Source organism: Pipistrellus kuhlii, unplaced genomic scaffold, assembly GCF_014108245.1.
Source record: "Pipistrellus kuhlii isolate mPipKuh1 unplaced genomic scaffold, mPipKuh1.p scaffold_m20_p_13, whole genome shotgun sequence".
Lineage (NCBI taxonomy): Eukaryota > Metazoa > Chordata > Mammalia > Chiroptera > Vespertilionidae > Pipistrellus > Pipistrellus kuhlii.
In genome coordinates, this window is record NW_023425438.1 from 49,149,823 (window position 1) to 49,292,517 (window position 142,695).

Here is a 142,695-nt window from a genome sequence, read left to right on the forward strand (position 1 = left end):
GTACAGGGACAATATGGGGAAAAGAAAGAGAATGTTAGATAAAAGTGGGTGTGGTGAACAGAGATATGAGCACATTTAAGGCCATTAAAGTAGTTCATGAAAACAAGAGGGAGCTATAGAGAGTGAAGCTAGAAATTGTATTCAGTTCAATACTTCCTAAAAGTTTAGGAAAATTAATCTCACATAAGATAAGCAATAGTGAAGTTATAGGTAGGTGTGTGTGTGTGTGTGTGTGTACAGTTATCCTATCTAATAAAAGTAATATGCAAATTAACCACCACCCCACTATATCCACAAGCCACACCCACCAGCCAATCAGGAGCTAGTATGCAAATTAACCCAACCAATATAGTTGTGGCCACAGAGTGAGCAGGAGACTTGGGTTTCTCTGGCAAAGGAGGAAGCCAAGCTTTCAGCACACCCTGGCGGGCCCAGGCCTCAAGGCTACAAAGTTTCAATTATAGAAGATAAATAAATCCCAGATACCAGGGCCTCTGTTTGGGTCTCTGGGGAGCGTGGCCCGCCTGCAAACCACCATAGGCACCTCGCCCAGGCCGCCCCACACCCCAAGGGAACCTCCAACCTGATCTGGAACACCATTCAGAACAAACTGGCCCCCACCCATGAAGATGATAGATATGCTATCTAATAAAAGAGTAATATGCAAATTGACCATCACTCCAACTCACAAGATGACTGTCCCCATGTGGACACAAGATGGCCACCACAAGATGGCCAGCAGGGGAGGGCAGTTGGGAGGGATCAGGGCTGCAAGGGAGGCAGTTGTGGATGATCAGGCCATCAGAGGAGGGCAGTTAGGGATGACCAGGTCTATGGGGCAAGGCAGTTAAGGGTGATCAGGCCGGCAGAGGAGGGAAATTGGGGACAAACAGGCTGGTAGGGGAGCAGTTAGATAATCAATCAGGCTGGGATGAGAGCAGTTAGGGGATGATCAGGCTGGCAGGCAGAAGTGGTTAGGGGCAATCAGGAAGGCAGGCAGGTGAGCAGTTGGGAGCCAGCAGTCCTGGATTGTGAGAGGGATGTCTGAGCTACTGGGATCGGGCCTAAACGGGTAGTCGGACATCCCTCTAGAGATCCCAGATTGGAGAGAGTGCAGGCTGGGCTGAGGGAAACCCCCCCAACCCCCGTATGAATTTTGTGCACCAGGCCTCCAGTATATATATTGTATATTATGCAAAGTGTCCCCTAGGGAGACCAGGTCTCTATGATGTGTGCTGACCACCAAGGGGCAGTGCGGAATGAAGGAAGGCCCTGGCCAGCAGTGGAAGGCCCCAATCAGTCCTGGCCTAGGGACCCTACCTATGCACAAATTCCATGCACCAGGCCTCAAGTTATAACATAAAAAATAATATGGAGCACAATACATTCCTTCAGAGAATTAAAGCATGCCAGAAAGAGGTTCCAAAAGAGCTAAAACTGCAACCTACTATCTCAGAGTAAGTTAAAAGACATTTGCAAAATGATAGGAGATACGTTCTCTCATGCAGAGGGAAGAGGTTATAGAATTCAGGAAAAAAATTAAAAATAAATATTTCAGAAATAAAGACTAAACTAGAAAAATACAAGGGCTGATAAAAATAATTATTAAAAATGGAAGGTAAAAGAAAAATATTAAAATCTAAAATAAATGAAAGTGATATAAGAATTCATGAAGACATTTCAGATATAGAAGATAGGTAAAACAAAGCCAACATTCATAAAATAGAACATTCTGAATTAGGCAATGCAACAGAATATTAAAAAATATAATTCAAGAAAGCTTTTTTGAAATAAAATGATCTACATAATGATGGGTATATGGAGATGGAGTGGAAATTGACTGTAAATGACAAACAAAACAAAACATTCAAGTGGAAACTATGAGACATTTTGAAAAAAAAATTCTTTGTTCATTGAGATAAAAAAATAGTTTTTATAAGAAAAAAATCAGAGTGCAATAAAAATTTTTGATGATAATGCTTTGTACCAGAAGACAATGACATAATACCCTTAAGACACTATGAACACAAATGAGTTTTAAGCGTTTTAAAAATTCATCCATAAGCCATGTTGCTAATAGAATTATTTGTATTAGCCCCAAACTGGCAACAACCTGAATGTCCATCAGCAGTAGAATAGATAATTATTCATCCAACTGAATACAGTGATGAGAGTGAAATGAACAACTCTACACAATCACATGATTGAATCCTACCAAACACGTTGGGCTGAAGAAGCCAAATACAAAAGGATACATATGCTATGGTTATGGCTCCTCTTACAAAAAGTTCAAAAACAGGCAAAACCAATCTATGGTGTTAGAAGTGAGAATTGCATCCAGTGAGCTGGATTCTGCAGGGCCTCTCCCAGTTTCAGCCACTGTTTTCATACTGGCCTGCTCTGTACTTTCCAGTTAGTACTGCTGGGGCCTTTGGGGTTCTGTAATTCAGATCTTTCATATGCCCCTGGAAGGGGCGATGTTACTGACTGAAGGGGGATAAGAAGGATTCTCTGGCGGCCAGCAATGTGTATTTCTTTTTTTCTTTATCTGAGTACTGGTCACAGTAGTTCAGTGTACCAATCTGTACACTTAGGTGTGCACTTTTCTAAATGAATGTTAAACCAAGGAATCCATGCACAGAAAAGAGATGAGAGGTAATCGATGATCTTGGCAAGGTCACCACTGAACCACGGTGGCTGAGCTCATTTGCATTTCTTTGATGTCAGTTGTTACTTTCATTTCTGATTTTATTTATTTAAGTTATATCTCTCTTTTTCTTGATGAGTCTGGTTAAAGGTTTATTTAATTTTTTTCTTGTTTCTTGAGGTACAAGAAACAAGGACTGCTTTCACTGTGTCCCATGGATTTGGGGTTGTTGTGTTCTCATTTTCATTAATTTTAAGGTATCTTTTGATTTCTTCTTTGGCCTCATTGTTAACCCAGTCATTGTTTAGTTATATGTTATTTAGCCTCCAGGTCTTCATGTGTTTTTCAGTTTTTTTCTTGGAATTATTTTCTAGTTTCATATCATTATGGTTGGAGAAGATGCTAGATATGCTATCAATCTTCTTAAATTTATTGAAACTTGTTTGATGTCCTAACATGTGGTCTGTCCTAGAAATGTTCCATGTTGTCTTGAAAATAATGTATATTCTTCTGCTTTGAAGTGAAAGATACCAATTAAATCCACCTGATCTAGTGTGTGATTTAAGGCCACTCTTTACTTATTGATTTTGTGTTTGGAAGATCTATCCATTGATATCAATAGGAGGATTAAAATGATTATAAATGTGTGATGTGTATGTTTTTTTTATTTTTATTTTATCGAAAGAGATACAGATATGTGATCGCTTGCCCCCCATATGTGTCCTGACTGGGGATCAAACCCACAATGTAGTTATGTGCCCTGACCGGGAATCAAATCTGCAACCTTTTGGTGTATAAGACAATGCTCCATTCAACTGAACTGAGCCACATAGCTAGGGCTGATTTTAGTTTTGAGTTGAGGCTCATCCTATATAATAAAAGGCTAATATGCAAATTGACCAAACAGTGGAACAATCAGTTGCTATGATGTGGATTAACCACCAGGGGGCAGATGCTCAATGCAGGAGCTGCCTGCTGGTGGACAGTGCGCTCCTACAGGGGAAGTGCCACTCAGCCAGAAGCTGGGCTCATGGCTGGAGAACACAGCGGAGATGGTGGGAGCTTTTCCTGATTCCAAGGCAGCGCTAAGGACGCCTCAGGGGATGTCTGCCTGCCAGCTTAGGCCTGTGGGGAGTGAGCCTAAGCCTGCAGGTGGATGTCCCCCGAGGGGTCCCAGACTGCAAGGATCTCAGATTGAGAGAAGGCTCAGGCCAGACTGGTGGACCCCTCCCGTCCCCCCGCCCCCCCCAAGTGCACAAATGTTGTGTTCAGGCCTCTAGTTTATATATAAATGTGAAAATTGGCTGAGACCGGTTTGGCTCAATGGATAGAGCATCGGCTTGGGGACTGAAGGGTCCCGGGTTCGATTCCGGTCAAGGGCATGTACCTTGGTTGCGGGCATATCCCCAGTAGGGGGTGTGCAAGAGGCAGCTGATCGATGACTCTCATCGATGTTTCTAACTCTCTGTCTCTCTCCCTTCCTCTCTGTACAAAATCAATAAAATATATTTAAAAAAGTGAAAATTGAAGAAACTTATAATTATATAACATAATTTTTGTGTGCGTCAAATTTTCATTGTTTACTAAGGTTCATGCAATAAAATTCAAGAACACTAAGAAACAGAATTGCTTGTAGAACACTAGCCAATCTTCACCAGCAGGTGACACTAGCAGATTGAATATATTGTATAGAATAGTGTTTACCCTAAATGTCTTTTTATCCCAGAGTTTACAGCTCCTAGCTGCAATTGGTGATGCTGTACCTTATTTGCCTCTAATGTAAATAATTGAAACCTTAATGCAGTCAACAAGCATTTAAACCTCACTCAGTGCTGGGTATTGCATATTTGTGTAAATTGCCCATAATAGACTTAGCAGGGATGTTACCTTATTAAACATCCCTGTTACTCATTTCCAATTTAGATTTTTTTGCTAGTCTATTACCATGTAGTTTCCAAGCAGATTAAAACTAATATCATTGATGTAACCAATGAAGCAGCATTAGTTATCTCCTATATCCAAGGCACTGCCTGGATAGGGAGGGATAAGATCAGTAACGCATGGGCTGTGCCATCACTACAGGGTCAATAATGCAAGGCAGAATGGCTAACACTCTGAATGTGGGTATCAAGCGCGAGTTAGGGATAATGTGGTTATTTTGTTCAAAAATTCTTCATTTGAATCTGGCTGGTGTTTCTCAGTGGTTAGAGTGCCAGCCAATGCACCTAAGGGTCTCAGGTTTGATGCCCGGTCAAGGGCAGATACATGGGTTTGATCCCAGCCGTGGCTGGGGCTCGTACAGGAGGCAACCAGTCAGTGTCTCTCTCACATTGATGCTTCTCTCTCTTTCTCTTATCTCTCTCTCTCTCCTTTCCCCTCCCTCCCTCCCATTGTCTCTAAAGGTCAATGGACAAAATATGCTTGGGTGAGGATTAACAAAAACAAACAAAAAAGAACTCTTCGTTTTGTTTGAGCTCCCACAAGAGCAGACCCTGAGATAAGGACTTGAGTAGAAGTAGTTTATTTGGGAGGTACAGTAAACACTAGTAGAGAAATGCTATGGGATGAATTGTGTCCGCCAAATTCATATGTTAAAGTCCCAACACCCAGGACCTTAGATTGTGAGTGTTTGTGGAGAAAGGGCCTTTGAGGAGGTAAATAAAGTAAAAATGAAATAACATAGGTGAGCCCTATACCAATAAGAAGCGGTTAGGACACAGGCACATACAGAGGGACGACCATATGAAACACAGTGAGAAGACACTGTCTACACACAAAGAAGAGAACCCTCAAGACAAACCAACCCTGCCAACACCTGGGCCCCTGACACTCTGATCTTGGGCTACTACCCTCCAAAACTGTGACAAAATCCATTTCTGGGGCTTAAGTCACCTGGTCTGCGGTACTTTGTAACGATAGCCCCAACACACTGATGTGACAAATGTGACAGGAGGGGGATGCAGACAATAATGGGGCATTGCCAAGTCAGCTACCACTGTGGACAAAAGGAACTAGTCCCACAGAGAAACTGATAGGAATGGTGAGAAGCACATGACCCATAACTATCTCCCACAGGCATGGGGGAACTGAGGTACAGTATTCTATATTCACACCTGTATGTCCTTCTGTGAGGGCTCTTTTCAGGAGGGCACCAGCTACACTGGCAGTTACAGTCTATGCGCAGAGCAGAGAGCCTTTCCCAACATTTTTTAAAAATATATTTTTTATTGATTTCACAGAGGAAGGGAGAGGGAGAGAGAGATAGAAACATCAATGATGAGAGAGAATCATTGACTGACTGCCTCCTGCATGCCCCCTACAGGGAAGTGAGCCCACAACCTGGGCATGTGCCCTGACTGGGGATGGAACTGTGACCTCCTAGTTCCTAGGTCAACGCTCAATCACTGAGCCACACTGGCTGAGCCCTTTCCCCACTTTTGAGGAAAGCACTTAAGCAAAGAGATGCAGATAGATGTGAGAGCTAGAAGTCAGCTCAGGCACATGGAAGTGAAGAGACAGAAGTGATATGGACCAGGCACTGACAGGGACCACTGCAGAAACTCAGCCTCAAATGTTCACACCTTAGCTTACCTGACGTCTCGGATTTTGCTTCAAAATAATGTAAGAATGAAAGAAAAGAGTGGGGCACAGATATAACAAGATTGGCCATGAGTTGATCCTGGATACATGTAGTTAGTTATATGACTATCCTGCCTCCTTTTGTGTAAGTTTGAAATATTCCATAATAAAAAGTTTGTAAAAAGGACACATATGTAATACCTTAATCAATAAAGAAATTTTAAAAAAAGTTCCAACTGTTCTAACTGATTTGGCTCAGCGGATAGACCATTATATTAGCCCATGGACTGAAGGATCCTGGGTTTGATTCCAGTCAAGAGCATGTTCTTGGTTACAGGCTTGATCCCTGGCCCTGAATGTGCCCCATTCAGGAGGAAATGAGTCAATGTTTCTCTCACATCAATATTTCTCTCCATCTCTCCCCCTCCTTTCCACTCTCTCTAAAAATCAATGGGAAAATATCCTCAGATGGAGATTAACAAAAAATAAAAACAAGCCCCCCTCCCCACAAAAAACAAAACAAAACAAAAAGTACATTATCAGCTGCTGTAAGATGGAGTAACAGGGACCAAATTTACCCTTCTGCTTAAAACAACCACACAAAAAAACAGACCAAATATATGAAACGTTTTCAAGACACTGGACATCAGGCAATGAAGAAGGACAGTTATCCCTGAGAGAAAGTCTCCAGGCCACAGCACGGGATGGAGAAATCAAAGCTGAGCCTGGCAGACTCCCTGAGTTTAGAAGACCCATTTGGAAGTCCAATGTGAGAAAGACAGCTAGTTTGAAAGATTGCATATGAAGAGAGAGGTGCACAGAGAGGGAATCCGAGATGTACAAAGGCCCTCCTTCCATCTTCAGCCCTCCTTCCATCTTCACCATTCTGCCTCTACATGTGAATAGTGTTTCTTTAATTTATTTTATTGATTTTTTACAGAGAGGAAGGGAGAGAGATAGAGAGCTAGAAACGTCGATGAGAGAGAAACAACGACCAGCTGCCTCTTGCACAGCCCCTACTGGGGATGTGCCCGCAACCAAGGTACATGCCTTTGACCAGAATTGAACCTGGGACCTTTCAGTCCGCAGACCCGACGCTCTACCACTGAGCCAAACCGGTTTCGGCTACATGTGAATAAAGTGAATGAGCTCACCCATCCAGAAATAATATAAGGCCCAGGAAAGGAGAATTGGAAATACACTATTGTAAATTTTTATACTATATTTGGAATGGTTTATCACTTAAATATAGTCTGTGATGAGTTTAGCATATTATTATAAATCTTAAAGCAACCATTAGAACAACAAAAAGAGTTGTCAGTAATAAGCCAAGATAGGAGATAAAATACAATCATAAAAATATTTCATTATTATTTTTTAAATATTTTATTGATTTTTTTACAGAGAGAAAGAGAGAGGGATAGAGAGTTAGAAACATCGATGAGAGAGAAACATCAATCAGCTGCCTCCTGCACCGCCCCCACCCCCCCCACTGGGGATATGCCCACAACCAAGGTACATGCCCTTGACCGGAATCAAACCTGGGACCTTTCAGTCCACAGGCCAACGCTCTATCCACTGAGCAAAACCGGTTTTGACTCATTATTTTTTTAAAAAGCAGAAAAGTGGATTATGAGAATGGATAACAGATAAGACAAATAGAAAACAAATAATTGCAAGATGATTGACTCAAAACAAACTATATCAATAATCATAGTAAATGTAAATGATCTATCCTAATTAAAAAGCATCAATGCTAAATTGATTGAGAAAACAGTATCTTACTATATGATGCCTTCAAGAAAGGTACTTTAAAGACACAAATAGGTTAAAATTGAAAGCATGAAAATGACATGTTAATATTAGATAGAAAAAGAAAGCTGGAGTGACTATATTAACACCAGACAAAGTAGATTTCACAGCTAAGAATCTTGTGAGGGATTTAGGGAAATTCATTTAATAATAATAATGAGAGAGGGGTCACTTCATAAAAAAGACATACCGGTAATAATCCTATACATTTATGCCTCTAATAACAGAACTTAAGATGAATAAAGCACAAACTGGCAGGAAATTTAGAAAAAGTCCACAATTATAGTCAGAGATCTGAGTAGACTTCCTAAATAATCCAGAAAAGGAAAATCCAAAATCTGTAAGAACATAGTGGACTTGAACAACATTATCAACCAACTTGATCTAATTAATTTCAATAGAACCGTGGTCGGCAAATTGCGGCTCGCAAGCCACATTCGGCTCTTTGGCCCCTTGAGTGTGGCTCTTCCACAAAATACCAAGGCCTGGGCAAGTCTATTTAGAAGAAGCGGTGTTAGAAGAAGTTTAAGTTTAAAAAAATTGGCTCTCAAAAGAAATTTCAATCATTGTACTGTTGATATCTGGCTCTGTTGACTAATGAGTTTGCTGACCACCGCGATAGAACGTTCTACCCCAAAACAGCAGAATACACACTCTTTCAAGTTCACACAGAACATTTGCTAGATACATGTTCACATTGGTGAATTTGCAGCATAAATGAATTTGGTGCATAAATGAGTGTTTGTTATTGTAGGGGAGGAAAACTTTCTTCTTATGTTCTCTTGCTGGGACCCTGTAAATTAGACCAACAAAAGAAAAGATTAACAAGAGAAAAACAAATAATTAATTAATGTGTACACACGGGAGAACTCAGTGATGAGTAACTCTAAGGGTTGGTTAGAACTTGGGTTTATATAGCATCTTAACAAAGACCAATACATTTGTAGAGAGGTGGCAGTAGCAAAAGAAAAGGGGTTACAGGCTTCCAAGGGGGACAAACTGTGTGGGAAGGTAAATACATGGCGGAAACAATGAAATAAGATCTGTTTGTGTGGGTCCATCTTTTGTTTTTTCCTCATCTGATTTTTTTCAATTTATTTTTAGAGAGTGGAAGGGAGGGAGGGAGGGAGGAACGGAGAAAGAGAGAGAAGAGAGAGAGAGAGAGAGAGAGAGAGAGAGAGAGAGAGAGAGAGAGAGATCAATGTGAAGGAGACACATCAACGTGAGGGAGACTGGGGACTGGGGATTGAATCTGCCACCATGCCTTTGACTGGGAATCAAACCCACGACCCTTTGGTCCACAGACCAATGCTCTAACCACTGAGGAAAACTAGCCAGAGCTGTGGGGGTCCATTTTGAAGCTGACTTGCCATTTTTTTTATTGTCATAAAATTTCCCCAGGAAAGAAAATGTATGGCAGTCTTTCCCCCCTCCGCCGCCCTCAGAGGTTTCTGCTTTGGGTCAGCTAAGGGAAGCTTGGAGAAGGCTTCTTTCCACATCTATTGATCCTCACTTGCCTCCAGCTCAAAAGAATCCTGTGCCACAATGGCACATTTGGAGGTGGCCTACTTTAATTTCCTACATATTGTACATTTTCCTACATATTTAAAACATGTTCTTATTTTAAAATATTGTAAAAACTGCAAGTTTTATCTAATTTTTAAAGAGTTAAACAAAAATGAAAAATTATCTGTTGATCGTTTTAGGAATCTTTAAGTGAGCTTGCCTTTCACTATGTTCAGAAAGACACGGGATAAAGGAGTGTTATAGAAGACAGGAGAAAAACCAAGCAATACTTAGAGACGTGGAGTTACGCTGCTTTATTATGCCGGTTACTCAGAGGAATATGTCTCTCAAATTCTGAGCAAAGTAACAAATAAGGAGTTTTCTTTTTATAAAAGAGTCCTATGTGTGCTTAGTAGATCCCTCACAGGAAGCCTGTAGCCTTGAGCACAACACAGTTCTATTCAGTTAAAAAAAACACCTGGCATGAGAGCATGGGAGTATCAGTCCCTTACATAAGATGACTAGCCTACAAGATTAGACAGCTAAGCTTATCTTCCCAATTATTCAAGTAGAAGTTAAAAAGCAAAGTTAACAAGGGACCATCTAAAAATAACAGTTAACTCACAGAACAAGGGACTATCTAAATAGAGAATTTCAAACAGCAGTTTTACGAAATAGAGGTTACTATGCTTCAGATTGACAACACAGTTTGGTTCTGCCTCTTGGGAAGGCTGTAAATGTTGGGAAAGTTCAACTTAAAGTGTTATAAGAAGAATTAGCCTTTAATCTTCTCAGGAGGATTTCAAATATTTGAATGAGGAAGAATACTTTTTGAAAAAACCATTTTATTGAGGTATAACTTTCATAGCATAAAATTCACCCATTGTAACTTACAAGTCAATAGTTTTCAGTAAACTTTACAGAGTTCTGCAACTACCACTACAATCTAGTTTTAGAACACTTTCATCGCCTTTCTTTGGACATTTCACAACATGAAATAGTATGTAGTCTATAGCATCTGGCTCCTTTCACTTAGCAAAACATATTTGAGACTCAACCATGTAGTATTACATCTCAGTAGTTCATCCCTTCTGTTGCTAATAGTGTTCCAACCATTGGCTGATAGACCACACTTAGTTTATGCACTCACCAGTTGATGGACATTTGAGTTGTTTATCTTTCAAATATGTCATAAATATTGCTGCCGTGAGCATTTACCTACTTTTTCTTTTTGTGGACATATGTTTTTATTTGTTGGGTAGTTTCCAAGAACTGGATATCCTTGGGATTATGACAAGTTTATTTTTAACTTTTTAAGAACCTGCCAAACTGGTTTCCAAACTAGCTCTATTTTCTCCAGTAGCTATGTCTCAAGGGTCCCAGGTCTCCATATCTTCACCAACACTTGGTATTTTCTTTCACTGTACCCAGTGGGCTTGTGGTGGTATCTTACTATGTGGTTTAATTTACATTTCCAAAATGGCTAATGATATTGAGCATTATTGTCTTTTTTTGTTATTGTTGTTAATCTTCATCTGAGGATATTTTTCCATTGATATTTTATAGAGAGTGGAAAGGAGAATGAAAGGCAGAGAGAAACTTCTATGTGAGAGACACACATTGATTGATTGCCTCCTGCATGTGCCCCAGCCAGGGCCCAGACCAGGGAGGAGCCTGCAATTCATGCCCTAGGCAGGAATCAAACCGGGGACTCTGATCTCCAGGCCAATGCTCTAGCCAATAAGCCAAATTGGCTAAGGCCATTATTGTCTTTTTATTTTCTTAACAGTATATTTAGCAGCAAAATTTTAAAATTTAAAGTCCAGTTTATCCATTTATCCTTTTATGAATTGTGTTTGCCTAACTCAAGGTCACAGAGATTTTCTCCCATGCCATCTTCTAGATGTGTCATGGTTTTAGCTGTTATATTTAGGTCTATAATTCATCTCAAACTAATTTCTGTGTAATTTTTTTTGCTGATGGATGGCTATTGTCACAGCTGCATTTCTTTGAAAGTTTTGAAATCACAGTTTGAGTCTTCTAGCTTTGTTCTTTTTCTGAAGTGTTTTGTTTTTTGCATTACCATATATGTTTAAGATCAGCTTTCAATTTCTACAAAATAGCTGCAGGGATTTTGATTGGAATTACCTTGAAATTATAGGTCAATTTGGGGAGGATTATCATCTTGGCAATTTGGGATGTTTCAACTCATAACCATGAAATGTCTCTCCATTTATTTAGAGCTTCTTTAATTTTTCTCAGCAATGTTTTGTAATTTTCAGTGTATGTCTCACACTTCAGATATTAAATTTGTTTCTGGCTATTCTATTCTTTTGGATGCTATTGTGACTAGAATTTTTTTCTTAATTTCATATTTTGATTGTTCATAGTACAAATGCAATCACTTTTGCATAGTGACCTTGCTAAGATCATCCATTACCTCTCTTCTCTGTGCATGGATTCCTTGGGCTTCTCTACATATGGAACCATCTCATCTGTGAATAAAGACAGTTTACTACTTTTGCAACCTGGGCACCTTTCTCTTTTTCTCTCTAATTTTTCTTCCTATGGGGTGGGGCCGCAGAGTCTGCTTCCAGGGAGAGCACACAGTCTCTAGTCCTGAAGTTTGTGAGAGTCCCAATAGCACCCAAGGCTTGGCTGATATGTTTCACCTGTCACTAATGAACTTCAACAAAATGTGCATGCCAAGCCATACTGAAACCGGTTTGTCTCAGTGGATAGAGCGTCGACCTGTGGACTGAAAAGTCCCAGATTCGATTCCGATCAAGGGCATATATTATACCTTGGTTGTGGGCTCATCCCCAGTAGGAGGTGTGCAGGAGACAGCTGATCGGTGTTTCTCTCTCATCGATGTTTCTAACTCTCTATCTCACTTGCTTCCTCTCTGTAAAAAATCAATAAAATATGTAAAAAAAAAAAAAAAAAGACAGTGCATTGGAGGCAATCTGTGTCCTGCTAGGGCTGTGACTAACCACAGCAAGGCCCAGGGAGCTGTTCTTGGCAGACCCAGACGTCAGAACAGTCTTCTCCTCCGTGAATGTCAGTGAGTGGGTGAGTTGATTGTGTGTCCTCATGTGACTGCTGTTCTGGTTAGAATGTATAATTATGCAGTCTCAGTAAGCCCATGAATCAGTTTAAAATTATTGCATCTGTAAGAGGTACTAGGAGTTACTGTATATAACTGAAATTTCCCTTTCAAATATCTGTATGTACAATCCATTTCAATAAAAGATTATACACAAAAACATCCTAACGTAGCGGTCTTTGAGTTAGTTTCAGTAATTATTACATTTACTAGTAAATACAAATAAGTTGTTATCTAGACATGCTTCTTAAAGTTGGACAGAAGGGCCGTTTTACTTCTATTCTTGGAGCTTTAAGAGAGAGAAAATAAGATTCACGCATAGAAACAATGTGCATTACTGAAATGCTCGTGAAAGAAAACACAACTTCCTGTTTTCCATTTGTCAAGCAAGGTTAGTGAAACGTCTTTAGAGAAGTTAAATTGCTTTCGTAGCGGATTTATTCTGCGGTGATTGTTTTCCCACTGACTCAGCAGAAGTTCTTGGTTTGAGTCAGGACTCATCTGGCCAGAATCAACCTGATTTGTAAGATAAGAGACGGGGGCTTTGGGCTGCTTCCTGCGCAGGGAACCTCTGCTTGGTGAAGGCAGAGGGAGTGTCCCCCTCCTCAGAGGGCACTGACTCCCCTAAGGTTCCCAAATCCTGTTGATTAAAGCCAGCACTGCTTCCATCACCACATCTGGGAGGGATGGGCCCTGTGGCTCACAGACTGACAGGAGGGGCATCTTTGGGCATGGATGTGTCTGGAGTCGCCAACTCTAAGCCAAGAGCCGTCTGAGGTGAGCGATGGGGGCCAGTCTCCTCCCCTCTGCCAGCTGTCTAGCTGCATGGATCACTGACAACAGTGAAATTCTTTTCTTTCCCAGTTAGTTTGTATTACTTTGGAGTGAGTTGGTAACGTAATCAGGGGAAATATTTCTAATATGACAAATGGTGAGTTTTTACACCATAAGGAGTGAACTTGGCAGAAGCCATCAATGGGAAAAGTCTAACTTTCTCTCAGAAAGCTGGCCTGCCCAGGGGTGCGGAGAAGGTGCTCACCGTGCACTCATGGAAACCTGGGCTCCAGGAGCGTCAAGCAGCCTGCCCCAGATCGCAAGCACAGCCTGAAGGACCGGTTCGCAGCAGCCTTTCCGCTGTGGTGTCCCTGCTCCTGGAACCCTGACCCTCACTTTTTCCTATTCAGTAAGAAAAGTCACGAAAAGGGTGAGGGAAGGGAGGAAGGAAGAAAGGAAGGAAAGGAAAAGACCTTCACAAGGCAGAGCTAGTCTCCCTCTGCAGGTCAGGAGAATTTCTGTATTTTTCTCGCCTTCTTCAGTGGCCTCGGTCTTGTCCCAGCCCAGCTGAAGACAATGACTTGTTTCTCCATGTTTTCACTCCCCCATGGTTAGCCCAGAAGAGCCCCTTACAAAAGTAGTTTGAGTTGACACAAAAGAGAACTTGAAAGGCTATTTTTAGTTCATGCTCAGAAGACACTATTAGTTTGCCAAGATCGGGACTCCCCTGAAAGTTCTTTCAAAACTTTCCGACAGTCAAATGTGACTGAGAGGACACGGCTTGCAAGGTTCTCTGTGAGATTTCAGATGTCTGAACGATGGTGATCCGGCTCGTTTTCCTCTTGGGAAAAGCAAGTGGGTTGTGTGTCACCCAGGCCCTGGCGCATCGCGGGGGCTGGATGAGGGCACTTCTCTGTGTGCTGATCTCTCAAGAAAAGCCAGAAGCCACGCTGGCCCACTCCTCAGCTCTCCCGTGGCCGACTCGTCCAGCGTCCCAGCCCTCCTCAGGGCACGCAGCACACACTGAGCAAATGGCACAGGATTGGGGCGCTATGGAATCCGATGAGCTATTCATTACATACCTGTTTACATTAGATAATGAAAAGTAGATATAAAAGAGCATAGTAAGTCAGCACTTACCATCCTCAATAGGTTCTTAGAAACTGTGGCTTGACGTGAAATGATGTACAATGAGACCATCTTTATCAGAGGCTAAGAGTTAAGTTCCTATGTCTTATTTCTGGTCACAAAAACATCACCAGACTTCTAAATAAAGATCCAAAATGCCCCTACTATTAAACATTAAAGTAAATGGGAGCTCTACACACATTTAAAAGGATAAAATCAAGATGATTTCCCAACCCGCTGATTCCAGTCCAGGATGGTGGTGGCTGGGGCCTCTACAGTAGCTCAGGGTGCCAAGCGGGACCCACCCTGGACAAAACTTTCCTCCATCGCTGGCCACTCACACCCACCTCACTCACATGGGGACAGTGTAGGCGCGCCAGTTCACCTCACATACACATCTCTGGAGCATGAGGGGAAACCAGGTCCCTGGAGAAAACCCACGCAGACTTGGGCTCCAACTCCACACAGAGAATGGCCCTGACCCCCAAACAACTTCTTCTCGTTAATGTTATAACGAAATGACATTATTCAAGGATCTGCTATATTTTAATAGTTTCGTTAATATGAAATTTATATAAAACTTCCAAATAAGTTTTTCAATTTGCTCACAGATGTGAACATTGTACTTTTTTTTCTTGAACTAACCATTAAGCTCCTGATCAAGACTTTAATGATGAGTTATTCACATTCTTAATAGTCACCATCAATAAGAAACTTTGTGCAAAAAGATGTAAACATTTTTATTGATTTTTAAAAATTCATTTTAGAGAGAGGGGGAGAGAGATAGAAACATCGATGAGAAACATCAACATTGATTGGCTACGGCTACCTCCCGCAGGACCCATGCTGGGAATGGAGTCTGCAACCCGGGCATATGCCCCAATGGACAGGGAATCGAACCGGTGACCTCTTGGTGCATGGGTCAACGCCCAACCACTGAGCAACATGAGTCGGGCTTTATTAATTTTTTTTTAAAACAACCATTCAAAAAATCCCAACAGTAGATTTTTTTTTTTTTTTTTACTGACAAAATGTGATACTGGTAATTCTCATGCAAATTCTTTTCCTGCCCTCAGAACTTTCTAGTATCAGGCATTTCACAGTGATGGGGGAGCTACTCATCCTGGATACTGGGGCACCAGGGCTGGCAGCCGGACTAAGGTCTCCGCCCCTGAGCTGGTACAAAAGCTGACCTCAGGCTGGTGACCTGGCTGAGTATGACAGTGGTCCTGGCCCAGCCGTGCTGCCCCGAGGGCTGAGATCGACTGACCACATCCGGCTGCTGCTCTTATTAGGACTGTAAGGTAGCCTCTTCCTGCCTCAGTTTGCCCATCTGCGAAGTGGAGAGAATAGTACCTATCTGGTAGGGCTGTTATGAGGACTTAATGAGAGCCATGCCTCATTTATATGTGTTTATTAAAGTTAAAAGGTCAAGAGGCTCTGGAGCAGACCCCCAAATCATGTGCTTAGAACCTGCCAGAAGCAGATTGCTTGGTTGTGAATTCTTGCTTCTTCCCTCTCTAGATGTGGGCCACCCCAGGCCACGCTGCCTTTGCAGCCTCAGTTCATGGCCCACACGTGATGGCACTGGCACCCACGTCATGATGCATAGACTCAACAGGTCAGTTCACGGAATGTGCCCAAGAAACAATGACGATTGGAACACCGAGATGCAAACGAGCTGCTGAGTGCTAGGTCTGCTCCCTGCTGCCTGCCTCCCCTAGGGAAGCCCTCCACTTGTCACACACTCTTCCGCAACCCATTTCACTCGCTGCACTCAGTGTGTTTTCAACCCTTTAAATAACTTTCCGCCCTTCAACTTTGGTCTCTCCAGGATGATTTTGCTTATCTTTAGGGAACATCCAAGAATGGCCAGAGCAGGTGCATTGAGTGTCAGGCACTAAGGGGATTCCTTTGCAAAGCCACGAGGCTGCCAGCAACCCTGGTCTTTCCAAGTCTCAGGTAAGTACCACACATCCTTCCTCATTTGTATTTTATTAGGAAGTTGTATCAAACAATCAGTTATAAAACTTTACATAGCAAAAGGTCATTCTTATAAAAAAGATGATTCAGAGGAGTATTGGATTCTTCATAAGACCAGAAGCAAAGTCAAGCAATTTCATTTTATGAATATTTTTACATTTAACAGGAAAATAAAAACAACAACTGTGCAAATGTTAACATCAGGGAGCAACTGCAGAGATGAGGCTGTTAAAGCTTAAATTTTAAAAATCTGCATGATAAGTGACATAAAATAAGTCATCTTTTATTAAAATATAATATCTATGTCTCTTTCCACCATATACACACATTTTTCTATTTAAATAAATATATATTAATGTATTTTTAATGACGTACTGAACAACATTCATCTGGTGCTTTCGGGCGGAGGCAGGGAGACGGATACCAGAAACTTGGGGCGTACCTGGGTCTCTAAGGCAGAGGGGTCTGCCTCCCTGGTTTGGGAATGTCCCGGCTCTCCTCACACGAGGACTGCTGAGTCTTCCGAGGAGTCATCTGCGAACAGAAGCTCATCTGGCGCTAGGCTCCCCGTGGGCAGTGTGCTGGACTGGGACCAGGGGACCCCGCTCCTCGTGTGTCTGTCCTCCAGTAAAACACCGTTCTTTCCCGCTGTCCCTGCTGCTGGGACAGCGAGAGCCATGTCTTCCCAGTTCTCACTGCCCCCATCTAGAATGTACCTTCCCTCGTGAGGTCCATTCTCGTGGACTTGGGCTGTGACCACGCTGACGGCAGCGCTGGTCGCACAGGTAGCAATGATAGAGTCAGCGTCGATGGCCATGTCTAGCTGAGTGAGGGGGGGGCCCTCTGCCAGGCCCTCGCAGCTCTCTGGAAACGGCGTGTTGATGTAAATGACCTCAGCTTTGTCCTGCACTTCAGGCAAACTTTCCAAGAACTTTTCTAGCTGCAGCCTCAACATGGAGAACGTGGGTCGGTCCAAAGGCTCAGCCCTCCAGCAGGAGTGCATTATTTCATACCTGCAAGCAGAGAAGGCGAGTTAATTCCTGGCATAGTGCCCAGCCCTCTGTGCAGTCCACCCCTTGTTTTCACCTTGTCTTGGATTTAAAAAAAAATAATTTTACAGAGAGAGGAAGGGAGAGAGAGAAGTAGGGGAAGAAGGAGGAAGGGAGGTAGGGAGAGAGAGAAACATTGATTTGTGGTTCCACTTTATTTAGGCATTCGTTGGTTGATTCTTGCATGTACCCTGACCGGGGATCGAACCCACGATCTTGGCATATCAGGTTGATGTTCTAACCAACTGAGCTACTAGGTGAGGATGATTTTATCACATTTTAATCCATACTGATTTTACTTTTTGGAAGTTACTGAGGTTTTCCTTGTGGCACATTTGTTCAATTTTTATTATAAATTTTCCATGGGTATGAGATAGTGCTCCTCTGTCTCCAGGAATATAGGACATAATATGAACCATGGGCCAAGTCCAGCCCACCATCTGTTTTGTGTGACCCTGAGGAGGAGCGGTGAATGACTAAAGAAGACAGACAAGAGAATACAATTGGGGCCAGGTAGGACCTGTGCCTAGATTAGGAAACAGTGACTCTTCCTGTAAGCAGGACCTTTATTTTATAGTCAGAACACACAAAGCAAAACAAGGGGAGTGGTCAACATGTTTACAATGTTCTCGAGAGTTTCAAATCTACTTCGTTCCTGTTGTTGCACTCAAGCCTGGTTTTGGCAGCACTTGCTGCACCTCCCACAGCCCACACCCCTTAGCTACCTAGGACTGCAGGGTGGGATTATAGGTCAAGTTTATAACCATAGCCTTTGGCTATAATTGTTTGCCACAAGTCAGACCGAGACTTGATCCTATCCGAACGTTGTAGTTGCTCTCCACAGTAAATAAAGTTTTATTGGAACACAGCTACTTTTATTTATGTGTGGCTACTTCTACTGCAATGGCAGAGTTAAGTAGTTTCAACAGAGACCACATGGCCTCAAAATAAAAAATACTTACAATTTTCCCCTTTACAGAAAAAGTGGCTGACCCCTGTTCTGCACATGAAGCTGGGTTTGTCACCAGGAGAGCTGTTAGAAGGGCCGGGGAGGGGTGGGTAAAGGAGTGTGTGCCTCACTGTGCCTGGTGTTTTGTGTGTGTTACTGCATCTACTCTTGTCAACAGCCCTGTCCTTGTTACTTTGCTATGTGGGCAGCAGGGGAACTGGTCTCTGGCAGGACAAGACCTATGACTGGGGCTCCTCATGACCTCTGCTGTGTCCTGTAGAGAGGATTCTCTTCAGGGTGGTGTCCTCATTCTCTGTGTAATTAGGAATTACAAAGGGGGGACATTGATGTGAGCACAGTAAAGCAGAGAGATGACTGCATTAGGAAGAGTGAGTTTTACTACCATTTGGACTCTTTCCTTTTTTGAGAAATTGACATTCATGTTGCTGGATAAGGAAATGACTCCAATGCTGACACATGTAGTAGATTACTGCTATATTATAAAAAATATATATTTTTATTGATTTCAGAGATGAAGAGAGAGCGATAGCAATAGAAATATTAATGATGAGAGAATCATTGATCGGCTGCCACACTCGGGATAGAGCCCATACCTTGGGCATATCCTCTGACCGGGAATCAAACCATGACCTCCTGGTTCATCGGTTGACACTCAACTACTGAGGCACTCCAGCTGGAATCTTGTGAACATAAATATGAAATTCCCATATTCACATGTAATCCCATCATGTAGAACTGTGGGTAATTCTACTACCATTCACACATGTACTGAGAGATCTCATCCACATCCACATACAACAATCAATACCCGTATTTGTTTACTTTTCAGCCCCTATCAGCAATGCCTGAGCTCCTGGCCGGCGGGGTTCTACACTTTGCCTATGAGCGTAGAACCTTGAGTTCCTGTTTCCCTGATGAGCCCGATTCCCACCTGGACATCACCTCAGCTCTCTGATTCTCCATGTTTTACCTGCATGAGTCGGCCACTGGGACTTGGCAAACAGCTTCTGTTTCCATTTTTGAGGTTTTTATGGTATAAATCAATTTGCACGACTTTCTGTTTTCCACAGAGCCCTGCCTGTTTGCAGTCTGAGATGAGCTTTGAGGAATTCTGCCCTTAGAAGATACCCCCCTATTCATTAGGCCATGAAGGCCCCATTATTTACCTTCATTTATCCCATGTCTTTGGAGAAAGCGTTTGCATCACCCAGAGATTTTAACCGGTGTGCCACAAGAATATTATAAAACATGCAATACCTGACTACTTAGCCAAGGACACTGACTTCTTTTCTCCTAACAAATAAAAAAACTGACAACAGCCAACCCAATAACAGCCATCCAGTGTAAATGAATAAAAATGATACCTATATTTTTTGTCAGATTGGCAAACAATACAGTTTTTGGTGTGCTGTAGAATTTTAATAATTGGTTTATATGTGCTGTGAGAGGCAAACGGTTGAAAATTACTGATATAATTTATGTTCTTCATATTCAAGTGGTAGCAATGTCATTTTTAAACTTATTTTTCTTCAAGACTTTATAAAATATGTAACTATAAAATAGAAATATGACTAGTAAATATATGGTAGTGTGTGTACTGTGGAGGTCCCTCCCACAAAGGGCAATTCTGCAGTGGTGGACCAAGGTCAACAAGTTCAATCTCAGAGATTTAAAGAAAAAATAAGCCCTAGTCAGTCTGCCTCAGTGGAGAGAGTGTCAGCCTGCGGACCAAAGGATCCTGGAGTTTGATTCCAGTCAAAAGCACATCCTTGATTGCAGGCTCCTCCCCAGCCTGGGCCTTGGTCAAGGCATGTGCAGGAGGCATCCAAACACTGTGTTTCTCTCACAGCAATACGTCCCTCTGCCTTTCCCTCTCTCTTTCACTTTAAAAGCAATGGAAAAATATCCTAGGCGAGGATTAAAAAACAAAAACAAACAAACAAACAAACATGACGAAAAATAAAAAGCAAGTTTGGTAGTTGCCTTCGTAAATGGTCATTTTTGTTTTTCTACTGAGATTTCATAAAAGATGTAGTCACATAGGTTGTGGGGATTGGGGGAGTGGCGGATGGGGATTACTGTTTCATGGGGAACAGAGTTTCAGTTTTGTGAGATGAAGAGTTCTGGAGATGATGGGGTGACGGCTGTACAACATGGATGCGCTTCTGTGACTGAACTGCACGCTTAAACACAGTTAAGATGGTAAATGTACGTTCTGTGCATTTTACCACAACTTTTCACAAAGGAGTTTAAAAGATGCAATAATACGAATTTTAAAAAACTATAAATTTCTGAATTTATCTATATTTGTTAGGCACCTGCTTCTCCCTGGCTCTGAGGATGGCGGAGCTCCTCCCATCTGCTCAGAGAAATGGCATGTGCCCTGCAGCGTGGGGCAGGGTCTGAGTGCTGACACTTGGCCGATGGGAGGAGCCCCTTTGCTCTCCTGCCTGGGGCCTGAGCTGCCACAGGTGGGAGTGGAGGGACTGATCTGTAAGTAGAGAAGGATTTCTGAGAGGGAGAAGGTGGTGTGAACTGCAGTCCTTATTCAATTCACACCGTGATGCCACTGTGCCACTGTTTCCTCATGCAAAAGGCCTCGCCGGCTTGAGCTTCTCTGATTTGATGGTATTAGGGTGGAGTCAGAGGGCAGGGGGACTCAGAAGGACATCATTGGGATAAAGTTGATGGGACCAAGTGGAATAAAGAAAGAACAAGGTGGCTCCTGAGTATCAGAGGGGAATGGTGTTGGTGCAGGAACCACAGCGGCCAGTGGTGGGGGTGCCTGAGGGCCACAGCCAGAGGCCACAGCTCAGCTGAGGAATGTCCTACGGAGACTACGAGGAATCATGCAGAGAGGCTCTTGGGCCAGGGGAACAGGCCTGCCGCCTGGTCACTCGGAGTGGTGACACTGTGAGCAGAGGCAGCCTCAGAGGGCAGGACATACAGTGGACTCCATCACTTACACCCTTCCATGTCTTAGAACTGACTTGAAAAAGACCCAGAGGCAAGTAACATAGGCATGAACTCACCTCGGCTAAGATTAGACAGCAAATGAGATGAGAAGCTCAGAAGTGTGTCTCATTTTCAAAAGAAAACGTCCCTGATATGAAACAGATGCCTCTGTTGACTAGCATCCAGATGGGACAGGGGCCCAAGAAGGCCTGGTTCAAGCTTGAGGTGCAGAGCCAGCTGGGTGGGGACCACAGGGCCGCCTGATCCGCCTGACCTCCTGGCCACGTGGCACGTGCTGACTCTGTGACTCTCACCCAAAAATGCTCAGAAACGCGAGTCAGCATTCCTCATCTGGCTCTGTGTAAAACACTGGAAAACCACAGTGTGACACAGCTCAGACCTTGCTAAGACCTTAGGTAATCACTGCAAAGACCAACTGCTTGTGGCACAAGACGGAAGCCAAGAGGGAAAGAGCCACAAAACTCCTCATTCAACACTGTGTGGCTAAAACGGTTCTTCCTTTCTAGAAGCAAACATTTCATTCACGTGGCTCTTTCAAAAACCACCACGAAACCCCAGATCTAATTGCATTAGAATTTCACAATGTTGTTAAAGGGCTTAACATTTTTTGTTTTTGTTCTTAATATTGTAATCTATAACCACAACAGCCACCACGACTAAACAGCCTGCGGCTCTGGTCAATCAAGGTTTTTCCTGCTTATGTGAATTCTCCATGCACACGTATTACAATTTGATTTTCTTCTGTTAAAAAAAAAATAAGAGTTTTCTGTTTGGCGTGGACGAGATAGGGGAGCCTGCATGCCCTCTAACCTAGCCCTCCCCTACGTGAGGAAGCAAGGCCACAGTGGGTGTGTGTGACACAGTGGGGGGGTCCCACCCACTCCCAAGCCCGAGCCCGTACAGGCCCAAGGTCCTGAAATCTTGCTGAATAAGGAGACAATGTGGGTAACCCCTGTTATGTGGGGAAGAGACTCGACACTAGGGAGGTAGAGATAATGCCACAGGAAGTCAGCTGAAGAAGGTCAGCAAGGTGTTTGGGCAGGTCACTGTGTGTGATGTTTCATTACGAATCGGCATCACGATGTGACACTTGCTCTGTGCCTCCTGCAGGCTGAGCGCTCCACACACTTCCTCAGCCCTCCCAACAGCTCTGAAGAAAACGCGACTGGACTTTATCTGCGGCTGATAATGAGGCACACAAATCCAGTCAGCTGCGATGGCCTCCCCTGTGGGTAGGTGGAGGCCGCACCTGGCCTCAGTGACTCAGAGGCCCAGGCCTCTCCCCATACCGCCCACCCTAGAGAGGAGGGGCCTGTCCCACGCGGGCTATGCAGGCTGAGCTGGGGCTCTCAGGCCGGGCAGAGCACCTGGTCGCCCAGTGTCTTAAGACATGCACTTCTGGCCCACTTTGTTCCAACAACCTCAGCGTCCAGGCATGGGGCCGAGGAATCGTGCTGCTAGACTATCCCCCACGCAATTCTGATGACCAGCCTGACCTCAGAGCCACAGGCTGAGTTTTCTAAATTTCCTGACTTAGGATATTACTGCGATTTGTCCGTCTGAAATACTGAACAGGAAGAGAAGGATGACGGCAGCACAAGAGGGCAGGTGACCAAGTACCTCATATGCAGTAAAGTTGACCCATTTATCTAGAACGCATTTCCCAGGGGTGCCTGCAGACCTGCAGAATATGTGCACACACCACCTCTCACACCAGGAAAGGCTTTGGCCTGGACATGCCACCTCTTCACACGCATCCTGGCTAAAAGCACCCCCGTCCCTAGGTCTTTGCAGACCCACTGGCCGGCCCATGCAGGGTGCCTGGCCACATCCAGCGGCTCACTCACAGTTCGTCCAGGCAGTCCTCCGGCTGCTTCAGCCTGTGGCCGTGGAGCAGATAGTCGTACATCTCATGGTTCTGGACTCCGGGGTAGGGTGTCATCCCCCGAGTTGCAATTTCCCACATGGTCACGCCAAATGCCCACTGAGAACAAAGCAACCAGAAGTAAGATCTGAGTCTTTTCAGAAAGCCTGAATGGACTTTTTCATTGGGAAAGGTCATTTCCTTAGAGCCCTGATGACTGTGCACAAAGCTGACAATTATGACTGAGACACGCTGCTCTCCCAACACGGCAGTAACATGGCTGGAACGTCACTGTGCCCACTTGCTGCTAACGCTGTTACGGGAAATCTGACCAGGGCAGCCAAGGCCTCCTGCCGAATCGATGCTCAGTCCCACTGTTGTCAAGTGTTTTCTCTCTTCGTCTCTGGTTGAGGGCGTAGCCACACAGCACTTTTTGTACATCATGTTGGTCCCATAGAGCCACTGAATGAACTTGCTGAATTTAATATGAATATGAAATAGCTTAGTTGTGGGCAATAAGTCACAATAGGGTCACAGAGGAAAACGGGAATAAATTAAGGGCCTGTGCAAAGACAGATCTTTTGAACATCAGGAGCCTTCACCAGAACCTGGAGCTGCACCTGAATGAGGGTGCCTAGCAATAAATAAGAGAGATGCGAGCACACTCCCGGCCCTCAGTTTATCAGTGAAATGTCTGGCAACACCAGCTAAGTCACTTCGTTCAGCACGCTTCCTCTGCAAGACACAAGGTCCCCAGTAAAGCTATACTCACCACGTCGCTTTTACTGGTGTAGACTCGGTCCGCAAGGCTCTCGATGGCGATCCACTTCACAGGCATCTTAGCAATGCGGCCTTGGCGGTAGTAATCACCGCTGTAAATCTTCTTGGAGAGGCCAAAGTCTGCGACACACACCGTCATGTCATCGCGCAACCTGCAGAGAGGAGTTTGAGTCCTTAGGTCCATCACAATAAAACCTTGAAGCACAGGCCTGCGTCACACGCACAGGAAGTGGCCCAGAGAAACAGGCCCCACCTGCTTGGGAAACAACGGCAGGGCACGTGAGGGGGGGCAGCAGAGAGAGAACTCTGCACCCTGCTTGTCTGTATGGGAATCTGACCCAGCCAGGCCCTCTGTGCACAAGGATGGGTGCACCAGGAGGGAACAGGGGAGCTGCACAGGCATAGAGGGAGCCCAGCTCAAACCCGGGGCCTCTGGTCCCTCAGCGAGTGTCCCAGTGGCCTTTATGCCTGACGTCTGGATGCAGCACCGGCTCTGTGGTCCAAGGGAGCCTCCCTGCAGCCTGGGGGAGGCGGGCAAGTACATTCTGCAAGGGGGGGACCCAGGACTCCCCACAGACAGCCAGGTAGTACTTGAGTAACCCAGACAATTAAAGTTATACAATCACATTGATAGCTCATCCTATAAAAACAGATCCTAGACAAAAAGGAGAAGGAAGAGTAGAAATGAGGGGTCTGGAGGTAGCATGATGACCTGTCCCTGTTTGCCCGATACTGACTTTTAAAACTGGACATGCCTTGTCCTGGGAAAGTTCCGGGCAAACCGACAGCTGGTCCCTTGATAGGAAAAGCATTAAGGAAACATTGATGGGGAAAAAAATGATTTTCAGAGGTCTCCTTCTGTGGTAGAAAAATTGTTTAAATTAAAAAACAAAAACAAGACCCATCTGGGCTTTCAAAAATGAGGTGAAAATGGAGGGAGTTGGGGAGGGGAGCACTAGTTAGGAGGAGTGAGGGCAGGAGGGGAGCACTGGTTAGGAGGAGTGAGGGCAGGCACCACTGTCACTTCTCCAGGCAAGAAAAGTAAATAAAAGCAACACATTTAAGGAACCTTCTCTCTTCCTTCAACTGTGAACTTAAGTCAAGACACAGTTACTGTCTTCAAGATCTACCGCAGACAATGGGTCTGGTGCTTCAGCATGAAGACGTGGGGGGACCTTGAGCTCTAGTCTGTCCTTGCTGCTCTGGTCGGCGTGTCCACGGAACAGGGCGTCTTCACGAGGCAGCTTCGTGAGGGTGTAGGGAAAGACCGTTATGGTTTCCATGACTGTCTGCATGATTAGCTGACTTACTTGTAACTGGGCCCAAAGCCGGCTGATGGCAATGAACAGGGATCACAAAGGTCTTACCTCACCCTCCTGGGGTGTGAGAGTGTGAAAATAAAAACAGAGTCACAGGAGGAAGTTTTGGAGGGACTGAAAATCACGGGCACAAACCCAGTCATGCATCAGAGACACAGGAATTCCACCTCCAGAGCTCTCTCTCCTCCTACTGTGACAGTGACCGGCCACCCACTGTGTCCCCACCACAAACACCAACACCATGAAGTCCAACGGCCCAGGGCACACCCAGACCCTTACATGCAGTTTCGAGCAGCTAAATCTCGATGAAGAAAATTCCTGTTGCTCAGATACTCCATCCCCTGGGCAATGTCCACCATGAACTTCACCAGCGTCTGCACGGGAATGTGCTGGGGGACGGAGCAAGAAGAAAGATTATTATTATTTTTTTACAAGGAAATCTGCACGTTATCTCCATCCAGGGGAAAATAGAATTTTTATCTCTGAAATGTGTGGCCATGAGACACGGACACAAACTTCATTTCTGTATCACTAATAGCACAAATAAGATTTTAAAAAAAGGAATGAAAACAAACAAACTCTACACTTGTTTGGCAGGTATCACATTTTCTTCTCTCCATGTTTGAAAGTATTGACAGTGAATAACATTCATCTCCCATGTCATGAGATCCCACTCAGTGGGATCCTCCGTGTCCTGAGTGCCAGTGGGACCAAGCACCCATGCCACACAGAGAAGGGGGGGAATCTGGCTTTTGAGGGTGAGAAGTTCTAATGCTTTGAGGCAAAAAGCCAACTTTAAAGTAGCTGTCCAATTGTGCACCCACATCTGCTATCCATCTGAAATGTCTTGAAAAGATGGTTTTCTTTTAGAGAGAGATTAGGATGGTCTTGGGCCCTTATCACAGGAATTTTCCTTTTGTTTCGTGTGCTGTCAGCAGCCTGGTGTTTTCTCCAGGCGTGACGGCACGCGAGCTGCTGTGTTGGAGACCACCCGGGGCTGGAGCTGATTCTGAGGCTGACCACCGAAGTGGCGCTCTCTGCAGACACTGCGCGTGAGTGAAAGCAGGAGGGACTTCCCGGCCACCACAAGCAGGTCCATCCACTACACCCTCTCCCCAGCGCAATGGGTTTGTCACGACTCATTCTGTCTGGCACGGGTTTTCCAACGTGGTGAGAACAAAGCCCTGAATTTTTAGTGCCAAGACCAGTGTCGGCCACACATTGTATACACGATAAAGTGCTTTAATTATGCTTTACCTTTACATAATGGACTTGTTAAAGAGGACGTAAACAGACCAGGGAGGAAAGTCCTATGCTGTGTTGTGTATTCCTGGGACTTTAATTTTCTGGATGCTAATTTCCAGAAAAGGATTTGGGTAGAAGAAACAGCAAGTCTGCTAACATTCATGGAGGCATAACGAGTATCAGGTACTATTCATCTGTGTTATTTTTTCCTTGAACAATGATTTAATTCTTGCAAACTGTGACCAAAGTTATTTAAAAGATAATTGTGTGGGCCTTGCCAGTGTGGCTCAGTTTGTTGAGCATTGTCTCGTGCACTGAGCGATTACCACTTTATTTTCAGTCAGGGCACATGCCCAGGTTTCGGATTCAATACCCAGTCAGGGTGTGTGCTGAAAGCAACTAATGGATGTTTCTCTCACTCCCTTCCTCTTGCTCTAAAGAAAGAAAAAAAAATAAGTAAAAGCTTATTTTAAAAAAAGACAATTGTGTGGTAGAACTAATAAATGAGTTCAACTAAGTGACAGGACACTAGTGTATAGAACTACAAAAATCAGTGTAGTTTCATACACTAGAAATGAACACTCTTTCTGAAAATGAAGTCAAGAAAACAATTTTATCTACAAAAGAATAAAAAATAAAATGCTTAGGAACAATTTTGCAAAAGAAGTGCAAAACTTATACCCTGACAAGTACAAAATGAAAGACACTGAAGATCTAAACAAAGGAAATGAGAGCCCGTATTCACGGCGGGGAGGGTGAGGACAGACAGCACGGAGGCCCTGACAGAGGAGCGCATTACGTAATCGAGTCCTAGTCCTGCCACATTAGCAGAACAGACGTGTTTATTCCCCCAACTGACTGAACAGACAGCAAAGCCCTGAATGAAAGCTTGATGTCCCAGGTTTTCTCTGCATTTTTGACTCCCAGCATTACCTATGGCTGCAAAAGTGTACATGTGAGTTACTTTCCAACACTGTATTTTTGCAAATAGAAACTATTCATTAGTTAGTAAAATGCTGTGTACTGGCTTCTCTTGTCATAAACAAGCTGATTCTAAAATTATATGGAAGGGCAACATAACTAGAAAAGCTAAAAACAATTCTGGAAAGTAGAATAAATCTGGAGGAATCACGGTACCCAATTTTAAGATTTACAATAAAGCTACAGCAACCAACATGATTTCCGTTTTCAAGAATAGAAAGAAAAATGGGCCTTGGCTAGTGGTTTTCAGTGATTAGAGAGTCAGCCCCACACTGAAGGGTCATGGGTTCGATTCATGGTCAAGGACACATCCCTGGGTTGTGGGTTCAATCCCTTCCCCTGGTCGGGGCATGTGTAGGAGGCAAGCAATCAATGTATCTCTCTCACATAGGTATTTCTCTTTCTCTCTTCCTCTCCATCCCTCTTTCCCCACCCCCACCCCTGTTCTACTCTCTCTAAAAATCAATGGAAGAAATATCCTTGGATGAGGGTTAACAGAACAAAAAAGAAAGATGAGTGGAGTAAGTTCACGCTGAGAGTCTCTGAAAAACAGTTCAGGGCACCTTCCCTCTGAAAACTGAGACAGGTCCTGCACCCAGGGATTTCAGAGTGAACAAGCTAGAGAGGCAACTTCAAAAGAAAGAGGCCACTCTGACATCACAAGCCCCTCCCCCCGCCCCGCCCTGCTCCACTGTGAGGGGCACAAGCATGTGCTCCCAGCTGACTTTCTCCCCCCATGAACAGGAATAGCAGGACCTGGGGAGGCCTGCCGGAAGGTGGATACCCCATTTCAACCCCCAGGGTGCACAGGGAGCACCAAACAAAGGCTCAAGTCCTTGCGCTCCCTCCTTTACACTCAGGGTCAGACTCTGAGTGTGTCCAGGCCTTGTCAAGCGTCCAGAGGCAATGCTACGGGTAATTCATTACCTTTGATCCTGTCTCCAGTCGGGAATAGAGTAAGTAGGTATGTAGGTCCCCGTATTTCATGAAGGGTAAGATCACCATGGGCTTCGGGGTGCCTTGGGAGCCCATTTCTATACAAACACCTGAAATTAAGAGCAGAGTTCCTTACAAAGAGCCCTTGTTAGCAGTGACCGGAAAAAGCAGGCAGGAGCCTGAGCCAAATTGAAACCACGTGTGCCCCAGTGAACAGTTAAAAAAACAAACGCTCGTAACTCGTAACCGAGTTCAAGAATACAGAATGCACGCTGGGTCCACCTCTCGGTATGTTTTTTCTTTCAGGTTAGGGCCAGCCTTTGCATGATGAGAGCGCTCAAAAACTAGCCTATAACAGGCAGAGCCCTGCAGAGACCTGGGGAGTTTTCGTTACATTGATTCCAAGTGAGGGGCAGGGACCGCATCAGAATTCAAGAAGCAGACTCGTCTCATGTGAGAGTGAGACACTCAATCGTAGGAAGACGTGCACTGAAGCCAAATGCTTCAGCTACGCAAAGTATTCTGAGGTAGAATCCACATCCCTAAATTCTAACAGTTTTTACAGGAAAAGCTGCAACTCATTTTCCGTGGAATTCTAGAAGGAGAGCCTGTCACCTGACACGGCGCTGGCAGAGCGGGTGCACACTTTTGTGCGATCACAAAGCACCATTGTTCTCTGTCTGCTGAGGCCGATGGCTGCAAACGAGTAACACTCACTTCTTTGACACAATATTATATCCAAAGATTAGTTTTCACATCTCCCTTGAGTGTCCAAGACACTTGGAAAGCTCCCCAAGGAGCTTAGCATGTATTAGATTGCAGGGCAGCAAAAATAAGTCGTCAGAACATTGTTATTCTCAGGCTGCTCTCCCTCTCGGAGCAGGGTCACCGACGTGGCGACCCCTGGAACCCGATCTCCCCATTGGTGCTTTTCAGCGAACGGTGTTAACCGCCGAATTCTGACATGAAATCACGTCCCATTTTCCCCCACTTTTACCATTAGCCTCCCCCCGTGGGAACGGTGAGGAGAAGCCTTTGGGTGAAGAGACCCCGGGGCGTCAGCCTCTGGGGGTCACACCAGGCTCCCCGTTGGCGCAGGGTGGGTGCGCCGAGCCCCCCGGCCCCCAGGCCTGCCTGTCTAAGTACCGAGCAGTCCGATGACGTTGGGGTGGCTGAAGTCTTTCATGCAGGCGGCCTCACTGAGGAACTCCTCGATCTCTCGCTGGGAAAAGTTGTCCACTGGAAGAAGAGACGGGAAACCTCAGGCACAATTAACATGCTCCTTGAAGGGCAGGGGCCGCAGCAACTTTGTTCTCTCAAAGTAAAATCAGGAAAAGACAAAACTGTGGCCACAGTAGACACACGATGGTTGTCAGGGGCCGGGCGGGGGATAAAGAAGGGGCGCACAGGCGAGTTTAGGGTGGTGAGATGTGTGGAGGACCTGGGGCAGGTGTGAGGAGCTCATCACAGAAACGGTCCCTCTGTGCCCAGGCAGCGCTCTGGATGGCGTCCTGAGCCATCGGTGACCCAGAACACAGCCTCTGAACGCCACCCTGGCCTCATGGAGCACCAGACACCGAAGCAGCTGCCCACACCTAGAATGGGTTCGTGGGTGACAGATAACTCACGTTTCATGGTCTTCACGGCCACTTTCTCAGAAGACCCATCTTGCTGACTAAGACTTCCTTCCATGACGGACCCAAACTCTCCTGTGAAGCAAAACAACACCTACGTGGACCTTGTGCAAAATCTCTCCTGACCACTGAGCCAGAGAGGCCCCAGACACCGCAGCAGGCAGAGCTGCCGGGCACTCCACACTGGAAACCAGGGCAGAAGCCAGGCACTACCCTCCCGCTTGTTAGCACCTCGGCTGGCTGGGACTTCGCTCAGGTCATCACTTTATTACAGAACAACATGGGAAATGTTTTCAAAATTCATAAAGTAGAAACGCTGAACACCATCATCATTCATCCTAACATCAGAATATCAGGTTGACATTCTGATATTCTGTTTGCACCCTTGTCCCTATTTAACCAAGAGGGTGCCGGAATCTTGAGGAATGAATTTAAATGATATAGGAAGCCAACCAGTGAATTACATGCTTTTCAATAGAGGAAGGGAGTTCATATTTTCAAGGCCTACTGTGTGTGCTAGGCACTATAGAGCCCCATCCATATGCCCAATCTTAGTTTCAAAAATTACTATTCACTTTTTTCATCCTATATAATAGAAGCTAATATGCAAATTGTTCCCTCAACTGGGAGTTCAACCAGGGGGCGGGGCCGGCTGGCTAACTGCCTGTGGCCCCTTCCCCAGGCTTACCCCACCCCCAATTGTCCCCCAACCCTGTTGGGGCAGGCCAACCAGAACCCACTCATACACAAATTTGTGCACCAGGCTTCTAGTTTTAAATAATAAAATAGAACTCTTTGTATTATAATTTAAAGTCACAAAATGGTATTCTATTTAACAAATACACATTTAAAAAAATTACTGTGAACTGCTTATTTTCTTATCCCATATTTTAAAAGGATTAAGCTGTTTACCTTCACCCAGAATTTTTCCAAGAGTTAGAAGGCTCCTGTCAATCATAACATCTTCCAGCTTTCGCTGCAGCTCCTCGCTGACTCCCAAGCTGCTTACTGGGAAGGAAGTGACAGGGGACAGATGAGCTGTCACTGCGCTTCCCTTCATTGGGATATAATTAAAATTACACATAAAGCCCACAAAATAGTTAAATACTTTTTCCATTTTATACTCCATGGCTCTTCTCCCCCAAATGCCAGTAATAAAATATCACACTTAATTTTACTATGATTATAGCAAGATGAATCCTGAAAATGCCTAAACATCACAACCACATTTCTCCTTCCCATGTGCAGGATCAGCAACTGGCAGTCAGATTCCCACTGGGGAGGTTCACTCCTGACTTGAAGTGAGGAAGAGAAGTCGGTAGGTATTTCCTAGTGGGCTATTCACTGTTATACCCTGCGGACAGGTCACAAAGGAGCCTGGGGCACTTCCCTTCCTCCCTGTCAGGGAAGGAGGCACAGAAACCCAGGAAACAGAGCACAAGTGCTGTGGCATCTGAGCCTCATCACACTGACATGGACAGTGCGAAGCTCAGTACCTGGGAGAGGACTGGAGAGCAAGACCTTCTGTGATAAGGTGCAGCACTGACAGGAAGTGTTAGTGTGAGAGCCATTAACCAGGGGAGGGAGACCCATTCAATGACTACTGGGCAAATGACCCCGTTTGTGCCCCAGAAAGGCAGTGAGCAAGGCTGTGGAAGAAAACAACAGCTCTGCCGGTGTTGCTCAGTGGTTGAATGTTGACCTATGAACCAGGAGATCACAGTTCGATTCCCTCCTGACAGAGCACATGTGCGGGTAGCAGGCTCGATCCCCAATGGGGGGCATGCAGGAGGCAGCTGATCAATGATTCTTTCTCATCATTAATGTTTGTCTCCCTTCCTCTCCCTTTCTCTCTGAAATAAAATATATATATTAAAAACAAAACAACAACAAAAAACCATACGGACAATCTGGACATTTTAAGCTCTTGGTAAAAAAAAAATTACTCAAATGGTCCTTCAATATAGAAAAAAAAATTTGGTGTAAATTATGATTTAAAAAAAAAAATGTAAGAACATCTGCCCAGCTGCTGTGGCTCAGTGGTTGAGTGTTGGGTTGACCCATGAACCAGGAGGTCACAGTTCAATTCCCTGTCAGGGGACAGGCCCGGGTTGTGAGCTCGAGGATCAAGCCCACGCAGGAGGCAACCAATCGATGTTTCTTCCTCCTCTCTCTCCTCTCTCCTCTCTCTCTCTCTCTCTCTCTCTCTCTCTCTCTCTCTCTCTCTCTCTCTTCTCAAAAGTCAATAAAAATATTTAAGAAATATAGTAACATCTAAAAGTCAAACTTCTAGATTAGAAAAGGAAGGAAATTGTATCATTCTATATCACATGAGTTTTTATTTCACAGCGACCTGTATACCTTCATTCTTATATTTGGCTGTTATTTTGTTTAGAAAACATCCAGAAGCTTAAATTTGAAAGTCTTTGCATATACTTTTGTTACAGGCAGGATTCAGGGCAGGAGGAATAGGGAAACTGAGACAGGAAAGTTAGAACAAGGCCTAGCAGTGCCAGGCAATTTGCAGCCAGCTTATAACTAACAAACCATTATCCTCCCCAGCCAAGGACACAGAGCAAATGGTTAAAAACCTCCCTAAGGAGAGCGTGCAGAAAGATAGGGGAAAGCAAAAGGAAAAAAGGGCCGTTCTGCCCCCCAGGGGTCCTCAAACTTTTTAAAGTGGGGGCCAGATCACGGTCCCTCAGAGAGCTGGAGGGCCGGACTATATGGACTACTAATTCCTAATGTAACACCTCGGCTGCACTCACTGCCCAAAAAACCTGGCGGGCCGGATCAGACTCCTCTGCGGGCCGCATGTGGCCCGAGGGCCGTAGTTTGAAGACCCCTGCAGCCTAAGCAGAGAAGCCAGCAGTCGCAGGGCTTGGCACAGGTGCTTCTCATGAATTCTGGGAAGGCCACAACGAGTAAAAAAAAAGGGACCTTGAGAATTAATCTGTACCAAACTAGTCAGCAGAGGGATTCTGAGACCTATAGACAGGGAGGTACATAAGCCCTCAGACCCCCATCCAACCGCTCTTCAGATTAGCTGAGAGCGTCTGTGCTTCATAAGCCAGATGGATAGGTTTGCTTGCTTTGTTTCTGCGTTATGCATGCTTTACTTGCTTTAATAAGTTGTTTTTTCTTTTCCTTTTCTTCTTTTTCTAAATTGGCTTTTCACAACGCCGATTCATTTATATGAGAAGACAAGGATCAAGGTTGAAGACAGCCCTCTCCCACGGGCTCGGGGCTGTCCTGGCTGGTCACACCTCTCTGGTGTCAGTGAGAGATGCCTATAACACTTCCTACACAATTTCTGGAATTATTCGAGAATACAGAACTATGTGTTTACACACCCCGCCCACCCCTGTCAACGAGAAGAACGCCCACTCTGATTCAGCAAAGCATAAAATTGATACCAAGGGCGTCAGCAAATCGTTCTGAGTTGGGGGCCAGGAAATGACAAGCTCTGAGCAGGCCAGGTGTTCTGCTGCTTCCTTTAAATCCCGGACCTCTACCCACATCTCCTACCACTTGGCAAGGCATGTGGAGGCTGTCACCTCATCGCCTTCACCCATATTTCCTGCAAGCTGGCTGGCAAGGAGGCACAGGGTCACGTCTGACTCCCTACCTGCCGCTTGCTGAATGCATCTTGCAGGGTAACAACATCGATCCTTGGATGCCTCTGGCTTTTGTGAGAAATCTGTCAATGAATCTGTTGTTCCCTCTTTGCTCTTAACCATTTTTAACTTCTGCCGACAAAGAAAAATGGAAGTCAACTTACAGGTGAGTTCGATGGCTCGCCGACTGAAGGACTTCTTTGCTGTGTAATTGACCACCAGTTCCACATCCTCGCCTGTGAAGGCGTTCCTGGTGAACAAAACAGACATCTCAGGCTATGCAGGGGTGGGGAACGCCTAGCCGTATAAGGCCCATGAAATCATTTATTTGGTCTGGCCCTGCCAAGGCATTAGGGGCGAGTTAATTAAATGTTTGACCAAATGCAGCAAGCTAATTTTCAAGTTGATAATTTTGTATGGCCCTCTAATGATGTTATAAATATCCAAATGAACCTTGGCAAAAACAGGGTTCCTCACCCTGGGCTATAGCTACAGCAGGGGCTGACCCAACTGCTTCGGCTGTCCCTGCTCCTTTTACTCTCAAAGTGCTTTTTAAAATCAGCTTGCCACTTATCAACAACCCTGCAGGAATCAACAAGATGATTATATAAAATTTATGGTTGATTTGAGGGAAAAAACGATCTCTCCAACAAAACAGCCCTCTCATCCATGAGCATGGTACACACTTCCCCACTATTTTTCTTCCACGTTATTGGTAAAGTCTACTAACTTTTTCCACAAAGTTCTTGCACATCTGTTGGGTCTATTCCTAAGAAGGTGATAGTTTTCATGCTGTTGTGAGTGGGGGCCTCATTCCAGCACTTTGTCCTTCATGCATTTTAAAACCAGAATAAAAATATGTTCTAGAAAATATTTCCTCCTAAAGAAAAGCAAGAAAAGAGAGTGCCTAGGGGAGACTTCGGAGGAAGCAAAAAGGTACTGAACATTCAAAGACTGGGAAGGGCAACACTGCTATGTGCTCTTCCTAAATGCTTGGCTAAGTCTCAGAAGGCAAAGCAGCAGCCTCTGCTTCTGCGCCCACCCCTCCAGCGTCCCTCAGCTGCACGCCTAGTTTGAGCAGCAAAGGCCTGTTGATGGTCTTCTTGGCACAGACCCAACCGGGCTGCCTCTGTAGTGCTGGCCTCAGTGAGGATGCTGCCCGCCCAGGGTGAGCACAGGCAGGGCTCACAGTTTGAACACCAAGGAGCAGGTCGGCAGGACAGACACTGTCACTTAGCATAACCATCTATCTCACCGACACCTCTGAACAGAACATTTCTTTATTGCTGTTAATACTCACCCGAGGATATTTTTCTCATTGATATTTTAGAGAAAGTGGAAGGGAAGGAGGGAGAGAGTGAGAGAGAAGCATCGATGTGAGAGCGACACATCGATTGGTTGCCTCCCAAATGCACCCAACCAGGGCTGGTGATCGAACATGCCCTTAACTGAGAATCCAACCCACAACCCTTTGGGACATAGGCTGGCACTCTAACTATGGAGCAACACAGGCCAGAGCCAAACAAAACATGTTTCAACTGGGACACTTACCCAAACCGTGTCTCCTGAACTCTTTTTCTGATGGCCAGAGGAATATACAAAACCAGCCCAATCAGAATGAATCCGCAGAAGCAGCCGAGGACGATGAGCACGGGGTCTGTATTGCCAGGTGTTGGAGCTGACGAGGGGGCCAGATCTACCCAACCTGGTAAAAACAAACCAATGGAAGCAATTCAGAACGCCTCTCGGGATCCGAAACACACAGGAAACACTGGTTTGTAGTGGGGAAGAGCAGGTAATCATAAGCTTTAGAACCAGTCCCTCGAGTATCCATCACCCACAAATGGGCAGTCCTGAGACTGTGTAGGTCTCAGACATCAATGGTAACCAGGTCAGCAACAAAGGCATATGGGAGGAAAAATGGTCAAATTAACATTCACTGTAACTAACACACTGGAAACGTGAAGAATTAGGCACGATTATTTCTTTGTAAACACTTATCAAGAATGGTGTGGACAGCTGGCCTCCTTCCGGTGTGTAACTGGTGACATGGACAGAATCTACTTTCTGTGCCTGTGCGTTGTTGCGCTCCATTCTAAGTTTGGATCTGCTTCCAACAACTTATCCTTTGTGTTTCCAAGGCTGTCCAGTCCATCTCAGAGTTCTTTCATGTGAAGGCCTTTGTAGGGGTACCTCTCTCTGGACATCTCCCTCCTTTTGGGTACGATCACTTCATCCATGTGGGCAAGCTCACCTCCTCTGCGTCCCTGGCTGTGGATCTAGAATCTGTGAGCTCTTTCTTCCATAATTGCACACACATTCAACTTAAATTTCACTGCAACTCATTTTTCCTTTCTTTTCTACACTTTCATCTTTGTTTGCAACTCTCTTTCACGTGTCTCTTTCATGTCACTTGGGTTTGTCACTCATAGAAGGGGGCAGCATGGTGATATGTCTTGGATGTGAGTGAATTGAATAATGCAAGCACAGTGACCAGCCGAGAACAGACTCTGAGAAGTAGCACACCGGTTGTGGTCACTTGAGCCTGTTACTTATGTGGATTTGTACACTGAAGAGCCGGCCGTGAAGTGTGTGTGTTATGCAGGTCTCACAGTTAATATACGATGGTGACTCACATTTGAACCATATTGTTAAGGAATGGAGTTATTTCACTGAACAATGGTAACTGAAATGTATGCATATTGGAACTGTGCAAAGCAAGGACTGCCAATATATCGATAGCAAAGCTTTTTATAATTCTGAGTTTTTGTTATTAATCCTCACCTGAGGGTATTTTTTCCATTATTTTTCAGAGAGAGTGGAAGAAAAGAATGGAGGGAAAGAGGTAGAGAGAGAGAGAGAGAGAAACATTGATGCAACAGAGACACATCAACCAGCTGCTTCCCCCAGATGCCCCATTGGAGGCAGGGAGCAAACCTGCAACCCAGGTATGTGCCCCTGATAAGGAATCGAACCCATGATCCTTTGGTGCTTGAGCTGGTTCTCTAACCACTGAGAAACAATGGCCAGGGCTACAAGTATGACTTTTAAAAAATATATATTTTATTGATTTTTACAGAGAGGAAGGGAGATAGAGTTAGAAACACTGATTAGCTGCCTCCTGCATACCTCCCACTGGAGATGTGCCTACAACCCAGGTACATGCCCTTGACCGGAATCAAACCCGGGACCTTTCAGTCTGCAGGCTGACGCTCTATCCACTGAGCCAAACCGGTTAGGGCAAATTCTGACTTTTTAACCTGTGCGTTTAGAATCGGAATCTTGTTGACTCTTAATTTCTACCAGGCTGATAAGCCTGGCGTCTCCATCATGAGTCACTAATGGTCCCAGGCGCAGAGCTATGGGCTGCTGGACCTGATAAATGGCTCCAGTTCTGCACGTAAGGGAGCAACTGTGAGAGGGTCACTGGAGGAGATCGTCGGGGACTCACCAGCCTGCTCACAAGTTCCGTTTGCTATGAGTACAAAAGCTGTGCAGGCAAGGACTTGTAAACACACAGGTCACACTGACACAGAGGCCTGTGCATGGAGTTGATGACATCAGTTTAACATCAAACAACCCAGGGCCAGACAGTCAGCACAAAGCTGGCTCCCCTCATCTTCGGAAGTAAGCACAGTGTTTGGGCCACTTGGGGTACACGGTGACACCTTGCCAAAGAACACTCCAACAACATGCAGAAGCCAGAATGCAGGGCCGGGCATTTAGCTCAGGGAGCCCAGGGCCGTCTGAGGGCGGCTTCTGCAAGAAACCCTGCATGTTGCGGACTGAGCGATCATGACGCTGCCTCAGGCCTGAATGGGCAACAATGGGATAAGCAGCACTGATTAAAACAGCAAAACCAACCATCAGTTCTAGAGAGCGAAGGGTCAGTCACACTGCCTTGCCAACATTCAGTCGGCACATCTCATTTAACTACATGCAGGAAACCAACTCACACCCTGAGCGGACTGATTCTCCTGGTAAGTTAGAACCATTCGTAGTCACGCTAGTGGGAGGCATCTCATGCTGAAGTGTGATCCTATCGCTTTTCATTACCATGGCAAATTGGCCTCCACGTTTCAGCCTTAACCCAGCTGTCCATCCCACAGCTGGCAGCCCGTGTGGCCTGGATGGCCTGCTCCAGCAGCTGACGGAGCCCGGCTCTCACCGTGTGCGGGGACGAATATTTTCACGGGGTCACTGAAAGGCCCGACCCCTCCGGTGGTGACGGCGGCGATCCTCACGGTGCACGTGGCATTGTGGGCCCGAACAGGAATCTGAGCATGGCTGCCGTCCTGGCCGACGTCCTCAGACAGCTCTTCCTGGGGACGGACAAGGAAGTAAAGGAAATGAAACCCTGAGCTGCCCGAGGCACGCCGCCTACTCCGCCACAGTTCCTCCTGCGGGAGTCCTCCCCCCACATCCCAGGGGCCATGTTTCCACAGCGTCCTTCCTCGCTAGGGCCACAGCCAATGGAGCCAAAGTGCAGGGACACAGGAACACAGGGATGCAGGACTGGAAGATGGGCCGGAAGCAACCACCACTGGGAGGGCACAGCACTTAGGGTGGCACTGCAGATGCCTCTGGAAGAGAAGGGGCATGTGGCCGATGCCCCCAGACCCCTCTGCATCACCAAGGACGTTCCCAGGCACCACTGCTCACCTGCCAGCTTCCCCTGAGCCAGGACTAGTGGTCTTGTTCCTGGAAACTGTAAGAATTTTATAAAATCTCCATCTAGGAGGTTACTGATGCTATTGTATTTTTCCCCCTTCCAGCATGACAAATGCACAATTCTCCAAAATCTGGTTTTACTTTATTTTGTTTTAAAGTCACTGCCATGTCAATGAGTCGATAAGACGTGGGGAGTGGAGGGAGGCAGGAATTATTTTTGGAAGAGTAACTGAGACTAAGTGTTTAGACAGCACTTTCCCCTTTGCTTCCAAACCTTGACTTTAACGACGTTCTCTGGGGCAGGAAACTAACTGTCAGGTCTGGGCAGGCTGTTCAAACAGGAACACAGGGGCTGAAGCTCCCTGGTGTCCTTATCTCTGAATTCTGGAAATCTGATTTCACAGAGGGAACTGTCAGGTCACCTGGACCCACAGATGTAACTTCATCTTCCAGTTACTCAGCCTCATGCCAGTCACTTCTAACCATCGTGCAGGGTGGAGCCAGCTCAGGCCTTAAGGAGAGGACAGTCCCATGACTCGTGACCAAGGGGGGACCTTGGTCAGCGACCCAGAGACTGTTTCCAAATCTGACAGGCTGTGACCACCGGGACCCAGAAGGGCCCTCAGACAAGCAATGAAAAGGGAAAACACAGACTGAAAACGTTGGGTTTTCTATCCCATTTCTACCCCATGCTGCAAAAGGACTTGCCATAGGTGTTTTCAGGAAGTAAACTGTGGGGCACGACTAAGTGTTTGGACAGGTTCAAGCCTCGGACTGATGAGAGGGCACAGTCCTCTCATGGCCACGTGCAAGTCCCAGCCTGGAGGACAGAGCCCTCCCAGCACAATTATAGCCAAGAGCTGTAGCTGTAAGCTAGAACCTATGGTTGTAATACAACTAGAGGCCCAGTGCATGAAATTCATGCAAGGGTATGGTCCCTGGGCCTGGCCTGTGATCAGGGCCATCTTCCCTGGCTGCCCAAGGCCAGCCCTGCCCCTGCCACCACCCACCCCCAGATCCCCACTTGCCATTGGATGATCAGGGCCTACTGGCCAGGGGGAAAGACCAAAAGGTCAGCTGTTTCGCCCACTCACTGGCCCTGCCCTGTGTGTGGGGTGACTGGCAGGGTGGGGGCCTTGGCCTGGCGCCATCCACATCCCTTGCCACCCACCCCTACTTCTCTATTCACTATTGGGCAATTGGAGCCTGCCAGCAGTGGAAAGGGACCAAGAGGTGATCAGTGCACCTCATAGTGACTGGTCAAGCAGTCATTTTGGTCATTCTGCCATTAGGGTCTGTTTGCATATTAGTCTTTTATTATATAGGGTATTGTTGTCTGTATTCATGTACCATGCATTAAATTCGCAGGACTTCTATTTACTACTTGGTAAATAGGTGATACCTATTTGGTACAAGTCAGTACCAAACCCAGTTTTGATGATGGGTTAGCTGGCCATTCTCTAATTTGTGAAGGACAGAAAATCACCAAGGGGAGTAACTCCCTGGTCCAAGCTCACAGTCCTGCAGCCCTGCCCTGTGTGAGTCAGACAGGCTTCTAGGAAAATGTATCTACTTCAGAGTTTAGCACCTGACAGCTCTTCAACTTACAAGACCTTCTGCCTGACCAGGAACAAGGGTACTTTTTGTCTACAAAGACTCAAAAACAAGACATCATGTATGAGAGAAATTAGCTCAAGATAAAAGGAAATGCATAACTGAGAAAGAATTAAATCCCTAGCCCTGGCTGTTGTTTCTCAGTGGTTAGAGTGTCAGCCTGCACACTGGAGATTCTCAGGTTCAGTTCCTTGTCAAAGGCATGAACCTGGGTAGCAGGTTGGATCCCAGCCCAGTTGGGGGATGTGCCGGACACAGCCAATAGATGTGTCTCTCTCACATGGATGTTTCTCTATCTCCCCTCCTCTTCCACTCTAAGAGTCAATGGAAAAAATATCCTTTGGTGAGGATTAACAAAACAAAACTAATTAAACCCCAAGAAGGAGAGAAATCCTGACAACAGAATTATCCTTTCAGAAATCAACATCGAAGTACTTTGTGACATCTATTGGTTTTGGTTCTATTACCTACTATGAAAACCTAGAGAAATGACTTTAAAAACCTACCGATTTACCTATTTATTTTCCTATCACCATTTATCCCCTCTATGCCTCATCCACCTTCCTTCTCCCCACCACAGCGATCACCACACTGTTGTCCATGCTCATGAGTTTCCTCTTTTTTCATTATTTTTTACGCAATCCCTCCACCCACCCCAACACCCCAACACCCCAACACCCAGAGCTGTCAGACTGTTCTCTATCTATGAGTCTGTCTCTGTTAGTTAGTTTGTTAGTTTGCTTTTTGTTTGGTTATTTGTATATTTTGTCCATTACACTCCACATATGGGTGAAATCATACGACTCTTTTCTTTGACTGGCTTATTTCACTTAGCATCATGCTCTCCAGGTCCATCAATGCTGTTGCAAAGGGTAAAATTTTCTTCAGAGGAGTGACTTTTTCATTTCCACCTCCTGTCCCTTAAATGAGTAAAGAGCTAATAATCCATGTAAAGTGCTTGGAATGGTGGCTGCCTGGAGCAAATGTCACCCAAGTGTGGTGATGGCCACCATCATAGCTGTTATCATCATGCTGAAACCTGAAGTATGGAAGTGATGCCAGGCACGGCCTATGGTCACACATTTTTGGAAATGCATAAAAATTATCCCACCTTAGGGGTGGGATTACAATAGATTTTGAAGTAAATAGATTTTTGATTGGAAAAATATATGATAAACATTTTAGTGGAGGCTGAGCCATTTTTTTCCCTAAGAATATTTTTAAATGGTAACCTCCAATATCGTTTTAACATATTACTATTTTTAAAAAGTTATGTCATTTATCCATTGTTTTGATGCCAAGTGTATAAAGAGGGGCATGACCATATCCATATTCTCCAGTATTTTAATTTTGATGTTTAAAGCGGACAAAGAAACCCATTTGAAATCCCACACAGGCAGGACCACCCTGTGTGCAGGATCCCCCTCAGTGTCAGGTGCTGGCTGCAAAAGGTGGGGCCGTGTTCCTGGCACGAGCTGGTCTGGTCATGGGCACAGGCTGGGCACACTGCATAGTTCTCATTAAGTGACCTTTCACTTCTCACCAACACACGCCCATATTCTCAAGGACTTAAAATATAGAGGGTTTTCAGGAAATGAAATTGAAAGTATAGTACAACATCGATTACAACTTTATTCACTGATAAAACCCGTGGACCTGGCCTGCTGGGAAATGTAAGAGCATGTCTTCTGAAACAGGATGTCTTGTGTGTGTTACGTGGGCATCAGCTCATCAGCGCGACTGTGGTGGTGCTTGAATCCAGTTATCAAAAGACTTGCCCTAACCAGTTTGGCTCAGTGGACAGAGCATCAGCTAGGTTTGATTCCAGTCAAGGGCATGTATCTTGGTTGTGGGCACATCTCCAGTAGGAGGTATGCAGGAGGCAGCTGATCGATGTTTCTCTCTCATTGATGTTTCTGACTCTCTATCCCTCTCCCTTCCTCTCTGTAAAAACACACACACTATAAAACATATATATATATATATTTAAAAAAAGACTTTAATATGTTCTCCTCTATGAGAAGGCACGACTTATCTTTGTAACTCTATTTGAGAATATGGCCCTTTTTTATTGCCTCAAAGAACGGGACCATTCTTTGGGGCAAGGACTAGCAGATAAAGCTTCTGTAGTTTGTTCAAAAGTGTTCAAATTCACAGGCACCAAAGCAAAACTCTCACACCTTCAAATGCATCCTTTCCTTACTTCTTTCTACTAAGAGGCCACACTGTGGAATTTGAACAAGACACTATAGTATGAAGAAAACCCAGAACATCTGGGGAAGAGCAGTGAGGCTCTGAAAAAATGCAGTTTTGGAGTCAGCCAGAGCTGGGTTCTGATCCCAGTGCTACCAACCCCGAGTTTTGAAAGTTACTCAACATCTCTGAGCTTCAATTTCCTCAAATGAACATTGAGAAAGGGGTATTTTCCTCAACATGTTTTTGCAAGGGCTAAGTGAGTTCCTTCATGGAAAACACTTAGCATGTGATCTGGCACAAAGGCTATTTCTTAATTCCTATACTATATTTGTTCTTCTGTGCTGTATTTGTTCTTCTTTCCATATATGTATAAGTCTTTCGCACAGAAATGACTTTGTTGTATCTCTCAGGGCTGTCCTCTATCATTCAAGGCCGTTCTGTTCCCTAAACTGTAACAGTCATTTGACACTTTGTTGGTTTCTCCTTCAGGCAAAATGCACCATCCTTGATGGATTCTTGATTAAAGTGTTTGAGACCTCTATCTGGCTTAACAAGAATCATGCCTATTCCTCATATCTAAAAATGACACCAGTTCAAATGCTATGCCCTCCATTGACAGTGAGTGAGAGGGAGGATGGAGGGAAGGAAGGAGGGAACTTGCCTATACCCAGGAATGCAGCGTGTCAGGAGGCAGAGTTCTAGGCCAGCGAAGGAATCCTCCAGTGCGATGGGACTTTCCAGGGCTTTGAAGAAGTTGGTTCTCCATAATAATCTGCCATGAGACTTCCCTCTGATCTATACCTCTACCCTTCCAACCACAGCAAAACCAGCATTAGAGCCACAATCCCCCAACAGTGAGCTCTATAAGAATGACATGGATCAAATTGAGTGCTTAACATAGAGGCAATTCCCACATCAAAGTTAAACATATCTCTTCACTGCAGAACATCAGAGAACCTTGAACTTGCCAGTAGACACTTGGGTCTTCAAGAAAGAACATAATATGTAATATTTTATCAACTGATTTACTCACAGAATTTTTTTCTCATGGAAGGTCTACTGATACCTTATGTGAATGAGAATGAGATAAGAAATACTAGTCCACACTCATCAAAGACTGTCCCATTTACTTTCAAGCCCGGTATAAGTAGCAGCCATCTGCAGATTAGCTCATGCCAGTGTCCATGGCAAGACACAGGCAGCAGCGGACCTTGTCCTGCATAACCAGGGAGGCCCTAGAGCCAGCACACCATTTGGACAGCTTCAGATCACATCAAAGCACCTCCTAACCACCTCCACAATCAACACTCTCAAAAGACAGGCTCAGCAGGCACCCAAGTCCTGTGAAATAAGTCCTGCTTGATGGCATGGGCCCCTGCATGGCTGATCCTTCACTGTGGTTACAGCTAGTCCTTGCAGCCAATCGGGCCAGAGAGTAAATCCCTCCCACTGATGTGTCAACAGCAATTAATGCTCAACTATAATAGGAAGGTGTACAGCCCACACGGAGGGTGCACCTGGCGTGCTCAGCCGAATAATCATGGAAGCTGTGTCACAGGACCCTACAAGACACCTCCTATATAAGGCCACTCTAACCAAGCCTGGAAGACACAGCAGCTTTACCTAATACATAGAAACAAACACAGGGAGGCTACCAAAATGAGGAGACAAAGAAACATCTCAAAAGAAAGAATAGAACAAAACTCTAGGAAAAAAAAAAAAAAACTAAAAAAAATGGAGAAAAGCAATTTACCAGATGCAGAGCTTAAAATACTGGTTATAAGGTTGCTCAATAAACTTAGAGGAAGGGTAGATGAATTTAGTGAGAACTTCAACAAAGAGAGAGGAACATAAAAACAGAACCAGAAAACGTAACGAGTCGTAAATGAAGAATATGCTATTAGAAATAAAGGCTACATTACAGTAGTCAGCAGAGGAGTAGATAAAGAAGAGGATCAAGTCAGAGATTTGGAAGATAAGGAAGCAGAAAACACCCCATCAGAACAGCAAGAAAAAACTAATAATCCAAATATATGAGAATAGCATAAGGAGTCTCTGAGACAACTTCAAGTGTGCCATTATTTATGGGGTGCCAGAAGGAGAAGAAAGAGAGCAAGGAATTAAAAACCTACCAGTATGTGAAAAAATAATGGAAAACCTCTCTAACCTAGTGAAGGAAATAGACATGTAAGTCCAGGAGAGATGAAGTTGTGGCTAACTCTCGCCCCTTAGAAATGAAGGGTGTTTGAGAAATAGAGATGAAGGATGTATTTGTCAGGCTCCTCCCAGGGTTGACTGATCTTATATTTTACTTGCCTCTTATTGCAGCTCATGAGCTGGAAGCTCAGCTGCATCAGAGGATTTGCCCAAATTAAAGTGAACCACAAACCCTTCTGTTGTCACAAGACCATCACAATGCACAACGTACAGCAGGATTGCAAGTGACCTTCTCACTGGGATGATCCAGCATCTGGAAGGAGGTAATGATTGGAAAGGTCACAGCCCTAACTGGCAGGACTGTTCTCACTGCAGAGGGAGTGATCTGAGCAAAGGGGAAAAGAATGCACAGCCCAGCTGGGTATTAGTGGCGGTGAGTGCATTAGGCTCCATGCTGCATCATTCATAGGGCTTTCAGCACTCTTGCCCCTTCAGCTCGAGCCCCCCACTAAAGAAGGAGCTATCAGCCCAACTAGCATGGCTCAGTGGTTGAGCATCGACCTATGAACTAGGAGGTCATGGCTTGATTTCCAGCCAGTCACATGCCGGGTTGCGGACTTAACACCCAGTAGGGGACATGCATGAGGCAGCCAATCATTGATTTTCTCTCATCATTGATGTTTATATTTCTCTCCTTCTCTTTTCCTCTCTGAAATCAACAACAACAATAATAATAAATAATAAGGAAGCTATCATCCACACCAGAGGAAAGAAAAAAAAGACCTGCCCGTAAATGTCTCTCAATGATCACTATCTTCTGCCAACCAAGACAGGAAAAATTCCTACTGACTCAAAACAAAATGATTGGTGCTTTCATGTACAATACTATCTTAAGAATTGAGCTTTGTGAAGAGGATATTTTCTCTAAGATTTGATTCCCCTGTCCCAGCCAGGGTGCAACTGCAATTGATCCACAGGCACCTTGCACATGCTCTGGGACAAAAGACCAGGAAATGCGAAGCTCTTTCTCTTGTAGCTGCAACTCTAGCACAGGGTTTGACTGGTACAAGTAACAGCCTGCAGTCATTTACTATGTGACATGAGAAATCATGGACTCTAAGTCCTCTTCTTTCCTTCTCTTCTACTTCCATCACCTATTGCGTCCAACATCTGCTTCCTGGTAGGTAAACTGAGACAATAAAAGAAAAAGAACAAGTCTCAACTATCCCACTATAAAATAGCAGTTTTGGTAAAAGTTGAATGAGGTGAGACTGAAAATGACTGAAATGAGCTCAGACATCATCTGTGGGCGCAGCTGTTCCCCATCCCTCTCTCCTGCCAAGAAGCTGTTGCTTTCATGTGATGCCCTGTACAAATGCCACAGGGATGCCAAAAATCTGACCCATCACCGGGTTACATCCATCGGGAATGTAAAACTCAAAACAAGGAGGCTCTTCGTGATGGTGGTAAAGATAGTCCTGTGGTGAACCCAGTGTGTCTACCCTGTCACAAAGGACTACGAGTGACCTCAGTCCTTTCCCTCTCCCAAGTGAGGAGGGGGCTTGCCTGGGACCTGAGCCCCACCGCCCCCCAGGCTCATCACTCATCTGCATCCCCCACACTTCTGACTTTGGTCAAGTATTCTCAACACAGCTGCGATCTTTATACCTCACAGTAACCAAGTCAGGATGTCCCTCTGGCTCAACTGGAGTCATGCCTAAAAAACTCACTCCCACTGGAAGGGCACTGGCTGGAGCTTAGGGAGTCACAGTTTCTCACGTAGATCCTCTGCCCTTTTTTTTTTTTTGCTATTATGCAACGAAACTACTATCTATACCAGACAGTCCTTATTGAACTACGAAGAGTCTTGCCATCTTTGTCGATAAGGCAGGAACTATTTGACGTTCTGACATCTCCATGTATCCCCCAGTTCCCAGCACAGACTAATATTAAATCAACACTCACGACAATTCTGATGGTTAATTTTATGTGTTACCCAGATCTGTTGTCAAATACTCAGCTGGATGTTGCTATGAAAGATATTTTTAGATGAGGTTAGTATTTAAATCAGGAGCTTAGGGAGAGCAATCAAGGGTGCCTTCACGGTGGAGGGTGCCCTTCTTCACCCGGGCCCTCCTTTCCCAGCCTGTGTGTCCCTCCCAGTCACACTGCTGGGCAGTGCAGGCTCTTCTCAGCGTTCTCAGTGAGCAGCAGGAGAAGCTGCTGAGTGACCTGCCAGTTGGCCATATGCTCTGGTAGAAAGAGGCAGATCTGAAGGTTACTTTTAACAAATTCAATTTTCTTACATGTAAAAGAGTAATAGTCCTATCACCCATCTTTGTAACATACAACTCTCAAACTGGATTCCTAAGTTCAAGGTTCTCATTGGCTCCCTTGCCTATCAGACACCTTGGCCATTGTCCAGGGCCCTGCACACATGGCCAGGACTCCTGGTCCAGCTTCTCCTCACACCACACCCCTGAAAATATTCATGTTTCAGGGCCTTGAGTGAGTCATGATCCCCCAAAGCTGTCACATTATGCCTCATCTCTCGTGACCTTTCTTCATCTGGAACTCCTCCATCGTCACCTGCCAAAATTATTCCAAACCCAGAACAAGTACCACCTTTACCGGTGAGGCATATGCACTGTCCCGAGCTTCCTTACTGAGGAGGCCAAACCGCAAGGCCAACCACCCCTGACCCGGAGCCACATTGGGGCTGGTCACTTAGGCAGTGAAGTCGGTCAAGGTGGCTGCAGCAAGACCACCGTGCACCTGCAGAGAGCATCGACTGTTTGTTCTCACTGCTCGGAGTGCCGAGCTCTTGTCTGGAGGACCCTTAGTGGCACAGCTCCACGGAGCTTGGGGCCGGGGAACCCGTGCCACCAGGCTGATGCTCCAACTCTCTGCTGTGCTGTGCCAACTGCTTTGCTCTGGTCGGTTGAGAATTGTGTCTCATTTCGCTCCTACAGAGCTGTGTCAAGACGGCCTGTTGCTTGCTGAGCCCTCTCCTTCAGAGTCAGGTTACCCTTTGCTATTTTCTAGGAGGCTGGGTTCTTCCCTGACAGCCTTCTTCAGAAAAGTGTCCCTGGAATTTCAAGAGGCTATAAATTGCTGGCCTGCTAAGCCCTGTATCTTCTCAACCGCCTGCTGTGGTTATCTGGGTAGTTCCCACAACTTCCTACAAGAGCCACACTCCCTGAATGTAAGAATCTGGTGGGTTCTACACATAAGTACCCAATAAATGAATGAATTGATGAACGAGGAAAGGCCCAAAGATGTAACTTTCAGTAGCCTCCAGTTTTTATGACACTCTTCATAACCCACTAAAAAGTGCCGTGTCTAACTCAGTAACACCTGGCATTCTCACAGCAAAACGAAAGCGTCTAAAACAGTTCTAAACCAGCGAATTGAGGAGACAAGCGCGCTCCGCTAGCGCCCAGACTTACGGAAGCATCCGCGCTGTGCCACACATGAGATATCCTGTAGCCCACCAGGTCCCCATCCTGCTGCTCAATGGGAGGCTCGATCCATCTGACGTCCACTTTGTTACTAGTTTCATTCAGAAACACAGTGATGTTCAAAGGTGATACTGATGGGGCTAAAAAGGACAAGGAGAGAAGGATGAAGAACCACAAAGAAAAGCACACAGATACTCATCCCCTTTTGGTTTCTGAATGTTCGGATGTTCGAATGTTCTAGGAAAGCACTTAAATGAGACGGAGACAAAGAGCAGATTTCCACCCTCTTCTCCACGAAGGACCATTGCGAACTAAAGCCAGCCCTTTCCAAACTAAAAGAATACGGGAGAGGAAGGCAGGGAGGATGGTGTGTGGCACTCAAGGACTCTGCTAGGGAAGCAAAGCAGACACACTTGAACAGAAGCCGGTGGGGCAGAAGGTCAACCGACCGACTGGAGATCAGGTCCGGGTCCGAGAGACGTATAAGACAGGGAACTCGGCACAGCTGCAGTGACTGATGGGCTGAATAGAACTAACCAATCAGGAAATTACTTTATGTGTCAGACACTTCATTATTGGAGGGCAGAAGGTCAGATGTTAATTACTGGGCTAGGTGTAAATGAAGCACTTAGCACTGGTCTTCATTCTCTGATTCATAATAAATTCTACTAAGTCATAGACCCATTTTATACCAAAATGTCTGTTATCTCGCACAAGGACACAGGGTAATAAAAGTTAAAGTAAGAGAAATCTTAACATATATTGGACAGATGAAAAAGAGACGAAAGTGTAATGAACTCAGCAAGCTGATTCTCCCAAAGGCACCTGGAGAGAGGTTCACAAGCAAGGGGCCCAGGAACTAAAACTGGAAGACTGAAAGTTTGATTGGGAAGAATTTAGCCTTTGACACTCCTCTAACCTATTCCCACACACCTGGCAGGAACTCCCCCCAAATCCCACAGAAGATAGGACACCTTATTCTATGAACTGAAAAGCCTCTGGACTAGGGGCACCCGTAGAATGAAGGCACCATGAGAGGCCAGACTGGTAAGTGGGAAAAAATAAGCGAAAGTCTGTGCCCTGAATGAGGAAGACACCACCTCACCTGGCTGCTAGAACACTGGCAGCCATGTTTCTATTTACGAGGCAGCAAACAGGAGACTTCTTTTCTAGAGAAAGTGAGCAGTCCCAGAGGAAAGAATAGCAATATTGACACTTGGGAGTATGCTAACCTAAATACTTAAGGTCACTGATGAATCACCGGACAGAGATGTCTACAAACCCCACCTACACTTACAGTGTCCAATCAAATTGCTGGTTCTCTACTCTTAGAAGGAGTGGACACTGGGGGATCAGGAAAGGTCAGGGAAGTCTCCTTCATGAATGTCCAGGAACCAACAACATAAAGGACAGAGAGCGCAGAAGAGATAAAGCCATTATAGGGACTAGAGAAAACCACAACAAATAACCTGATAATTAACATGCCCAAAGATAGGTAAAGGCTGGCATACTTGAGAACTGAAAAAAGAATTGTCAATGAAATAGAAAGCTCTATCAGCAATATAAGAAAAAAAATTAAATGTTTAATAGAAGAATTAGAAGAGAAATCAAGTAAACCTCCATAACTACAACTAAAAATTAAAGAAAAAAGGCCAACTTGAGAAAAGAAAATTAAAGAAGCAAAGAGGTCCAACAACTATCTAATACAATTTCTGGTCAGAAAAATAGGAGAATATTTTCAAAGAAAAAAAAATGTATAAGAAAAAGTATCAAGCCTGGCCAATGTGTCTCAGTGGCTGAGCTTTTACCTGTGAACCAGGAGGTCACAGTTCAATTCCCAGTCAGGGCACTACCCTGGGTTCCCGGTTCAGTCCCCAGTGGGGGTGGTGCAGGAGGCAACCAATCAATGATTCTCTCTCATTATTGATGTTTCTCTCTCTCCCTCTGCCTTCCTCTCAGAAATCAATAAAAAAATATTTTTTAAAAGTCTCAAAACCAAAGCACTTGCATTTCTAGATCAAAAGAACCACCAAATGGTGGCCGACAAATAAATGATGATGGCAAACAAATTCCACATCACAACACCATGATTAGAGAAAGTATTTTAAAAATCCAATTAAACAGTTCAAATAGAAAAACTCAAGCATCAGAATTCTCCATAATGACTCATGAAGCTAAAAACAATGCAGATATACTTTTTTTTTTAAACTTGAGGAAAAGTAATTTACAACAAAAAATTCTATATAGAAAAAATTATCAATCCAGTATGACATGAAGACATGTGAGTTCCCATAGTTTTAATATTTTACATACTCTCCCTGGAAATAATGGATAATGTGCTCCGTGAAAATGAGGGAGTAAACCAAGAAAGACAAATGCCCAAGAGAAGGTCGTGGAGTCACTAGATGCTCTGGATGGAGACAGGAAAAGAAATAAGTGAAAGAACTAAAGATAACAGTGCCTGGGTCTCACTAAGGACTAGGAATACTGTCTATTCCCAGCTGTCACACTGGAAAATCTAATGGTACCAGGGTCACTAGCCAGAGTACACATAATCGTCTTGTATCAATAGTGGTTAGTAACTGACAGTGCTGTTCCTGTTCTGCCTCACAAATTTTAAAAGATCCAAGAGGAACAATCTTTTCCCAATACATTAACAATGTCCCAAAACAAAGCTCAATATTTATAGGAATACAGAAATATCTAGCATCCCACGAGGTTAAATAAATTCACAATCTCGTAAATGCAATCAAAGATTACTAGCTACACAAAGAAATTGCCACATCTTCTATATAGCAGGAATATAAATAAATCAAAACTTCCCCAGAAATAACATAGATATTTGAATTAGCAAGGCCATTAAAACAGTGATAACTGCATTCCATATGGTCCAAAAGTTAAGAAGAAATATGAAAAATACAAATAAAATACAAAAATTATGTGAGAAATGAAATATACACTAGATAAAATTAATGGCAGATTAGATACTGCACAAGAAAAGATGAGTAAGCCTGAAAATACAATAGAAACTATATTTAAAAAATAACCACAGAGAAGCAGGGGGGAAAACTAACAGAATATTAATGACTTATGAGGCAACTTCAAGTGATCAAATACACATGTAATTGAGTCCTCTAAGAAGGGAGGTGGGAATAAAAAGAATATTTGGAAAAGTAATGGTTAAAATGTTTTCAAATTGGATGCAAAACAAAAACATATAGATCTAAGAAATCCAATGAACCCCAAGCACAAGTAAAAAATTATACCAAAGCACATAGCAATTAAATAGCTCAAAGTCAATGATGAAGGGGAAACCAGAGACAAAATACATGCAGATACATTACATGCAGAGGAACAAATAAAGATTGTAGATTTCTTATCAGAAATAACTCAAGAAAGAAGACAGTGACACAACATTTTTAAAGTCCTGAAAGTAAAAATATGGGAACCTAAAATTATGTGTACGTCTATATCTAAAAAACTATCTTTCAGAAAGTTCTATTGAAGGTCCAACATGATCCATAGAAGGGGCATAACATCACTTGACCGTAAACAGTGGTAAGTTAAACATTAACCCTAAAGCAACCACACACACAAAAACAGAAAACAAGTTAAAACTAATAGGCAAACAAATTAAAGAGAGAAAATAGAATAAAAATATTCAATTAAACCAAAAGAAGAAAAGGAGGGCTACAGACAGAAAAATAAAAATGTGAGATTTAAACTCAACCTTTAAACGTAGAGTTTAAAGATGTAAATAAAATTTGTTGTAAGCAAGATAATATAAATAATCACATTACATTTTAATGAGCTAAATATCCCAATTTAAATGCAGATATTTGAATAAATTAAAAAGCAAGATCAAAGTTTATGCTCCTTAAAAGAAACACACTTTGAATATAAAGATTAACCTGCTAGAACTCCACATTGAAATAGATAAATCCATAAGTATAACTGCAGATATCAATGCTTCTTTCTAAATAATGGGTAGAAGTAGGTATCATTTGTAAAACATGATCAATCAACTTAAGGAAGGTGACATTTATAGAATACTAGAGGCCCGATGCATGAAGATTCATGCAAGAATGGGCCTTCTTTCCCCAGGTTGCTGGCACTGCCTTCGCTCTGGCTGGAGCTGCCATTCCACCTTCCCATGCTGCCCAGAGGCCTGGGGCACCAGGAGTGTTCTGCCCCACCCCCTGGCCACTCAGTGCCTGTGTATGCAAATTAACCCACCATCTTTGTTGAATTAATTTGCATACTCACTTCTGATTGGCTGGTGGGTGTCACGAAGGTACAGTCAGTTAGCATGTTACTCTCTCTCTTTTTTAAAAAAATATACTTTATTGATTTTTTACAGAGAGGAAGGGAGAGAGATAGAGAGCTAGACATGTTGATGAGAGAGAAACATCGACCAGCTGCCTCTTGCACACCCTCTACTGGGGATGTACCCGCAACCAACGTATATGCCCCTGATCGGAATCGAACCTGGGACCTTTCAGTCCGCAGACCAATGCTCTACCACTGAGCCAAACTGGTTTCAGAAGCATGTTACTCTTTTATTAGTGTAGATGCCATCTAATAAAAAGCAGAATACACATTCTCTTCAAGAGCACACCAAACATTTATCAAGATAGACTATATTATGGGCCATAAAACAAGTCTCAATTAATTTAAAAGGATTCAGGTGATACAAATTATGTTCTCTGTCAAAATCAGCACACTGATCTCCAGAAACCCCCCAAATATTTGGAAATTAAGTTATACACCTAAATAACTAATGGATCAAAGAAGAAATCAGAAAGTATTTTGAACTCAACGAAAGTGGAACACAGCATATAAAAGTTTTTCTCAAAGGTTTTTCTTCCTCGTTAGAGAAAAGGAGGTATTTTACAATTTTGGCACTAAAGTTTCATTTGTGCAAGGATTAATCCCTAACAATTTCTGATTTGGACCTGTCCTCTGTCTGTATAAGACTAGACCACGGGGTGTATAAGACTGGAGTTAAGGGCACAGAAGAGGTTCTGAGTGATCTAGAGCTCGAACTGGGAAAAACGAAACTTGTGTGACTCGAATTTAACAGAATTCACTCTTATTCATAGGAAAGGGGGAAAAAATCTCAACCCAAAAGAAGCATACAGAAAATTCTTCAAAGTTTAAAGATGTAACGAGTAAGATAACAGAGAGAACAGTATCTACTCCCTAGGGCTCCTATAAGGATCGAATAAATAATGTATGTAAGGCATCTATATGGTCCCCGGCACATAGGGTTTGGTGAACATTAGCCTTCTTCAAATTCATTAGTTTTCCTGAGTTTGATGTTATGAGTAGTAGCACTTTATATTACTATATTTTAATTAACAATAATATATGCCATAAAGAGTGTGCTGCTATTACCTTTTTATGCAAAAGAGAATATTACATATATGTAGTTTATAAGTTTCTTTCCCATTTTTACTGGCCACCTCCATAAAATTCTCCTCCAGAGACAAAGACCTAATAAAGCAAAATTTAAACGCTAAATCAGACCACTGGGAAGGACTTAACCATATGCCATTAGAAGTAATATTCTGAACACCAGGAATTACCTTTTTCGGTCGTGCTGGCCAAGATCCAAGGACTCCGGGCAGACCAGCCAATCTCATTCCTGCAGGACACACTGATGCTGTAGTTAGCCAGAGCTTGCAGCTGCCGGACTTGATAGAGAGATGGAGAAGCAGAGGTGTTAAAATTCATGATGGAGCCATTACTCAGAGGATCCACTTCCTTGACCTAAACAAAAAGTGAAGACGTGGACCCGGCATTAGTAAAGTGGCGGGAATGTCAGACGTGGGATCTCAGGCATCCTGTGCACGTGGCCCTCCCTCTCCACGGAGGGAAGTACCTGCTTCCTTCCGGGCCACACACCACATTACTGAGTGTTACTCATGCTGCCGGAGCAACAACTGAGGTCCTGAGGAAAAGGCCTAAAATAAGTGTCTCGTTGTGGTAGGCGACAGAGCAAATGATTACCGGTATGTTACAATTATTATAACGCATTATAAAACAGCCCTTTCTCTCTCAGAACCACCTCAAGCCTCAATTTCTTTCAGCTGTTTCACAGGATATTGCAACAAAGTCAACTGACACAGGGTGGCAAAGCCTAACATACAGGGTGTCCCCCCAAAATGTACAGACAGTGCTCTAACCGGTTTGGCTCAGTGGATAGAGCATCAGCCTGTGGACTGAAGGGTCCCAGGTTCGATTCCAGTCAAGAGCATGTATCTTGGTTGTGGGCACATCCCCAGTAGGGGGTGAACAGGAGGCAGCTGACTGATGTTTCTCTCTCATTGATGTTTCTAATTCTCTATCCCTCTCCCTTCCTTTCTGTAAAAAATCAATAAAATATATGTTTTTTTAAAAAGTACAGACAGTGAATAATAATAAAGGCGATGTTTATTAAAATATATTTCATTTTAAAAATTGAACTATCCATTGTGTATATAAATTTTTGTGGGGGCGCCCTGAATTTACTATCTAGACTTTTAAAGAAAACCTTTCCAAAATCCTACTTGAGAAGATGGAATACTGGATTTTGTTTTAATCTGCTTTTCTTTTCATTGTGTAACCTGAGGACCCTCTGCTCTTTCTTGAAGAAATTTTAGTGTTGTCCATTGTTCTTAATTTTTAAAAAAGATTTTTAAATTTGATTTTTAGAAAGAACAGAGGGAGAGAAATAGTGATGTGAGAGAGAAACATCAATCAGCTGTCTTCTGCACACCCCCTACTGGGAGAATGAGCATGTATCCTGACCAGGAACCAAACCAGCAACCTTTCGGTGCATGGGACGACAATGCCCAACCAACTGGGCCACACTTGCCAGGGCACATTATCCATTATTCCCCCCTCTCATTACACTCCAATATAAATTCGTTTCAAAAGCACACACAGATAATTCAGACTTTATGGCATTTTTTTAGTGGGGAGACATAGGAAAGAGTCATTTGCATCTCACCCAACCAACTTTCCTCTAAACTCTTTAAAATGTCAGCTCTTTCTCTGAGTTCCTTCTCTTCATCCTTCACAAATCCCACCAGAATCTCCACAGCCCTCTCCACAGTCCTCTGTACGCACAGGCAGGAGAGGGGATTCCCAGCAAAAACCTCCCGCTTGTCCAGTAAGCACACCTCCTGTGAGTGAGGGTGTGTGAGAATGGGTATCTTTTCACTGCACACTTTTCAAAACTTCTATAAAACTTCTATGACATGGAGTATTTATAAGTCATAAAAGACAAAACGATATTAAATAAATAAATAAAAGAACCAAGAGTAATTTTTTTTTGGTGTGTGGGGGGGTATCTTAAACCCTGCATCTATTCCTCATAGTAATCACGGGTGTGGATACACGAGTCTGTTATTACAGGATATAGGTATCAAAATGTAGGCCAAGAGGCATTCAAATGACATTTTGGAATTTGGGATCTGCTACATGATACTGAGCTGGTGAGGCCTCACCTCCGCTCTGACTAAGAACTGGAGACTCCACTGGGAGACAAGAAGCCCCAGTTGGCCTGAGGAGCCCCCAGAGGAAACTCAGTGAGCTACACGCTCATCTGGGTCCTGGCTGTTGGCAGAAGTCACTTTGTTTCTTCACTTTAGAGTATGCACCTCCTTCCTGGTGACCGACCCTGGAGACCAAGGTGAGAAAGCCTGTGGTTCTCCATCCACCATTTGGGGAGCAACGTGCGGAGCATTTCCAGGCACAAGACGCGCTTTGAGAGCCGTTCCTGGAAGAGGACGGGGTTTCTATAACAGGCTTCTCAGTGGTCCTGGGGGAAAAGAGGGAATGAGATGGCAAGAAGTACGTGGGACCGTTAAAAATAGACCTGGAGTATGCAGCCCAAAAATGGGTGAAGAAAGGAATTCGTGTCAGGACACAGGAAGCGAGAGGGTGTGTCCTCCTCCGCGTGGATCTGAGCTCAGCCAGAACATTCATTTGTTACCGAGTCAGAGTTTAAAACTGTAATGGACTGGGAACCTGCTACAAAACTATCCTTGGTCCCTTAGAAATGAGAATATATCAGTTATCTGCAGAATATAAATGATAACTTCTCAAACCAACCCTACTAATCCTGTTAGGACTGCAGGAGAAAGTAAAAAGAAAAAAAAGAAAAAAGTTATGTTTGAATATCAGGTATCAGGTCAACTACAAATGATTATACGTATGGCTATGTCACAAAATGACTGGTGTAATTTAACTTGTAAGATTACTTTTTCCTCATTTGTTAAATCTGGTCAGCTTACCCAAGATGGAAAGGAGAGTGGGTGAAGAGAGGCAGAGCTGGCTGGTGGGACAAAGACAGAATAACCATGTCAGTGCCACAGGATATAAGGCAGGCGAGGCAAGCTGCAACTTTGTGCTCAAAGGGTGATTTGTTCACTCAGGCCATGGCCACCCAAAGCCAAGGTGAAGAGAAAGAGAGAGAGAAAGGGAGAGAGAGACAGAGAGAGAGAGAGAGAGAGAGAGAGAGAGAGAGAGAGAGGGAGAGAGAGAGAGAGAACACACACAAAGAGGGAGAAAGAGCAGGTGAAGTGTGTGTCATCACCTTCCACCTTCTGGGTGACTTGGTGTTTTCTAACCAGCTCACTCCACTTCATGTCTACCCTGAGACCCTTCTCTCAAGGCGGGGCAGCGCTTCTGCAAAGTCCCCCTGAAGGCAGCCGTCCTTGTGTGGAAGGAGCCTCATGTCCTCTTGGACTCTACAAACAGCTCAGCAACTTGGTAACATTTTAAAGGGGCTGTCCATGCCTCAGCTATGTCCCTATATGGGGACAGTCATGGCCCTACAATAGGAAACAGGCCGTCGTAGTTCCCCAAAACAGAACCCTGAGATACATGAAGCAAAAACTGAGAGAAATGACGGGAGAACTAGACAATTCAAAAATAACAGTTGAGACCTCAATCCCCCCCTTTCCATAATTGATAGAACCACCAAGCAAACACTCAACAAGGAAACAAAAGAACTAAACAAAACTATGTGCTAACTCAACCTGACAGACACAGAACAGCTCGCCCAGCCCCAGCCAAATACACCTCCCCCAAGTGCACATGGAGTACATTCCACCCAGAGCAGAAGCTATGCTTGGCCATGAACAAGCCTTGATCAATTTAAAAGAATGGAAACCAGTGTATCCTCCAAACACAAGGGAATGGCATTAGAAATCAACAAAGAAAGAACATTTGAAAAATGCACAACCATGTGAAAGTTTAACAACACATTCCTGAGTAACCAGTAGAAAAGAAAAAACCACAAAGCAAATGACAAAAACTTGAGAGGAGCTTAAGAAAACCAGAAAAATACCAAACTGTAGGGATGCAGCTAATACAGGGCTTAGAGGGAAATGAGTAGTATATGTGCTCATAATAAAAAAAAAAAATTTAAAATAAATCATCTAACCTTCCACTGTAAGAAACAACAACAACAAAAAGAGAAAAATAAGCAAATAGAAGAAAGAAAATAAAGATTAAGGCAGAAATGAGTGAAGTAGAGAATAGAAAAACTCACAAAGGCAAAAATTGGTTCTTCACAGAGATACTAAAATTGACAAATCTTCAGCTAGATGGATCAAGAAAAAAAAAAAAAGAGGGAAGACTCAAATTATTAAAAGCTGGATTGATAAAGGGGCAATTGCTACGAGCCTCAAAGAGAAAGATTATAATTTGAATATTATGAACAACCGTATACCAACAAATTAGGAAGCCCAGAGGAAATGGACAAATTCCTAGAAACACACAAACTAGTAAAAGAGATTCAAGAAATAGAAAATCTGAACAGATCCAGACCAAGTAAAAAGATGGAATAAAAAACAAAAACAAAAACAAAAAAACTTCCTATACAAATAAAGCTCAGGATACCCTATCTGGTTTGGCTCAATGGATAGAGCATCAGCTGTGGACTGAAGGGTCCCAGGTTCAATTCCCGGTCAAGGGCACATGCTTGATCCCAAGTAGGGGGCATACAGGAGGCAACCAATCAATGATTCTCTCTTATCATCTCATCATTGATGTTTCTATCTCTCTTTCCCTCTCCCTTCCTCTCTAAAATCAATAAAGATATTAAAACAAACAAACAAACAAAAAACCCCCCCACAAAACTCAAGACAAGATGTCTTCTCTGGTGACTTCCACCAAATATTTAAAGAATGAACAGCGATTCTTTACAATTCTTCCAAGAAATAGAAAAGGAGGAACACCTCCCAACTCATTCTACAAAGCCAGTATCATCCTGATACCGAAACCACAAGAAGTCAATACAAGAAAACTACAGCTCAGTATCTCCTGTGAATACAGACACGATTACACAGTGGTGATGGTTTCACAACTCTGTGAGGAAAAATTGAAATAGGATGAATTCAAATTCTAAGCAAGGTTACAGGCAGAACTTCTTCTTTTTTTTTATTTATTTATTAAAGAGCCAGCCCTATGTGCATTTAGTGGTTATCTCGATGCTGGCCTTGAAAAACAATGCTGTTCTATCAGATTAAAAAAAAAAATGCACCTGGCATGGTATTGAGACTGTGGGCATATCTGGTCTCTGGCCTGCAAGGTCAGACAGCTAAGTTTATCTTCATCATTCTTCAAACGGGCTAGAGCAAACTAGAAAGCAACATTTTATCTAGGAAGAACAGCAGAAAATTCCAAACAACAGTTTGTTGTAGAATGGGGGTTTTCCTTCTCAGAACCTTTAAAAATAACTACCTGCCCCTAAAGCCTTGCAGTCGTTTGGAGTCCGCCTGCGTGTGGTGCTCTTGTGGCTGCCCTGGCCAGTTCAATAGATTCTTGTCTGCTTTTTTAAAATAAATTATCAGCCTCCGGTGGTCTTATTTTGAACCCAGGGTTCGACCCCACAACAAAATCACTGCATTGTACACTTCAAGAGGTGAATAATATGGTAGATGAAACATATTTCCAGAAAGCGCTGTTAAAGAATAGCCCTGGTGAGGATTTTGTAGGCACAAGGACCTGACACTTAACAGTACTTGGGAGGTTTACAAAGCGGGAAAGCACTTACCAAGGCTGGGGATGGCGGGGAGAGGGGTTATTTTAAAGATAACCCACGTGTTCACTCTTCCAAGCAGCAGCAGCAGTTAGATAATAGTGTGAGCCAACAAGAGCAGGGAGTCTAATTCCATTTGGTATTAAAACATCTGGTTGTTGCCCGGCTGGCATGGCTCAGTGGTTGAGCATCAATTTATGAACCAGGAGGTTACAGTTCGTTTTCCTGTCAGGGCATATGCCCTGGCTGTGGGCTTGCAGGAGGCAGCTGGTCAATGATTCTTTCTCATCACTAATGTTTCTATCTTTCTCTCCCCCTCTCCCTTCCTTTCGAAATCAATTAAAATACATTTTAAGAAAACACAAACAAAAACCCATATCCGGTTGTCAACACAAAATTCTTTAGAAGTCACTTCCTTACAGTGAGTGGGTGTAAATGGCCCATCAGGTTGACATGAGTTTTACTAAAAAGACCAGACATTTATAAGACTACTTGACCCTACTGCATGATAAAGTACCAGGCAGATCACATTCCTGTTTTCAGCAGACAATCCACTTGTGCTCACTACCTGTTCCCACACGCCATGTCTCTCCGGACACACAGAGGGTTCTGAACACTGCTTGTGGCATAAGCTTCCCAGGTTTGACCTCAGTGTTGCAGCTCAGGGCTGAGCCTGCAGAGCTGGTATGGGTTTCACTGAGGGAATCTGCAAAGCCCTGGGGCTGGGGCACTTGGGAAAGAAACAGCTGAGTTACTTTCCATGTTGACAAAACTAACAAAGCAGAGTTTACCTCTTGGCATGGAATAACTGCAGGATGGCTAACCTCTCTTTTCTACCATTGGAGGTAGTGGTTAAGATGGGTGAAGCCTTGCAAAGCCTGTGTGGCCCAGATCTCCCGGGGACCACCGGCTAAGGTGCTACATCCATGGCCACAAGCCAAGGATGATGAGTATCTAGCTTCCTGAACTCCTGGTCACAAGCCAGTCCTACCTTAGGGATGCATTTTTGAACCTAAAATCAATTCTCCCCGGCCTCACGGTTCCCTCTGGCTGGCCCTGGCCATGCACAGCAAGGAGGCCGGCTCTGGGGTGTGCAGGGGCACAGTGAGCCGGGAGGAGGACAGGACTCTCAACGGAGGTGCCGGAGGGAGAAAAAGGGAGAGAGACCCACAGGGCACCAAGCGGGCACTTCCCTCTGAGTCCTGGAGGCTTGTTTACCTGAATGTTGCAGACGCTGAACGGGGAGTAGCCATCGAAGCCCGGGACCCAGGAGATCAGGACACCGTGTGAGCTCCTGTTGCGGATGCTGACCTCAGCTGGTGGGGAGGGAAGGACTACATGAAAAAGACACACACACAAATGCAATTAGAGACCACAGGAGGCCAAGTGACCAAACAGACACATCAATACCACGCCAGTTCCCATTTCTTAAGATTAGAAAAATTAGGCAGAAGTTTCAAAGAGGAGCCGCCCTATGCCTGAGGTGGCTGTGTGAGCCTGAAGACGGGCCTTCCTGTGACGGGGTGCTCTGCCTGGCCACGGAAGGGGGACCCAGGCCTGCTTCTCTGCCCACTGATGAAGGAAACGCTTTCAGCTGGGAAAGGATGTGCAGAGGCCCAGCTCCTTTACTGAGTTCGAGTCCATAGTCCTACTGTGTGAAGGCAGCTTGCTGGCCAATAAATGGGAAGAAGAGACACAGACCTGTCTTAGCGGGGCTCTTGCTTGAGTTGGGGAGACCCATATGATCAGAGGACTAAGAGGGCCCAGTGTGGAGAAGAGAGGGGTACCACAGAGATGGGGTGCATGTGTGTGTAGGGGGGTAGAAATTTCCAGGCCAAGGAAGCAGGTGAGAGTCAGTTCAAGCAAAAAGAATCTATTGCCTGTGCTCTGTGTGTGTGTGTGTGTGTGTGTGTGTGTTTGACCATAACGAGCGTGCTATGTCCTCAGCAACATGTAAGATGTGGACAGGTGTTTCAATCAGAATCTAAAGAGAATCTGAAGTTTTGTGTGTGGGGTGTGTGTGTATGTGTGTCTTATTTTCTTGTGCTAAATTGAACTCTTAAAATAATAATCACACATAATAAAAAATGGTGACTGATGATGCTGTGTGCTTACCATGTGCGCCCTTGTCACGGCCTCCACCTCATTTCCTTATTATTAGAACCCTAGCAGAGGGGTCGTCTTTCCGTCCCCATTACCGATGAGGAGACTGAGGATCAGAGAAGTTAAAGCCTGGGAAGGCCACAGAGCAGGGCCACGGACACTTGAACTGGGGTCTGCCTGACCCCAGTGCTTGTGTCATTCAGAGGACACAGGAGGCTGGTTTGGGGTCAGCGAGCGGACCAGTGTGAGCACCAGCACATCTGATCGCCACTTGGCCTGCGATGTGGCCCGGGCACAGTGGAAAGCCCTCTCGAAACTCAGCTCCCTCTTCTGTTACCGGGACAGTAACGGTCCTGCTGCACAGGGCGGTGGTGAGGATTAAATGAGGTGACACGGGCGGGCGAGGGGGAGGGAGGCGTGGAGGTGGAGAAGCCAGGTCAGGATGGGCCACGTTAAGCACACACGGGTTGCCACGCTCAGGAGTTCCAGTTTTACAGCAGATGTGCAGCTTGCTGAGTGGGGGGAAGAGAAGCATTCTGTTCGGCTCCTCTTAAGAGAGCATTTGCAGACCTGCTCTAAAAGGCCGGCCTCTCCACATCAGAATTAGGTCCCGGATGCTACAGTTAACAACAAACTAGAAGAACGGAGGCTTGGTGTGGCATACATTTTTAAATAAGTAAGAGCCAAAAGCCTGAGTTTTGGAAACAGGCTTTATTTATTTATTTATTTATTTATTTAATCTTAGCTGAGCGTTTGTATGAAACAAAAACTAAAGAAGTGCTTCACCTTTTGTGGGTGTTTAAATTTTAAGATGCTTATACCCGATGACAATGACTTTATAAATGTATGCCACTTACAAGCTTTGAAATTCCAGCACGTCCTTTGAAAATCGTAATGACGGCCTTTGGGCCGGAGGAAGGAAGCTCCCCAGCCCTCGGCGCCCACATGGGCTGCCCTCGGGTTTTCCTGGGGTGAACTTTCCGAAAAGGCCCCTCATTAAGAACAAACACTGAAACCCAAAACTTGGCCGAGCTTCTGTGAGAGCGGGTGAGGAAGGTGATTTGAAGAGGCATAAACAAACAGTATTTACATTTTTGTTATTAGGTTTTAGGTTTTCCTATCCGTTTTAGTTCAGATTTAAATGCCTCTGATCCCAGGGACAGAAGAGGAAGAGGTAGTGCCATTGGAATGTCTCCACCAGATGGGGCCTTCCATTACCTCATGCCCCAGCTCAGCGGAAGCAAAGGGACGGGAGGGGAGGAGAGAAAGACGGGAGGCTGGGCCTGGAGGAGAGTGACCCTGGCTGCCCTTCGCCCGCCTCAGGGCAGCAGCTGGAGGACTGCTTCCCCCGCTGCCCTGGGAGGGACGAGCCCATTCCTGGACCAAGGACGCAGCTGTCCCAACCCAGGCTCTCTTCAAGGGCTAACGGGGTCTAGCTGAGGCTGGAAGAGGGAAGTGAAGATGGGTTAAGATGGTCATGGTCAACATTTCAGCCTATTTTCTTTCCAGACCCCGCAGAGCTAAACTGGCAAACGTTTACCAAACCGATGTGCCAGCACTGCTGTGAGCACTTTGGCTGGTGTGATCTCATTTAAGCCTCGAGACCAGGTAGGTTGTGTAATGATCCCCATTTTACTGAGGGGAACACCAGCCAGAGAGGTCGGTGACTTGTCCAAGATCACAAAGGCAGTCAGTGGGGAAGCCTGGTCACCCCAACCCCCCACTCCACCCAGGGACTGGCCCTGCTTCTCACCTTTGATGTTGACCTGAACGCCCTTGGACACGGCCAGGCCCTTGTCATTGTGGGCTTCACAGCTGAAGAAGGCCGTCTCGGTCAGACCTGAAGGGGAAGGAGAGCATGAGACCAGCCCTGCGGGTGTCTGGGCACGCTGTTACTTCTTGGTTCACTGCTTCAAGTCTTAAACGCAAAGTTAATTTTTAAAATGTTCTGATGTTGCCGAAACCGGTTTGGCTCAGTGGATAGAGCGTTGGCCTGTGTACTGAAAGGTCCCAGGTTCGGTTTCGATCAAGGGCATGCACCTTGGTTGCGGGCACATCCCCGTTGGGGGTGTGCAGGAGGCAGCTGACCCGATGTTTCTCTCTCATTGATGTTTCTAACTCTCTATCTCTCTCCCTTCCTCTCTGTAAAAAAATCAATAATAATAATAAAAAAGTTCTGATGTTTTTGGGGAAAAATAAAAACACGCCTGGGATTAAGCCCGAGGCACCAGGAACAACGAGGGGCCTGATAGGCAGCTCCTCCATTCAAAGCCTTTCATTTTCCCTGATGGTAAGGCACTAGCTAACAAAGCAGTATGCTTTCAGTTGCCCCGATATTAAGCAAGTGGTTTCTGAGGCTCCCGGATAGTCCTCTGTGGTGTAGCCACCCAGGACACCATGGACACTTCACAATTCCCCGAACAGCAGTGCAAAAACCAGTTTAAAACATTTCACATGGCCGAGCTGGTTTGGCTCAGTGGACAGAGTGTTAGCCTGGGGACTGAAGGGTCCCAGGTTCGATTCTGGCTAAGGGTACATGCCCGGGTTGTGGGTTCGATCCCGAGTAGGGGGAGTGTAAGAGGCAGCCGATCAATGATTCTCTCTCATCAGTGATGTTTCTATCTCTCTCTTTCCTTCTCCCTTCCTCTCTGAAATCAGTAAGGAGATATATTTTTAAAAATTTCAGATGATCTGCTGTAACGAGTCCTTAGTAAAAATCAGTCAACTCAAGGAATTATACCACTGTCAGGGATCGTTACTACATAAAGATAATAGCGCTAAATAAAAAAGGATTTTATCATTCCCAAGGTGTGAAGACCTCTGATTTATTAATTTCAAGTAGAAAGAAAGAGAGGTAACCCTGGTCTAATTCCATTTTCCAATGAAGGAACATGGGCTCCTTGGAGAAATGGTTGATTCTCAGTTGGGGCAAGGAACATGTCAGATGAGCCTGGGACAAATGTAACACACACACACACACACACACACACACACACACACAGATGGGGGTGCGGCAGAGACATGGGAGCAACTGAAAGCATTGCCAATGGCCACAACTGGAACAGCTGGAGCAAGAAAATAAGTGAAGTGCCATTGGATTGTAATGCAACGTATAAAACAAATGTCCATGAGTCTATACAGATATTATAAATAATTAAATAAAAGGGGGAGACCAGACAAACCTCCCCAGTAATGAATGTGGGTCCTCTGCCCTCAGGAGGGAGCATCACTCACCCTACTTAAGCGCAGGTTGCGCCCAGCGACTTCCTTCCAAAGAGGACAGTGTGGAAAGAAAAATAAAAGGGAAAATTTAATGTGGAGAAACTGGTGAACACTGGCTCACCCAGATGATCAAGGTCAACACCAACAGTAAGTCACGCTGACAAAATGCATCCTTGATAAGATGTGATGTAAATGGCACTTCCCCTCTGTAGTCTTCCTCCCCAGAACCAATAACCCAAGTCTACTCATGAGAAAAAACTTCAGACAGGTCCAACCATGGGACACTCTACAAAAAATCTGCCCCATCCTCCTCAAAACTGTCAGGGTCATCCTGACTGCAGTGAGAAGGGAGGAGGGTTAGAAGGCTAGGTAGAAAAGGTTAAGGAATTAAAGCAAAGCAAAACAAAACAAAAAACAATCCTCACAGACACAGACAATAGAATGGTGATTACCAGAGGGAAGGTAAAGGGAATGATAGATGACAGTAGAAGATTTATTTGGGTTAGTGAACACACAATACAATATACAGATGATGTAGTATAGAATTGTACACCTGAAACCTATGTACTTTTATTAATCAACCAGAGGCCTGGTGTACAAATTTGACACCAATGGGGGGGGGGGGGTATCCCTTGGCCAGGCTGTGGGATCAGGCCAAAAACAGCTCTCCAACATCCTGAGGGGTGCTGGATTGTGAGAGGGTGCAGGCCAGGCTGAGGGTCCCAACCGGTGCATGATCAGGGCTGGGGAGAGACATGGGAAGTTGGCCAACCAGGGAGGGGCTGTGGGAGAGCTTCAGAGTGTGTCTGGCCTGTCTCTCTCAGTCCTGATTGGCCAGACCCCAGCAGCAAACTAACGTACAGATCAGAACATCTGCCCCTGGTGGTCAGTACATGTCATAGCACGTGGTTGAGCGGTCTTAGCATATCATTAGCATATTGTGCTTTGATTGGTTGAACGGCCAACTGGTCGATGGACACTTAGCCTAATAGGCTTTTATTATATAGGATGTCACCCCAATAAATTCAATAAAAATACATTTTAAAATAACTGTCAAAGACATTAAAAAGCAAAAACAGTTGGAGAAACTGTCACAGCCAAGAGGAGCCTAGGAAGACATGGAAACTAAATCCCAGAGAAAATCCTGGAACAGCAAAGGGATTAAGTAAAAACAAAGTAAGTGTGAGCCAACTTCGGGCTTGAGTTGGTAACAGGACATCGGTATCGGTTCATTCATTGTAACAAACGTGCCACTGAGGAAGATGTCAGTTATGAGCGGAGAGTGGGGGTGGGAATTCTCTGTACCACTTCCACAACTTGTCCACAAATCTAAAACTATTCTAAAGAGGGAAAAGGTTATTTTTAAAGAAAATCACGGCCATAGATGCCCTCTACTTTAATCCGGAAACTTCTCTATGCCTGTCTCTGGCACAGAGTCCACATCATGAACTGGAGGAAGGCAGTCAGATGAACAGAATTCCTGAAAACACACCACCATTTGCCTCTTGCCTGAAGAGTTTATTTTGTTTTCTTCTGTCTATCTACTTGTATAGGGACCGTTCCATCTGGTAACTATAAAATTCAAAGCTTGTCATGAACAAAGAATGAAATGTTTAAAAAACCAAAAGGGACCACGCTGCCAGGCATGAACCAAAAGACGCTCAGCCAAGAGGCGGAGAGCCTGCCTGGCAGCAGATCTAGGAAGAAATGGAAATCGGATCCCTTTTGTGCTGGGGCTTCTCCTGAGCGGCTCCATGTGCAGAGAGAAATCCCTGCTGGCTCTGCTCTTTGCCGTCCAGATGGGAATCTATCCTGTGGACAGAGATCTGCTGACCAGACACAGCCCCCCGAGGACCAGCAGACCGAGGGGCCTCAGTCCTACCATCCTGTGGTCACCGCTTCCTCTCTAAGGCGTTATGTCAGAATCAAATAGACATCTCGGGGCTCTACCTTTCTGAGAGGAGCAGTATTTCCATCAGACTGGAGGAAAATCCTTCCTGGATGGCTGGGCTAGATTCTTCCGACAATTCCAGGTGCCAAGAAACTACAGTTCCTGTAGGAACCCGGCTTTCCCCAGCTGGCCACCTCCTCTCAGGTGAAGGATGAAACCACCAGTGGCTTGTGTGGTGGTTTAGGAAATACTGATTGCCCCGGAGAGAAGTGTTTCCTTGAAACCCGTCAGCTACAGCTCTAAAAGGGCACCTGAGGCGGCCCTGCCTCTGGGGTCTTTGTATCTTCTGCTTGATTTCCCCCCAAAGAATTTTAATAAATACATGTAGCCTTCTCACACATTTTGAGGTTTGCATCTTAGACTGTTCCCAATTTAAACGGCTGCAAAGGATGGAATTTCAGCCACCCTGAATGATGTCCTGACATTCTAAAGGAAAACTCCTCTAATGTCAGGTGTAATTTTCCAGGGGCTGTACACTGTGTGTGGTCGTTAGCTCTATTAGCTATTGGAATATGTGCTTGTGTATTCTTGTTACAAAAGTTTTCCGTTTTAATTCCAAATCCAGTGCATATCAAGAGGCAGAACCCCTGGGTTCTCAATCATTTTTAAGATGAATTTTACAGTGACCTTTAGACCAAAGCATTGGAGAACCGAGGCCCCCACAATGACTCGAGATAAATCTGAGGGGGCCTTTCCCCCTTCGTAGCGAGGAAGTAATGAATAATAGGAAAGCAGGGGATGGAACAGAAGAGCTGTCCCCACTTCTGGACCTCGGGCACTTTGTCTGGCGTGGGTTTTAGGAAAGATCCTGGGTCAGGATGAAGACACTGGCCTCTCCAAGCCATTGCCTGGGGCCGGGGCTGCCGATCACTGTGTCAGCCAGCCTGTGGCACTGCATTTCATGCGGGAGTATCGCTTTAACCTCCAGGGAGTAAGCTCTCAGCTAAGATGCCCATATATCCCTAGGCTCCATGAACTTGCAAAACTTGACTTATATTTAGATCAATCAGCTTTGGCTCAATCAGAAGACAAAGGAGGTGGCCGCGTGTGTGCGTGTGTGTGTGTGTGTGTGTGTGTGCGCGCGCGTGCGTGCGTGCGTGTGTGTGTGTGTGTGTGTGTGTGTGTGTGTTTGAACAGACATCTGCAGGCTGAAACCGAGACTGTTGCCAAGACTCTTGGTAAACACTTGAGTACAAAATACAATCACGGGGGGAAGAGCTGGCCCTCCCGTAAGTCAGGAGGGCGGTGGGTTTCACTGAGATGTTCCCGACCGCCCTTCAGGCTCAGGGTTTATCCTCGCAGGAAGTGAAACTGCTTATCACAGGGCATGACTTCAGGTTAAGCAGGAAGTCCATTTCCCTCTTTGTGTTTCCTTACAGAGTGAACACAAAGTCAGGAAAACCATCTGTAGCAAAATCTCTGGCACCAGGCACCACCCCCTTTCAGAACAGCCCAGAAGGAGCCAAACTACTGATGACAGCAGCTCTCATCAGATGCTTAACAGATGCCAGCAGAGAGCGTGGAAGCTGGTCCCAACCAGTGAGCTTTCTCCAAACCAGAAGGGCACTACAGGCCAGATACAGCCTTCTTTGCTTTCTGCATTCAGTTACACTTCTTTAGGCACGAGATGCCCAGCAAGAGACTCATTTCTCAGCCTGGGCTGCACACAGCAACGGGTGTGCGCAGGAGACACGGCCCCGTCCTCTGGATGCACAATAACCACCGGACTGGAATAGCACTGCAGGTTTTATACCCAAACCCTTGTGGCTTTCCAGGGAAAACATGCTCCAGCCCTCGGTCTCCGCCCCGCCACCCACTCTCCCGAGTGCCAGCCCTCTGAGCTCTGTCCTCTGCCCATGGCCCCCCTTACTCCATGACAGCTCACCCAACTCCTAGGTGGCTCAGGCCCCTCTTGCTAGGTTCTCTGCTGGTTAAAAAACAAACAAAAAATAACTTCTGATACAAAGTCTGAAAGATATTTTAAGGAACTTTCAGTAACAGGATGTTCCCTGCAGGGAAGAACAGAACTGCTGAGGGAGCAACTTCTAAGCACAGTTAGGTCAATTCTTTGAGTTCTGGATGAAGCAATCCTATCTTCTCATTTTTCCCCCCTGGTGACTATCTTTCTACCCAAAGAGGCAAAAACAAACAAACAAACAAATAAATAAAATACAATATATGCTGCATCAATGAAGGAGCTTATGCGCACTCACTCTGAACTCACTCGCTTAGTGGCCACACATTGTCCCAGGACTTGGGGGTGCGCCCACGAGTAAACAAAGGCCCTTGTCCTTACGGATCTCACGGTCCCATGGAGGGAAAAGGCGGGAAATGATAACCTTATAAGATCTCAGAAGGTGACAGAAGAGGATCAGAGGGCCAGAGGTGACTGGAGAAATGGGCTGTGACTTTTAGTACGTGGATCAGACAGGCTCCCAGAGAAATGGCCTCAGCAGAAAGCTGGGGCGAGGGAATGGGCCAAGCTTTCACAGGAGGCGAGGGAAGGGTCTGGCAGAAAAACAGCTGGGACAGGCCTTTGCTTTGTCCTCTCAGTGGGTGGGAAACCTGAAGCTCTGAGCAGGAGACATGATTTCACGTGTTTTATCAAGATCGTGCCAATCTCCATGTAAAGACTAGAACTTAAGCATGTAGGTGCCCCTAACTCATTCCAATTTTTTTATGATCTGTAAAATGGTATTAAACATGCCTATCACGCCTTGCTATAAGGTTCAAAGTAAATCTCTACAGAAAGCACTGTGAAAAGAATGAACCGTTTATATAAATTCTAGTTATGTTATTGTTCCATAGGACAAGGACCTCAAGGTCAGGGCAGTTGTAAATGTTATTACTAAACGTTATTCTGGCTAAATGTTAAAATGTAGCACAGTATTTTGCAGACCAGCTGTAAACAGAATGAGCTTGGAGGAGTGGGAGGGAGGTGAAACTTGATAAATGTAGCAAAACTACAAAGAAGAAATCAACACCCAATTGACCAAATAATACATCTAAGCAATGGCTCAGCCTCCCTTGCGGAGAGCAGCTTTGGAAATAAAGTCTTTGTCTTTACTTGCTGCAAGTAAATAAAACTACCTAGAGCAGTACTGTTACAGGATTCAGGGCAGAGGAATAGGGAAACTGAGTCAGGAAAGGTAGAAGGAAGCCAAAGGTGCGAGGCAGTTTGCAGCCAGCTTGTAACTAACCAGCCATATCCTCCCCAGCAAGGACACAGAGCAAATGGTTAAAGACCTCCCTAAGGAGAGCGTGCAGAAAGGGAGGGGGTGATGGGGAAAGAAAAAAAGGGCTGTTCTACCCCCTAAGCAGAGAAGCCAGCAGTCGCAGGGCTTGGCAAGGCAAAGCTGCCAGGTGCTTCTCATGAATTCTGGGAAGGCCACGACAGAGTAAAAAAAAAAGGGACCTTGAAAATTAATCAGCAGAGGGACTCTGAGACCTACAGACAGGGAGGTACATAACCCCTCAGACCCCCACCCAACTGCTCTTCAGATTAACTGAGAGCCATCCGTATTCAAAGTCAGGTTTGCTTGCTTTGCCTTTTCAATAAAGGTGCATGCTTTAATTGCTTTAATAAATTGGCTTTTCACAAAAGCGTCAAGGACTCTCGTATAAATTCATTTATGTGAGAAGGCAAGGGTCGAGGTTGGGAACAGCCCTCTCCCACTGACTTGGGAGGACGTGCTGTCTGGTGTTGGTGAGAGGTGCCTATAACAGTACCCCACGTTTGGTCAAACCCCTTGAGTTCAGTAACATTACTGTTGTTATTACAATGACTATTAATTGCTAACATACCCACCTAACTGAAACAAAAACTAGCTTAGCTGTATTCTAAGTGTAGATTTAAATATAAAACGAGTCTTTAAAAACAGAAGGATCAGCATTAGTCCGGCACTCTTCTTAGGAAGGTAGCTCACACCTGACAGTGAGTTGGGAACTACTGCGTGTGACATTTAGATTGGGTCACATCTGAGTCCTTCCTATAGGCTGTTTCTGTACCAAGAACTTTTCCTTCATTATTTCACTGAATCCCCGTAAATGGCCATGAAGTAGACATATATTACCCCTGCTTTCTATAAAGCAGTGGGGTAGCTTGCCTAGGGACACATAGCAGTGAAGTGGCATTAGTTTCTATGTCACAGTTGGGGAACTGAACCTCAAGTCTATAATCAATATATCCCCCGGTTAAATACCATGCATCAAATGCTTTTTACAGTTCTGTTATTTTGGGGGGGGGGGGAGGTAGAGGATTGAATTCTGCCCCTAACAAAGTAGTTCTTAAAAAAAAAAAAAAAAAAAAAAAAAGACCAAAAACCCCTACACAAACCCTTTGTTTTGAAATAATTTTCAATTAATAAGAAATTACAGAAATAGTACAGAGTTCCGGTCCACCCTTCACTCAGCTTCCCCTGCTGATAAGATCTTACTTAATCAAGGGACTCTGACCCAAACCAGGAAATTGACTTGGTGCAATACCATGAACTAAAATACAGGCCTGATTCAGATTCCGCCAGTTTTCGTTTTGCTTGGGGAAGGAGGAGTGTATGGCTCTATGCAATTTTATCACAGGCTGTGTACAGAAACAGAACTGTTCCATCACCAAAAAGAAGCTCATTCCTGCCACTCCTTTTAGAAACATGCTCCTCCAACTATCCCTGGCAAGAGCGTCTGTCTGCCATCACTATCACCAGGTCATTCAAAGGCTGATATAGAAATGGATCCTACAGCGTAGAATCCTTTGAGACTGGCTTGTTGACTCAGAATAATGTCCTGTAGACAAAAGCCTTTTTTGCCCTTGTCTCTTAAAGATAGCTCCTACATCACTAGAGAAAAAAATGCTATCAAAGGGACAAGGTGTGTGACTTCCTGTTTATAAGCGTGCTTGCTCAGAGCAGCCTCCGCTATCAGGGCTCTTCAAGCACTTCCATAGGTCTCAGAATTCTCTCAGTCAGGGATCAGAAAGGTTTACTTGAGGGCTAATTTCAAGACAGAACTGTGGGGGAAAAAGGAGACACGTGTAACACTTCAACAATAAATAGTTAAAAAAAAAAAAATAAGACAGAACGGCGTCTCCCTGCAAACACCTGGCTTTACATTGGCATGTAAGCTCCAAAGGCATCTCAGGTCAGAAAGGCCTGAACTACTGGGAGGACTCAGGCACCACACCAAAGGTCCTCAGAATAAAAACCAGGAATAAGTAAGGATAACGTTCTATGTCATTCTTGTCCAGCATTACAAAATTCAGGTGCTTGGGCACAGCCTGAGAGGCTGACTGGGTCTGACTGATGGCACAGCACAAGTCCCGTGTCAGAAGCTTGAACCCTGGGCCCTTTCTCCCTCTGCGTCTACAAAGTGGATGTAAGAAACCCTGTACTGCCCGGCCGGTGTGGTCAGTGGGTCAGGGTTGGATTCCAGGTCAGGGCACATGCCTGGGTTGTGGGCTGCTTCCAGGGTAGAAAGTGTGCAGGAGGCATCTGATCAATGATTCTCTCTCATCATTGTTGTTTCTATCTCTCTCTTCTTCTCCCTTACTCTGTGATATCAATAAAAATATATTTTAAATAAAAGCAAAAATATATTTTAATTTCACAGAACTGGCTAGAGATATATGAGAAAAGAGATAAGACTAAGTCGCAAAACTATATAATTATACCAATGCAAGTTACTTTACTATCACTGTGTCCCTTTGTTCCAGTGCAGGGACCTAAGACATGGGAGTGTTTGTCATTCATTGTTCATTCACTCACACAGTTCTCTTATGCCAGGCTCTGTGTGGGGTGATGGCACTAAGCTAATTAATAATTAATATATGATAATCACACCAGTTCATAACTTAGGGGCAGACACGCAGATGGTTCTGCACTATTGGTGGGAGGTACACGTGTTATGAAGAGGTGCTCTGACTGCAAAGACAAGGTCAGGGTGTCCAGCAAGCTTTTCAGAGAAAAAACACATATGGGTACAAAGATGTCTACATAAGCAACGGGAAAAAATTAAATCAACCTACATGTTCATCAACAAGGGGATGGTTACGTGAATTACGGTCCATCCACTCACTGTGGCAACTGTCACAAACGAGACAGGCCCTTGAGTAGTGACATTCAGAAAGAGCTACGTGGCTTGGCCATGGATGTGTGTATCCCATTCGTGTATATGCACATATATGAGGGTATTTTAAGAACTGGAAGAGCCTGAGAACAGGTAAACCGAAAGTTGACAGTAGATTTTATTGCCTAGGGCAGTGAAAGTATAGAGAAAAAGGGGAGATTTTCACATTTTGCTTTATATCTATGGTTTGAATGTTTTATAGTGAATATGTGTTCACATATTATTTGTGTAATAAAAGGGCTGGAATTAATCTGCCTAAGTATTATGGTCCTCACTTGAAGGAAACTCACTTATATATACACATACACTTATAGAAAAAAAACTAGGAAGGAAATACATCAATGTCTTCATTGTAATTGTCTAATAAGCTGAAAAAATACTTCTCTGAATTTTCTACATTTTAACACAAAATAATTTAATAGTTATGCAAACCAAAGCTTTAAAAATCGTCTTACTTTGAATTAATTATAGATCACAGAAAGGTGTAGAGAAATATACAGGGAGCCTGGCTGGTATGCCTCAGTGGTTGAGCATCTATCCAGGAACCAAGAGGTCACCATTTTGATTCCTGGTCAGGGCACCAGCCCAGCTTGCAGGCTTGATCCTCAGTAGCAGGCATGCAATTTCTTTTTCATTGATGTCTCAATCGCTCTATCCCTTTCTCTTCCTCTCTCTCTAAAAAATCAATAAAAACATTTTTTTAAAAGTATACAGAGAAAATTCTGTTTCCTTCAGCTTATGTCCCCAGTATGAACAGTTAACATAACTAGAGTCTACAGCCAAAACCAGGAAACTGACCCTGGTTCCAGCCATAGAAGTATTCAGATTTCACCAATTATACCTGGGCTCATGTTTTCCCATGCATGGTTCTATGTAAATTTATCACGGATGTAGCTTCGTGCAATCATAGTTACACATAAAGGTTATTTTGAAAAGCACATTATTGGGATATAAACTTCTCAGTTCCTATTTTGCATCAATCTTCTCTACCAAAGGGGGTGAAAAATCAAACTAGAGGAAATACAATAAAAATTGCAAAGAACTTGAAACCCCAAATAGGTGGCAGTAGTGAGGATGCATCTAGCCACTTGGAAATAAATCATACCTCCGAGCTGAGACAAATTACATGTGGCCTTCAGTGTTATTACAGAAACACACTTGTAATTTCTGTGAAAACATAGAGAAGAAGAAAAGTTCTACATAAATAGAGATGGACAGAGTCTGTCCTATTTTCAAAAGGAAAATGAGATTGATTCTGGTAAGTACCGAATCACTGAGAGATGGAAATCCACAGTAAAACTTAAAATCACTTCACCTTAGAGACAGCATGGAGGTACATGGAGAGTATTATGCTAAATAAAATAAGCCAGTCAGAGAAAGGCAAGTATCACATGATCTCACTCATATGTAGAATCCAATGAACAAAAAAGATCCAGAGACATAGAAGCATGGAACAGACTGTCAAATCTCAAAGGGAAGGTGGGGATAGAAGGGTGGGTGGGAAGAGATCAACCGAAGACCTAGTATGCATATATGCATAACCCATGGACACAGACAACAGGGTGGTGAAGGCCTGGTGCGGGGTAGGGGGACAGGCTAGAAGGGGTCAATGGAGAAAAAAGGGGGACATATGTAATACTTTCAACAATAAAGATTTTTTTGTTTAAAAGAGGGTAATGTATTAAGTTGGTGCCTATAGGGATGCGGAAAACATCTTATCCAGGAGTTCAGCTCACTACCAATAAGTCAGGCCTAATTTCAAAACGAATTCCAAACTGATTTCTAGTCTTTCTATGATGGTTACTAACTAGACTGATGTATCAAGGAATGTCTGAGAACACAAGATGGAGAAATAAATGGAGAAAATAAAAGTCAGCAGACTTACCATGGGTTAAACAGTAGCCAAGAGAACTGGATGAATGAACTGAAGTCAACTCAGAGGCTGCCTTTATTAACAGGCCTCTGGCTTCGCTCTTGGTTAGATCAGAATCTACATTTCCATCAACAACAAAACGGCAGTTGGCACAAAGCAGAGAGAAAATCTGCTAACCCAATGAATGCAGGTTGGAAATGGGCTCAGAAGGCTGGGACAATGGGTTAAACTTTTATAAGGGCAAAGGATGTGATTTCAAAGACAAATAGGCAAGGAGCTGGAGAGCTTTGGCTTTGCAGCAATTTAATGAGAAAAAAGGCCTGGGGATTTCAATGAGCCTCAGACTCAACATTAAACAATACACTAACCTATGGCTTGCATGACAGGAGGTTCCAGCCTCCACTGACCTTAGGAATTGTTTTCTCAAAGTAATACCAATGTGACTAAATGCTTTCAGAAAAGAGAGGAGGGGGAACAGTCCTAACTAGTTTTATGAGGTAAACTCACATACCTAAACTGGCATTACAAAAACAACTCATAAACCAATTCCCTGAAAAGGCATTTTTTACAATAAAGAATTTGACTGGCTTTCGTTGCTTAGAATTTCCTGACAGGAGTGGTCCCTAGATAGCTTCAGGATGGGGGTGGTCACCAGAATGACTGACCACTTGACCAGAGGGCTGGGAATCTCAGCCCAACCTCCAGCGCCTAGGGAGCAGAGGGAGTTCTGGAAACTGTTCAGTCACATGGCCAATGGTTTCATCAGTTGTGCCCATGTGACGAAACCCCAACAAAATCTCTGGACCCTGAAACTCAGTACAGTTTCTGGTTAGGTGAATACACAGAAGTGCCCGGGAAGACACACCTTAGTTCCGTGAGGACCCTCCCAGACCTCATCCTGTGTGCACCCTTGGTAATAAGACTGTAATGGGCCGAAACTGGTTTGGCTCAGTGGATAGAGCGTCGGCCTACAGACCAAAGGGTCCCGGGTTCGATTCCGGTCAAGGGCATGTACCTTGGTTGCAGGCACATCCCCAGGAGGGGGTGTGCAGGAGGCAGCTGATCGATGTGTCTCTCTCATCGATGTTTCTAGCTTTCTATCCCTCTCTCTGTAAAAACTCAATAAAAAAATTATATATATAAAGACTAATGGTTAGGGAAGGCCTGCATGGTGGACTTGTAAACTCAGAGACTTAAAGTAACTGTGAAGGATGGTTTGAAATTAAAACTTTTAATTAAAAAGCAGTTAACAAATGGTAGTCATGTCCTAGGCCAGTAGCTTCCCTGACAAAGATCAACTTCAATCTTTACTGAGCCTATTGTCTTTTTGCATCTAAGATAACAACATACCTGTGAAAAGTCAGGGTAACTTTTAACTTTCCTTTTTCCAGACCCCCCCTGCAGAGCACACCAAAAGGCGCCTGGGCGGAGACCACAAATTCCCTCATTGTTATTGCTGTTATGTTAATTGTTGACTGTTAACTGCATAAAAGAAGCACATGTCCATCATTTTACTTTTTATCCAATCCCAGAGGTTTCCCCTCTAGGCTTTCTCCCACCTCCCTAACCCAGTGGTCATTAGTCAACAGCCAAATATCAACAGTACAACGATTGAAATTTCTTTTGAGAGCCAATTTTTTTAAACTTAAACTTCTTCTAACGCTACTTCTTCAAAATAGATTTGCCCAGGCCGTGGAATTTTGTGGAAGAGCCACATTCAAGGGGTCAAAGAGCCGCATGTGGCTCTCAAGCCACAGTTTGCCGAGCACGGCCCTAACCTATCACAAATGGATTTAACGTAACCCACTTACATATCCACCTTTGATGGTAATTTATAAAAATAGGTGAAAAGCCACTATTTGGGGGCATTATCCCAGTATCTTGAGATTTTGCTTCATGGCAATTGTGGACAGATAGGCTCAAATAAACTCAAAAAAATTCTTTACAAGTTTGAATGTTTTCATACATTAACACTGGGCTGTTCTAGCAAATTACCCAACTGGAGGTGGTCATGGGAATTTCCACATTTATAACCCGTCAGCAGGAAGTGCAGGGTCCTGGGGACACCACTGTCACCCCAGATTGTGGCTGGCATGTAAAGTGAGTCTTGTGGAGGACTTGACCCTGTGTCTGTGGAGTGTGGAATCACTCTAAGTAGTCAGCATCAGAAGTAACAGCAGTCTATCCAGTCATTGTTACCCCAGATTGGGGGTGAAACAGAAAAAAACAAAAATTTGAAAATCATTCACACAATTTCAAATCCACCAAAATACATCAAGACCAGGTAGAGTTTATCCCAGGAATGCAAAACTGACATTTGAAAAGCAAATCAATGTAATTTACTATACTGAGAGAGTAACAAAGAAAAACCATACAAGTATCTCAGTAGATGCAGAAAACAAACTTGACAAAATCTGACACCCTTCATGATAAAAATAAAAATTTTATGCCCTGGTCAGGTATCTATCTCAGTTGGTTAGAGCTACCTGGACTTTAGTGTGTTAAGGGTTCCATCCCCAGTCAGGGCACATACAAAATACAAGAATCAACTAATGAATGCATAAATAAGTGGAACAGCAAATCGATCTCTCCCCCACCAGTCCCTCACCTAAAATCAATCAATCAATCAATCAATTTTTTTTTTCAGCCAACTGGTAATAGGAGGAAACTTCTTTGGCCCAAATGAAGGGTTTCTACCCACAGTTAACATCACTCAATCATGGGGAGCAGAGATGTTTACTGACACCAATTACATGCAGCACATGCTGGGAGGTCCTGGCCAGAGAAACAGGAAATAAGCCACAGAGATAAAGGGTAAAGATTGGGAAAGTAAAAGTAAAACTATGTCTATTGGCAGGTCTCTCTAGAAAATCCAAGGATCCTACAATAACAAAAACTCAGAACTTCTAAGTGAATGTTTCAAGGTTGGAAGTATAAGATCAATACACAAAAGTCCATTTTTCTATATATTAATAGTGAACAAATGGTAAATGAAATAAAATAGACTACTTATCAGCATCAAAACCAGAAAATATTTAAAAATAAATTTTACAAATGACATTAAGATCTCTACCCCAAAAACTATAAAAACAAACAAACAAAAATAAACAAATTAAAACAAAACAAAACACAGAGAAATTGAAGACCTAAATACCAGTAAACGGACAGACGGTGTTCATGAATTGGAAATCTCAATATTAGTAAAATGTCATCTTCTTCTAAATTGATCTATAAATTCAATAAAATTGCAAATAAAAATTACAGCAGAATTTTTGTAAAAAACGTCAAGCTGGTCCTAATCAGTTTGGCTCAGTGGATAGAGCATCGGCCCGTAGACTGAAGGGTCCCAGGTTCGATTCCAGTCAAGGGCATGTACCTTGGGTTGCGGGCACATCCCTAGTAGGGAGTGTGCAGGAGGCAGATGATAGATGTTTCTCTCTCATAGATGTTTCTAACTCTCTATTCCTCTCCTTTCCTCTCTATAAAAAAATCAATAAAAATATATTTTTTAAATGTCAAGGTGATTCTTAAGATGTATATGGAAATAGGAAAAAGACCCAAAGTTGCACTTCACCAAAAAGGATAAGCACAAAGGTCTTTTCTAAATCCAATCCAAAAGTAGACATCAGAGGAATGAAGTGCAAATGAAAACACAATAATCTACCATTTCACATCCATTAGAATATCTAAAAGTGAAAAGACGAACCCTATCAAGTAGGATGTGGATGGAGCAACTGGAAAGTGGGGAATGCACCACGGTACAACTCTTTGGAAAACAGAGTCCTGGTTTCTTCATTAAATATTTTTATTGATTGTAGGGAGGGAGAAAGAGATAGAAATATCGCTGATGAGAGATAATCATTGCTCGGCCGCCTCCTGCAAGCCCCGTACTGGGGATCGAGGCCACAATCTGGGCATGTGCCTTGACCAGAATCGAACCAAGTACCCTTCAGTCCTCAGGCTGACGCTCTATCCACTGATCCAAACCAATGAGGGCAGTTTTGGTTTCTTTAAAAGCTAAACATATGCCTACATACAACTCAGCCATTGCTCTCTCAGCTATTTATCCAAGGGAAATAAAAATATATGTTCCCAAGACACTCGCTCATAAATATTCATAGTTGCTTTATTCACAATAGTCAATAGCCATAAATATCCCAAAATGTTCAACAAACAAATGGATAATAACACAGGGTAGCACCTTCATACTGTCAGCAGTAAAAAAAATAATGCACTACTGCCCAGCCGTAGATGGCAGAGAAAACTGTAATAATCTTGGTGGAGTCAGGGGTTAGAAAAGTGATTCAGAGACAACACCTAGGGGCTGGCATTCACTTGCTGAGCCATTCTCGTCATGAATATTAGTGACTACTACTATGGGTCAGGCACTGCCTTGGAAGAGACCAAGACCTTGTCCTTCCTGAGCACATTCTCTAAGAAGACATCATAAGTAAACAGGGTCATTATAGACAAGTACTTTCTGATTGTGCAAGAAAGTCCACAATAATTCGCGATTGGGAGACAATAAGAAGGAGGCAAAAACCTAACAGTGAAGAGTGACCAGGGAAGGCTTCGCTGAAGAAGTAATATCTGAGTTGTGTCAGGGACCAAAGGGCAGATGGAAGAACCCTGGCAGACAAGAGGGAGTGCAAAGGTCCTGAGGCAAGAAGGAGGAAAGGAGTCTGAGGAAATGAAAGGCAACCAGTGTGACTGGCGCTTAGCCAGCAGAGAAGAGAGTGGGATGGGGATGGGTTGTAGTGTTGGGTGGAGGCAAGAAGGACTCGGGGCAACGGTCTGAAAAAACAGGAAGTCACTGAAGGATTTCCAGCAGGCAAGTGACAGGGTCTGCCATAAAGAGGAAGGATCAGAGTGAGGACAAGGCTGAAGCAATGAGACCAGCTTGGAAGCCTCTGCAGTGGAGCTGGCAAGGGCTGGCAGTGACATGCCCAGGACACTGCAGCAGGGACAATGGAAAGACAATGTTGGATGTACCTTAGAAACAAAACTGATGCAACTTGCTGAAGCATTCACGTGAAAAATGAGAAAAAGAAAGAACTGGCCAATGGTGTTATTATTTTCTAAGATGAGAAATTTGGAGCGAAATAAATCTGGGAAAAGATCAAGAATTTCATTTTAAGATGACTAGATAACCAGCAAGTGGACATGTCAAGGAGACAGTTGGCTACATGAACTTGGAGCTTAGGAGAGAGGTCTGGGCTGGAGAAGGTCCCCATCATATGGATGGTGCAAAAGCCAGGGGCTCGAGGGAACATCTCTCAGGGTGAACAGAAGTGGGTCTGGGACTGGGTGCCAAGATGCCACACTTTCAGAACTCCTACCACAGGCAGAGGAGGAGCAGTGAGGTGTGAAGAAGGACCCACCGTGTCCTCAGGGCCCAGAACAGCCTCTGCACACAGAAATCCCGAATGCCCGAAGAAAGGAAGGATTAGGGGATGGGGGTTCAGAATGAGTTACCCCAAGATATGCTTTTGGGTATGTAGATTGTTCTGAGCTAAAGGCAACTTTAGCAGTGGGCTCAAAAGAAACTTCTGCTCCTCCCTTCACTATCTACAAAACTTGAATTAGGGGCCTTGCCCATAAGAAAGGACATCAGAGACAACCTCTTCTGACTTATCTACTAGTATATGCCAGGAAAAACTTCTCTTTCCTGAACAAGCACTCTCCCTGCAATGGCCCTATGAAGCCCCCGAGGCACCTCACCTCACCTCACCCCTGGCTCAGGATGTCCATATACCTATGTTCCCTTTCTGTCTTGGAACCTCCTGCATGTGGGGGTCTCTGACTCTCATGTATGCTGGTTCCCAACTATACTAATAAAAGGGTAATACACAAATTGGTCAGGATGGCCTCACAGTAACGACCAAACAGCAGGCTGCGTGGGGCACCCAGGCTGGCAGAGGGTGCAGTGAGGGGTGACCAAACTACCGAACAGCAGGCTGCGTGGGATGACCAAGTCAGCAAGGGGGGGAGGGTAGTTGGGAGGCAGTTGGGGCTACCAGGCTAGCAGGGGGGAAATTGGGGGTGACCAGGTCAGCAGAAGGGGCAGTTAGGGGCGATCAGGTCAGCAGGCAGAGGTGGTTAGGAGTGATCATCCTGGCAGGGGGGCAGTTAGGGTGATCAGGCAGGCAGGCAGGTGAGTAGTTAGGAGTCAGCTGTCCAGGATTGTGAGAGATATTTTCGACTGCCAGTTTAGGCCTGATCCCTGGGCCTAAACTGGCAGTCGGATATCTCCTGTGGGGTCCCAGATTGGAGAGGGTGCAGGCTGGGCTGAGGGGACCACCATACACAAATTTCATGCACCAGGCCTCTAGTCTATCTAATAATAGGATAATATGCAAATTGGTTTGGACACTATCACGTAACAGCAGATCAGCAGGCTAGGTCCCCGGCCCCTGTGCTGTCCTGGAGCCTCACGTCCCCCCCTCCCCCCCCCCCCCACCAGCCCAGGGGCCCGCAGGCACTCAGAGAGGCTCCTCCGCCACCCAGCTGGGGGTCTGCAGGTGTGCTGAGGTCCGCAGGCCTCTGCCACGCTCGGCCCAGGGGTCTGCAGGCCTCCCCTGTCTCCAGCCTACCTCTTTGGGGCAATCCATTGAGGAGGCCTGGATTGGTGGGTGGAGCCTACCTCTTGGATTACAGGGCTCCTGCACTGTGACAGGGCACAGGCCAGGCTGGGGGACCTCCCTGCCCCACCCTGCCCCGCCCCGAGTGCACAAATTTCATTACCGGGCCATTAGTACATATGTATGTATTAAACTTGGTCATATTCTTTTGCTAACCAGCCTCACGACTATTTGATTAATATTAGACCAGATTACTATTGAGGACAGAGGAAAGGTTCTCCTCCCCACAGCAGGGCTCCCTGGCCAGATGTTGCTGAAGGATCCAATGAGAGGAGCAGAGAGGAGCCCGCTGGCTTTTGCATCAGAGGCACCAACGGTGCTGACTCTAGAGCATGGTCAGAGCGATTGGGACAAAGTCGGGCACTTCCATTCAGATGGAAATCAAGGTGACCCCTGACCACCAATGCTGTCACAATCCCACAATGACTCACTCTGCCCACAACAACCCCATAATCCATGGAGAAGCAAAGTCTGAGGTCACCATCACACAGATGGTGCCAAAGCCAGCGGCTGTCAAACCTCACTGCGTCTTCACATCAGTGGTTCCTGCCAGACCGGCCATCCAGTGAGGCCACAGCTGCTGTGGGAGACGTGAGCCGGCTCCACTGCCCTGCCTGGGGCATTCGCCAGCTTCCCCACCTGCACCACGGATACCCACGCAGTGCACTCAGCCACCTCCCACCCCTGACCTGGGAACTCTTCCCCACCCCGACTCCTGCTTGCCCATGCCTGCCTCCCCATCAACCCCCACCACCCCCCTCCAGCTGCTACACTAGTCTTCCTCCTCCTGGAGCATGGCAGTGCTCAGCAAATGTGTGCTCCCTCCACTACTAGAGAGAAAACAAAGAAATCGGCACAGACTCACCAGGGACAGTTAGCACAGACGGGGATCTTTCTGGCTGTTCACTCACGCGGCTGCTGTTCTGAAACCAGACAATGCCAACGGGCTCTGGCGGGCCCACGGCCTGACAGGTGAGGTTGAAGGCGGTGTTTCTGGTGACGTTCATGCTCTCGGGCTCCCTGGTGAAGTAAGGAAGTCCTGCCGAGGAAGAGTTAAGGGAAGGAAAGTTTCAAATCCACAAGCAAAGGCACAGCCTACGGGGAATGGCAACTACTAGAATGTGGTCACAGGAGATTTCCTTCTACGCCATCTCAGGTCTGAGAGGCCCGCTCTCCCCGGAAAGCTGGGTGTGAAAGAGAGCAGGCTGATCTCCTCCAGTCCAGCTCCAGCTCACTGCGGCAGCTGACAGGTTTTCAGTCTTCCTCACCACAGTAAACAGTAAAAACCACGCCACACAACAGGTCTGCCTGCTTTTCAGGACAATGGACTGTGTGTGAGGCTTTGAGATGGGTGTCAGGAATTTTAAAATCTGTGCGTGAGTATAGGGCTATGCGCAGTCTCAGGAAAACACTGTAGACACAGTTATAGTCACAGCCAAGTTCTCCAACTGTAGTTCTAGGATCAAGGGCTAATAAGGAAGGGCACTTCAGGAATATCTCAGAGGAACCCAAATAGCTCACTTATTTGGGGCGTGTGCCCAAAACTTACAGCTGAAGCTAACTGTCCTCACATATTTACACTGTGTTCTTTTGGGACTGCGAACTTACAGAACTGGTCCCAATAGGAATGATGTGGAAGTGGTAAATGCAAACATTTTTCCTGCTTCAGAGTTGTGTAAAACTCAATTTGGACCCAACATGTCTCTGCCCTGGGCATTTTTCTGAGATTCTGACAAGTAAAATGTCCTCTAAGTATTTTTCCCAGATAAGCAGCAAATGTAGGACTTCCCCCTACCCCTCTTACCCCCTCCCCCCCCTCACCCCCATCCCAATGCGGAGGCCCCGTCCCCAACTCATGCTGACACATACTAGCTTGTCCAGTCTGGGATGGACCGGAGAACAAAGCTATAAAAGAGACTCCTGAGGGCCTGCCTCCCCCAGGCTGCCTGCAGCATTGGTGGGCACCAGGCTCCTGTTGGCAAAAGAACGGGCAGCAGCAGAGCCTTTTAGAGTAGGGATGATGTATCCCATTAAAAGTCCCTAGAAACCTAATCAACTGCTCTACAGCCTGTGATGAGGGTAGGGTCAGGACAAAGTAGGATAGAGAGATGTTCTGATAGTCTGCTCATGGGAACCTCAGAGAGCTAGGGGAGAATGCAGGGATCTCAGAGGGCAGCACCTGGGGGGTGGGGAGCACCACTGGGGTGGTGACAATAAAGATCTTCTTCCTTGAAGCCTTTCTTGCCAGGCTCTGCCACTGCCGAACCAGGCAAGCACACCCTGAGACCCAGGGACCTGGGCTCACCTGGCCCGGCTCACCAGTGTATCAGCTCACACTCCCCACTGGAGTTCAAGTGCCTCCAGGGTAGAGACTGCCTTCTCCTCATCTCACGTCTCACTTCTCAGCCCCACTGAACCCATCTCATGCCTTGTCATGTCACAGAACCAAACATGCACTGAACCAAACACTGACCAACGCTAGGACCCAGAAAGGAGTCCCAGACCGAGCTGCTGACCCTTCCAGGAAAACCACGCCCCTTCTCGCCCCTCCCCTCCGCCCCCCGCCCCCTCCTGGGCTCTCACCATCCACAGACTTCAGACAAGAAAAAATGCTCAGTAACAAGCAAATTGCCACCTGGCCAGGGAGTGGTACCTGGTGCCAGCACTGAGAGCCAGGTAATGGAATGCATTTGCTTCCTTAAAAAAAAAAAATCATCAACCTTTAAAATTGTAAGTAACCTCAGGACAAAGAAGTCAACAATCTCTTTTATCTCAGTCCTGGTGCCTAGGATGGACCTAAATGTTAAGAAGTGAATTCATTTCATTATAACCTCAGACAAGGAAGTCATACAATCTCAGGGCTTATAGGTCTGCCAGATTTACACAGAGTCATAAATGGGCCCACCAAGCTGCAGTATGTGCAAAGCAGTTAATACTGGCCGCTCTGTGGCCTCTGCACTTACCTTGTACCTCGACGTAGATGGGGTCAGACTCGATCTCTTCACTGTTTATGTTCGTCTTACAGGTATACGCCCCACTGTCTGACCGCTGCACCCTCATTATGCTTCAGAGAAAACACAGGAAGATGTTTACGGTGACTACCCTTCGAGCTCCTGCTACAGAAACAACATTCTTCAACTTCCTTGTCAGGTGCTGCGATATTAATCTCACATATGGACATGGCTAGGTCTCTGTGCCCCGATATTTAGTCTAATACCACTTTAGATGTTTACGGGAATGTATTGTTCAGATGAGATTAAATTTAAATCAGCAGGTGACCCTCTACAATGAGGGTGGGCCTCATCCAGTCCGTTGAAGGCCTATGAGCAGAGTCTGAAGTCACCCGAGAAAGAGGAATTCTGCCTCCAAACTCCTTGGGACTCAAGACTGCAAAGTCAGCACCCACAGCCACATTGGCCAATTCTTTAAAACAAGTTACTCTGTGCTGTTACTTGCCTTCACTTCTATGGTAGCCCCTATATTGGAGTGCAAATTTGTAGGGCTGTTTGGGGTGGTCACGATAACTAGGGAACTCCATGGTCTTTAGGGGCCAGAAGGAGCTGTTCCATATCCCCAATGACCGTCTGAGACCAGAACCCATTCCATTTTACATAAACACATGTATTTTGTCTGGCTTTAACACCCACCTGATTTCCTAGGACTGTAATTACCATGAAAATGGGAGGCAGGGGGGAGGCTGGTGAGAGAGCAGCAATGGCCTTGTGGCCTGTTGGGAACTTTGCAGGGACAAGTCATCACTTGGAAAAGGGATCACTGACATCCAGGTTGCATTGGCAACTGCCATATGGGGGATGGAGGGTGGGGTTTCAGCAGCTCCTGAAAGTTTCTGCAGACCTGGTGTGGACATGCCCTGCTTAACAAGTTCACATTCATATTCTTTTGTTATAAATCACCTTTCTTTTGTTCTTCTTTTATTACATTTAGGCAATCTCTCTCTATATTAAAAGCCAATGACCATAACAGCCATAATGACCGATTGCTATGATGTCCACAGTGGCTAGTGAACCAGCCTGATAAGGGGGTGGGGCCGGCTGGCCAACCACCCATGGGCTTTCCACCAGGCTGCTGACCCATTTCATTCAGGCCAGGGCTGGCTGGTCCACCACCAACAGTCTTCCCCATGGCCATCCCTGCCCCCAATCAGCCTTCTAACTCCAATCATCCTCTCCCACCAGCCAGCCTGGCACTGATCAGGCCCCAATAGGGGCAGGCTGGCCATCCAACCTCCTACCACTGGCCAGACCCCACCTGTGCATGAATTTGTGCACTGGATCTCTAGTCCTAACTAATAAAAGAATAATATTCAAATTGACCATACCTCCACTACACCCACAAGCCATGCCCACCAGCCAATCAGGAGCAAGTATGAAAATTAACCCAACTAAAATGGCTGCAGCCACCAAGAGAGCAGGAGGCTTGGATTTCCCCGTCAATGGAGGAAGCCAAACTTTCTGCCTGCCCTGGCCTGCTCTGAACTCCACTCAAGGCTACAAAGTTTCAATTGTAGAAGATAAATAAATCCCAATAAAAATGGTGGCAGCCATAGAGCTGGAGAGAGCAGGAGGCTTGAGTTTCCCTCGGTGACGGAGAAAGCCAAGCTTTCTGCACACCCTGACAGGCCCAGGCCTCCACTCAAGGCTTGAAAGTTTCAATTATAGAAGACAAATAAATCCCAACAAAAAATGGCTGTGGCCATGGAGCGAACAGGGGGCTTGGCTCCGCTCCAGGCTACAAAGTTTCAATTGTAGAAGATAAATAAATCCCAGATACCAGGGCCTCCGCTTGGGTCACCCGGGGGTATGGCCAGCCTGAAAACCACCATAGGCCCCTCGCCCAGGCCACCCCATGACCAAAGGGAACCCCCACCCTGATCCGGGATATCCTTCAGGGCAAACCATCTGGCTCTCACCCATGCACGAGGCCTTTATCCTATCTAATAAAATAATAATATGCAAATTGAACATCACTCCAACACACAAGATGGCTGCCCCCATGTGGTCAAAGATGACTGCCCCCATGTGGACACAAGATGGCCATCAAAGATGGCCAGCAGGGGAGGGCATTTGGGAGAAACCAGGCCTACAAGGGAGGGCAGTTGGGGGCAATAAAGCCTGCAGGGGAGGGCAGTTAGGGGTAACCAAGCTTGTAGGGGAGGGCAGTTAGGGCAAACAGGCTGGCAGGGGAGCAGTTAGGCATTAAGTAGGCTGGCAGGGAAGTATTAGGGGGTGATCAGGCTGGTAGGCAGAAGCAGTTAGGGGCAATCAGGAAGGCAGGCAGGCAGGCAGTTGGGAGGTAGCAGTCCTGGATTGTGAGAGGGATGTCCAACTGCTCCTTTAGGCCCGATCCTTCTGGATCAGGTCTAAATGGGCAGTCGAACATTCCTTGACTGGTCCCAGATTGGAGAGGGTGCAGGCTGGGCTGAGGGACACCCCCCCCTGTGCATGAATTTCATACATCAGGCCTCTAGTATGTTATAAAATCTCTGACATTAAGAGGTGACCTTGGCTCTAAGAGACTGAGAATCCTGCTTTCCACCTTTCCAGTGTGTTTATAAACAGGAAGCAGGGTAGGTAGGGTGAGGGGAGGAGGGACACTTGGAGATGCTCTCAGGTGCTCTCCCACAGAAGGGTCTCTATTGGCCCAAAGACACTAATCTCTCCACTCCTCAGACACAGCAAAGACATGACTGGGGAAAAGAGAAAAGCATGGAGGGTCCACCTGCCTAGCAGCTTGCACCCCAATACAAATCATTTATTTAAAGCAAAATAAAACCCATCCCTCAGCCTTTCAAAGGCCAAGGCTTAAAGCTCAAAAGAGAAAGGGGGGCAGGCAAGGGCAAAGGGAGCCCCCACCGACCTAGGCAACGATTGGTAGACACCAAGGGGCAACAGCACCATCAAGGCTTTGAGGATCCACAGTCTTCATGGGTCAGAACACACAATGGATATTTTAAATATAACTTCTCACCCAGCCAGTCTGGTTCAGTGGATAGAGCCTTGGCCTGTGGTCACATATCTCAGTTGCAGGCTCCTCCCTGGCCCAGACCCGGGACCTGGTTGGGGCACATGCAGGAGGTAGCCAATCGATGTTTTTCTCTTATATCGCTATTTCTCTTTGTGTTTCCCTCTCTCTTCCACTCTCTCTAAAAATCAGTAGAAAAATATCCTCAGGTGAGGATTAATATATATATAAAACTTCTCTCCAACAACGTCATTTTGTAAATCCTACTAGCTTATGCTAAACAGAGCAACTCAATTCCATGTCAAGAGTGGTATCAGTCAGAAGTGGGGGGGGGGGGGGGAAGACCCAGGAGTGTGACTGTCACCTGTCATCTGCATTTCCTGATATGCTAATCTGAGTGGCACCCCACTGACTTAGGTATACTTTCTTCCCCTTTCCCCTTATTGCTTTGTAGGAGAAAATTAAATCTGGGACACATCTGATGAATGAACATTGGACCCGGGAGGACCCAGGATTAAGTAAAGACTAGATCTTTCCACGGAAAGACAGAAAGAGACTTCACAGGACAAGTATCTCCAAATAAGGGGCTGATGCTCTCCCAATCTCCTCCTTGGATGTCCTGGTGACAGAAAGGGGCTGAAGAAAGAGGAAGAGAAGTGTGTGTCCGGAATGGCATGCTGCCACTGTGAGTCATAACGAGTGGCTGAATGTGCTTAGTGGTTTCAGCAGCTCCTGAAACCTCTAGTCAGTCTAGTGCATTTTCAAGGAAGCTAAGGTCACAGCTACTGCAGAGAAGTCCTTTCCAGACAGTTCACAAGTTCACTTTAAAAGAGGTGTCACTGTATTCAGGAAAAGCCTGGGATCCCACAGGTGAATGACAAGATCTGACAGGCTGAGGACACCTGTGCCTATGAAGACCTGGCTCCGGGCCTGGGACCACAGCATTGCAGCAGCAGGCTTGCCAGATGACTCAGGGGGAGTCAGCAACCAGTGAGAAAGTGATAAGCAGAGAGGGATACAGGGCAGGGCCCCAGGGAGCAGCTCAAGGAAGACGTGGATCACACCTGTACAGAGGCACAGACAGGGAGCCCCAGAAACCACCAGGCACAAATAACATGTGAGCATCACACCCTGGCTGCAGAAGTCCAGGAGTACCTTCAGCTGACCAGTGAGGAAAATTCAGGCCAGGACTAGAACAGGGGGACACAAGGAACGTGATCCAAACTCTGTCTTCAGCCATTTGTGGGGGGAAAAAAGGGGGGGGCGTTCTATACCTTAGGATGGAAAAGCCTTTCTTTGCTGTAGCTGTCCACAATTATTGGGAAGCACCCGGCAATTAAACCCCAAGACTGTTAGCTCCTCTGATTCCAACTGCCTAGCCCCTCTGTTCAAACTGAGGGACAAAATAAGCTACTTTCAAGGCTACATTCTTGCATACCCTTCCTCCCCGCTGCTTTACAACCCAGGGTTAATTAGTAGAAAGTTCCCTTTCCCCCTCCTCTTCAAACAAGCCTTTTTTGAACTCTTCATAACTTTTGCTCTAAGAATGCTTTACAGGCTTTGGGAAAATACTGGTAAGACACCTCCCTAGACAACTGCCCGGGATTGTCTCCTAAAGAATAAAGTCAACCCCCCTGATGTATACTCAATTTCACCTAGCAACAGCAACAGTCCAACCCCCCCCCTCTCTTCCTTGTCCAAGGCTTTAAAAGGTGAGTGGGGGAGGAGGGGGCAACTTCTGTTCCTTGCCTTGCATTGATTAGCAATGTACTGGCCCTATCCCTTTGGGGAAAGTAAAATAAACTATCTATAATCTATCTATCTATCTATCTATCTATCTATCTATCTATCTATCTCTTCTCTCAGTTGTGAATTCTTTCATAGCCCACATCACCTGTCCCAAACTTAGCACTATGGAAAGTAATCTTATAGGCTGTTCTGATTCTAAATTCCTAACTGGCAGGCTATGGTGGGTAGTCATGTCCCAGGTATGTAACTTTTTTGGTAAAAGCTTTATTTTTGTCTTAAGAAAGCCATGTCCATTGTTTCTGTGCATCTAGGCCAGTGTTTTTCAACCTTTTTTGGGCAAAGGCACACTTGTTTCATGAAAAAAATCACGAGGCACACCACCATTAGAAAATGTTAAAAAATTTAACTCTGTGCCTATATTGACTATATATAAAGTAATTCTCTTGAATAGGAATCAAATAAACACAAAGAAAGTATTTTATAATTACTTTATTATGAAATATTAAGTAAACAAAATAGTGAAAAATTATAAAATTCTTGTCTTGTCTGCACCTACGGCACACCAGGCAACATCTCGCAGCACACTAGTGTGCCGCGGAACAGCGGTTGAAAAACGCTGATCTAGGCTATCACACCTTTGAAATAAGCTGTAACCATCCTCAAGAGAACACATAATCTTGTTAACTATCCTGTAATCCAATCTTGTTTCTCCCACTTCACCCCCCCCACCCCCAGCCTTCACGTAATCCTTCCTCTGTTCCTTCCTTAATTTTAAATGCATAAAAAAAGCTGTAAAACTGCCCTAGCTGGTTTGTCCCAGTGGATAGAAAAAAAAAAGGGGGTGGGGGGGGGCACGTTTGGCCTGTGGGTTTGATTCTAGCCAAGGGCACATGTCTAAGTTTCAAGCTGTATCCCCAGTAGGGGGTGTGCAGAAGGCAGCTGATCAATGATTCTCTCTCATCATTGATGTTTATATCTCTCTCTCCCTTCCTCTTAAAAATATATGTATTTTTAAAAGCTGTAAAATTGTTATTCTTGGGATCATTTGAGATCTTGCTCCCCATCATATGTTGTCAGTTTGGCTCAAATAAATGCTTATAAAAATTCTCAGAGTACCAGTCAAGATGGCAGCATAGGTAAATGCAATACTCAAATCCTCCCACAACCACATCAAAATTACAACTAAACTGCAGAACAACCATCACTCAGAACCACCTGAAGTCTAGCTGAACAGAAGTCCTACAACTATGGAGGTACAGAAGAAGCTATATTGAAACTGGTAAGAGGGGCAGACACATGGAATAGGCTGGTCTCCCACCCACTTGTGATGAATAAAAATCATGAGGGATACCTCGGATGTAGAGGTCCCTTCTGAGGATCAAAAGGTCCCAGGCCCACACTAGGCACCATAATCCAAGATTCCAGAAACAGGAAGAGAAATCTCCATATATTCTGGATGTAAAAACCAGTGGGGATTGCGGCTGAGTAAGATGGAGGACTGTTGGAAGTCCCAGATAGTCCTTTTAAAAGGACCCGCCAATGGATTCACTAGGACTCACTTGCTCTGCGCTCCAGTGTTGGGGCAGCAGGGACATAGAGGGAATAACTGAATGCTGGCATCAGTGTGAGAGCAGAAGAGGCAGCTTTCTCCCAGACAGAAGTGCTGGCAGAGGCAACTGCCCTTTTTCTGGTTCCTCCCTGACAAAGCCAGCAGGTGGGAGCCATATCTGAGTCTCCAATCAACCTTGTCAACCCTGTTCTCCCCTACCCTGGTGATTCCCTGAGGCGTCATCCCCCCACAACTCGAGGCCCACCTAAGCCACTTCCAGTGGTTTCCCATACAAATGGCCTCTCTTGGATCATGATTTGGACTTTCCTAAAATCTTTCAAACAAGTAGCAACTGGCCTCTGGGTATCCTCTATGTCTTGCTAAGTGACTCCAGGCCCCAAACTAGAGGCAGGCAGCAGCAGTTTGCAACTTGCCTTCTCCTGGACACCTCTAAGCCCAACACAAAGTAGCAGCCATCTTCAGATGGCTTTGTAGCTTTTGCCAGGTGGCCCTGAGCAGGGCACAGGCAGTGGCTGACCTTGGCCTGCAACTCCTTGGAGGCCCCAGAGCCAGTGAACCCAGTGGACAGTTTCAGATCACAGTAGATTATAACTCAGCCACCTTCACAAGTGACTCACTCAAGGGGTGGACTTGGTGGGCACCAAAGCCCCAATGAAGTAAGCTTTGCTCTTTTGAGGTTAGCCCCTGTACCGTACAGTAGCTCTTTCGCTGCTGTCCCAGCTGGTCCTCCCAGCCAATGGGCCTGGGGGTCAATCCTTCTCAGTGAGGTGCCAACAGTAAGCAAGGCTCAACTACAACAGAAGGGTACACAGAGCTCACATAGGGGTACGGGGGAGGGGGACAGCTGGAGCCCCTGGCTCAGGGTACTGTGGAGGCTGGCCACTAGGGCCTACAGAACACCTGTTACATAAAGCCACTCTACTAAGACCAGGAGACCTATTAGCTCTACCTACTACATAGAAACAAACAGAGAAGCAGCCAAAATGAGGAGACAAAGAAACAGGTCCCAAATAAAAGAACAGGAGAAATATCCAGAAAAGGAAGTAAATGCAAGGCAAACAAACTAACAAATACAGAATTCAAAATAATGGTTATAAGGGTACTCAAGGAACTTAGTGAGAACTTCAATAGCATAAAATAAACACATGTGGAAAGCATAAAAAGAACCAGTCAGAAATGAAGAAGATAAAAAATATGAATAATAAAATGGCAATAAATAAATATGTAACAATTACTTTAAATGAAAATGGATGAAATGCTGCAATCAAAAGACATACAGTGACTGAATGGATAAGAAAACAAGACCCTTGTATATGCTGTCTACAAGAGACTCACTTCAGATTAGAAGACACACATAGGGTAAATGTATGGAAAAAGATATTCTATGAAAATGAAATCAAACAAACAACAAGTTGAGGTAGCAATACTCATACCAGACAAAATTGACTTTAAAACAAAGGTATATAACAGGAGACAAAGGAGGACCCTGCAATTTCACTTTTGGGTATTTATCTGAAGAAACCCAAAACACTAAATCAAAAAGTCATATGGTCCTAGCTGGTGTGGCTCAGTGGACTGAAAGGTTACCGTTTTGATTCTGGTCAAGGACACATGCCTAGGTTGTGGGCTTGATCCCCAGTGGGGGTCTGAAGAGGCAGCTGATCAATGATTCTCTCTCATCATTGATGTTTCTATACCTTCTTCTCTCTTTTCTCTCAAATCAATAAAAATATGTATTTTTTAAAAATACATACTGTAGCATGTATGTACTGTATCCTCACTGTAGCATTATTTACAATAGCCAAGATAAGGAAGGAACCTAAGTGTCCATCAATAGATGAATGAGCCCTAGCCAGGTTGACTTGGTGAACAGAACATTGGCCTGCGGACCAAAGGGTCCCGGGTAGATTCCGGTAAAGGGCACACACCTTGGTTGCAGGATCCTCTCTGGCCTAGGCCCTGGTTGGAACACACGCAGGAGGCAACCAATCAATGTATTTCTCTCACATCAATGTTTCTCTCTGATTTTCCCTTTCTCTTCTACTCTCCCTAAAAATCAATGCAAAAATATGTTCAGGTGAGGATTAAAAAAAGTAGATGAATGAATAAAGAATAAGTGGTATATACAAACAATGGAATATGATTCAGCCATAAAAAAACCACATGAAATCTTGCCATTTGCAACAACCTGGATGGACATAGAGGGTATTGTACTGAATGAAATAAGTCAAAGGCAAATATTATATGTGGCATCTAAAAAGCAAACTAAATAAGCAAACAGAACAAGAACAGGCTCATAGATAGAGAACATTTTTTTTTAATATATTTTATTGATTTTACACAGAGAGGAATTGAGAGGGACAGAGAGTCAGAAATGTCGATGAGAGAGAAACATCGACCAGCTGCCTCTTACACCCCCACCACTGGGGATGTGCCCGCAACCAAGGTACATGCCCTTGACCGGAATTGAACCCGGGACCTTTCAGTCCGCAGGCCGACGCTCTATCCACTGAGCCAAGCCGGTCCCGGCTAGATAGAGAACATTTTGATGGTTGTCAGATGAGAGGGGGTTGAGGGCTAGGTGAAAAGGTGAAGGGATTAAGAACAAATTGGTAGTTACAGAATAGTCATGGGGATGCAAAGTACAATGTAGAGAATATAGTCAATAATAACTCAGTATGGTGTCAGGGGGTACTAGGTTTATTAGGGTGATCACTTAGTAAGTTATATAATGTTTAATTACTGGGTTTTAGACCTGAAACTAATATAATATTGTATGTAAACTAACTGAAAAATAAAAAAAAATATTTAAAGACAAATTCTCTACAGGTTTGAATGTTTCTTAAGTCACACATTCATGTCGGAAAGAGCTTAGCAATGGTGTGGGGAGAAGGATGTGTGCTGGCATCACTTATTGGCAAGTCCACGTCCATTGCATCTAAAGCACAGGACAGCTTTTTCACAACTAATTCTTGCTACTCTAGACAACCAGGGAAAGGTCCCATCCTGAAGGAGGGTCGGGTGGGCTGGAGACAAGGAGTGGAATCCGAGGCCCGCCCTGTCCCCAGCACAGACAGCAGGCACAGTCTCCATGCAGGCTCCACAGGAGAGGCTCCGAGTTCAGAACAGCAACCTAAGCATTCAACAACGGAGGAACAGTTCCAGAAAAAGTGCAGACTCAAGAAAATGCCCAGTTCTGGAGATATGTGTCTTCCCTCACCAGACCCCACGGTGGGCAGCACAGTGGGAGAGAAAAGACCCAATCAGGCGCTTCACCAGGAATATCACGACTCTGAGGTCAAGTGGAGGCCCCAACGCTTGAGAAGAAAGAGCAGATGGTCCATACATGAATCAGAATAGCACTGGACTCCGCAAGAACAAATCTGGGAGTGAAAAGGCAGGAGTACATCAATGACTTTCAAGTGACAATAGGACATTATTTTCCTCTTGAATTCTGCATCAGGCCAAACTACTCAAGGTCAGGGCAGGGAAAACATGGCATTTTCAGAGATGCAGGTCCTAAGTGGCTAGTGGAGGATGGGCTTAATGCCAAGTGAGGGAGTGAAAGCAGGGGCTTGGGCTCCCGGGAGCAGGGGCTGGGAGTCAGAGGGGTGAGGGTCCCCACGAGGAGCACAAAAATGGCTCAATTGGATCCCAGACCAGAGCAGGAGAGGGGACGGCTCTAGGGCAGGTGTCGCCAAGCAAAAGGTCAGAGCTGATAAAGTTGTCACTTTCCAAAGAAATGCCTGTCTTCCTGTAGAGTTTCGAGAAGAATGTGTAATTGACACGTAGAAAATTAAACAAACAGGCAAGGAAACAATTTTAATTTCAGGAAAATAAAAATTCTAAGAAATAAACCTGATAACCATCTATGGCATGATTCAGCTGCAAACAGCATTTATATAGCCCCAATAATGTGAGCTGTGGGTACTGATTCACCCCAGCTGTGAGTAACACTCTATTAGATTACCATACATCTGGGGCCTGGCATACACACACACAACCCAAGCACCAAATGTCTCTGGAAAGATACTCAAGGAATGGGTGACTCAGATACTCATTGGCAGAGTTTTGGGAGTTGGGATGGGAGAGAGAAATTTGAGAATTGAAATGTTCTATGACATGAATTCCCTGCTTTAAAAAAGGTATAAAAGTCCCATGAGATTCTGGTCAAATAGAAACATGTGACCCACGTAGAACCACAGGACCCATACAGATTGTGACCGTGGCGTCTAAACAGGAACCACCTGGGCACACCACAGGGCACACCACAGGGCACACCACAGGGCACACCACAGGGCCAGCAGCTGCAGAGCCGTCACAGCAGGGCCGCCTCGCCTGGGCTGGCCCCGGAACAACATTCTAAAGGGACACACAGCGCCCCTCTGTCCCTGGGAGCTGCCCAGCTGGGCCGGACTGCTCAGAAATGGCTCATTCGTAGCAGCTAAGCTCTAGGGTCTCTTGAAAGAAATACGTAAAGGACACATGTTGTACATTTCCACTTATATGAGGTCCTTAGAGGAGAGAAATAGAAAAATGAGCATGGACTAGAGGTTACCAGGGGCTGGGGAGAAGAATGGGGAGTTAGAATTTCCTAGGCAAGGAGTCTCTGTTTAGAAATGATGGTGGTGATGGCTGCACCACAATGTGAATGTACTTAGTGCCAATGATGTGTACGCTCAAAAAGGGCTAAAATGGTCACTTTTATTTGTGTACATGTTACCATGAAAATAAAAATGAAAGAAACATTTTCTTAAATAAACACAATGATGCACTGGTAGGTGTCCTGTCACAGATCAGGTGGAAAGCCATGGTCACCTGTGTGCAAAGCCTTGTATGCATTGAGCTGAAGGAAGTCTTCTGATTATGAACAAGTCACAGAGTGTCAGAGGTCTGGGGCTAATAATAACATTTCCAGTTGATGGTTTGACTTCAGAGATTATGACCTTTATTTCTATACGTTTTGCTGCTTTCCCACGTACAGTCCCATTTCAGGGCTGCCAGAAGCAGCACGTGTGCAGCCCCCACACGACAGTTGCAGGCAGGGGCTTATCAAACACCCGCTGCTCAGGGCCCAAGGAACCCACTGGGATACAAACTGACCTTTACATCTTCACACACAAAAACCCACTAGGAAAGCAAAGTCCTCCAGCTTCAGTGATGGGAACCACCACAAGTCCCTCGACTGCACAGAAAACAAACCACAAAAACGTTCCCTTCGCCACAAATCCCAGGTCACTAGGTCCGCGGGGCCTACTGGCCACAGGAGCACCAGCTCCTGTTTTTGCTGAGAGCTGCCTCCCAGTCCCTGGGCCCTGAGGGCCGGTGCCCCCTGGGATGCTTTGCTGGGAGGGAGTCCTGGGAGGGCTGCCACCCCTACACCAGACCTGAGAGCTAATATATTCCAGTGGGGCTATGATCAATGGAAAGAGACCCACCGTGCAGACTCTTGGGTATTAAACTACACCCTGAATGCACCGGTGGAGCTGCACAGGCAGAAAACAAGCCTGATTTGTATTGTGGAGGCACTTGCTTTTGAACCGTCGTCACAGCGTATCATTTAGATAGGAAGAGGGAGAACACCTACCTGAAGGATGCGATCACTGCTGTGACTTCATCATCGGGGTAAAAGTGAGTGACGGCGTGATGTGCCCCACGTAGTTCCTTCCCATCCTTCCACCAAGAAATATGGGTGTCCTGGTACGTGTTAGGTATGCTGATGGAGCAATTGAACTTGACATCATTGTGTTCAGATGGCATTATGTGGCCAACCGTGTGATTAAACGCAAGAGGTGGCAGGCGCTTGGGCCTGGCCACCGTCGCGCTGGGAAGGGCTGCATTTCCTCTGCGGTGTCTTCTGGGCGGGACTGGTGACACCACCACCGAGGGCTGGGCCCCCGGGGAGAGGGGAAAGGAGGATGGCACCAGGTCAGCCAGGCCGGTGGGGACAGGCAGGCGGGGCGTGGTTTCTTCCCTCACCTCAGCGAGAGCTGCAAAACAGAACAATGATTTTTAGCCTTTTAGATACTGGGGTTGCCCTAGTGGTCGGCAGACTCATTAGTCAACAGAGCCAAATATCATCAGTACAACGATTGAAATTTCTTTTGAGAGCCAAATTTTTTAAACTTAAACTTCTTCTAATGCCACTTCTTCAAAATAGACTCGCCCAGGTCATGGTATTTTGTGGAAGAGCCACACTCAAGGAGCCAAAAAGCTGCATGTGGCTCTCAAGCCACAGTTTGCTGACCACGGCCCTAGCTGGTTTGGCTCAGTAGATAGAGTGTTGGCCTGCGGACTGAAGGGGTCCTGGGTTCGATTAGGGTCAAGGCCATATGTCTGGGTTTCGGGTTCAATCCTCAGTTGGGGGGCATGCAAGAGGCAGCCGATCAATGATTCTCTCTCTCATCATTGATGTTTCTATCTCTCTTTCCTTCTCTGAAATCCATAACAATATATTAAAAAATAAAAAAAGTCAGGGTAACTTGCAACTCCCTCCCTTTTTTTTTTTTTTTTTTTACCCCTCAGGGTACAACCAAAATGCTCTGGGCTCTAGGACAGAGACCACAAATTCCTTCATTGTTATTGTTAGCATGTTAATTGTTGACTATTAACTATCCTGTACCCACCTAAGTAAAGGAACTACAGTATGTGCCTATAATTTTACTCTTTATACAATCCCAGAGGTTTCCCTGCTTTGCTTTCTCCCACCTCTTTAGTCTATCGCCAATGAATTTCATGTAACCCACCTACATCCCCTCCTTTGATTATAATGCATAAAAATAGATGAAAAACCTCCACTCTTGGGAGCATTATTCCAATCTATTGAGATTCTGTTTCCTGGCAATTGTCGACAGTTTGGCTCAAATAAACTCATAAGATTCTTTACAGTTTTGAATGCTTTTATGTTAACATTATGCAATATACTCCCCTCTGTCGGGTACAAGAAACTGTCCTCTGCCTTCAAGGTTTTTCTGGCCAGACTAATAATCAAATAGACACAAGGCATATTAATGAGACAATAATCAAATTTAACACATATATATGTATGGGAACCCGCATACCTGAGAGTCAGAGGCTCCATGTACACGAGGTGCAGAGACAGAAAGAGAACAAGGGTATGTGAGGCCTCCTGAGCTAGGGAGGAGGTGAGGTGCCTTGGGGGTTTCAAAGGGTCATTGCAGGGCAATAAGAAGAGCACATGTTTAGTAAATAGAAGTTTGTCCTGGCCTAGAGACAGGTTACAAAAGGCTATGGCTGATAACTTCTTATTACGGGCAAAGCCCTAATTCAAGTTCTTCTGGATAGTGTAGGGAGGGCAGACTTCTCCTGGAACCAACAGGGGGCTGAAGTTGCCTTTAGCAACAATCCACATACCACAGAGGCACAGCTAGGAGCCTCCTTCTGAACCACACACCCCGTTGAAGGAGATTTTTTGTGACTCATGCCAACTCCTTCATACCCAACTCAACAGCATGGCAGGAAGGGATGGCACCTGAGATCACTGTCCATCTGCCCAGTCACAAGAGTGTCCCACTATCTGGCCAACAAGCCTTGGGAAGCTGCTACTGGTCACCAAGAGACCCATCCCAGGGGTGGGGGTGGGGATCAAAGTGTGCTCATGCCACCTTGGAACTTCTAGCAAAATGCTTGCCAGCTGGATGCCAGCTGAAAGGTCCCGGATTCGATTCCAGTCAAGGGCATGTACCTGGGTTGCGGGCACATCCTCAGTAGGAGGTGTGCAAGAGGCAGTTGATCGATGTTTCTCTCTCATCAATGTTTCTAATTTTCTATCCCTCTCCTTTCTTCTCTGAAAAAAAAAAAAAAAACCAATAAAATATATTTTTTTAAAAATGCTTGCCAGCTGGAATGGATCTAGAAACGTTTTCATTTAATCTGGCTCAAAATTATTTCTAAAAATATAGGCTCATAATAGTTGCTTTTAACTTTTTTAATGGCATTTTTGGAGCATATGTTCTATGCTGGTTGCTATGTGTTCAAACATGTTTGCGACAATTCTGGTGAAACAGGCAGGTAGGCGAAATAGGCCTGCTCCAGGGCTGTGCCTCCTGTCACATTAATATGTCACACCCGCCTGGGCTCCTGAGTGCGGGTGTGCAGAGCAGGGTGGTCGAGGCAAGGGCTGTGCCAAATTCAGTGAATAAGGATGCACAACGCCAGACTGGACTTTGGGTGGTGAACACACAATACAATATACAGATGATGTATTACAGAACTGTACACTGGAAACCTATCTAATTTCATTAACTAAATGTTACCCCATACATTCAATAAAATAAAAAATAAAAACACAAGAAAAAATAAATACAATTTAAAGAAAGAATGCATAGCAACAACTAAAACTTGTAATTCACATCACTAGCAAATAATTTCTAGCATAAGTGTCCAGATAATAAAGAAAAAAAAAAAAAAAAACAACCAAAAAACTACCCAGCTAAGCACTTATTTGGTTAATGGAGCTACTACAAGCGGGGGATGCGAGGGCAGAAGGAGGCTCCAGAGAATGTACTCCTCTGGCTTCCTCCCTGCCGAGTCCCTCAGGACTGCACACACACTGCGACTGAAGGCCACAGCTCTGCTCACTGAGTCCTGTCCACACACCTTTCTCCCACCAGGTGCACTCTCAGGGAATGCCCCCGGGTGAATGCCGGGGGGAGGAGAAGAGGTTTCACTGGAAGGAATCAAGAACATTCACTGCTGGTCCCTACACGGAGGTCTCAGTGGGGGCAGGGCCCTCTGCCTGTGTGATGGAGGGCAGTGGGGGCCAGCCTGGGCGGTCAGCCTGACGGTTGAGTGTGTGCTGGGGCTGCAGTGTTCATCCACTCCAGGGAGAGGAGGTCGGGGTGACTGGACCACAAGCCTGATGCAGTGTGGGCCTGTGCTCTCAGTAGGAGAAGGCAAGCCCAGTGCCTGGGTCCCATCCAGCCCCCGTCTTTCTCTGGTTTGAGGGGCTTTCTGCAGCAATGAATGCTCCCGCTATTTACTAAGCCTCGTGCACTCTGTTCTACAGGCTCTGAAGCCCTCCGGCCCACCTCTGCCTCTTCCATCGGCAAACCTGTTTGCCAGCTCACTGAGTTCCAGGGCCCTAGAGAGTGGGGGCTTTATCCAAATCCTCATTTTTTATTTTTCTTTAAATATATGTCCCTTTAATAGAGGGTGAAAAATGGGGCGAGGAAAGCAAATGACACTTTCTTGGATTTGTTTAATTTATTTGAAAACATTTGACCTTTCTAATTATAAAGGTAACACAGTGTGTTGTGAAGAATTCAAATATAGGGTATTCCCCTCCCCTCACCACCCCACCCCCCAATGTATACACAACAGACTAATGGACTGCAGCCAGCCTGATGCAGTCCTGGGCCGGCTCTAACATGGAATGGAAACTTTGGACCCTGACTGTGCTGCTAGCTTTACTGAAACCGCACCTACACTTCTAGGACTGCACTTGGGGAAATGAGACTTTGGACACCCAAGGATATAATTCCCCGCAAATAAATCACTCATTCTGTGCGACTCTCAGAAAATTCTTTCTCTCCAGATATTGTAAGGACCCTGCCCCCACCCCCCAGTGGGGAAAACGACACCCCGCTTTGCCCAGTACCAGTGGCAGGAGGATCGGAGCAGTGGTTGGCCAGCAGCTCTGCAGTTGGGACCCCCAGCCCCCCACACTGAGACATGTCCTCAGGGGAAGTGCTTCAGCCTGTTCTCCTGCCAGGTGACGGTCCCTCGTGGATGGAGGTGATGGATGACAGGACCGCAGCGCACTGTGCAGATCCTGGCCTGTGTGGGAGTGAGCGCCTGGATCACCAGCGGGGTGTGTGTTAGACAAAGCACAGAGAACGGCAACACGGGAGCCGGGTAATTGCCGGCCAAAAGTGAGAGGAAAAATATACTTCCAGCCTCCGGCCAAAGAGTCCGGGCTCTGAGGAACCTGTCTAAGGCTGGCCTCCACACTCTCTCCTGGCTGAGTTCCCTAAGTTCCCCTGAAGACTCGGATCTCAGCCCACGGAAGGTGCAGGAAGCCGCAGCTGCTGAAGGCACGGGGCCCAGAGCAGCAGGTGCCATGGCTGCGCTGCGCGGACTCCTGGCCCCGGAGCCTGGGGAGATGGAGTGCCCTCGGGTGTCCGATGCCCTCAGGCCGCTTTCCAGTCCCGTGTACTGAGTGGTGGGATGAGGGCGGGACTGAAGCGCCCACCTAAGGGGCCTCTGGCCTGCTCTTTCTCAGACAGCAAGGTGGGCAGAGGCAGGAGCACGACTCTCTGAAGTTCAGCCCTAGCATCAGTGGGGGAGACCAGGGAGAGGGATGTTGAGGGGGCGCTGCAGGAGGGAGGGGTATCTTTGAACTCCCAGGGGTTCTCTGCCTCACGGGTGGAGCGTATGAGCACAGAGCAGGATGGCAGATGGTGGTGGGTGCTGCCCGGTGCCCCATGCTCGCTGCCTGCCAGGCTTTGCTGTCTAGCAGCCCTGTAGTGCAGTAGAGAGGCCCCTTCTGGGGTGGATCAGTGTTTACAGAAAGGCTTGAGGCCTCTGGAATCACATTTTTGTCTGCACCCCAGCCCCTGGAGAGAGACAGTGCCTGGATGGGTGTCTGCCATTTGCATCTTGTCCCTAGGCCATCCCCCTGTCCCAGTTTAAGGGCTCCTCCCCCAGCCCTCTGGCTGAAGCCAAACCCAGAACAAACTTTCTACTCAGTGTTGTTTCATTTTATGCAGAAGCCAAGAATTCTCCCCTGATAAAGAACAGTGACAATAATGTATGAGAGAAAGCTTTCTATAATAAAAACCTTCAACCTGAGATCACGTGACCCCAGGTGCCCAAGTGGTAGCTGGAGAGATTAAGCTCAGTCGCCTGGAGTGAGCTGGTCTGAGAGGGGCTTCAAGGTAAAGGAGTGTGGGTTGCCTGAGCCTGAGGGGGCACCGCTGCCTGTGGTGGCAGGGCTGCCAGTGAGGACCCGGTGGGATGCCTGCACAGTGAAGACAGAGATAAAGCACGGCGCTGGCATCAGATTTCCCCCAGGAGCCTGGCAGGCTCGGGGCTGCCAGATAAAAGAAAACACGGATGCCCCAGTACGCTGGCGTTTCAGATCTGTCATGACGGGGTGGGATGATATACTGAGTCAAATAAATCTAACTTAGTATCAGTTTGCAAAAATAGCCCTAGGGGTACGCTGTTGGCCCTCACAGGTTAGGGCAAGAGCGGGTCTGGGGGGCACACAGGAACCACAGCACACCCATTAGGCCATCCCACCGCTCTCTGAGACCTCACCTGGAACTGTGAAGTGCTGGGACCTCTGAGCACAGCCCACTTGCCACGTTGGCTTAAAAAAAACAAAAACAAAAAAAGAGCAGAGTCCCACCTGGGCCTCTCACCAGGCCTCCTGCACACATGTCAGCAGTGGGAGCTTTTAGGCAGCTCCTCATCATCCCCTTCAGCCTGAACCCCACTTTTTGGCGTGGACATTTTCTCGATAGAAGTGCTTTGCAAAGAAAGCTCCCCAAGCTGGCTGCAGTCCCCAGTCCTTTCTGCAACTAGAAGAGAGAGTCTGACTGACCTCCCCCCTTCCCGCCCCCGCCCCCCGGACCTCCAAGCTCTCACACCAGCAGAACACCAGCATCTCCAGAGGAGGTTTTTAAAGCTCTGATCCTGGGCTTCACTCGCAGCTGGAGTTCAGTGGCCAGCAGTGCAGCTGGCATCAGGCTTTTAGGAAATCTCTTCTAGTGATTCTATCATGCCGTCAGGACCAGCTTCCCTGCTCCAGGGAATGAATCAATCACCTTGCCTTGGGCATGCCTGAGGGTCCGGCCGGAGAATCCCCATGCAGAACCAGGTTTGAACGCACACAGCTTAGGAGTGTGGTGAGTATAAGAACTTGGGTCAGCTGGTCAGCTGGGCAAGGAGTAGCCTCAGGTCAGCCCTACAGAGGCCAGAGGACCTTGTGCAAGTCACCTGCCCATCTGAGACTCCGCCTCCTCATTATAAGGTCAGACAGGTGTCACCTAGGCATGTTTCAGAAGTGAGAGCAGAAGTGTGCATGTAGAACACTGTGCACAGACATGCAACAAATGGCGACTATTTCAGCAGTGACTATTTCAGAATGTGAAACACCCGATCTGCCTTATTTCAAAGGTGCCACTAGTCATGCATGGATTATCAATGCTGAACACATGGAACCGATTATGCCTTAGGCTATTCAGTCTTCAGTGAAACAGGAGTATGTGTTTATTTAAGCAAGGGCTTCCTCCTCCTCCCCCCTGGCAGCACACCAAGTGTCAGAGAGGCTCTGACGGAACCCTTTCTGGCCCAGGGCCTGAAGCAGCTCCCCGTGGGAGTCTGCGGCTCATTCTCCCCAAGGGCCAGCATGGCCTTCCCAAGTCCCAGGAGCGACTCTCAGGCTCCGAGTTTATTTCCTCCACAAACCACACCCAACACGTATCCCCTGGCTCACAAACACCTGAATTCCTAGTCACAAAAAGTCATTCTTTTAAAGGAATAGTATTTCCTTTTAAAATCTTGGGAAGACCAGACACCTTAGCAAGAATAGCCTGACTTTCCTAAGTGACAGAAGGCAAAGAATTGCCTCTAAAAACAGATGAATTTTTTTCTGTCTCTCCCATAAAAACACCAGACATCTATCTATACAATGGAGGAATATGCAAATTAGCCGGCATGCTGTAACATCACAACTGAACAGCAGGGACCTGAGGCTGCATGGCGCCTGGCTGGGGTGAGGGACCTCAGGCCGCACCCCCTGACCCCATGAGGCTTGACGGGGAACCTCAGGCTGTGCCCCCCACCCAGAGGGGCTTAATGGGGGTGGGGCCGGCCTGGTCTGGGTCTCACCCAATAGAGGCAGGGTGGGCAGGGTCTGGGGCTCCTGCGTTTTGGAAGTGTGTGGGTGGTGGGCAGGGACTTGACTGTAGATCCTGCAGAGCACCCCAGACTCTGACAGGAGGGAGATTTTTATATACATTTTACTCATTTTCTTTCATCTCTGACACTTCTATTATAGAGAAAGGGAAATAGCAATTTAAAAATATTTCCTCTAATTCATTCCCTTTTAATGTGCATGAATTTCATGCACTGGGCCACTAGTTATATATATAACAACATTCTTTTCAAAACCCTGAAAATTGGAGAGGAGGAAGACTGACGAAGGACCTCGGAACTTAAGAACACCATAAAGAAGAATTCCCTGAGTTTTCCTTTTGGGAAATGTTAATAGGCAGAGACCAAAAAAACAAACAAACAAACATACAAACAAACCCAAGCAAGTCTGTTCTCTCCAAGGGCCAGGAAAGGGTAACTCAACAAGACAGAAGACTTTTAGATAATAAACAGCTCTCCTCTTGGCCCACAATCTATGGCTCCATCCTGCCGAGGCCAGCAAAGATCAAGTGGGGAGCCTGGACTTCCCCCTCACCAGGCTGTGGAGGGGTGACAGCAGTTCCCCTGGGTGGTATCAGAGAGGGCCAAGTGGAGAGCTAGGCTTTCATCACCACTGGCTGGTGCTAGTCAAGACCAAGTAGGGAGCTTGAACTTCCACACCCACCTGGCATGAGGCATCCTGCCTTGACCTCCCTGGGGTGGTTATCGGAGGAGGACTAGTAGAGTCAGGACTTTCCCCACTGCCCAGAGAGGGCATCTTCCCCCCCCCCCCCCCATGTCATGGGAGGATGGGTAGGGAACAGTCAGAAAGTAACGAGGCTCTCCTACACCTCCCAGCCAGGGAGCCAACAGTGGAGGCCTTGGAATTAGCCAGACTCCCGCTGCATCTGTGATCAGCAGAGACGAGGATGCTCCCACACTCAGATGTCAAAGGAGGCTGAGCTGGGACCTGTGCTGCCTCCACCAGGCAGTGAGAGGCAGCATAACCTCCTTCCCTACCAGAGCAGGTCAGAGGAAACCAGATAAAATAAAAGACTTAAATACGAGCCAAAGTTTTATAATACCCCAAATTTATAGGTTTTAATAAAAAATTTTGTCTCAATGAAATATCAACACCAAGACAACAGAGAATTACCTGAAAATTGTTGTTTTTGTTAATTTTCATCCAAGAATATTTTCCCCATTGATTTTTAGAGAGAGTGGAAGGAAGGGAGGGAGTGGGGAGCAGAGAGAGAAAAAAACTCACACACATTAACTGGGGCCGGGAATCAAACCCGTAACCCAGGTACTCGCCCTTGACTGGAAATTGAACCCACACTCTTTGTTGGACAGGCCAACACTCTACCGCACATGTGTCAAACACAAGGCCCGCGGGCCAAATCCGTCCCGCCAGGCCTTGCAATGTGGCCCGCACCGCGCTGTCATCACTGCACTCCGCTGCGTTTCCATCACAATGACAGTTTATGACTGTTCAGTAAACCATTTGGCCCGCGATTTAGGCTGGATTTTAGATTTTGGCCCCTTCTCTGATTGAGTTCGACACCCCTACTCTAACCACTGACCTACATCAGCCAGGGCAGAAAGTTTTTAAATGAATTATAAAAATACTCCAACAAACAATTATGAACATGAAATAGAGGAGGGAAAAATCTCAGCAATGAAATAGAAGACATAAAAAGAACCAAATGGAAATTTTTGAATGGAAAAATACAATAGTCAAAATAAAAAAACAACTCAATGGGTGGACTCAAACCATAATGGAGGGACAGAGGAAAGATCAGGGACTTTTCTGAAAGATAAAACATCAGAAAAGTATCCATTCTAAACAGAAAGAAGAGACTGAAAAATAATGAACAGTCTCTGGGAGCAGTAGAACTATTATTAAAGACCTAACACTTGTATTATCTGAGTCCCACAAGGAGAAGAGGGAAGGCAAGGCTGAAGAAATGTTGGCTGAAAACTTTCCAAACCTGTCAAAAGATATACATCTACAGAATCAAACATCTGAATAAATCCAAAATAAGACACACTCCAAAAATATCAATGCCAAGCTACATCATAGCCAAACTTTTAACTACTAAAGACAAAAAAAATAAAAAAATAAAAAGGCATTTGAAAGCACACAGAGAGATGGAAAACTATGAGAATCTGTCCTCAGAAGACTGATGCTAAAGGAACTTCTCTAAAAAGAAAGGAAATAATGAAAGAAAGAAACTTGAGTAATTAGAAGGAAGGAAAAGTCATAAAAATCAATAAAAAATATTGGTCAAGCCCTGGCCAGTGTGGCTTAATTGGCTGGGAATTGAACCGCAAATGTTAGGTGCACAGGGACTTGATGCCCAGTCAGGGCATATAAGTATGTTGCAGGTTGGATCCCCAGGCAGGGCTCATTGATGAGTGCGCTGAGACAATCAATCAAGGAGTCTCACATTGATTTCTCTCCCTTGCTCTTTCTTTCTCTCTCACCCTCTTCCCCCTTCTCTTTCCTTCTCTTCATCTCCCTTCCTTGCTAGCTCTCTCTCATCAATGAAAAGCATATCCTCAGGTTAGGATTTAATAAATAATCATAAAAATAAAAAAATAAAAAATAAAATAAAATGAAAGGAGGTAAGTTTTCTACATTTCATTTAAACTGCTAAAACATCAACATCTAAATATTATAGGTAAATGATCAAAATATACTTATTAAAAGACAGATTGGCAGAATAAAAAATATGACCCAATTATCTGCTACTTATAAGCAATTCATTTCAAATATAATTATTCTAGAGGCCTGGTGCACTAATTGGTGCATGGATGGGGTCCAGCCAGCCCACCCCAATCAGGGCTGATTGGGCCAGGCCAGTGGGGGGAGGGTCCATGAGCTGTTCTCAGGCCAGCTGTGTCCCCTGGTCGAACAACTGGTCAAACTCCTGGTCAAGGGGACAATTTGCAGATTAGCCTTTTGTTATATAGGATAGGCAAGTTGAACACAAAAGCATAGAAAAAGATATCATGTAACCAGTCATCAAAAGAAAGCAGGATGTAAATATCAGATAAAGTAGTTTCAAGGTAAAGAAAATTATCAGAGATAAAAAGGCACTTTACATAATGATAAAACAGTCACTCTACCAATAAGAAACATCAGTTAAATGAATACAGCCAGCCGTATCTGTGGGTTTCATATCCATGGATTTAACCAATTGTGGACTAAAAACATTCAGGGAGGAAAAAAAGGTCCCTTGCTGCTGAACACGTGCTATGTAGTTAAACCTATGATGACTGCATCAGTACTGAACACATACAGACTATTTTTCTCATTATTCCCTAAATAATACAGTATAAGAAGTATTTACAAGCATTTGCATTGTGTTAGGTATTGTATGTAATACAGAGAAGATTTAAGGTAGATGGAATATCTGGTTGGTGTTGCTCAATGTTTAGAGCATTGCCTGCCCACCAAAGAATCTTGGTTCGATTCCAGGTCAAGAGCATGTATCTGCGTTGCAGGTTCACTTTCCACCCAGTCAGGGTGTGTGCAACCTATCAATGTTTCTCTCTCTCTCTCCCTCCCTCCCCACCTCCCTTCTATTCTCTCTAAAAAGAAGTGGAAAAAAATATCCTCAAGTATAGATTAAAAAATAAAAATAAACAAAGTATAAGGGATGATGTGTGAAGATTATATGCAAATGCTACATCACTTAATATAAAGGACTTGAGCCTCCATGCATTTCAGCATACTAAGAGAGGGGGCAGTCGTAAAACCAATGGATATTATGGGATGACTATACATACCAGAGTAAAGAGATGCAACATATGTGAAGCTGAAACTGATAGGACTGAACAGAGAAATTTAAAAAAAAAATCAACCATTATAGTTGGAGACATACAACATCTCTCTCTCAACAACTGATCAAAGACTGGGCAGAAAATAAGCAAGGACACCAATTCTAGTCCACTTTGATCAGTTGTTGAGAGAGAGATGTTGTATGTCTCCAACTATAATTGTTGTGCCAGGAGGTCAAGGCACATGCCCAGGTTGTGGGTTTAATCCCCCGCCTAAAAATGAGTCTCTCTCATCATCGATGTTTCTATCTCTCTCTCCCTCTTCGTTCCTCTCCGAAAGCAATAAAAATAATATTTTAAAAAAGACACAATAAAATGGAAAAATACTGTGTTCCTGGATTAAAAGAATCCATATAATTAAAATGGCCATATTTCCAAGCAATATACAGATTTAATGCAATCCCCATCAAAATCCAAATGACATTTTTAAAATCCTCACCTGATTGATTTTTGAAGAGAAGAAGGGAGAGAAAGGAAGGGAAAGAGAGAGACATTGATGTGTGAATGAAAAACATCCATCAGTTGCCTCCAGTACACTCCCTGACCTGGGATCGAATCTGAAACCTAGATATGTATCCTGACTGGGAATCAATTGTGCAACCTTTTTGGTGCATGGGAAGACACTCCAAACAACTGAGCCACTTGGCCAGAGCGCAAATGACATTTTTTAAAGAAACTGAACAAAAAATAATCAGATTTGTATGAAACAATGCAACACCCTGAATAACTAAAGCAAACCTGAGAAAAAAGAACAAAGCCAGAGGTATCACACTTCCTAACTTCAAACTATACTACAAAGCAGTGATAATCAAACAGCATTATATTGGCTGAAAAAACAGACACCCAGGCCAATAAAACAGAATTGAGAGCCCAGATCTAAATAAAAATGTTTATGAGCAAATAATGTTTTAGAAAGGAGCCAAATACATATAATGGAGAAATGAAAGCCTCTTCAATAAATGGTACTGGGAAAACTGGAGAGCCACAAGAAAAAAAAAAAGAAAGAAACTAGAATACAGTTTGTCTCCATACAGAAAAATTAACTCAAAGTGGATCAAAGACCTAAATATAAGAACTGAAACAATAAATTACATAGAGGAATACATAGGTACTAAACATATGGACCTCGGACTTAGACAAGATTTGATGAACCTTGGTCTTAGACAAGATTTTATGACCTCAAAGGCAAAGGAAGATAAAGCAAGCAAAAATAAACGAATGGAACTATTACAATATATCAAACTAAAAAGCTTCTGCACAGCAAGAGAATCTGCCAACAAAACAAAATGGCAACCAACTTAATGGGAGAAGACATTTGAAGCTATTCAGTTCTGTGAAGGGATTAATATAAAAACTATATTTAAAAAGAAAAAAAAAACTCACACAACTCAGCAACAAACAATCCAATTTAAAAATGGGCAGAGGACCTGAACAGACACTTCTCACAAAAAGACATATAAATGTCAAGAGATATATAAAAATATGCTTAATTTCATTAGCTATGAGAGAGATGCAAATCAAAACTACAGTGAGAGACCACCTCACACCTGTTAGCATGGCTATAATCAGTAGGACAAGTAATAGTAAGTGTTGGAAAGGTTGCGGAAAAAAAAGAACATGTAATACAGCCACTATGGAAAACAGTATGGAGGTTCCTCAAAAAATTAAGAATAGAATTACCATATGATCCAACAAACTCTCTTCTGGGTATCTATCTGAAAATTTTGAAAATATTTGCAAAGATATGTACTCTTATATTCAGTACAGCATTATGGTGGCCAAGACATGGAAACAACCAAAGTATCTTTTAATATATGATTGGATAAAGAAAATGTGGTACATATATATACAATGGAATATTACTCAGTCATAAGAAAAGATTAAATACTGCTCTATAAAACAACATTGATGGGCCTTGAAAATATCATTCTAAGTGAAATGTGTCAGACAGAAAAAGTTAAGAACCATGTGCTTTCACTCCTATGTGGGATATAAAACTGAAAGCAACAAATGAACAAACAACAAAAAAACTCAGACACAGACAACAGTATGGTGGTTACCCGAGGGAAAGGGGGGGAAAGGAGAAGTAAGCGGTAAAGGGAGCCAAATATAGAAGAGGACTTGACTTTGGATGGTGAGCACACAATGCAATATACAGATCACATATAATAAAAATGTACACTTAAATCCTATTAACCGATATTATCCCAATCTATACTAATGAAAGGGTAATATGCTAATTAGATCTGATAGACCTGATGTCTTCCGGATGTCCTCCTCCCCCCCCCCGCACTCCCCCCCCCCCCCGCCATGGTGGGGCCGAGGCAGAGGTGGTTAGGGGCAATCAGGCTGGCAGGCAGAGGCGGTTAGGGGCGATCAGGAAGGCAGGCAGAGTTGTTAGGGGTGATCAGGCAGGCAGGCAGGTGGTTAGGAACGAGCAGTCCTGGATTGTGAGAGGGAGGTCCAACTGCCAGTTTATGCCCCATCCCACAGGAGTTGGACCTAAACTGGCAGTCGGACATCCGCCGAGGGGTCCCAGTTGGAGAGGGTGCAGATTGGCCTTAAGGACACCCCTCCCCGTGCATGAATTTCATGCTCTGAGCCTCTAGTAAATTTAATAAAAAGAAAAAAATTTTTTTTCTATTAAATGCCAATGGGATATAAACTAAGATAAACTACATCCTGGAACATAAAGTAAATCTCAACAAATTTAAAATAAATTAGAAAAAATACAGTTTGTGTTCTCTGACCACAATGGAAATAATCAGATATTAAAAACAAAGTTATAACTGGAAATTCTCCAAATCCCTCCAACTTTTAAATAATCTAGGGCTCAAATAGGAAGTGTCAAGAAAAATAAAAAGTATACTGAACTGAGTGAAAATGAGGATACAATATATTAAAATTTTTGGGACACGGTTAACACTGTGCTAAGAGGAAAATTTGTGCAGTAATCTGAGCTTAGAACATGCAAAACAAATCCCAAATAAGCATAAAAATATATAAGAGATAAAAATTTATAAAGAAAAATAGAGAAACTCAGTGAAATAAAGAGTTGGCTGTTTGAAAAGATCAACACATTTCTAGCAAGATTGACAAAGAAAAAATATAAGACACAAATTATTAACGGTGGGAGTGAAATAGGAAATATCATTAAAAACTGTAGACATCAAAAGGAAAGAAATACTATGAACAACTCTACACACCAACTTGACAACAAAGAAGAAATAAACTAATTCCTAAAAAAACCCCACAAACTACCAGAATTCACCTACATGCTCAACTACTGAGCCATGCCGGCCAGCCAGAATTCACCTAATATGAAATAGATAATTTAAATACTCAGGAACTATTAAGGAAATTTAATTCATAATTTGAAGAATGCCACAAAACAGTTTCACTAGAGAATTATACCAAAAGAAGAATTAACACAAATTCCACATAATCTCTTCCAGAAACTAGAAGAGGAGAGGGCATCTCCCAATCTATTTTTATAAAGCTACTTTGACCTGATACCAAAACTACACACAGCACAGTACAGATCAACAGGCCTCATGATTATAGATGCAAAAAATCTTTAATGAAACACCAGAAAATAGAATTCGGCAAGATATAAAAAGAGCCATCGACCAGGCTGGGCGCTGGGTGATCAGCCCGGGGGGGCCAGGAGGTGATGCCAATCTGGCCTCAGCATCCTTCACAAACCACCCTGAGCAAATACACTAGACCTGTTAGAATATTCTTGGGAAGAAATTCTTGGAAGAAAGCCTTTTCTCCACTATGAATAACAAATTTGGCAATATATCAGGTATATTGAAGCTGAAAGTGCAAATAACCTACCACTAAGTATTTCTGTCCCTAACAACTTTCTCAGTCCACAGTGAGACACACACACACACACACACACACACACACACAAGTTCATGGCTATCTTGACTCAAATAGTGGTATTGACACACATATTTATCAAACTCATCAAATTTTATATCTAAAATTTGTGCATTTTATTATAGCAAAATTAAACCTCTGTGAAGAAAGGATTAAAAAAAGAAGAATATTCATGGCAATACAAAAATGTAGAAAAATCAAAATGTCCAATAAGAGGAGAGTGAGTAAACTATGGTATCTATACTAATAAAAGAGAAAGATGCAAATTGACTGTACCACCATGACACCCACCAGCCAATGAGGAGTGAGTATGCAAATCAACTCAACAAATATGGAAGGTTAATTTGCATACACAGGCACAGAGTGAAGACTAAAGACTGAAGAAGATTGAAGATGACTGAAGATTGAAGATTGAAGAGGCTTGGCTTCTCTGCTCCCAAGCACTGCTGAGGCCAGAGCATAGAAGCTGAGAAGCCAAGCCTCACTGCAGCTAGAGCGAAGGCCTGGGTCCTGGATGCTGAAAGAAAACTGGTACCAGCAGCCAGGGGAAGGAAGGCCTATTGCACGAATCTTCGTGCAACGGGCCTCTAGTAGTCACATAATTGCCTGTGAAGACAAATCAACCGGGGCAACATTTTCTGCCCAGATGAATCTAGCAAACTTAATACAGAGTGGAAAAGCAAGCCGAAGAAAGCACACTATTACTCTAAAATTGTATAACCTGGGCATGGTAGCAGCTGCTAGTAGCCCTCTGAATGTGGACACCCCTTTTCCTACAAATGGGACCTGATCTCACTCGGAGCGTCAGCTTGTCTAGCTAACAACTTAATTTTCCCTCTTACTTGCAGCTTGGAGGGCCAGGGAAATCAAAGCACAAGTCTGCAGCATGAGGCTTCCTGTAAAGTTATTACCTTCTTGTGTCCTAAAAAGAAGAGACTCCATATTAAAGGTTTGTCTTTTGTCCTTCCTGCTTCTTTCTACTTGGAATGCAAATGCAATGCCCAGAGGTGCAGCAGCCATTCTGAGGCAGTGAGCTCTAACGCCACACACTACAGATGGCAGAATAAAGAGCCAGGAAGAGCCAGTCCCTAGCCACATCCTGCAGCCTCTGTCCCAACCCCAGCCTGGCTGCCCTCAGACTGCTTGTCAAATGAGAGAAATACCTCTCTCTTGGTTTACTGAAGTGAGGATTTCTGTTACATGCAGCCACGTGGAAACCCTAACTGAGGTGGTGAAAACAACTGTTAAGAGTGTTGCCAGTACAACTCTGTGTGGTCAAAGTATAAAGAGATGCTGGGGAATAAAACTTTAATGTGTGGAAGTGGTTTTCTCTGGGGGAGGGGAGAGAGGGGGTGAGGATGGAGAGGGGAGAAGGGGGTCTGGCTGCTAACTGGTTTCTTATGCTGGTGGTGAGCACAGAGGTGACTTTCATTATCCTCCACATCCTCTAACGTAGTCTAAATATTTTATAACAAGAGTTGAATATAAAGGAAAAGAGTAGGTGAGAAAGACAAAACAGAACAATAAAAAGAGAAAGCGAGGCTTTTATGTTTACTGGTTGGCCACCAGGTAACCATGTGGGACCCTCCCTGAGTGGCTCACATGAGAGACATCAACCTTCCTGGTCCAAAACTCATGAGGGCGCTTGGCTTGAGGAGCCGTCCCGCCCTGCAGCTGTCACCCTGGTCTAGGACTTGCCACCTTCCTCAGGTAAATGTGACTGCCTTATTCCTACCCTCAGTACCAAGATCTGATCAGGAAGGGGGAGAGGCTCCCCACCCCTCAAGAATGAGATGCAACTGGATCTGTGGAGGGTAACGAGATATGTGCCCCAAAAGTTGAGCAAAGAGCTGACTTTCTCCTTGTCCTCCCAGCTAACATCAAAACTGGGATGAGAATGTACGTCTCTGTACCCCCAAAGTGGTTATTTTTCTTAAACGAATGCTTCCAATTTAATGCTATCCTAATATGCTTCCTTTTTTAATTTTATTTGCTCCATTCATTTTATTGATTTTTATTGTATTTTATTAGAGATCAGCCTGCTCTCTTCCTGGTGAATGGACTGACACTTAATCACTGAGCAACACTGGCCAGTTTTTTAAAATTGAATTTAGAGAGAGGAAGGGAGAGGAATATTGATTGGCAGGTGCCCTCCCTGGGAATAGAACCCACAGCATGGGTATGTGCCCTGACCAGGAATCAAACCCACCACCTTTGGGTGCACCCTTGATACTCCAACCAACTGAGCCACTAGCCAGGGCTGCTCCAAAGACTTTTAAAGAACATTGTTTTCATCCACAAATCTGCAAATCACGTGGCAGAGCTGTAAAAGGGCTTACAGGCTGGTTCCCCTTCCTGTTCGGGGGCAGCCAGCCAGGGGCAAGTGGAAACCCGCCTACAGATGCAGCTGAACTGGGTGCCATGAATATGGATCAGCTGGCCGTGCGTGCAGTCAGCGGCCAGCCATGGACAGAAACAACATTCAGTGAGGCTGGGTCCCTGTTCTAATATGCTCCTCCAAGACAGCCTGTTCCGACTTGAAAAGAGAATCATTTTCCAAAACCATAAAGAGGCCAGTCTACTAGCAGCTTTAACAAGCCTGAAGGCTTAAAACAGCAAAAACAATCCCTTCCCCCCAAAACAAGGCTTCCCCTGTGTCTGACCAGAGGCCAGGCCGCAGCTAAGGCAAAGTCCAAGGTGTTTACCATTCCTGAACGTGGAGGTACCCGAACACCCTTCCCCCAAAAAACGTGTCTGTCCCATGTGCCTGACTGTCAGTGCCAACCTGAGACTCAGTCCTGAGAAGGGCCCTCCGGGAAGCCAGCACAGGTACCACCTGTGACCTGACCTTGTGGGGCCTTAGGTGGCTCAGCAGACTGTAGGCAAGAAGCTTTGAAGGGACTGACTAAGAAATACCCAAAAGAACCACTAATGACTGAGGACAAGAGCATAGCCCTCCGATCCCCACGCATTGGAATATGAACTGGGCTTTCTCCAGAGTCTCTCAAATATTCTTAGCTTTTGGCGTAACAATGTTCTTATATGACCTCGTCCAAAAATAAAGTCAACATCTGTTTCTCTCTCTTCTTCCTTCATTTCCCCTTTTTGCTTTTTCCTTCCCCACCCCTGCCACCCCAGGCTCCTGAAAGATCCGTTTTACCATTAAGTAAAGAAAGGCACGGATGGTGAATGAAATGGGCAAAAGGATGAAATAAGTGCGATAGATTGAGTGTGGGTTTCCCAGTGAAACGTTGAAGACATGATCACCCTTTTTTTATCTCTTTAAAACCTGGCACCTGCGCCGGGGCCACTGTGTCCGGAGAGTGGGAATGACACAGTTTCCAAGGAGGCTGCCCAGCTGCCCGCACTCACAAAGGCGGGAAGACCTGGGCCTTGGCTGCGGTTAAGACTCTTCCACATGTGTGTTCAACAGCTGCCCAACAGCCAGGGTTCAGAAGAAGCCAGCTCAGGCCTCCTGGGGAGGAAGGGGAGGGTGGCAGGTCCCCTCAGTTTTCCGGCCCAAGATCCTATGGGATTCCCAACCATTGCCTGCTGGACACAGGGTGGGGCTGAACAAGGAAAGGATAAAGGAAGCGGTTCCCTTCCTGCCAGGGGTCAGCAGATGCCCAGAGTGCGAGAGGCAGGGTCACCTGGAAGCCTGCTCACACCTGCCACCAACAGGAAGTATCCGGTCAAGAGGGCTTGTGGGCACACACAAACCAGGCACACACACACCAGGCACACACACACCAGGCACACACACACCAGGCAGGCACCCAGAGGCTGATGGAAGAAACAAAGCCACATTTTCCATCCATTGCAGCCAGAAGACTTCACTTGAAAAACCTGGTTTGGGCTGGTTAAAAAAAAAAAAAAAAAAAAAAGAATCATCTGGATGTTTACAATCAAAAACCACACCCACGTTGGCAGAGTTGTGTGGGAGAGTAGAGCAGGAATTGGCCTTCATTTTTAACCTTGCAGAGAAGCACATGACAGGAAACTATTCCTGGACTGAGTGAAGTCTGAATCCAGCAAGTGAGGTAAGGGGGCGGCAGGGCGGGGGCCGCAGGACAGACCAAGGGTGGGTCCGCACCAGAACTTCAGGGAAACCAAGTCCTGAACAGCACGGCAGGGACTGGAAGTCAGGACCCACACCCCACAGCCCTGCCCCACAGGGGCGGGGAGGGGGGGGGGGTTGCGCTGTTGGGGAGGGGGGAGGGTATTGCCCTTAGTTCTGCCCTTATAGTTCAAGGTGCAATTTAGGATGCATTTCAATGAGAAAAGAACCTTTCCCGCACTCCACCAACACTGGCTGTCCAAGAAAAACAATTACCCCAAAATTTGAGCTCAGAATAATGGAAGAAGTCATTGGTAATAACGGTTGATATTTTTGGAGGACTTATGACATGCCATTAGCTCATTCCATCCTCCTCACAATTCCATGAAAAATTAAGAGTCCCCCTGACCAGAGAGAAAACAGACTGCCAGGCAGGACTGACAGGTTTGCTGCCTACTCAGATCCTGAGCCAAGACCCTATTAAGCACTTCATTCCAGGCCAAAGGCTTTTTTCCATTTTTATAACCATTAACCTCCTGCTGAGATGCATAGTAGGCACAGCCTTGTGCTCTGGGTTAAGGTGGAATCTGTGACAATGGGCCAAAGTGAAGGCACTTAAGGCCCCACCTGAGTTCTGGACAACCTGCTCCTGGGGAGATGCTGTTAAATCTGTGTTTTCAACATTAGAACAGCAGCTTGTGACTTCCCCCAGTTGGGATAGTTGTGAGAACATAAAGTAGGCTAACATTGCTATATTAGTGATAATAGAGTCCTAAAATCTATCTTCTCTAGCTGTCCTAACATTTCTAGCAATGAAATTGCTTCAATATCACAGTTAAATTAAAGACGATTTTCCATCAACCAAGACCCTCCCACACCCAAAGGGCACAGGAGCTGCAACAACTGTGCTTCTGGAAAGTCAGGAGGGAGAGAGGAGAGAGATAGGGAGGCCTGGCCCTGGACATTACCCACAGTCACCCACTGAGCACCTGTGATGGACTAGGCTCTACCATCCACCATTATGTGGTGAGCAGTGTCGTTAGGAAATTAAAAATGGAGAGAGAGAGAGAGAGAGATAGAGAGAGAGAGAGAGAGAGAGAGAGAGAGAGAGAGAGAGAGAGAGGTGTGACTAGCTGGGGAGGGAGTGAGGGAAGGCCTCTTCAGCACAGCCTCTGAGCTGAAACCTAAACCAGAAGGAGCCAGCTCACAGGAAAGAATCGGCCAGAGGGCAGGCATGCCTATTGCAGAAGCCCTAGGAAGGAGACACGGGACTGAAGCATCCGAACAGGAGGGAGTAACTGGCCAGGAGTCCACGGGAGTGAGAGTCCTTGCAAACCCTGTGAAGGAGTGAAAAGCCCTCTGAGAATTCTAAACAAGGGCCAACACAGCCAGACCCACCTTCAAATCTCACTCTGGCTATTGTATGGGGAGTGGCTGCTACTCTTTGCAGGTGACCAGGGCTCTGCTTACACTTAGGCCCTGGCTCAGCTTGTCCAGCTGGCAGCAGATTCTCTGTTCACAGGCATGAAGAGAGTCAACCTGTTCAGAACCAACTGCAGCTACTAACACACTTGCCCTGCTCCTAGGATTATCTGGAAATTATTTCTAAAACTATGACGGAAGCCGGCTGGTGTGGCTCAGTGGTTGAGCGTCAACCTATGAACCAGGAGGTCATGGCTCGATTCCTGGTCAGGGCACATGCCCAGGCTGGGCGCTCGATTCCCAGTGTGGAGCGTGCAGAAGGCACCCAATCAATGATTCTCTCCATTATTGATGCTTCTATCTCTCTCTCCCTCTTCCTTCCTCTCTGAAATCAATAAAAATATTATAAATAAATAAGTAAAAATACAATGGAAAACATAGTTATTGTTAATATAAAAAATAAATGTGTTCCATTCAGCACTTTAAGAAAGTGGATCAGGCCCTGATCAGTGTGGCTCAGTTGGTTGTAGTGTCGTCTCATACGCCAAAACGTGGCGGGCTCGATTCCCATTCAGGGCATATTCCCAGGTTTCATGTTCAATCCCCTGGTCAGGGCATGTGAGGGAGGCAACGGATTGATGTTTCTGTTTCATTGGCTCTCTCAAAATCAGTTTTTAAAAAGTGGGTCAGAATAATTTGTTTTAAGTTATTTATTTGTGACATATGCACTGCTTACTTTCAAAAACCATTTGAAGCTGTTGATATGAAGGCCACAAGCAATGGGACAAATTGAAATTTTCCCTGGGGAAATCTTGACTATATATTGTATGTCCAGCATCAGTGTGGAAGGTTAACACTACAATTTAAGGTTTTAAAGCCCAATTTGTTCTAAAGGTTGGGGTTTAGCTGCATACACAGCCTCATCATGGGCCAGGTCCCCGATATGCCCTCACTGTTCCCCACTTTTGTTTCTCCTCTATCCTCTCCCAGGACCTACGAGCCCTGGGTTGGGTGGTTTTGCTGCTCACTAGCACCCCCACCAGAGCCTCTCAGGCAGGAAGGACTGAATGCCCTGGGTCAGCAGTTTCGCTTCTGCCTCTCTGTAGCCCGGCGGGATGGTATTTGTCTGTATGGGGTGGGGGGATTCTTCTACAGTGTAGAACCCACATCTACCTACACACACAGTCCGCTGGTCTCCTCTTGTCTCGGTACACAAACCACTTGGATCCACAACACGCAATATGAAAATCTTAAACCTAGACTGAGACTCTAATTCCCATTTTTAATCTCTTTGCACAGCACTCTGACTTCTGCTCGAATTCTGCCAGTGAAAATTCCACCCTTTAAGCTTTTCACAGGTAAGCTCCAACACTATCAGACATCTCCCAGGTAAATTCAAGAAAAGAAGCAAATGATAGAAGAAGAAAAATGGGAGATATTTTCATTCTTCCTACTGGGTTGATTTTTTTGTTTTTAAAGATTCCTTTTTAAATATATATAAAAACAGAGGGAGAGAAAGATCAATGATGAAAGAGAATCCTTGATTGGCTGTCTCCAGCAAGTTCCCCTCAACCCCCACTGGGGATCCAGCCTGCAGCCCAGGCATGCGTCCTGACCAGGAATAGCCTGGTTCATAGCCGACGCTCAACCCATGCCAGTCGGCCACCACTGGGTGGATTTTAGCAGTCCTTGCATGTTCATCTGACTAAAGCTGATGGTCAACTACAAACATTTTTATTACAGCTTTTTTAAAATTTAGAAAAAGAGAAACACTATTTTTTAATATCTGACACCAAAATTATTTTTCACATACTTTTCACCGCATTCATTACCTCCAAGACTATTTGTGCCCAGCCCCCACTAGCAGAAAAATATAACAGATTGGTGGATTATGAAAAAATGAGTCTGGCAGAAATGCTGAGGAATTTATGAGGGTTTGGGGGGTGGAGAGGAGGCATGTTTTAGTTCTTTGATGTTAGTTTCAAATTGCCTCAAATTATAAAGTGCTTCTATGTAGCTGAATGTGCAAAAGGAGACACTGCTTAAGAATTTTTCATTTGACCAACTGAGCTTTCACACACACACACACACACACACACACACACACAACTTCAAAAGGAAAAGTTTTAGGTAAATTGCTTAACTGTAACTCGGTATTCTTAAAACACAGCAACACACCTTTTTCTAATAGGTGAAAAGGACTCAGCCGTATTCATGGTAAAACAAACAAACACACACCACTAAACAAACCAACCCACAGGCTGGATGGAAACAGTTTAGCCAAGGAAAAATGCCTGGGCTGTTTATTTAGCATACCTTCCCCCCCCCCCCCCATTTCTGTGCCTTTTTGTAGGGCCTGGCTAAGTTTCTCCCTGGTTCCAGGAGTGGATCAGCAACCAGCCTTCTAACTTGCTTACCCCTCACTCGTGAACCAGCTATGGGTGCAGAACCGGCCCTGCAGACCGGCTGTGCTCATCCAGCCGGCATCCACACTGGAATACCTGTGCACACGCCTGGCAGAGCTGGGATGGACCTACACGCTGTCCAAGCACTGGAGCCGCTCTTCCACGAACAGGGTAGGGAATGCTCCCCTTTCTCCTGGCCCCGCACCGCCACGGGGTGTCGTGCAGAAGGGTGCTAGTATTGCCCATGAGGGCCCAGTGGGAGCAGCCTGAGTGCAAGCCATCCCGGGTCCCGCCTTAGTCCACGCGCCCCAACAGCGACCCCAACTCCGCGGCCCGCGCGTTAGCGGGCACGAGTCCCTGGGGAAGTGGGTGTGCGGTCCCCAGAGCTCCTGCCGGAGCGGGTCCAGCGCGGTCCTCTGGGCGGAAAACTTGGGGAACTCACAGCACAGAGCGTGACCTCCTCCCTGAGGAAAGGGATGCCCCCCCTCCCCCCGCCGGTTCCACAGGACATGCCTCCACTGCCCACCTAGGCGCCCCGACTCTGGGCTAGGACGAGAGCTGCTCTCTTGCTGTCTCAGTGGGTGTTTGCAAACCTGCCCAGAGGACCGCGCTGGACCCGCTTAGGGGGGCGCTGGGGGAGTGGGTGTTTTCAAGCCTGCCCAGCAGGGGGACGCACCCCTACCCTGCCCCTGACTTCTCGCCCCCCCCCCCCCCCGACGCGCCCCCTCCTGAACTCCAACATCCACCTCCTCCCCAACCCTCGCGTTCCCCGGCTTCACCTGCCCCCTCCCCCAGCCCCCGGGCCCCGCATCCCCGCTCCCAGACCCCCGTCCCGTGCATTCACCCCTTCTCGGAAGCCCAGGGACGAAGAGCCAAGACAGCGGCAGCGGCAGCAGCAGCAGCAGCGGGGCCCGCCCCATGCCCGCCGCGTCTGGAAATTCTTTCAACCCGCGGGCGGCGCAGCCGGCGGAGCAGCGCGGTCCGGCGCCAGCAGCGGGCGCCCGGAATGAGCTGGGAGGCGCGGGACTCTGGAAGGGGAGGTCCCAGAGCCGAGAGGAAGGGAGGGAGAACGAGGGGGGCGGGAAAGGAGGCACCTCTCGGGGAGGAGCGGCCAAGGGGGGCGGAGAGAGGGACCAGTTTCCCCGGGGCCCCACCAAAGGTGCAGGGGCCGCAGGGCTCCAGGACACCACGCACGTGGCTCAGGAAGGCGGAGCGGGCTGCTCCTGGAGGGATGAGCATCAAGGAAAGGCACAGAGCAGGGGTGCAAAGAGGCAGGCCCTGACTTCACGTTATGTAGCTTCCTGCAGGCTGGTTTGACTCTGAGGCAAAAGTACCCTCATTGTAAACTGTATTGTCCACTGCACTTATAGAGCCTGGCCCATAGGAAGCATTCAATGTATACCTGTTAAAGGAGCCAGTGAATGAATGCTTTTTATTCCCAGCTACAAACTTGATGAGATCCCAATCAAATTCCAAGAAAACCTGGTCAAATGATTTAAAATTCATACATACTAAAATTTAGAATATGTGTATTTTTAAAAATATATTTTATTGATTTTTTTTTTACAGAGAGGAAGGGAGAGGGATAGAGAGTTAGAAACATCGATGAGAGAGAAACATTGATCAGCTGCCTCCTGCACACTCCCCACTGGGGATGTGCCCCCAACCAAGGTGCATGCCCCTGACGGGAATTGAACCTGGGACCCTTGAGTCCGCAGGCTGACGCTCTATCCAATGAGCCAAACCAGTTAGGGCTATGTGTATTTTTTGAAACAAATTTTATTTGCAAAAAAATTACTCAAAAATAATTGAAGAGTCCTGGTCAACACCTGGCTCAGTTGGCTCCGCGTCCTCCGGGTACCAAGGATTGCTGGTTTGATTACCTGTCAGAGCATTTGCCTGGGGTATAGGATCCATGGGGGACAGGGAAGGCATGCAGAAGGCAGCAGATGAACGAGTCCCTCCCACATCTGTTTCTCTGTGTCTCGCTCTCTGTTTCCCTCTCCCTCTCCCTCTCCCTTTCTCCCTCTCCCTCTCCTTCTCCCTCTCCCTCTCTCTCTCCCTCTCCCTCTCCCTCTTCCTTCTTTTCTCCCTAAAACCTAAAAATCAATTTTTAAAATCTTTTTAAAAAATGAATAAGTGTTCAGAGGTACTTACTACGAACATACTATAAGATACAATTTTTTCAGAAAATTTTTTGTGTGTATTGTTATTAATCCTCACCCAATGATATTTTTTCCCATTGATTTTTAGAGAGACTGGAAGGGAAAGGGTGAAGGGGAAGAGAGGGGTGGGAAGGAGAGACAGAGAGAGACAGAGAGAGAGAGAGAGAGAGAGAGAGAGAGAGAGAGAGATGAAAGAGACACAGTGATTGCTGTGCACGCCTGCATGCACCCCTACGGGCCAGGATCTAACCTGCAACCCAGGTACATGCCCTTGACTGGGAATCGAACCTGAAATGCCCTTGACTGGGAATCGAACCTGAAACCCTCTAGTGCTCAGGTTGATGCTCTAACCTTTAAATATTTCTCTCTTTTCCATGTCAGTTCAGCTAGAGAGTGGTCCAGTTCCTGATTAGGGGTGATGGGAGATTGAGAAAATGAAAGAGACGGACACAAATGCAGTAGGGAAAGCTGGGAGTGGGTGGGACCACTGTCCTCTGATGGAAAGACAGGGACCCAGAGCCAATAAATACAGTGAGTCTATTTTATACAGCAAAACCCAGGAAGCTTTACTAAAGGTCAAGACAACGATTATGTGCAATCATGGGTGGGCCTGAGTCTTATTTATTCCTGTTGCTTGGCTGGATTTAGATAACAAAACCAACCCCTTGGTGCCTGGGCTGAAGGTCAGACTGACGACACTCCAGCTTCTGGAAAGGTGTGTTTCCAGGATTTGGCTCTGTCAGCACCCCTGGATTCAGCTGACAATAATTAAGGGAATGCTCTTGTGCCTTCCCAGGCACTCTCTACACTAACCACTTAGCAACAACAACCAAGCAGACATATTTTTAATATTAGAAATAGAATATATTGTCAAACAAATTTAATGAGCTTTCAGATGGTGGATATGTATATTTATGTATGTTTAGAATATTTGAAAAAGATGTATAAAGGTATGTATAATTATTTTCAATTTAGTATGTGCATGATTTTTACTTATTTTAACCTTTCTCTTTTCTACCTGTAACTATGAATTATTTTTATAATGAATAAACCTATTTTTATTTGGAAAAAGAAAAATAATATAAAGTCCAATTTCTTTATTGTAAAGATGAAGAAATTGCTCTTAAGATATACATTGTGAGCATATTTAAACATTGATAATGAGGATAAAGAAGTTTGTTTATATTATCTACCTGGAAAGATGAGCAGGTTTTAGGTTTTACCTAAAAGTTGTGTAATATTTCCTGAACCAAATAGTACCTGTAGAAAAAAAAATCCCATGCATGGACATCAAATTGCATTGTGTCAAGACACTCTATTCAGAGGCAGATCCACTCGACCAATTGGACATATGTACCAGGAGATTAGTGCAGCAAGACACAGCCCCACAAATCTCTCTTTTGCTCCCTCCGTCATCCCACACACTGTGAATTGCCCTGCTCTCTACTATTTTATCTTTATGTCCATTTCCTCTGTATTTGATCTCATCTGTCCATTTTTCTGGCTTCTTGCTACTCACTGCCCTCATGTTTACATTTCTCTTCTCTTTAAAAATCTCATTCTAACATAGTTTAAGAAAACATTTATTTTAATGTGCTATGAAAAGTCACAACTTCCTACATTGTTTCCGCTCTTAAAGTTTTTCATTGTATTAGATGTTTTACTACATGCAAGTTCTTTTTACCTTATTTTCAAATTTTACTTTTCCTTCTTTTAGTCTTCTACCTTTCATTTCTTATCTTCCTTTAACTTTATCTAGTTCTTCCCTTTCTCCTTGCCTGTTACCATCCTCAAAGACCTTACTGTGTGGCCCTAAGTTTGCTATGTAATTTCCAGGCTTGTAAGTAATAAGTCTTCACCACACACATGTTTCCCAATGGCTTTTGCTCAAAAATCATCTTCCAATCATAATAAGAAACACAAGGGCTGGTCCAGCCACAATAGTTGTTACTGATAGGCTGAGGACAGCAAGACGCTTTAGGTAAGCAACTTGATCAAACTAGGTGAAAATCACTACACAGAAATATCCTTCCACTGGTTCCCCATTGACTCCCATTGCTGTGCTGGTATTTTTATTTATTTTAATAGTTTATTAATGTTTTAGAAAGAGAGGAAGGGATATGAGCAATTAGGGATTGAGCCACAATCCAGGCATGTGCCCTAACTGGGAATTGAACCATCCACCTCTCAGTGCATGGGACAATGCCCAGCCAGCTGAGGGCACACCAGCCAGAGGTGGGCTGATATTTTTAGAAACCTGCTGTGGGCATCTCAAATTTTAAAACTACCAATCTCTATCAAGTGCTTATCACCCTTCCTCCTGTTTTAAATATTCTTGCTTCCTATGGAGTGTATCTCAGAGGACTTGCTTCTGGTTCAGTTCTGTCACTATTATCTTTCAGTTTCTTATAATTAAAACAGGCATTACAGATGTGGAAATGTACACAAACCCAGCAAACTGTATGGTACTTATGGTGCTGTTCTTACAAATAATGGTTAGTATTGCCTTATTTAAAAAAACTTTTTACTAAAAGCAAAGAGTTCCCATAAGACAGAGGTTGCATCCAAACCTACTTTCCATGAGGACAACATCCTTGAAAATGCAAGGGCAGTAAATTAGATAATTTTCAGAATCATTTCCACTTCTGCTGTCAATTCAATGACTTCCTTTGCTGTCAGAATCAAGTTCAAATCCTTAAAATGAGTTCTTTCACTGTTAGGCACTCTGGTGGGTAAGATGATGTATCTCACAATTATTGGGCTTATTTTCCATTTGCATACCACCTTCACAAAATGTTAATTCTACTGGCCATTTCTTATGTGTGTGGTTTGTCGGAATTCAGTACATGAGATGCATACAAGCCTTCATCAGGCACATTCAGTGAGCCCATTTTCTTCACCTATGCACTGTCTCCTGTTTTATGCAATGACCTTTACTCTGTTCTTAGCTCTCATTGCAATGTAAGCATACTAAAAGCACGATGATTGATCAAGAGGAAAAACAAATCAGTGACATATTAGGGGGTTCATAAACAGTGGTTTATACTTAGAAATGGAGTGTTTCATAGGTAAAGCTTCAGAGGATGGCAGCACCATGGTGGCATAAGACATACCTTAGTTTTGTCCCTTTAATCCCCAACAACCATTCACTGAGAAGAACATTTCTGCATCCATGCAGGGACACCAAGCAGGTTGTGGGAGCTGTAGGATCCAGCTCATTCCCAGGGTAACAGGCAGACAGACCTGGGCCCAGGCCTCTCCGCGGACCTTGCAATGCAATGCCTCTGAACCAGCTCCAGCCCCACTCAGCCCTGGCCTGGAGCCCCTGGAAACAGTCTTAGACAAGCACCCATCACGGAGAGAGGCTTTGTGGGAGTCCAGGTTTCTAGGGGAAGGGTGTCAGCACACTGTTTTAGCAATAACAACAACAATAATAACAAGAGAAAGAGTTTGGCTTTCCCAGCGGTGCAGGACTCCACCAAAGAAGCTGACGTCTCTTTTGCGCCACCTTGAGGTCTGACTGTGAGCAGCATGACTGGGTCAAGAAGAGCCTTGGGAAAGCAGCCTGGGAGGCCCATGGAAAGGTCTAAAAGGATGCTGCTCCTACTATTAATAGTTGCATCACTGGACACGTTGACATGAATCTCTGATGGCACACAGTACCCAAACTATAAAATCCTTAAAAAGAAAACAAAGGTGCACATATCGTGATTATCTTAGATTGGCAAAATCTTAATTGGAACCTCCAAATCACAAAATCTTAAATGGAACCTCATACATGCGCCAGACTTCTGTGCATCAAAGGAACCAGCAGGAGCAAACAGACAGCCCTCGGAGTTGTAGGAAATATTAACAAAGCCTATGTCAGGACAGGGTCTAATGCTTCACAGAGATGAGGAATTCCTGCAACTTGTGATGATGAGAGTTGTGTGTCAAATAGGCTGGGCTATGGTACCCAGTTATTTGATCAAAGACATCCGCAATCAGTTGACTTTGGAGGTCATTATCCTTGGAAATGGCGGTGGGTATGTTCCTCAGCTGAAATGCTTAAGAGTAAAAATTAAGGTTTCTTGGTAAATTAGAAATTCTGCCTCATATGACAGTATGAGATTTTGCAGAGTTGTTAATCTGCTGGACCTGCCTCACACACTTCACACATGTCAGCACATAACAACAAGAATACTTTCAGGCCCCTCTCTGGCTAGACAGCTCTGCTTTGGTCTGCTTCCCTCTGAGCTGCACTGGTCTGCTCTGTCCATCTTCTTAGACATCATCTGTGTTTCAGCTCCAGTTCAAGAAGCAGACTTCTGTCAAAAGGGAAGCTGCATTCCCCTAGCCAGAGAGGAAATGGTGCAAATTCACAGAAGTCCAGCCCTGAGACTTTTGCAGAAGAAGAGACCAAATCCTGCTGCCCCTCCCATGGAAAAAGAGGTCTTGGGAGAATTGTGAGAAAGGTGGGGGTGTTTTCCCTTCCCTCCTGATTTTCAGGGCTCACCAGGAAGAGTCCCAAGTGCTCCTCCTTTTAGAGCAGAGGAAGTGGTCTTGTCTCCTGAGGATCCAGCAGTGGCCCTGCTGGTGACGAAAAGGTTGCACTGCCCACCTGGATACTCACTGACACCCAATGTACTTGGCCTTGAGTGTTCTTCTGTCCACCTAGGACAGGGGACCCAGCAGGAAGGATGGGATGTAACTTCAGGACAGAGTGCACCTGTGAGCTCCCAGAAGCCACACCTCAGGTGTCCTGCCCAGTGTCAGGAGCCCCAGGAATTGCTACAAGCAAAGTCTGGGGAGGACCAGGGGGCCAAGGACACAGGTTCTCCAGACTGACCAAGAGGGAGGTCCAAACCTGTCCTCACCCAACTCCTGCCCAGACTCACCCCTCCCTGCTGAGGTGCTCCAGAGCCCAGAACAAGGCCCCGAATTGCTCCTCAGGCTCTATTTTATATTTCTGGGCAGCCTCCTGCAGCAGCACTATCTCCTCCATTATTTTCTGCTCATGGGGCCAGAGGGAAGGACAGGACACAGACACAGCCGGATGTGAGGGTAGGGGTTAAGGACCTGGTCCTGGGTTATGCACACATGGATACCCCCCTTCCCCTTGATTCCATGCAGGCCCTTCCTGTGCTCAGAGGTGGGCACCGACAGCCCTTCTTCCAGGAAATTATCCTTGATGCCACCCCCTACTCCCAGACACCAACTGGAGGGGTCTCCCACTTCTGTTATCAAACTCTCCCAATAAATGGAAGATGCAGGGGATGGAGCCCAGGAGTGTGCTGGCCAGGGCATCCCTGATAGTCACTCCTCTCTCCTACCCCTCAGGAGGTGCTACTCACCTTCTCCTTTTTTTCTAGATTGATCCAACTTCCCTGGAAGGCAGACAGCCCAGTCCATCAGAAAGAGCCTTCTGGCCAGGACTAGCCCCCTATGCCCACCTTCTCATGGTGCACAACTGCCAGGTCAGGAGGGGGTGGGAAACAGGGAAAGACAGGACTTGGATCTAGGCCAGGCTCTGGGATGCAGAGGAAGGGGACAGATCACTTTGATGGACAGGTTGCACCAGATCCCAGGGGGGCTCTGCTGAGAACTGAGGGTTCAATATGTGGATTCTGTGACTCCAAAGGTAAATCTTGGTCACCCCAGGTCAGGTCTTAAGTCTCCCACTTCCAGATAATCCTCCGTTCTAGTGTCCAACATCTACAAGGTCAATCAGAAATTTGCCAAGGAAGGGAAAACAGTGGATAAAGAGGGTGAGGGTAGGATGAGCCCAACTCTCAGGTGACACACAAACCCTCCACGGAAGACCTTCTACCCTCAGCTTTTTGCCCCACCCCCATCCCCACCTGGGGTTCCCATGTGGAACAGCCCAGAACCCTAAGGGAGTTCCCTCAATTGTCCATTTCCTCAGTCCCCAAGACTCCTCATAATCACCCGCAGGACCTCCTTTGGACAATTCACAAGGTCAGTGGTCAAGGGCCAGCCCCAACCCCATATCCATCCTGCACCGACCTCTTCCAAGCACTCCCTTTGGTCACTTCTAAGGGAGGGTTTCAAGTTCCATGGAAACAGGAGACATGGCTGGAGGAGAAGGCCTCCCTCTCTTGACTTGGAAGCCTCCTGCTGGGAACACAGAGACCTTCTCCTCTGACCCTGGAGTGTTCCCCAGACTGGCTCCTCCCCCTTCTTCTGTAGCCTCTATTAGGAACCTCGGGTGTTCAGCATTAGAGTGACACACGTGGAGGTTGGCTTCAGCCAGGGTGGAGGGCAGGTTCAATGAGGTCATGCTCACCTCACCCATTACCCCCACCACACCTGACCCAAGTCAGCTGGTACCAGTGCCACCCAGACTTCAGCATGCTCTGGTTCTGGAGGCTCCCATCTGCAACGCTCACTCGGTGTGTGTGAGCTAGGGCCTGACCTTCCTGACCCATTCCCACCTTGAAAAGAGGGTGACCTCCGCCTAGCTCACAGGTTCTCCTGTAAACTCAGTGTCATTCTGTCATCATTGTTGTCACCCTCAGCCTTTTAGGTGGGACAGGGCAGGGAGCTCTGCACAGTCCTTTCCTGCCCTGAACTCCTGACCACCCTGTGAGGCCTGCAGCATGGAATGGTCACGCCTCCATATGACTCACCAGGAGATGGAGGGCAACATAGAGACAGTTATGTTCTTAGACTGTTCCAACCCTGCTGACTGTGATCATCCACAGACCCCTAATTCCCCCTCTCATCTCTGATGATTTTAGTACCTGCATCACTGTACCTCCTTCACTCTTTTTTAGTCATAACTCTTAGTTCACTGCCATATAATGACCCTCCAACACAACACATCCTAAGCCCCTAGACATATTGTTTTCAATTCAGTGTGGGAGCACTATGATGGAAATAAAAGAGCCAAGTTCTTGCAGTGTGCTGGGGGCTGCGGTGGTGCTTATAGGAGAATCAACTCAAATGCCCTAAATCTCAAGGGAAGCCCAAGAAGCAATTGTAATTTCCTGGGCAACACAGCTGATGCTTGGGAGAGACCTTATTCAGTGTGTGGTTCCAAGAAATGGGAAGACAGGAGGAAGGCTCTGTTGCAAATCACGTGGCCCATATAGAATTTGGAATTAAACAGTGTGCACTGCCCTTCTATAATTAAGGGCCAGGCACACAGAAATACCTGCTGCTTATGCTTTGTTACAGGAAGATGACAAACTGGAGCAACAGCAGTAAAGTAAGTATAGGCACCACAATGAAAGGTTAATTCATGGAAAGGGGTCTGGACAGGCTAGGGGCTGGGTGCTCTGTCCTCCCTTCAGTGAAGAATGAGGCTGGATACACATTCTCCCTCAGATCAGGAGTTACCTAGAGCACTTTGCAACCAGAGCCCAAACTGGGGGCTCAGCTGGGATGTTTCCACATTGCTGGTCATCTATGCATATGCCCAAAGCAGCCTCAACTATCACCTCCATCCCACAAACCTTCACAACATCCTACACACAACATTACCTCTTAAGCTTTTATCTCTTTCTCTGCGTTACTTTTTGTTCAGAGCATGCATTCTGATTTCACTGTATGCATGTGCTGGCTGCTTTGACTCTTTCATACAAACATGCCATCAGGACATTCTGTTGGGTTGAGCACTGTGCTTCTAGTGCCTGGCCCATAGGAGGTGCTCAACACATACCTCAGAAAGGGGCCAGGGAATGAATTCCTCTTAACCCAATCTACTAAGCTGAAGAGTTCCCAATCAATATTGCAAGGGAATTTGATGAAATGATTCACAATGCATACTTATTAAAATATCAAATGTGCTTTTTTGAAACAAATTTTATTTGCAGGAAATGATTCAAAATGAATCGCATAAATGTTCAGAGGTACCTATACAACAGCTGTCATCAAAGAGTTATTCATAAAATAGAGAAGAAAAAAAATTAAGTCCATTAACTATGGCCGAATTATATAATTTATGACGAAGCAGGAGAAAGATACTAGAAATCATTTTGCAGAAATAATTTTAATATTGGTAAATATTTAAAAAACACAAAAATAATAAAAATTTATGTTTAACTATAGTTAAGGGTATATTTACATGGGATTATTATTATATATATTAGGGAAAATAGGTATATTTCCCATTTAGTCTCTAAATCCAGAATAATGTCCACATAACAGGAAACCAATGAAGTTGTTTCATCTCTTTTCTTGGTCACCTAGGACTGTGGCTCCAGCTGGCAGGACCGGATGTAACTGCAGGACAGAGTGGCACCTGTGAGCTCCCAGGCTTCTGGTGTCCCTCCCAGGGTCAGGAGCCCCAGGAATTGCTACACAGCAAGGTCTGTGCGGGATCAGGGAGCCATGGACAATGGTTCTCTGGACTGACCAGCAGAAAGCGTCCACTCCTGCTCTTGCCCACATCCTGCCCGGCCTCACCTCTCATGCTCACTGAGCCGCTTCAGGGCCCAGAACCAGGCCTGGAAGTTGTTCTCAGGTTGTATTTTATAGTTCTGGGCAGCCTCCTGCAGCACCACTATTTCTTGCAGTATTTTATCCACCTGGGGCCAGAGGGAAGGAGAGGATGCAGAAACTGCCTCAGTGCGAGTGCAGAGTGGAGCAGGGGCACAGCTCTCAATCTTTGAACACAGGGGCATCCTGCTTCCACCTAATTCCACCCAGACACTTCCTATGCTCAGAGATGGCCATCAACAGCCCTTCTTATAGAAGGTTATCTTTGATGCCACTCCCATGCCCTCAGCCATCAAATTGAGGGTTCTCCCCCTTTCGTTATCAAAAATCTCTCAATAAATGGAAGATGCAGGAGGTGAAGCCCCTGTGTGTGCTGGCCAGGGCATCTCTGATTCTCACTCCCCTCCCTGCTCCTCAGGAGGTGCCCAGCGGCTCAGGTTTTCTTTTCTTTTTTTTTTTTTCTTTTCCTATTTTAATCTGACTCCCCCTAAAAGGCAGACATCTAAGGTCCATCAGAAAGAAACCCTTGTGCCCATCTTTTGCATGTTACACTACCACCAAGACCCAGGAGGGGTTGGGAAACTGGAAAAGACAGAACTTGGATCAAGGCTAGGTTCTGGCTCCAGAGGAGGTGTAACAGATGGCTATGATGAGCCTGTCACTCCAGCTCCAAGGGGAGACTGTGCTGAGAACTCAGTAAGGGCTCAGTATGGGGCTTTCTGTCCCCCAAGGTCAATCTTGGTCACCCCAGCTCAGGCCCCAGTTACCAACCTCCAAATCATCCTTCATGCTCGCGTCCATCCTGTGCAGAAGAGTCAGGTATTCTCCCAGGAAGGGAACACACTGGGCAAACAGGGTGAGGGTGGGATCAGTCCATTCTCTCTGGTGCCCACGGGCCCTCTCCTGAAAGCCTCCCGCTGTCAGCCACCCGACCACCTCAGGGTTCTCATGTGGAATAGCCCAGGTGCCTAAGGGCCTCCACTCAATTGCTTCCTCCCTCATCTGCAGGAACCCCTCTTGGTCACCTCCCAGGATCTCCTTTAGGCAATACCTACGCCCACGTGCATCCTACACTCAGCTTCCCCAGGCCCTCCTCCTGGTCATGTCTAAGGGAGAGTTTTAGGTTCTGTGGGCACAGGAGATGGGGCTGGAGGAAGAAAGCCTCCCTCTCTTGACTTGGAAGCCTCCAGTGGGGAGCACAAACACCCTCTGCTCTGTCCACGGAGCATTCCCCAGACAGGCTCACTCACCTTCTTGTACAGCCCCTTCCTGGATCCTCGGAGGTAGAGCATCATAGAGGCAAACCTGGAGGACTGATTCCAGCAGGGTGGATGGCAGAGTCATTGAGCTCATGCTCACCTCACCCCACTTCCCCACCACTCCTGACGTCACACCCTGGACATCTGACCCAAGTCAGCTGGTACCAGTGCCACACTGACTCCAGCATGCTCTGATTCTGGATGCCTCTCAGCTGCAATGCTCACTCGCTGTGATTGACCAAGGCCTGGGCCTGACCTCCCTAACCCATCCATCCTCTGAAAGCGGGTAACTTCCACCTAGCTCACAGATTCTCCTGAGGACTCAGTGTCATTCCTGTCATCATTGTTCTCACCCTCAACCCTCCAGGTAGGACAGCGCAGGGAGCTCTGCACAGATCTTTCCTGTCCTGAAATCGTGACCACTTTGTGAGGCCTGCATCACAGATGGTCACCCCTGCATGTCAATCAGGAGGGGACTGACTGGCAGCAAGTGCTATAGGGGCCCAGTAGGAAGTCTCAGAGAGCACACCCCTCTGTCTCTGATCCAGCCAGTGGGACCTGAGGCCAAGCAGCTCTTTTGTTCCACCTGCACATGGACCAAGGAGATCCCTCTTCCTGGTAATTGGGACCTAGAGGGTGAACATTTCCAGGGAACCTTTAAGTGACAAACTACCAAAGCCACAGCCTGTGCAGTCTCCCCATCCCTCTTGGCCTCCTCTCTGCAGACGTCCAGGCTCACTCTACCTTTATGAACTGTTCCCTGCTTCGGGAGTTGTCCTCTTTGAACAGCTTTTTAATGGCAACTGTGTGCCTCCTGAAGAGATGGAAAGAGGAAAGGCACGATTAGGAAAAATTGGCGAGAGGGGTTAACAGCAAATTCCTTTAAACAATCTCATGTTTTGTACTGCCTTGGTGAGGGTATCACTGGGTTCCTCTGAGCAGGAGGGTCTCCGTGGGACTGGGGTAGGACTCTCATGATGGTCTCTGGGACCCCTTCCCATATCGAAGGAGAAGTTCTGTTTTGATCAGTTTGGGTTTCAACTGGGCATAGGGTTCTGGTACTGGAAACATGAAAATCTCCCATTTGGATCAATGCAGTGTCTGAGATTGAAGGGGACTGACTCCTGAAGAAGACTTAGTGGCCTAAGGAGCCAGAGAGCCTTAGAGACCCGGCCCACAAGACCAGTCTTTGTCCCCAGGGTTGGCTGCCTCCCAGGAGGTGAGGGGACACTGGGAGACATATGGGAGACACATTAGCAGGCTTGCTGTGATGGGAGAGGCCTACGCACCTGGAAACTTTCCCCCAAGTCTCCTGCAGTCGATGAATGGACACGCTCTGCAAAGCAGCCAGGATGGCACGCAAGGAGGAAAAGTTCCTCAGGGTCCTGCACTCCTGGGGAAGAGGAGACATGTGCTGTGAGACATGTGCTGTAGCTTCAGGCACCCTAGATTGGCTGCTCCTCTTGATAGGACAGATGCTCAGGGTGGGCACATTTAGCACCCAAATACCAACTCTCAGAATGAGGAAGATCCCAAATCAAATCAAGGAAGGAGCCAAGAACAAAGTGAACCTCCCAGCACAGGGACGGGGGAGACAAAATCTGAGTGAGCCTGGCAGAGGGGACCTGGGGCTGTGCTGAGGCTCTGATCTCTGTCCTCAGTCCTGAGAGCTGTCTGGGCAGCAGAGGCATTTTTCAAGGATCCCCACAGGGATGCTGCTGGGCCTCCCCTAACATACCTTGGCCACCTAAATGGAGTGCTCCACCACTTTGGCCCTGTCCTGGGCCGTCATGCTTGGGTCCCCAAGGCAGGTGGTGATCACACAAGTAGCCACGTGGTTGAATTGTAATACAGTGGCACTGACAGTGGATACCATGTGCCCCTTTCTAGGCTCAGTCCTCTGTGACCAGACGGAGCCCAGGCACTGGTGTGGCAGCACCTTCTTGAACAGCTCCTGGGAAGAAAGGGGAGTGTCACCCAGCCCTGCCACCACCCAGTTCAGGGTTCCCAGTCCCTGAAAGAGACACTAGTCAAAACTGAAGCTCAGGAAGCTGTGGATTTGCCTGAGCCTTGGAGTCCATGAGATTCATTCTCTGTCCACCCTGGGCGCCCAGCATGGGATGATCCAGGGCCCAAGACTGGTGGGGGAAGGGACAGTAGCATCTGACTCCAGCCCATCCTCAGGGACTCTAAGCTCCAGGAAGAGGCTTATGTCTGCTCACCCCAAAAGGGCATCTCCCAGCATCTGACATCCCTCTGGAATAATTCCCCATTCAGTACACATTCCCTTGTGACAGCTACAACCACAGCTGTTTATCTCACTTGGTGTTAAACACACATCTGGGGTCTGATAAGTGCTGAGGCTGCTGAGCCTATGGACTTATAAATGGGTGACCCATGGATCTGGCTGCACACAGAGAGCTCCCCTCCCCACAATCCTGGCCACGCCCCACCCAGCTTTCTGTCTCCTCTCCCTCATTTAATCTGCACAGCCACTCTGTGCAGCAGGGCCTGGGGTGCCCACCTCCACAGCCCACCGAGTTGGCTGGACAGCAATGCTTGGGGGTTGAGAAAGTTGTCCAGGACCCATGGGTGAGAAAGTGGTTGAGCTGCGATTTGCATCAAGATCATAGGAGTTGAGATCAGGGAAAGGCAGGTTGGGCAGCCAAGGGCAGAGGAAAGTCCTGTCCCTCCCACCTTGAAAGACCAAGACTCACTGCATCCATCGCTGTTATTTGCTCGGCCACCAGTCTTGGAGGGAAGGTCAGGAGGCGAAGCCTCTCCTCCCTTCTATGGTGCTTAAGGGTCACAGCCATGAGGTAGTCGGTTGTTGGGGATGGAGCTGGCTCTCGGATCAGAGCTGGTGGTCCAGAAGGCTCCAGCACTATCACACCCGGATTGGGCTCTAGCCCAGGAGCGGGTCCTTCCTCTGGCTCTTGGGTGTGCTTGAGCTCTTTAAGTGGTCGTAGAGCAGGTTAAAGAGACAGGTACTTGCACATGCCTCACTTTCCCATGCATTTCCACACACAGGAAAGATGTGACTGTCTTTAATGGAAGACTGTCCCATGAAATACCCCACCCCCCACCCCACTCACCCAGTCCTCTTCCCAGACTATAGTCCCCTCACCTTCCCACTGGGCCTCTGTAGGCTCCTGTTGCTGCAACTCCACCCAAAGACTTCTTACGAGGCCCACCGGGCGTTTGACAGGGAGGCTGTGCAGCACCAAGGCCTGCTTCACGATGAACCCAGGGAAAAGGAGGGGCTGGCCAAAATGTTGTATGAGGTCTGGCCAGGTTCCCATCACAGAAGCGGTGGCCCTGGGGAGAGGCAGGTGGGGAATAAAGTCAGAGTCCTGGTCTTTCCTTCCACTCTGCCCTCCCATGACACCCTTATTTAGGACTGAGCCTCTGTGCAGACCCCTCCCCATCCAGAGAGAATCCCATGCCAACCCTGGCCACCTGTGTGGTTGTCATGGTTGGAGCATTTGTGGAAATAGCAGGTTTAACGTGGAGTCTGTGTGAGACTCTTCTTCCCACTGGCAGCTCTCCTGAAGGTCTTTTACGCTGCCCACCCCAACCCTCCATACCCCTGGGCATCTGGGCTGAGGACTGAGAGAGACTCCTGAGCTGCCTGCTCACCATCATCCTGTTCTGAGCCCGCCCGTGGGGTTCAGGGAAGATGGATGTGGAGAGCGGCAGGCAGAGCAGGATGGGTCTGTGGGGGGATGGGACTCTGATGGTCAACTCAGCCCAGCCTACACTCTGGGTCAACAAGGCCAGGGACCCCATCCACTGTCCTGTTTGACTCATGTCTCTTTGCGGAGGAGCCATCAGAGCTCAGGCCTCCCTTGGGAATCAGAAGATGTATAAGATTGGGGATCTGCCAAACCCTGCCCTTCCTAAGTACCCACTCCACTAACACAGGAAACCCTCCTTCTGCTCCCACAGAACACTCACTTTGCTAATTGCTCCTGCGGTGTGTCACCCTGATCGTTATGCAGAGGTATCCCTCCAGAGGCAGCAAACACCTTGATGGCATCAGCTCTGATGGCTGGCGGACAGGACCTGTGAATGATGGACAGTGTGACTGTCTGACTTAGTGACTAGAACAGAGGCCAGTGATTGTATCTGCTTCATTTTTTGAGTCAGGTTAAGTGTCTCCAAAAGTGCCTGCCTGTGGTAGGAGCTTAGGGAAATTGTTAATTAAATGAGATCCAACCAGAACCATCTAAGCCATCTAAGTGAGCCTGGGACCCTTCTATCCCCTGCTATATCTCATGTGGCTACACCAAGGACCAGGACAAGATCAGCTGGTGAAATCTCAAACTGCTTGACAGGTTTTTTCCCACTGCTTTTCGAAAATCAGATGCCACAGGCCGCTGATGGGGGTTCAGGGCACTTTCTATGGGACACAGAGAAATAAGTGGCATGAACAACCATAGCCGGTCCAGCAGCCCTTTCTGCCGAGCCAGGAAGCAGGTAAGCGCTGCCATTGCTTGTCCCTACATCAGTGCCTAAAAGAGCCCTATGAGGTTGACACTGTACCACCCCACTTTCCAGAGGAATATTCTGAGGCTCAGACATTGTTAAGACACACAGATAGCAGTGGGCAGAGTCCCCACTGCAGTGAAGAGGGGACCAACGCTCACCGTGTTAATAGATCTTCCAGGAACCACTGGGCCCTGGAGAAGGCCGGGTGGATGGGCATCAGGGTGCAGACGTGGGGGATGTTTCCAGGGGGGAAAGCAGGGACCAGGGACCCCACCACTTTCTCCAAGGTGCTTTTCTGGAGGGCCCGCATCCTGCAGGCCTCACGAAGTCTCTGAGTTAACTCAGCGGCACACTGTGTGGAATAAGGTGAGACATCCAGTCAGTGGCATCACCAAGAATCCCAGGAGGATGGAGGCCTGGAGCTCACACAGGAGTCCCAGACCCTCAGGAATGTGTGCAAGAGGAGAGACAGGAGTGACCAGGCTGAATGAGGTTCTAGGTTTTCAAAGTTCCACTTAAGTTTGTGGGTGGAGGGGTGTTCATAAAATTGTGACCTTATAGGCATGTTTCTTGCTTTTTGCTCATTTGTTTTAGCTTAGGAAAAACAACCCTCCATGCATTAATAGTTTGTATGAGGAGCATTGTCCCCATGAGGCCTAAGGAAACACCCCCATTATAGAGATGAGAACACAGAGGCTTAGGCATGGCACATGTCTTCTCAAGTCATGAGGGCTGAACTGTGAACTGTCCTGTATGACATTCTTTTTCAGCTACCTGAGACTTATGTTCTCCCAACATGAGTGCAAAGTGGTGGCAATCCCATCTGTGGGGACAGTTGTCTATGACAACATTGACTTCAAAAAATACAGTTTTGTTTCATCCTTTTATATTAAAGAGCATTTTAAGAACCTCATTTTTGGAGATCCCGGATTCTGCAAAGCAACAAATGCTTGCACGCTCCCAACTGAAGGAGGGTGATCCTCAGGCATGAATCTGAGCAGAGACTTGAGAGCCAGCAATTCCAAGTGGTGGGTGTAAAGTGACAGGTGACTCAGTGTCCCTGTGAGGCAATTGCCAATGAAGGAACACTGCAATTGCCTTGAGCAACTTGACATTGGACCGGTGAAAATTTCAATGAGGGAGAAATCCCAGGGCCAGGCTAAGAGCAAGGCAGCAGCCATCATCAGAAACTGCTATCGACACCATCACTGCTACAGCCCTTTGGGTTTGGAATCTGCCTGCAGCCATTACATTTTACATGTGGATGTCTTTACACCAGCAGTGGGCATCTATCTCCAGAGGGGGGTGGTACATATTGAGATCAGAACGTGTCCCTTCAATTCCATAACTTTGGGACCCCTAGAAATTCAGAATGGGCCCACATTTGAGTTTTGGTCTTTAAGCAAGTAATGAGGTGAAGTGAACTCAGTGGTGAGGGTCTTCATCTAGTGTGACCAGTGTCCTTAGAAGAGGAGGGGAGGACACATGGCAGTGCAGAAGGGATTCCATGTGACACACAGGGAGAAAACAGCCATCTACAAGCTGAGGAGAGACCCCTCAGGAGAAACCAGCCCTGCTGACAGCCTCCTGTCTCACTCCTAGCCTTCGGAATAGTGAGAAAAGGAATGTCTGCTGCTGACACCACCCAGCGTGGTCCTATGTTACGGCCGCCCGAACAACCTAACACAGTCCATTCCGACACACTTCAGTGCTTCGGGTAGCACTGCTGATATGGCAGCTGAAGTGAATCAGGTCCATGTCCAACAGCACTGAAGGGCTGCATCGCTGGGAAAATGACCTCCATTATTGGTCCAGGTCTGCAAGGACAGTGGAGGTGACTGCTCCCCAGGATCCTGGCAAGGGTAGTTTAAACAACAAAAACTGATATGCAAATGTGCTCCTGGTCTCCTCTAAAGTGAAACCATATAATTTCACTCTCATCTTTCCACAAGAATGTGAGGGGCATCTTTCTACTCCCCCATGTAACTGAAGGGAGGAGTGGAGGCCTGGATTCCTTTGTCATGGGGCTGAGGCACGGGCCAGGGAGAGCCATGGAATAGCCTCCAGGGTCCGCAGCTCTGAGTCCGGGTTCTGGACACTGCCAGGTTATCTCAGGTTTGTGGGTGTAAAGACCCTCAAGGCCAGTTCTCACCTGAGTCCAACGCTGGATATTGTCTGTGGCCTGATGCAACTTGCCCAGTCCGAAGGAGGTCGAGTAGTTGAACCCTTTGACCAGCCCTTTAGTGTTGTCCTGGTTGGAGCTCTAGAAAGACAAAGCCCGGTTATCGGGCCAGTAGGCTTCAGGAAACTTCCACCCCAATCGGTGAGTCTACATCTGGCAGCCCAGACAAACAGACAGTCTATTCAGACATGGTGAGGATGTTCCAGCAGACCTGCACCTCTGCATCATGTCATGGTCAACAACCCTGAAAGACTGTATTCCTGAGGAAGTCTGCATCCTTTATGGGATGATTTGGAGGTGAGTAGGTCACAACTCCTGACCATGGGGTGTAGGGTGTTTTGTCCTGCTCTGTGAGATGACAAGTTGCAGAGAAAAGTATCCAAAACTTTGCTTCCTCCCATCTTTTTGAGAGACCACTCAGTCAAGTGCGATGATGATGAGGCTTAGAGAAAGGTCTACAAGGACAGTGGAGCTGACTGCTCCACAGGTTACCTGGGGCAGGTAGTTACAAGCACAGAATAGCAAATATACATGTGTTTTTGGCCTACTGTGAGGTAAACAACATATTTTTCCCTTTAAAATTCCCACAAATATGTGAGGTGTGTCTTTCCATTCTCTCCTGTAGCTGGTGAGAGGATTGGAGGTCCACATTGCTTTGTCATGGGACTGTGGACACCCTAGTGTGAAAGCCCTGGGAGGGCCCTGGGGGAGTTTGTAGATAGAAGTCTGGATTCTCAACCCTCCCTGGACATCTTGAGGTGCTGAAGATAGAGACCACCCTGAGCCAGCTCTCACCTCAGACAGATACAGGACGGTGCCATCGGCCTGGTTCACCTGCACCCTGACTTGGTAGGTGGTATAGCTAGGCCAAAGGGCCACTATCTCCGTGAATTCCACCTTAGAAGTCTGCAAAGACAGAGCGGGTACTGAACAAGGAGGCTTCAGGAACCTTCCATCACATCCGTGGTCCTGGCACACTCCTACAGTCTATTAGGACCCAGTGGGGTTGTTCCCAACAGCCCTGCTGAACCAGCAAGAACTGACTCACAACAAGGTCTAACAACAGTGAAAGTCTGAATCACTGAGGAAAAAGACTTCCTGGATGGGACGATATGGAAATGGGTAAGGCCACAGCTCCTGACCAGGCACACTTCAATGGAATGCCATGTTTTGTGGGATGGTAGATTACAGAGAAAGTATCCATTAATTTAATCCCTTCTCTCCCCAGCTCGCCCCCTCGCCCCCCCCCCCCAAATACACTGCACTATCTAGTGGGAAGATGTGTAAGGTTTGGAGAAACTCTATCAGAACATCTGAGCTGGGCTTGGTCCACAGGATACTTGGGGCAGGAAGTTGAACATTTGAAATGAGAAAAATGCAAATACAACAAAAATGTTTTCGCTGTGACCCCCAGAAACACACACAGACTGTTTTTCTTTCCTACTAGGGACCTGGTCGGGAGGGTTGGAGGAACAGACTCCTTTGGGAGTAGATCTGTGAGAAATTTGATGCCCCAGATTTGAGTGTGAGTTCTGGTCCCTCCCAGGTCACCTCAGGGTCAGGGTTGTGGGCAACCTCTCACCTCAGTTTGGCACTGGACGGATTTCCTGGCCTCATACACTTGTCCTCTGTACCTGTTGCTGGCATCACTGAACCTATCAACCTGCTTTTCTACGACGTTTTGGTCCATAGGATACTTGGGGCAGGAAGTTAAACATTTGAAATGAGAAAAATGCAAATACAACAAAAATGTTTTCACTGTGAGCCTTAGAAACACACAAAGACTGTTTTTCTTTCCTACTGGGGACCTGGTCAGGAGGGTTGGAGGAACAGATCCCTTTGGGAGTGGATCTGTGAGAAATTTGATGCCCCAGATATGAGTGTGAGTTCTGGTCCCTCCCAGGTCACCTCAGGGTCAGGGTTGTGGACCACCTCTCACCTCAGTTTGGCACTGGACGGATTTCCTGGCTTCATACACTTGTCCTCTGTGCCCATTGCTGGCATCAATGATCCTGTCAACCTTCTCCTCTACGACTTTATGGCTGGAGCTCTGCAAATACAGAGCCTGGTGCCCGGCCAGGAAGCTCAAGACCTGGCATTACCAGTGGGGGAGATGCCCACCACCCATTCTACCCCAGATCAGGCAGACAGGGGCATTTGCAATGACCTCTAGACAGGGAGAGTTTGAGATGATCCCATGAGGACCCCCATTCACTAGTGGTTAGTAGAGTCCATCCCCAACACTCAGCTTCCCTTCCTGTGAGCCATGACCTAGGCCATGAGCATGACAAAGCCTCTAGGCTCCTAATACCTACCCACCTGCTCCTGCCCACCATGTCTTTCCCTCATCCCACGCTGACCCTCACCACCCCAACCAACACATACCCGGGATGAGGAGTGAGAAGTGTGGGCCTTCCTAGCTCGGACCCACTTTATGGCCTGGCTAGGATATTCCTTCCCCGGGATGCCCTCAGTCACCAGACGGGTCTTCCTGCCAGAGATGGAGGGTAGTCGGCGGTGGGGCTCGTTTCGACTTCTGCGTCCGCAGACACATATCTCCCGCTTCACTTCCTTCTTCCTAGAGCCTCGGAAGAACGGGAGGCAACAAAGAGACATCGTAGTCTCCTGATCCTCTCCACGCAAGTGCTCTGGAAAGACAGTTGTCTCTAGAATGTGTGGACCTGGTTGCCACGGTTCTAATTTCTGTTGGGAATTGGTCACCAAGGCAGTGAGGTCACCACTTCAAGGTTCCATGACCTAGGCCCTTCCTCCAATCAGAGTCACCCTAAGCCCTCTCTGAGCTGGTGACCTCTCACCCTCTTCACCCATGTTATCCCCATACCCTTACACCAATATCCAATATTCCTTCCCCCAGCTCTCTGGGAAGGTATAAGACCCCTGCTTGGGGGAGAAAGCTGTGTTCACACCTCCATTTTCCTACGTGTGCTGTGTCCTGGGGAAGACTCTGTGCTTCTCAAGGCCTCCCACAGGCTCCCAACCTGCGCAATGAGGATGATGCTAGACACCATATCCATAGTGTTAGAGAGCAGGAATTTTTGAGCACTCCGGAGAGGCTGTGGACTATGCCACAGATAGGGTTGCCGGTGCAGACACCAGACCAGGCCTTGAGATATGGTCTCATGGCCCCTTCCCCTTGCACCTCACAAAATAGCCTTGCAAGATAGAACACTGTCAGCTTTCTAAAGAAAAGGATAACCCTGAAAATAACATGGTAGTCAATAGCATGGCCCTGACGTTATTTGGGAAAAACTGTTTTGTCTTGGGTTGCTTACTCTGCAAAAACAGGATGTAGTGAATGTGCTTAAAAGGTGGTCTTGCACAAAGGGTCAGGTCTGCTCTCTGATCTCCTTGGGTAGAGAGAGAACAGCTGCTGGCCGGCTAATAAGGGCGCCCTAAATTTTAATTTGGTCTGGACTCCACAACACACCGGAAGTCATCAGGTGTAGATGATATAAGGCCCCTAACACCTGTGGGCTGGTGTCCCATGAATCTGATGAACAAACACAGAGGTGGAAGAGTGATAAGCATGAGTGGGACATAGCATGGAACACTAGACTGTGGGAAGCCATGTTCCGTGGGGCCCGAGGGCAAGGATGGAGCATAGGGTAGGGACGCCTACCTGCTCTCCCCTAAGCCTTCAGGGTCAACCAAGGACAGGGCAGACCATAGCCCCATTGTTAGAGAGTGCGCGTGATACACGAATTATCTGGATGTTCTCAGCTAGGCTATTCTCAATGATATCTAGCCAGATGCTTGCTCTATGTATCTTTTCCAAGAATGTCTTGAGGAGCTGTCAGGCAGCCTTGTCCCGGGAAAGGGGCACTTGGAGAAATGCCCAGAAAAGCCTCATAAATGTATGCTTGCAACTAATAAAGTTACTGCAGTCTCATCATGGACTAGCAGTCCTCCTGAAGTCCCGCTTTCTCTTGTCTTTATTTCTCTTAAAACCTCCTAGCCCTACCTCCAGGACCTGTGATGCCGGCTGGATCCGGTACTAGACAAAACAGGCCTGGGGTCCAGTGTGTGATCTCAGGGAAGTCAATGTTCATTTGGCCTCTTTTTCAAGTCTGCACCTTTAAGGATTTGAAATGTCAGGAAATTCAGATATTGTCCCTCACTGGCCTAAAACCTCACAGTGTTCTCTTGTTATGCTTAGCATTGGTCCACGTGTCTCATGTGGATCTGTGTGGTGGGAGCTTTCACAGTGGCTTTGATTGAGTCCAGCCTCCTGGTGGGAACATCCTTGTGTGTCCATTGAGTGCTCACTATCTGGCTACTCAACAACATCGAGTACAGCCCAAGTCATGGCATGTCAGGTCCCATCATTCTTTGGTAGTTTCATTCTTGGTGTCTCTTTCTTCCTCTGCATTTCAATTTCTGTATCTGTGTCTGTGTCTGTGTCTGTGTCTGTGTCTGTGTCTGTGTCTGTGTCTGTGTCCGTGTCTGTGTCCGTGTCTGTGTCTGTCATATCTCTGGAACAAGGCGTACACGTACCCATGGTTTGACCTGCCCTATGTAGAGACCACATAGGAGAGAACCGAGGGAGTTCCCAGGCCAATAGGCAGGAACTTAGGCTCTCAGTCCAAACTGCATAGTGACAAAAGCCAGATGAGTGACCTTGGGAGAAAATCTGTTCCCAGCGGATCCTCAGTTGAAACACATCTCCTGCTTCATCCACACCTTGAGTTAGAGGTACCCAACCCAACCACATCCAGATGCCTGCTCCACAAAGCTAGTGTGATGTTAATATCTGTACTTTATAGGTACATGCCTCAGTTTCCCCATTAGACACTCAGCAATAATAATTAAAAAAAAACAAAAACCTATGCTCTCAGACGTTATGGAGAGTGTTAAAAAGTTAACATTTGAAATGTGGTGGGAACACTTGGCATTTCACAAGGGGGCTGTCTCCATGTTCTAAATCCATTTAAACACCCCCTTCAAGTGACTGTAAGCACCTGAGGGCAGGAACTAGTGCTGACCAATGGTAGGAATTTTTGAGAGTAGGAATTTTTGAGCCCTTCGGATAGGCCATGGACTATGCCGCAGATAGGGTTGCCAGTGCAGACACCAGACCAGTGTATGGAATGGTAGGAAGCATTTCATAACAGGGTGAATAGTAGATTGAATATGACTATGGAAGCCTTGCCTGTCTTTGGGGATTTATTCATAGTTTGAGGCCTGAAGTTCTCAAGGTCCTGGGGACTTCCTGAGAAAGATGGAACCTCCTGGTTGGAGGAGGTGGTGGGGGTAGCCATCAGCTCAGCCAAGCCTTCTTCAGGGAAAGGCAGGAGCACTGAGCTGAGGACAGAACCTGCCCTGCCCTGGGCCTGGAAGCCAAGAAGAGGACCAGACAGTGCCCAGGAGGCTCAGGTGGAATAGGCAGA

The 142,695-nt window shown here is 46.0% G+C and overlaps 1 protein-coding gene and 2 long non-coding RNA genes across 3 annotated transcripts; all 3 read right to left on the reverse strand.

Moving 5' to 3' along the window:
* Positions 1-16,531: 16,531 nt before the first annotated feature.
* MERTK (MER proto-oncogene, tyrosine kinase) lies at positions 16,532-119,771 on the reverse strand. The gene is made up of 19 exons (XM_036436023.2): positions 119,593-119,771; positions 95,836-96,238; positions 83,911-84,011; positions 81,813-81,986; positions 62,897-62,983; positions 60,259-60,374; positions 53,594-53,777; positions 47,994-48,145; positions 38,075-38,228; positions 35,458-35,611; positions 34,071-34,156; positions 31,202-31,297; positions 30,284-30,364; positions 29,802-29,894; positions 28,647-28,765; positions 25,773-25,882; positions 24,167-24,326; positions 23,378-23,514; positions 16,532-17,548 (listed from the first exon to the last, which is right to left on the reverse strand). Exons 1-19 carry the CDS (start codon positions 119,666-119,668, stop codon positions 17,035-17,037), a joined length of 2,997 nt encoding a protein of 998 aa, XP_036291916.1. The 5' UTR covers positions 119,669-119,771; the 3' UTR covers positions 16,532-17,034.
* A 10,022-nt stretch (positions 119,772-129,793) lies between these two features.
* On the reverse strand, positions 129,794-131,372 carry LOC123652259. The gene is made up of 2 exons (XR_006741492.1): positions 130,606-131,372; positions 129,794-130,198 (listed from the first exon to the last, which is right to left on the reverse strand). It is a non-coding gene; the product is annotated as an uncharacterized LOC123652259 (long non-coding RNA).
* A 7,238-nt stretch (positions 131,373-138,610) lies between these two features.
* Positions 138,611-139,558, reverse strand: LOC123652260. Its single transcript, XR_006741493.1, has 3 exons — positions 139,227-139,558; positions 138,870-138,983; positions 138,611-138,626 (listed from the first exon to the last, which is right to left on the reverse strand). It is a non-coding gene; the product is annotated as an uncharacterized LOC123652260 (long non-coding RNA).
* Between the last annotated feature and the right edge of the window lie 3,137 nt (positions 139,559-142,695).

Bases quoted from the DNA above. Each gene is read 5' to 3' on its own strand.
- MERTK (XM_036436023.2), bottom strand. From the start codon at position 119,668: ATGGGGCGGGCCCCGCTGCTGCTGCTGCTGCCGCTGCCGCTGTCTTGG. The intron at 96,239-119,592 runs GTGAATGCACGG...TCTGTTTTGCAG, and splicing joins CCCTGGGCTTCCGAGAAGGG to CTCTCGCTGAGGTGAGGGAA. The intron at 35,612-38,074 runs GTGAGAGCCGGG...TGTTTTTACCAG, and splicing joins AATATTCGTCCCCGCACACG to GTTGGGTAGATCTGGCCCCC.